This window comes from Cuculus canorus, chromosome Z, assembly GCF_017976375.1.
Source record: "Cuculus canorus isolate bCucCan1 chromosome Z, bCucCan1.pri, whole genome shotgun sequence".
NCBI classification, from domain to species: Eukaryota; Metazoa; Chordata; class Aves; order Cuculiformes; family Cuculidae; genus Cuculus; species Cuculus canorus.
In genome coordinates this window covers 54,943,705-55,087,883 of record NC_071441.1, presented here as the reverse complement: position 1 = coordinate 55,087,883, position 144,179 = coordinate 54,943,705, and the positions used below count along the sequence as shown (strand labels likewise).

Sequence of the window (144,179 nt, the reverse complement as noted above, 5' to 3'; positions counted from 1 at the left end):
CGTAGTAGAGACTGCCCACGCAAATTTCTCTGAAAATGGCAAATAAATGTCTGTACTCCGGCTGTAGTCACTTGCCACCATTTTGTTTGCAGGAGGGCACATAAATAGAAGAGCAAAATTTGCTTTTCAAACGCACAAGGCAGCTTAACTTGTGCCAGCACAGAGGACACTGAACTAGCCAGCATTCAGATTTTCTTAATCATTAGTCACACAGATCCCATGACAAATTTTCGTGAATTTAGTCCAACTTGAGGTAAACAGGAAAAATAAAAGTATGGGGAATAAAAGGTAATCTCAGTGTGATAATTTGTCTTCTGTGCTTTTAGTGTGTACAACCCCATTGCAGCTTAACATCACTCTAATGAACTGTGTTTATATAATATCCCTGTTTATAACAGTGTTAACAGAAGCTGGGCATCAGCTCCTGTTGAGAGCAAATTCAGACAAGGCTGACCAGAACGCAGTAATAATGATTTTCTTGTTATTGTCAATAGTTAGCATTTAAGTGCACACCTTTTCTTTTTTTCCTTTAGTTAGTATTTCCATAAAAATAATCTGTTCATATGTTGAAATAATATCTGGAGTGATTGGAATATTTTGATATTCAATCCAGTGAATATATGTGTGTGTGTGTGTGTATATAACCATGTCCTTCAGGGTTTATTTTATGCATATTTAATAATTAGGCAGGTGTAGAGAATGTATTGCATGAGAGGGAAGATAAATATGGTGCAGCATTGTTCTGCACAGAAAAAAAAAGGTGGGGCAGTAGATACAGCTATGATAAACATAAGGAGTTTGTGCACTACATTCCCAGTCCACCGTTAGCTTGCATAACGATTTAATGCACGATTAAATGTAAGTAACTGGAAAAAAAATGTTTAACCTCCTTGGAGTGCAACCACTGTAAATTCAGTGGAGACAAGATCCTAAAATCCTGACGTGATTGCAGCTGAGGAAAAATATCAGAATTGACTATGTGGTAAATAATCAACTAATGTTTTAAAGAGTCCTCAAAATAGTAGATACAACTTGGTCGTAACTAGTTAGTGTCCAAAACTTCTGAATTAGCTGAAGGTTTTTTCTAAATTTTGTCTGAGCTGTAATCTGTTCCATAGGTTACACAAAAAGTACTTTTATTTTTACTGCTTTGTAACTGCAAGTGCATCTTGTGATTTGTAATCCAAACACAATATTTACCATTCATGAAGAGGGTAGTACGATATCTGGGCAGAATAGTAATAATCAAAATCAATAAACATAAATCATCTTTGCAGGACCCTACAACTGCTTCCACTGAAGTCAGAGACAGAGCTCCCAGAGATGTCATGGATATGGGGTGAGTTTTCTGAAAATATTGTTGTAACTCAAATAAACAGAAATATTAATAATAAAAGGGGGGAAGAGCAAACAGTTGGAAAAACAAACTGTTCCATGCAGGTTAAATTAATGTTTTTCTGAAGTTTTCATGCAAACTTTTTGTTCTTCTTCACTGCAGTTGATAACCATCTCTGTGATGTTTCGTGCAAGAGTAATTTTATGTTAGTGTTGATGCCAGTTTTAACCTGAGAATACCTTGCCTGAAGTTGAAATCTGCAGCTGTTTTACGATATCTGTCATGTTTTAACATGTTCAGGAGCAGTGCTAATTAAGGCATGATACATAGAGGGTGTGCTAATTTTATGTTGAGCTAAAACATGTATAATGCTTAGGTTTGAAAATGAAGGTGGTAAAAACTAGATTAATGAGGCCTGGATAAATAGTTGCTAATGGATTGAATTAAAATAAATACCCAATGTGTACTTTTTTCTGAAAAAAAAAAAAAAAAATAAATTGCCTTATGTTGTCCAGCTGTTACAGAAATTCCTTAGCCTAGAAGGAACAAATGCTGAAAAAAAATTGATAACTTATAGTTATTATCTCTTCAGTTACTTTAGATTTGGGCAGCAGTTTAGTTATTGATACAGTGGCTACCAATCTTCTAGTAATGAATTGTGGGAGATTATTTAAAAGTTAACCTGTGGACAAAATCGTAAATCTTTCCTTCTTATAGCAGAACTTACAAAATGTTTTTGCTTAGTATGTATTAGGAAGTTACTTCAGTAATGCACCAAATGCCCATTTAGCATGTGGCTTGATTCATTAATATGTATAATAAGAAAACATGAATATCTGAAGTGTGGATTTAACATTTCAGTGGCTCTCTAAAGTGTGGATATAGTCATCAAATGAACTCAGTAGAAAACTGAACTCTGTATTTATATCCCCCTAGTGAAACAAGTCTAACCTACAGAGTAAAGGTCGCCAATAGTGACCACACAGTCCTATGTCTGACAGTCCTTATGTAAGTAAGCCTTTTTCCTCACTACCTTATTATTATTGCCCAGGCAGAGGCTTACTACTGTGTTCATGATGATGCATAAAACTAACGAACATCCAGTTTGTCCTGTTCTTTCTTCTTGTGCTTTATCTGCTTGCATTTCTTTTAGCTCCGCTAGTTAGCCATATTGATCTTAATTTCTGTTTGCAATAAATATAACAGAAGACAGAAGAGAGCAGGTAAATAATGGAACTATCAAGATGCAGGTCCTGTCAAGTAAGTTTTTTGACTATTTAAAACATTTCAATATCTAACATATGTAGGAAATTTTTATTCTGAATCCTGGCTAGACAACTGGTGAGTTAGGATGGCGCTTTGGGAGTGCTTGGTTCCTCTGATCTGTCATTAGGGACCAAATCTTGATCGAAGTGTCGAGAGATTTCAAAGCCTTCATGCAGCTCTGTTGCTCAGATATACAGTGTGACTGAGAACTGCCAGATTGATCTTCAGAGAGTTTCTTCCCTGCTGAAAAACAGGGTCACAGTCTACTCATAGTTGATCAGGAGAAGGAGAAAGTGTTAATTGAAGGTCTGATGTGGATGACCTCTGCAGTGACTTCAGGAGGTGCAGAATTGCTCTTTGCAGGAGAAAGGGATCAGTGTGATGGAATAGGAACAAGGGCTGTGTTGCCAAGAGCGTGGGTCTCCTGCAGTAGAACCAGCCTGTGCTCATCATCGGCAAGGTAGCATATTAGGAACTATTCTTCAGTTAAGGAGGAGTGAACGTGACTCTCCCCTAGAGCGATCTGGAAAAGGTTATGTGAGAGTAGTTCAGAATGGCTGGTTTTATATACCTGTATGTGCTAATGCAGCTCCCACAAACTTTATCTGGAGTTATAACATGCCAGGGATAAATGCCACTTGAAAAGGACTGACAATGTTTTGCCTCTACATTTTTTGAAGGAGTGTGTGCTGCTCTCAGATTGCATACTAAATGTGTCCCAAAATTAAAAGCATTTTGAATGTTGATAAGAAAGACTATATCTGTCATCCGAGAGCTGAGTTTGATAATACATAGACAGGGAGCTCAGCTAGCACGGAAATTCAGCATTAAGTTTTTGTTACGAAAATGTACCCCGAGTTTACAATGTCCACATCCTGTTACAGGAGTCCCATGAGAGCTAACCTGTTCCCCATAGATGTGCAAGCATTCACCACTGGCTGCCACCTTGCCCAACCTTAACTTTAAATTACTGTTCTGTGGTAGTAAAAAGATATATTCTGTTTGTTTTGTATACTGGTAGTTAGATGTATCAAAGATGTAAAAAAGAAATCTCTCTCCGGAGTATATTAATGCATATCAGCTCAGTTTGTATGAGCACTCGTACTGGGATTGGCTAGTGTAGTAAAGGAAAATCTTCTTATGAACAAAATTAAACTAATTGATCTGATTGGTAGTAGGAAATATGTAGACTATGTGATTATCTAGCTATTCCAGACTAGCATGCTTGTACTTATAACTATTCTGTGTTACCACTATTAATCTGATTGTACTCCTCTGTGTGTCTTTCATGTTTTCTCTTTTTGAGGGGGGGAAGTGGTTACTGTTATTGTTACACTGTTAAGTCTGTTGCTATTGTTTTTGGCTGTAACATCATGGCTGTAACATCATCAAACTTGCCTACATCTATGCAAGTATTCTAAAAATTAGTATGTTGTAAACTAAGAGGGAATAATATGAGCATGGAGGACTGTAGCCAGCATCAAAGAAGCAGATCATTCAGTTATACAGTGTAAGTTGTATTCTCTCTAAAAAAAATCGGCTGGGCAGGGTGTAATAATCACAGACTTGTTTCTGGGAATTCAGGAGGAAGCAGTGAAACCAAAGCCGAGCTAGTGCTGCTGTTTTTTAAAACTGGGTGTGTGAGGAATGTGGAGAAAGAGAATGGGCAACTTTTCTTGCCTGAAGAAAGAAAGAGGAGGAAAAAAAGAGTAAATGAGCTCCTTCAAGATTTTTTTGAAAAGGGAATCATTACAACTTTTGTTCCTTTTCCTAGAAGGAAAAGTCCCCTTGATATGTTAGGATTTTTTTTCTTGCACATCAAAGGGGACAGCAAAAAGAGAGGAATTCCCGAGGGACCTAGGATCCGTGCCTCTTTCCACTAGCCCAGTCTTTTCTCACGGGTTTGTGCAAGAGTGATGACAATACCAGAAGAGCAATTCCTGATTTTAGATCCCAGTACTGAAGTCTTTATATGTTTGTGGGTTACAGGAATCATGAGGTGATAACTGCTGAGCGATTAAGAAAGGCTGGGGATGACAGAACAGCTCCCAAAGTGACAATGGGATTGCTCCCTCCATCTCTGAGGTTCAGGCTACTGATCAGCTCAAGTCACCCCATCACCCTTCTGCTGGTCTCATCACAGAGCTCTGGTGCTTGAACTTGCAATTCAGTCACAGGATGATTTTCTCTCTTAGTTTAACCAACATCTTCGTCTTTGTTTCCATGGGGAAGGTTTCAAGCCATCCCCTTCCTGTGACTACAGAACCCCTCCTCTGTGAGACCTGCTCCTGCTCTTTGCCTCTGTGCATCTCTTTGAGCCTCTGCTCTCTCAGCTTCCTGTTCTGATGTATTCTGTCCCTTCTGTATTTCCCCTAATCCGAGCCTAATACAGTCAGTTCATGTGTTCTAGTGGTCTAGACTATGAGATCTCCTACTTTGTCTATATTTATGTTACTAGAAGATTATTCTAAGTGGTATGGATAATTTTATCCTGTGACTGAGACTTACTCTTGCTGCTGATGTGTATTCAGTGGGTAATATCTTCACCAATCTTCTGGCTCAAGTTCTCCAGGCCAGTAGTCCACATCCTGCTTAGACACATAAACATGCTTATATTTTGGAGTTAAGTGACCATGTAATGCTTCTGCGCAGGCACTTGCTCATTGTCCGTGCCCAGAGTGGACCCACCTGTAGATGAGCTGTGGCTTATGAGAAGGGATGATGTTTCCACAGTACCTCTAACTTGTTTGATCTGGAAAGTAGAAGGTGATTGGTTGGTGAGTTAGGGTACTGCTAACAGGGAAAGCATGCTTTAATGATTAAAACCATTGAATGCTACTTTGGTAAATTCCATGCCAGAACTCTGTCCCTGTCATGGGACTCATATATGACATGAAACAAGTAATTTAATTAAATTTATCACAGGTGTCCATTTTCTGTGCCCTCCTCTCTTTCCAGCTTCCTGACTGGAGACTTTGACACCTAATTTTTGGAAGTTATGAGTGCTCACAGTTGCAAAGAAAATCAGAAAGGGCTGTCTTTGGCATGTGTAAGGTCTTAAAAAAAATGAAGTCCTAAGCATACCAAATTAACAGATATCTCTGGTTTTCTTCTGTGTACCACAGTTCGCTCATATAAATCAGCATACAGTCATGAGGGGTACTGCCCCATCTCACAAAGGAACTGTGAAGATTCCTCTGATGAAGTGGAATGCTTTTTTGTAAGATGCCCAGAAAAGCAATTAATAATTCAGTCTTCCAAACAGGTTTTACATTCAGTACCATAAATAAGACCTGCAACAACATATTAGAGAATGAGGAAAAGCATAAAAAAATGTATAGCTGCTCATTAAAAACCCACAATCTATTCTGTGCCCCAAAAATGTGGGCAAGTACTATACAATTCAGTCACTAATTACTATACAGGAATGCCGCTGTCTAGGGCGGATAAATTAAAGCTTGATTCTGTATTTTGTGCTTTTTGAGTACTTGACTTTGCAAATATAATGATATCCTTTTAACATATTCTTCTGTGTACAATATATCTAAATGCTGATAGTACTGCTAATACAAATGTTGCCCTTCAGAGGGCCACTGTACTAGCCTGGGAGAGTCACTTAAAGTCCTGGATAAATCCCTATTTTATAAAACCAAAGAAATAATAAACATAAAAGTACCCAAAGAAATAACCCTGTATACATATTTTAATCCCTCAGCAGTCTTCTTAAAATATTAAAGGGCACTTCCCCTTAATGAGGCCAACACAACCAAAATTGAAGCAAAGATTCCAGGGCGAAGTTCAGCCAAATAAAACCAAAAATAATTTTCAGCTTGTTTTCAAAATGGTGTAATTCAGGATCTTATTTTATATATTTTATCAATATCTCCTTTAAAAACATATCTGGAGGTGAGAAAGGATGCAAAATTTTAGAGGGAGTTGTTTTATTGCACATAGGCTAAAAAGCACAGAGGGGAGAATATGCTTAAAAACATCTTTATATTGAAAAGCAAAGTCTTACCTTATCTGAAAAGTAACTTGCAAACTTTTAACGTAAGATCAGCACAAAGATAATGCAAAAGTTGTGAGGCTGGTTTTGCTTCATATGGCAGGTTTGGGAAAGACAGATGCAGTGATTTCATATTTGATTGAAAACTGCAGCTTTTACAATGAACTATGTTTTAATAACACAATAAACAACTGAACAGTACAACTGAGCTGATGACAGGAGTCTTAAGATGTCCAGACATACTGGTAGCTCTTCAGAGTATAATACACACCTATTGCACTGAGTGCTGACATACGTGCTGTCAACAACCATTTCAGATAACCAAAACCTCTCACAGGCCTGTCGGATAGTTCACGCTGGAAGGGACCTCAGAAAGTCTCCAGTCCTACCTTTTGCCCAAATTAGGGCGAGTTACAGAATCAGACCAGGCTACTCAGGGCTTTTCACAGCTGAGTCTTGAAAACATCAAAGGGTGGAGACTAGAGACTGGAAACCCTCTTCAGACAACCTTGACTCTCCTAATGATGCAGATTTTCTCCTGGTATCTAAGCCAGAACTTCTCTTGTTTCAGACTATGTCCACTGTATTTTTAAAAAGCATATTTTAATTGAATTGTAAATGTTATACCTGACTCCTCACTGATAACATTCTAAATAAATATATAATTTGAGCTGTACTTGAAACTGATTGATATTAAAAGTTATTTTAGTGTGTAATAACTTTGTATGGTTTATAATAATGCTGCAAATTTCAAACAAATATGTAACACTGAAATAGAAAAATGACTGGATGGTAAAAGATGTTTGTTAGCATTATAAAGATAAATGATGAACAATGCAGGTATTCCCCAATGAGAGTAAAACTCAGCAAAGTGCATCTGAATGAAAAAATAAACCAGCTCAGATTTGTACAAACTTGTCCTGCACAGACCTTCAAGAAATATTATATACTGCTGTGATCAAAAGGATTATCTGCAGTTTCCATATGATACCATCATTTTATGACTGTCATTTATTGTTATAGCTCATGGATACATACTTTGAAGAATATTAGCGATATCCCATCAAATGACCCTGTGTTTTATATTCTCTGTCTCAGCATGTCTACTTGGTGAGAGGCTTTCTTCTTTCTAACAAGCCAGTAGCATTCAAATGGTTTGTGACGATATTAATTCACAGTGACAGAAGACATAGTTGGCACTGAAGTGTTGAGGGAGTAAATAAAAAAACAGAGTACAGAATGTATAGGAAGGAGGCATTCTCTCATACTACCAGTTTGGTTCTCACCAAACTACTTATCCATCCCAGTAGGGAGCAGGTCAGGGCTAGAGTAAAGTACATGTAGGACATGAAGGACAGAAAGGAAGGACTTTTTGAAGTACATGCTTTTTCCAACATGTATTTCTCTGAATAAAACCTGTCTGAGTCAGAACATTTCAGTGTTCCAGGCTATTTCTTTATAAAGCTGCAGGGAAAATGATGTCTGAAACATGCAGTAAGATTTAGCCACCTATAACCAGCTGCTATAGGGGATATAAACTTGTCTTAAAAAGACTACATACAAATAGTCTGGCACAAGGGGATCTACATGTACAAGATGGATACACGCTTCAGAGGTAAGGTCAGGCACCAAGAGGATCATGAAGTGTATGTTAAGCATTGCACTGTAACCACATGCCCTGGAATGAATTATTGAGCTTCTTAAATGGTCATGCTAATGTTTTTACTTATGAGTTCTTACCTGTAGAGGTATGGTTTCATAATTACTGTAATTACAAGGCTTATGAGTCTCATCACTCAAATCACCTTGCTCCCTCAAGACATTCTCAAAATTGCTATCTGTCTGATTCCCACACACTGAAAAGGTAATTTTGGCGTAAAGTTTCCACACTGAAAAAACAACCCAAACAGTCAGAGGAAAGAACTATGCAGCTGCGTCATTCAACTGCATGCACGCTCACAGCTTTCCTCGCTAAGCCTGTGCCATGTTGTCCTTGCGATTGGCAGCTGACATCCTGACCTCACCTACCTTGAGCAGGCACACCACGGCGTGTACATTTCAGTTTGTATGATGAGCACAGTTAGCGTAGGTCACACACATTATACAGTGAAAGCTACTGCATGTAGTGTTCTTAACTGGTGTTTGAGTCAATGTCCAACAAAAGATGGGAATGAAGAAATATTTGTCTGTAATGTCACTCTTGATATTTCTAACAGCATCAGCTACAATGCTAAGGACTGCCCTGGCAGGTGTATTGAGGATTAAGGCAGCTGAATGTTTTTTGTTTGGCTCTTTTTTGTTGTTTGTTTGGGGTTTTGTTTTGTTTGGTTTGGGTTTTTTCTCTTCAAAATTGTAGAATCATAGAATGGCTTGGGGTGGGAGGGATCATAGAGATCCTCCAGTTCCATCCTCGCTCCTGTGGGCAGGGAAACCTCCCACTGGATCAGGTTGCTGAAATCCCTATCCAACTTGGCCTTGAACACCTCCAGGGATGGAGCAGTCACAGCTTCCCGGGGCAAACTGGGCCAGGGCCTCACTGCCCTCACTGTAAAAAATTTATTCCTTATGTCCAATCTAAACCTACCGTCTTTCAGTTAAAAGCCATTGGTCCTTGTCCTGTTGCCTCGGGCCCTAGTAAAAAGTCTGTCCTCATTTTATAAGTCCCCTTTGTATATCGAAAAGCCCCAATAAGGTCTCCCTGGAGCCTCCTCTTCTCCAGGCTGAAAAACCCCAACTCTCCCAAGCCTTTCCTCACAGGAGAAGTGTTCCAGCCCTCTGACCATTTTTGTAGCCTACTTTGGACCCACTGCAACAGGTCTATGTTTTTATTGTGCTGAAGGTTCCAGAGCTGGGTGCAGTACTGCAGGTGGGGTCTCACCAGAGCAGAGTAGAAGGGGAAAATCCCTTTCCTTGACCTGCTGGCCACACTACTTTTGATGCAGCCCAGGATACAGTTGGCCACCTGGGCTCCCTCAGCCTGCCAGGTCCCTGTGGATGGCATCCTGTCCCTCAGGCACATCAGCTGCATCACTCAGCAGCTTGGTGTTGTCTGCAAAATGGCTGAGGGCACACTCAATCCTGCTGCTGTGTCATTGATGAAGATACTGAACATTACTGGTCACAGCATGGACTGTTGGGGGACACCACTTGTTACTGGTTTCCACTTAGACGGTGAGCCATTGACTGTAACTAGCTGGATGGAGCCATCCAGCTCCTTATCCATCTACCAGTCCACTCATCAAACCCATATGTTCCCAGTTTAGTAGCAAGATCTGACTGTGGTTAAGCATCACATAGAGCTAAGTAGTTCTGCTGGCTATAATGGCAAAAATTATTTAGAATGCAAAAGAAATCTATTATCCCACAGGGAAAAGCTGTATGCTTAATTTCAAGTTTTGAATTGCCTTATGGCTAAACACACACACACGTGTGAGATCTGAATTTTGTGGAGATGGTGGCTGTTTAGCCCCAAAATGCATAAAAGAAAACCAGGAGAAAATGTAAAAGGGGAACATTTAGAAATATATCCTCTTTCATGGTTTCAAAGAATTATAAAAATGATTGTCTTTTGAAAGAATACTGGGTAAATTTTGTATCTAAATTAAATTATTAAAGATATGTTAATTCTGCTTTAAGGGCCTAATTACTGCCTCATTGAAACTAATGTGGAGGGGCATCCAGTGAGGAGAGAGTGTGCTATAAATAGAAATCCCAACTAGAGGGCTGCTACTGGAATGTCCACGATACTGTGTAATCCAAACAAGCAGATAAATTAAAGAAAGTTCAATAAATGAAATGTAGGGTAATATAACTTCCACTCTCTTAGTGTTATATCTCATTTATGCCTGGCTTTACATCATGTGCAGTACAGTTATAGTTAAATCTGATTTGTGGCAACCTGAGCTTTATAAATGTCATCCCTTTAGCCTTTTCTGGATTGAGTTGTAGATACTCTATTTCACTAAGTACTAAATGTTCTCTGAAAAAGAACATTAGTAACAGAAGTAACATCGGCTTCTTAGGAGCAGCCAGGGGACTTGAGGGCAATGTGGGTTACTTTGGACCATTCATCTCTAATAAGACCAAATATGGTAAATCTTCAAGTACTTTTTTATTACATAATTTTTTAAAAGTCTTGCAATTATAATAAACTTCTATTGTCCCCAGTAGACCTTTATCTGATAATAATAAAACAGTAGGGATCTAAATCTGAACTTACCTTGTTGATGTTGTTTCAAACAGTGAATATGGTTACAGGATTGGGCCCTTCAAAGTATTGTTTACAATTTCCTATTTCCAGTCCTGCTACAGCATCTCACATCTTGGTTCAGATACCAACATAAAAAAAATATCATGGAGGAAATGAACACTGCTTGCTAGGAAAACCCTCCTTAAGCTGAATTAAGCGTTCTGCTTTTCACTTATTTAATACCATGTCTCAAAATCCTTCAGTTCCAGTAGTCTGATTATCTCATCATCCTGCCTTCGATTCCCTTTTACTCTAAACAATAATGTACATTTTCATCATAATGATACTTTGATTTTCTATACACCCATGTTTTCACTCGAGTGTCTGAAAGGACCTTAAGTACTATTGAGTTAATCTTCAAAACACCTATTACCTTATCATCCTCATCCTCATTCTGCAGTTAGATGAAAATAACAGCAAGAAGCAAGTAACTTGCCAAAGGTAATAGAGAGAGGGAGTGCCAGAGACGGAAGCAGATGTGAGCCGAAAATAGATGGCACCACCCTCGTCACTAGCCCTCAGTAATCCTCCAGCTGATAGAACAGAGTACAGCAGCTGTTTCTCAACTTCAGGATACCTGCAGAGAGGTGTCATCTCCCAGGTGTGCTAAACGTGGCTCTTACTGCTTTCGTGTCTAAACACTTCTCCTAAAAAAGGGAAGACATTTACTAGACAGGCAACATGCATAAGTGCTATTGAAAAAATCCATGAAGATGTTTTCTTCTATAAACAAAACACATTCATCCATAAAGCTATGTTGTTTGACTGTGAACGGGTAAGGGGACAGAAAAAGTTACAGAGTGCTGGGGTAAAGGGGCTTAAACAGAAAGTGACCTGGATTTGTGTAAGCCTTCCAGACAGCACACAAAAGAAACAGGACTGGGAAAACACATACAATGTATATACATTGTACATTAGGGATCCACAACTTAAGTTTACATATTATTTTGGCTTTGCTGCTTGAATTTGGCTGTTTTCGTGAAAATTCCTATGGAAAAAAAAGGTCTGTCTCTTACAACGTGATTTAGTTTGATTCGTATCTATTTAACTCTCAATTATCTGTGGACAATAGGTGCCAGATGTGGCCCATTTTGGTACAGAGCTATATGTGAGCTAAATGCTTATGAGCTGTAATTTAGCTATAGATCAGCTAACACCACCCCCGTGCCCCAAGTCCATGTCAGCGCTGCCCAGCCACAATGTCTCGGCACTGTCCTCCAGCTACCAGAAGCACAGGGGAGCAGTTGGTTTTCTGATTCTGAGTGGACCTATCTGGGCAACACAGAGGTGGAGCTAGTAAATCTGGCCTGGAGCTGGTAAATCCGGCCAGGGGCAACCCAATTCCTGGCCTTTCCACCATGCGTCTCTGTGCTCAGGGAGGACGTGCTAGCTCTGCAGCATGTACCTGGCCCGCAGCGTTTTGGAGCACTGTACAAAGATGCCTTAAGTCCTACTGAAGTCCTCCCACCTCCACTCCTGGGCCTATGCTGGCTACACTGGGTGTCTGTTATTTCCAAGCGCAATCATGTTGATACTTTCAGCCATGTGCCACAGTACCTGAATGATCTGAGTTTTTCATTCATCAGGTGTTGCAGCCCCACTTTACTCCACATAATGGAGAGTAATTGCTGGCCTAAATCATCGTGGAACTGTAGAATCATTAAAGTTAGAAAAGACCTTGACGATCGTGCAGTCCAATTGTCAGCCCAACACTACCTTTCCTACTGAACCGTGTCCCACAGTGCCACATCTACACGTGTTTTTGAACAACTCCAGAGAAGGAAACTCCACTACTTCCCTGCGCATTCTGTTCCAGTGCTTCACCACTCTTTGGGTGAGGAATTTTTTCCTGATATCATATCTAATCCTCCACTGGCACAACCTGAGACTGTTTCCTCTCATCCTATCCCTTGCCACTTGGGAGACGAGACCAGCACCCACCAAGCTGCAACCTCCTTTCAGGTAGTTGCAGAGAGTAATATGGTCTCCCTTCAGTCTTCTCTTCTCCAGGTTAAACAATCCCAATTCCCTCAGATATAGCCCATTACCCTTGTGCTCCAGTCCATTCTCCAGCTCCATTGCTTTCCTCTGGACACGCTCCAGAAGCTCAATGTCCTTCTTGTAGTGAGAGGCCCAAAACTGAACCCAGGATTCGAAGGGCAGCCTCACCAGCATGATGTACAGGGGCACAATCTCTTCCCTGCTCCTGCTGGCCACACCATTCCCTATACAAGCCAGGATGCCGCTAACCTTCTTGGCCACCTGGGCGCACTGCTGGCTCATGTTCAGCTGCTGTTGACCAGCATCCCCAGGTCCTTTACTGCTGGGCAGCTTTCCAGCCACCCTTCCCCAAGCCTGTGGCGTTGCTTAGGGTTGTTGAGATTGAAGTGGAGCACCCAGCACTTGGCCTTGTTGAATCTCATACAACTAAACTCGGTCCATTGAATTAATTCTGACATAACTTGACCCACTTCAGCAGAATTACATCATACATGCATTTGGCTTTTAGATTTCATTGTTGTGTCCAGCAGCAGTGAGTGCCGTGTACAGATGAGGAGAGATGTCACCGGTGAGCTGGTGAAGCCAAAGTGTGCTAATTCACAGTCTCATTAAAGAAATCATTCCAATTTCAGTGACAATCTGCACTTCATCTTCTTGTCTTTTCTTCCTGACTTCCTGTACTTACTGTAGAGACTTCCTGACTCTTACTGTAATTATTTAACTTGTGAAAATGCTGTATGTGGCTAAAATATCATGGCTGAAGCTGAGGACTGGAAGTGGTTTGGATAACCTCTACAGCTTCCCTGCGTGACATATTCCAACACAGTGTAACTGTTATAAGTAAGTACAACTTCAGTGAATGAGGTAGAGTTACCTCCTCTTTATGCCAGGGTAAATTTGGCCTGTTGGTCAGTGCATCTGGGAATCAGAGACAAGAGGTAAGAAAATTACTAGGTGAGTACTAGAGGACTACCAAAGGGAGACCTTATTACTCTCTACAACTACCTGAAAGGAGGTTGTAGCGAGGTGGCTGTTGGTCTCTTCTCCCAAGTGACAGGTGATAGGACAAGAGGGAATGGCCTCGAGCTGCATCACAGGGAGTTTAGATTGGAAATGAGGAAAAACTTCTTGACAGAAAGGGTTGTCAAGTACTGGCAGAGGCTTCCCATTGAGGTGGTTGAGTCCCCATCCCTGGAGGGGTTTGAAATGTGGGAAGGTGAGGTGCTTGGGGACGTGCTTTAGTAGTAGACACATACGGTTCCAGTTGGCAAAGTCTAAGGTCTTTTCCAATCTAATGATTCTACGATTCTACCAACACTACAAGACAACTTGTTCTGAAATTCTACCGACAGCAGTTTGGAGGATTGGAACCCTACAAATCCTTTTTTTGTAGTGATTTGTTTGGCTGCAAGCTTCGGCAGTTTCAGGGTCAGGAAAGTATTCCAGCATTGTTGGAAGGATTATCTTACTGGATATACACAATGATTTTATGCAGCCATGCTGGAAGTTAAACTCTCTCTGAATAAATGTACACTTCTTCCATACAAGCTGGATTTGATAACATCTCAGTAACTTAACAGCTGGTTTGAATTTTGAAGGTTTGGTGAATTTCTGGGGTATAACAATTCAAGGGAACGAAAAAATGCCTTTGGCCTTGTCCAAATAAGGACAAATAAAAGTATGAGTGTCATATATTAACTTAATTAACAAAGAATTTTGTGAAGTCTAGTATGGTGATGATATTTCACCATGCGCTGACCTGTCCATTTTAAATGGCAGATCCTTTCTGTGGTGTGAAGAAAAGCATTTTCATTAATGGCCCACTATGAACTGAGTTGCTCACTGCTCACTTCATCATGTTATCAGGTTGGTTTCTGATTTTTTCCAACCCTGGCAGGTGAAACTTATGTATATTTTTCAAGCAGTGAGAATTTTGTAAGTCCAAACTGATGAAGAAACAAACTCGGCAGCCCGACTTCTAAACTTTCAATTAATTGATATAATTAATTGTTTTTCCACTGGGCTTCTAAAAATCTCATTTGTTGAAAACCCCATCACTGGCTGAAATCACATTTTTGTCTTGCAGTCTGAAACATTCGGTACATTTATAATTTCAGTAGCAAGTCTGGAAAACATGACTCAGGACAATAAAAGATGATGCTAGGAATCAACCTTATTCTCAATTTGTAATATGGGCTGTATGATAAAAGAAATGTAATTTTGGAAAGAATTATAATGTTCTTATCATGCTGAGGCTATTCACTTGCTGGATTTCTCACAAATGTGAGAAAGAGCAATACTAATGAATTCAAGTTAGAGGCCATGATCTTATGTTGATGAAGACCATAGCATGGAGGTTTTCTCCGGTGCTCTACAACAAACTGGATAAATACACTTTTCCATTTCTGTGATAGGGACTTCCAAAGAGGTACCTATGCCATTCTGCAAGCTAAACACATGAACAGCCCAGCTGTTCAGAAAATAAGAAGGAACGACAGGCAATGTGTTTGAGAAGCAGTACTGAGGAATACAGGAGGTGGACTTGGCAGCTGTGAAAGGGAACTGGCAACAGCAAGAGACAATCTGGTTTGTGAGACCAAGGACCCACAGAGCCGACTAACCCACCTCTGGTAGCAGCAGCAGAAGAGGTGGTTTCAGGAAAACAAGCAAGCATAGTCACATTCTTGGCAGGCACAACGGTTGTATCAGGAATGCTAGAGAGCAATGAAACATTAGGAAGGCTTAGCCTGAGGGAGGGCTGTATGGTCATTGAGTGTATCTGCAGTGGATCTCTCCAAGTACCAGATCTATGGGTGTTCAAGCAAGAGCTTTGCAAGTGCAAACCCCTCCCGTTCCTTCCTGTATGCAACTCTACAGGGTTTGGATATCCCATGAACCATCTACATTCAGTGTTGGCATGGACTAGGGACAACACACCTGACTCTCTGCTTGAACATGTGCAACACAGGTGAGATGAGGTATTGGGAAAGGTAGACAAGGGCACAGCAAACACAATCCTCTCTCACTCCGGTTTAAGTTTTATTTATTGCTTTCTCTGTTGCATAACTTCAAGTCTTATGTTTTAGGTTGCTTTGTTTCTGCACCCATTTAGCTTACATTTTAAAGAGTGTCCTTGAACTGCTAACAGCAAGATCATCACCAGGCCTTGCACCTGGACTTGCCAAATATTTCATAACTTCTTTTTTTTCTTTTTTTCACATAAACTTGCTAGTTTCATATAGTATTTCCAGACCGCATTTGGAAACTTGCACTGCTATTCAGGGGCATACTTTCTGACAGCAGAAATCAGTTTAGTTTCTGTATCACGGGTCTATGTTTGTAGCCCAAAGAATGTTTTTAAGGGCACAAAAGTCCAGAGTCATATCCAGAGCTTTTACGTAGCTTACAGCAGCAGCTTTTTTCACAGCATCAGCGAGTCCTCAGTCAGCCAAACACCCACTCCAATTCTACTGTTCCACTGCTAGGTATGAAACTGATTTTTCTCTTGGGACCCATGCAGTTAGAGAAGGATTTAATGATCTTTAATAAGAGAAATTAGTTGTTGCTAAAATATCAGGCAACAGTAATACTCCATGGGTAATGACATAATTTGGAAGGACCTCCTTTTGCCTCTGAGTTTAGGCACTAGGGTTCATTGCTTTGTTGTCACAGATCTTGCTGTATTTCCCTCATTGCTGTTTGAAACATTGCCCTTATGATCCATCAAGCCTTTTCAGAGCTACAGTGCATTGCTCTTTCGGCTGCCACAACCCTTTAAGGACAAACTGGGCACATTTGTACTCCTATAGTACCTCCTGAGCTACTTGGGACTTTGCTCAGCCACAAAAGCATTAGTGTCTGAAAGCCTCCTTTGAGACCTTTCCTCCTTTCCTCCTCTGAGACCACAAGCGAAAAACCAGGGCTTTGCAAAGCAAAACGAAAAAAAGAGACAATCTAATTCCTAGAAAGACATCTGTGATGATATCCAGAAATCCTGAAATCAAACACAAAGATTGCATATATCCCTAAAGTGTGGAATGTCGCGTGCATACAGTGCTGTGATGTGAATAACATGCGTTAAGTCAGACTTGCAGGGATACAACCAGCAATTGGACTATACACACTTTTTAATAGGCATACCTCTCGTGCTGTTGTTGGCTGTGTGTTAAACGCTCAGAGGGAGTTCTAAGGCAGCAAAAGGGTTTGGTATGGATTGGAAAATAGCCTCGAAGGCATCATTTAATCCAGTGTAAATGAGAGCAATCGTAAGGGAAAGTTTGTCTCCTAGACAGCCTGAAATGAAGAAAGGTGGCTTTGTGCCTCCTTGGCTTTCTTTCGCTTAGATGCATGATCAAATCAGGTAAGACTAATGTCCTCATTTAGTGTGCAATTTCTGTTGCAGGCTGGGTTTGGAGTGCACCTCAGCAGGACTCATTAAGAACGAAGCACAGAGTCACAGCTATAACCCTCCCTGGAAGAGGCTGCACACCTGCAGCCAGGAATTTGCTGCAACAGGCAAGATCATCTCTTGATGCCCTTTCTCACCAACAACTCTTCAACAGCTGCATTTTGGTCAGGTTGGTCAGTAAGAGGTGCCCAAACAGCATATGTTCTTAAATACAACTGCATGTTACAGCTTCTACAAGATTTCTTATAAAACAGGATTTATTTAAAGTCATAGTTTATGTACTTTGCTGGAATTTGAATTCTGGTCACTATTATTTGTTTAAAAGTATATCCCTTGTAATGATAAAAATTCATCTGCAACTTTTGACCAATGATCAGTAACATTACATGATATCTGTTACTATTTGTGTTACTTTTTGCTGGGCTTCTAAATAGACAATTTCTTCATATATTTTTCTCTGTAAAAATGACAGTAAAGGGTGCACACTTCTTTTATTTTTATTTTTTTTTTCAATTTGGATAGTCTATGTTGTTGAGTTACTTTACAAAAAATTGTACAATCGGTCATTCTTCATTCATGAAGAAATTCGCTCTCACTCTTCAATTCAGTCATTCTCCTTAAGTAAGAGAGTTCTTAACTTTTGCAGTAAACCTTCAAGTTAAGCTCTTCTATACAAGGCATATGATAACAGATGATAATTGATCTGCCCTTGCCTGTCATTTCCCATCCATCCAGCTTCCCTCTTGACCTTTCTGTCTATCATCTCAAGAAAATATTCTCAAAATACAGCTTTGTGTGTCACATTACTTCATTTTGGGTTCATAATATCAAGAATAAAATCTTGTTTTCCTAATGTCAATATCTGTCCATTTTGACGCATTTCAGTTTTAATTATGAGCAGCTAATTTTATATGATGGGTCTGCAGACCACCTATTCCTATCTTGGAATAATTTACTCCAGAGCTTAGCACTAGACATTATGTACTTTATACATGTGAAATGAAATGCAGTTCTGACCTAGCTTGCATCCTGAACAAGAATATTTCACATATTATACTTTGAACTTGTTTCAAATTTTCTGATTTTAGTGAACTGGACAGTGGTAGCATAGTTTGCTACTTTAATAAAATAATAGAGACAGATGGCAACTTGCTTATTTATTACAATTATACATATTTATTATAGGTCCTAACAGTATTCTTTTATTGTACTTTGATACCATCCTGTGTTATAACGACCTTTGCTCCACTGTTTGCAGAAATTTTAATGCTGTTTTGATCATGAACTTGTAAGCCGATTTAAAAATTTATCTTTCTGCATCAATTAGTCCTCTTCATTATTCTCAGCATCCACCAAATCCAATTTCCCTGCTTAGCCGCAACATTTTTGAGGACCTCAACTGCTGTTATCTTTTATATTAATGACATGAGTATTTCATATGTAGCCTGTCTCAAGTTGATTTCTATATGTATTGCTCTAACAGGAAAAAAAAATAAATAAACAAAAATGGAACATGAATAACAGAAAGGTAATAAAAAACAAAGGGAAAAAAATCTGAAGCCTGAACTAATTATTAAACTTTTAGATAAAATAAAATAAGTAGAAAGAAGTAGGAAAAATTGCCAAAAACTGAAGGCGGCAACAATTGCTGCATTACGCCAGTACTTTCTTCAATACTTGTTGGTAGCTGCTGGAGTAGAGTAAAAATACTGATGAAAAATCCATGCTGTTTGCACACCTCCCTGTTTGCTTCCTTTTGAACTTTCTCTCAGAACAAATCACCAGGCTCAAGAGCAAGGACGTTGGAGGCACAGACAACGTACCTGCAACATTCAGCTGCATTCGCCAGCCCAACACCGTTGCCATGGCCTTCAACAAATTACTTCAGTCCTTTTCTGATGCCAGCAAATTGAAAATAGAACTACTTGTCTACTCATAAGAGCACGGCAATATTACAGTGATTATTGGAAAATAAGGTTTGTAACTCCATTAACGATTTTGAAATAGAAACTCTCCACCAACTGAGTTCTATCAGGGGAATTTCAGCTCCTAATTCTCCTAAACAAATGAAGCAGAAGTATGCAGAACGTCTTACTTTTAATTCTTATTTATGTATTAGCAGTGCAGAATTTCCATAAGCACCATTAATTTAGTGACAGAAAATGAAGAGATTTAAAATAAGCAGTCGGCCAACGTGAATGTTTGCTAATATCAGTTTCAACTGGAATGAAGTCCAGCCTTTCATTTCTGCAGATGTTGCCTGTATGTACGATCCTTCTTCAATTGTAGACAGGGTATGTTTGCCTCTGTGACCATATTAGTACAATGAATGAAGAAACGATTTGTGATAGCACAAATGATACGTTGGGATTGAGCATACTGCCGGTAGCCTCGTGAGACATTTTCATGATCATTTTTCTTTGGCTATACTGTTAGTTCTCATTTGGCTCACCTGGTAATATTCCTTTATCATAAACTTCACAAGCTAGGTACTGCCAGGCACTGGCAATAATAGATTATTATCTCTTTTTGTTTAGCAACATTGCTCAGTATTGGAAATTAAGAGTAATAAAAACCCAAAGTGGATGAAATAGCATTAGAATTACTGTGAATTCCTCAGGATTTGAAACATACTATGGAGGATTTGTGAAACTGAGTGTACACAATGTTAATTCTATCAGTCCTAGAACTGTAATGTTATTTTATTCTTTTTGGAGAGCACAGTGTTGCCTGAACTGATCAATGGTTTTTGAATGAAGCCGTGTTTCTTGGGACCAAACAACAAGATGAAAAGAGGAAAAATTCCTTTTAGAGATCATTCAGTTAACCACTTGGATGATCAAGGATTATTCTCAACAACCTTCATTCAGTTTAGTTCTAAAAGTTCCAGACAATGAAGTTCCTACAACAACTGTATTTTACTCTAAAGAATTATCAATAAATGACAATATATTACTATATTAATATAGTAATTATTATTACTATATTATTAATTATAGTAATTATATTATTATTACTCTATTAATATAGTAATTATGTATATATGATATATTAATACATTGAGGATAAAACAAATTCTTCTGATGACCTATTATGCATTTACTTCAACTACATAAATATCTAGGTATCGAAAAAAGGAACAGGAATATCCATGTTTTTGCATGGCAGAGACAAGCTGGAAACCCTAGGCATTTATTCTGAGTAGAAGCAAGAGAAGGAAATGAGAGAAACCCCCATGCTGGGACCTCTTGTCAAGTAATTTTAAAACTACAGCAAATGCATTTCCCTTGATAAAGAGGCACTCGCTGCAACTTACTGACATGCCCTAGCAACAATACTGGAGATGACCAAGCTGATACCAGATGCTGTAAGAACGTACCTTTAGTCTGATTGACTCTGAAGGCAAACAAAAAGGAAAACAGACATAGAAAATTGAAACTATTAGCTCAATAGCAGAGCTGGGATTAGAAACCACCTCTAGTAGGTACAGTATCCTGTCTACACAGATCTGTATAGCATTTCTATTAGCAATAATGTATAGATACAAAGTTTTTCGCAGTTCAGTGTTGTAGATCTGAACTTTGCTAACAAGAAGAGTTAGGTATGCTTGTCATGAGGAAGCAAACAGCAAGAAAAGGGATATTCAGATCAACTGTTTAATATTTTTAACAATATAGAATTACTTAAGATTCTGCCTGCCCAGCTTAAGGTCCACAGATGACATTGCCTGTTTGTGATACCACAACACCATGGCTAAAGCCCATACCCTTTAAAAACGAGCACTAGTGTTTAGATTCCAGTTACTGGATGCCTGTGATTTTCACAATGGCTGTGCACCCACGATTTTAAATAAAGCAAATAAATCTGGATATTTGGAAACCATGGCTTCGTTTTCTGGGAACTGCCAGTCACAGCAACTACTTTGCTGACTTCAATGTAAAATCAAGGTCCTATCAACCACTTGAGCTGTGTCTTCAGCCCAATAATTCTTCCCTAAGAAAATCCAGAGAGGCAGTAACAAAGCTAAAATTAGAAACCCGGAGCTGTAGCTTCCAAGGCAATGCACATTATGTGACATTTTTTCAATACCACAGGCATTTTCTTTTAGCAAAAATGGCTTACAGAATATATTCCATGATGCAAAAAATCTTTCCTCAAAACTCGGGGTTAGATGACAACAGGATGTTTACTTACCAGATTTCAAACCCCCAACATTTAGAAGAAACAGCGAAGAACAATATAAATAATTAATTCTGATGATTAAATAATGACTGTAGCATCACAACTTGTGGTTATAATGGCATCACCCAAGCTACACAACTGCTTTATAAACAATATATGCAGTCAAAATAGTAATCTATGGAGGTACTGCAATCTCTTCAAAGTACATCACACAACTAATCACTCTCCAGAATGAAACAAAACTTTGCTCATATATACCTAATGTTGTAAATTATAGACTTCAATGGAACATCTCGTTCACAAAGTGCAGTGAATATCATCTTTAAATATGAATCACGGTATTTGAAGATACTTGAAGAACTCAGATAACAGCAGCTAAAATCTAGAAAATGGAATTTTAAGAACAAAGAGTAATGGTTTACCTCAGGAATAATCTAGTAAAAAGCTTTGGCCCTTGTGAGCTCTCCACAGTCAGGAATTTAGAAGAAAATAGGAGCTGGACAGTCCGCGAACATCACTTCACGAACAGATACAGCAAAGAACCATTTGCATATAGAGGCTCTCTACTGAGCAGCATGGTCTCTAAAGTGATCATACAGCTCTTGTTTAATCAATGCAACTAATAAAATTATTTGAAAGGACAGTTTACAGGTAAACATGTAAAGCCAACATGTGTTCCACTTGAGTCTATCCATAGGAAGGCTACAAAGATGATCAGAGGGCTGAAGCACCTCCCATATGAGGCCAGGCTGAGAGAGTTGGGGTTGTTCTGCCTGGAGAAGAGAAGGCTCCGAGGAGACCTTATAGTGACCTTCCAGTAACTGAAGGGGCTACAGGAAAGCTGGAGAGGGACTGTTTACAAAGGCTTGGAGTGATAGGACAAGGGAGAACAGCTGTAAACTGGTGAGGGGCAGATTTAGACTAGACATAAGGAAGAATTTCTTTATGATGAGAGTGGCGACACACTGGCACAGGTTGCCCAGGGGAGCTGTGGATGCCCCATCCCTGGAGCTGTTCAAGGCTGGGTTGGATGGGGCCTTGGGCAGCCTGATCTAGTGGGATGTTCCTGCCCATGGCAAGGGGGTTGAAACTAGATGATCTTTAAGGTCCCTTCCCACCCAAACTACTCTAAGATTCCATGCAAACATTGTGAACTTGGCCATGCCAGGTAGGCAAGACTTTGCCACTGAAAAATGTATAGTTTAAGAGACTCCAAAATTTCCAATGAGGTCTTCTAGTGTTTCTCTAGCCACAACAGCTTCTGTGCACCTACCAAATTCTCTGATCTAAAAGCGACTATTATAAAGATAACACAGACAGGTAACAAAATGAACACTGACATCCAAGGTGGGTATCTCCTGGTAATAGCTCAGGGTTACAGTTTTGGTGGCACCTCACCTTTCTTCTCATTTTCCTCCTGCCAATGTATGATCACTTTCAATTACTGCTCCACATACCCGCATGTTATGTCACAAGGCAGCGCCTTGTTGTCCTGGCCATTCACATTTCCTCCTCTTCATCTTTGTTAGGGAAAAGGAATAGAATTATATATTTATATACTAGGGAGAGAAGGGTGATTAATTGCAAAACCAATTAGAAACATGCAGCTCAAACTGGCACTGTTGAGCTTCTGAAAAGGAAGCAGAAGAAAAGACTTGCAGGTTGGAGACTAAAACTACAGTTTTAATGCAATAACAAAGAAAATAATAAAATATATAAACATACATGAAATCATGCCCCCATCTCTACCCTGTTAAAGGATTTTCACCAGACAGTGGGTAACTCTAAGCTCGCTTTATTCACAGCTCAAAGTTGCACCATCACCTCAGTGAGTGGCAAAAATCGAAGCAGAATCATCAGATATTTATATATTTTAACGTAGCATTATACAATAGGTATTTACTGTGAAAAGTTCTTGGTGTTTTTCCATCTGCTCCTAGTTCTTTATTCTTCATTAACTTGAAAGTCCACCTTGATAATTTATCTCTGCTGTCTCATTTAGGTTCTCCCTCAGAAGTGATTCTTCAACAGGTCATGTTCCTCCTCTGGTCATAAAAGTCACTTGCCTTCTTTTTTGAGACACATTTACTCACTTTAAACTTCAATGAAAAACCTCAAGCTGTTCCATTAACTTATACCTATATCTAGTCTATGGCTATCCTAAAAAATAGGTCGACCTTTTAATTGTCAGTTATCATCAAATCTAACACCTATGCTCTAAGTGTGACATTTCTTACACAATCTGTTGATTCAGCTGGACTGGGGCTGCACATGGGACAACTGAGCAGTATTCTTGTAGTTGTCGTACAGATTAATTTCCAACACCTGCTCTGATTATACTCTTAATACAATACTCTTTATCACAATCAACTATATATCCATCATGTGTTCTAATTTCCTTTAATGACTGTACATCACCACAAATGTTGTAGAGCAGGCACAGGGCAGGTGAGTGGCAAGAGGGAGCTGGGCCCAGGGACTGGACTCAGGAACACATGGATCTGGGATCGGGGCAAACAGACGAGGTCCTCACTGGATGTTGCCCTTCGAAGAAGAGTAAGGCCCCCGTGATCTTTAAGTTTTATACCAAGTATAACATGTGGGATGGAATACACTGTTGGTCAGTTTGGTGTCACATGTCCTGCCCATCTCTCCTTGTAGGTGCAACCTTTTTCCACCTCTTTGATCCAAGGCACTCCAGCAGCTCAAGAGCGGCCTTGGTTGCTACAGAAAAAGTATCTGCGATGGCCTTTCACCATAATCAATCATAGAATAGTTCGGGTTGGAAGGGACCTTAAAGATCACCTAGCTCCAACCCCCCTGACATGGGCAGGGACAAGATCAGGCTACCCAAGGTGTCCCACTAGATCAGGCTGCCCAAAGCCCCATCCAACCTGGCCTTGAGCACTTCCAAGGATGGGGCAGCCACAACTTCCCTGGGCAACCTGTGCCAGTGCCTCACCACTCTCATTGTGGAGAGTCTTCCTTATGTCTAGTCTAAATCTGCCCCTCTCCAGTTTACAGCTGTTCCCCCTAGTCCTATCACTCCAAGCCTTTGTAAACAGTTGCTCCCAGCTTTCTTGTAGCCCCTCCATGTACTGGAAGGTTGCTGTAAGCTCTCCTCAGAGCCTTCTCTTCCCCAGGCTGAACAAGGCCAACTCTCTCAGCCTGTCCTCATGTGTGTGTTGATCCAGCCTTCTGATCATCTTTATAGCCCTCCCCTGGACCTGTTCCAATGTCCCAGACTGCCCGGGGAGGTGGTTGAGTTTCCATACTATTTATTAATATTTATTATTTATTTATATTTAAATAAATATAAATATTATTTATTTATATTTATTATTTATTAATGTGGTGGACAGATGAAGAGATCAGGGATATGGTTTAGTACTAGACAGGAATGGTTGAACTTGATGATCTCAAAGGTCTTTTGGAACCAAACGATTCTATGTTACTACTTCCAGAGAGAAACCTCTTCTGAGATACACTGATAACTTTCAGAAACTGAAGTTACTCAGATGAGACTTTGCTGGAGTGAGAAAACTGATCCTGCTTTGGCTCTGAACACAACAGTGGCCCAGCCTGAAGAAAGCTTGCATGGTGTTTGGGTGGAGGAGGAGGAAGGGGAGGAAGGGGAGGAAGGGGAGGAAGGGGAGGAAGGGGAGGAAGGGGAGGAGGAGGAGGAAGAAGAGGAGGAGGAAGAAGAGGAGGAGGAAGAAGAGGAGGAGGAGGAGGGAGAAGAAGAGGGAGGGGAAGGGGGGAGAGGGAAGAGGAGAGGAGGGAGAGGGAAGGGGAGGGAGAGGGAAGGGGAAGGGAGGGGGGAGGGGGGAGAGGGAGAGGAGGGAGAGGAGGGAGAGGGAGAGGAGGGAGAGGAAGACACTCCAGCCCCAACCCCAGCGCTGCCCGGTCGCGCCTATCAGTGAACGGGGGCCGCGCGTGCGCGTGACGGGGGGAAGGGGGCGGTGCGTGCGCCTCGGAGCCGGCGGAGGAGGTGTAGGGGACGGTACGTGGAGGGCGGGGCGGCTGCGTCCGGCGCGCCCCCCCCCCTTCCTCCCCCGCCTTGGGTGTCCGGGGGCTCTCGCGGGGGAGGGAGGGGGTTCGCGGGATGGGGACACTTGGGAGGAAGAGGTTTCATCCAGAGGGACCTGGGCAGCCTGGAGAAGTGGGGCTTTGAGGTTCAACAAGGTTCAACAAGGCCAAGTACAAGGTCCTACACCTGGGTTGGGGCAAACCCCGATTTCAATACACGATGGGGGATGATGTGATTGAGAGCAGCCCTGTAGAGAAGGACTTGGGGTGCTGGTCAGTGAGCAGCTCGACGTGAGCCGGCAACGTGCGCTCGCAGCCCAGAAACCAGCTGTGTCCTGGGCTGCATCAGAAGAAGTGTGGCCAGCAGGGAGAGGGAGGGTTTTCTGCCCCTCTATTTCTCTCCTGTGAGACCTCATTGGGAGTATTGTGTCCAGTTCTGGAATCCTCAATGTAAGAAGGATATGTAGCTGTTGGAACGGGTCCAGAGGAGGGCTGCAAAGATGATCAGAGGGCTGGAGCACCCTCCCTAAGAGGACAGGCTGAGAGAGTTGGGCTTGTTCAGCCTGGGGAAGAGAGGGCTCCAAGGAGACCTTATAGTGACCTTCCACTACCTGATCGGAAAGCAAGAAAGCTGGAGAGGGACTGTTTGCAAAGGCTTATAGTGATAACGACTTGGGGTAATGGCTATAAACTGGAGAGAGCAATATTTAGACTAGCCGTAAGGAAGAATTTCTTCTTTATGAGAGTGGTGACACACTGGCACAAGGTTGCTCATGGAAGTTGTGGATGCCCCATCCCTGGAGGTGTTCAAGACCAGGTTGGATGGGGCCTTGGACAGCCTGATCTAGTGGGATGTCCCTGCCCATGTCAGGGGGGCCTGGAACTAGATGATTTTTAAGGTCCCTTCCAGCCCAAACTGTTCTGTGATGCTATGAACTCTCTGGGGACCAATGGTAGGAGGCAAGGGAATGGCAGGAAGATGTGCAGGGGAGGGTCAGGTTCGATATTAGGAAAATGTTCCTTGCTTAGAGGGTGGTGGAGCACTGGAACAGCTCCCAGGGAAGCAGTCACAGAGCCAAGCCTGACAATATTCCAGAAGCATTTGGACAGTGCCCTCAGATGCACTGTGTGAACATTGGGGTGTCCTGTGCAGGGACAGGAGTCGGACTTGGTGATCCTTGTGGGTCCCTTCCAACTTGAGTCATTCTGTAATTCTGTTACTCTTGTAGTGATACTGAAAATGCCAGCAAATAAACTCTCTAAGGCTCGTTTGGTGTTTTAGAAAGCAAACATCCTTTAATCAGGCCTGGGTAACATGAGGAAGTGATCTCCATCAATTGTGTGCAATGAGACAAGAGCTGGGTACAGAATGTATTTCCCACTTACATGTATGTGTATAAATTTTGCCAGCAATCTTATCCGTATTCTATTACTTTCCAAGGTCTAGTTGTAATGTTACTATGAAGCTTCACAACAGTCAAAACTCTTGTTAATTTGGAGCTAGCTCCAGCTCTGTGCTTGACCTTGCCTTTGAGATAAGAAGAGATTCCAAACAGAGGTGATTACAGAAGAAGAGATGTGGGTTTGGCACAGATCATACTTCACACAAGGTGTTATCATCAGAGAATGAACAGTGTCTGGGACAGAAACTGTCTAAAAAAAATCTATGCTCTCAGAGAAAGAAAACATGCTATCAAGAGAGACATTCTGTGTAACTTTCAAATAAGCTGATGGCTTAAATTAAATTTTACTATTTACCTCTTAACTATTTCTTGTATCAGGTGCCAACAGCATGGTACCTCTTTTCAGCTTTAGAAAATGTTCCTAAAGCATTTAGTTTAAATCTAAATGTTCTTTAGATATGTTCCTAAAGCACATATCTCTGTTTAAATTGTGATAACTATGCTTTCATTCCCTGCTGTACCACAGTTTCACAGTCTGTCATCTGAACTGGGAAGTTTGGGAATTGCAGAAACATTTACTTGTGTCTCTTCCGCATTTCCTCTTGATGTCCAGAAAGCACAAACGTTAAAGAGCTTGCGTTGACTGCCATTGAGAATAACACGTTTATAGATATATAAATAGCTAGATAAATAATTGATGTCATTGGGCAGAGAGTATGTGATTTAGGGCCAGATCCTGACAAATAATGGACGCTGCATGAGGTGCTGTGTACTTTGTATTTCTTGTCAAGAAAAGATGTGGTCTAGTTGTAATAGTTCCTGAAGATTTCTGTGTGGTGCTGCAGTGATGATGCCTTATGTTTATGAATACATTGAAACAGCTGTATTTATTTACTTTTTACTTCCTTCAAAAAGGATGTAAAACTGGCCAAATTGCCTGAGAAAGTGATTCTATTATGTGTAGGTCCTGGAAGAGAAGGATTTAAGGGGTGCATAAGGTGCTTGTTTGAAGCACTCTGTAACCCTCAGAAGCCACATTGTTTGGCCTTTGAGGGCTGTACTGCTGGCATGAGCAGGAACAGCTGCTTCAGAGGGACTATGATGGTGCATCCTTTAATTTCTGTCTCCACAAACGCTAGAGATATTAAGGTTTTGTTGAGCCATTCAGTTGCCCCCAAAAGGGGTGGCTCGCCCGTGGAAGTAGCCCACAAATGGATTTGGGTTTCTGGTTGCCAGTGGGACCATAACACTAAAGAAACATGTCAAAACTGCAGTGCTGTGTCCAGGTCTGGGCTCACCAGTTCAAGAAAGAACATCACCATACTGGAGCAAGTCCAGGGAGGGGCCATAAAGATGGTTGTGTCTGTTAGACAAGGTGAGGCTGAGAGAGCTGGGACTCTTCAGCCTGGAGAAATACGAGTGGGATCTTATTCCCTCCTGTCAGGTATTTATACATATTTATGAAGAAGATGGATCCAGACTTTGTTCATTGCAGGGAAGGCACAAGAGGCAATGAGCACGAGTTGACACACATTTTTTTTTGTTTAAACAGAAGAAAAATAATCTACTCCTGTGTTAACTGAACACTGGAGCAGGATCCCTAGAGAGGTTGTGGCATCCAACTTTGAAGATAATCAAAACCCAACTGGAAATGATCCTATGCAGCCTGCTCTAGCTAACCCTGCTGTGAGCAGGGGGATTGGACAGAGGTCCCTTCCAACCTCACCCATTCTGTATGTCTGTGGTTCTCTAATGTACATGAAGAAACATGTGTTTGTTTTACTTAAAGAAGCAGGTATTTTCCCAGTGCTTTGGTTTTTTAATATTCAATTGTTAAAAATTGCTGAAAGTTTTCATTGTTCATCTTGTTCATCTGTCAGTGCTAACGTTTAGTTTGCTCAGCAGGTGTCCTGTGGCATGGCAGATGCAGAGGACTTCTTTTTGGAAGAAAAAAAATTCAAGCAGTACTGTGAAGAATTTATTAAACATTCACAGGAGATAGGAGATGGCTGGGAGTGGAGAACTACCAAGGTAAAAATAATAATAGTGTTAATTTTAAGGTACTCCTGCTGACCTTTTTGAGGTGTTGACAACCACTGCGAGCTGGAACATCTTTTAAGGGGGGGTTACTTTGTGTGAAATAAATGCCATTTTATGCAGCTCGTCCAAGGATAAAATAGTGCAGAGATGGTTTACTGAGGATTTAGGCCAGTACATGTATTGAATAGGGTTCATGGATCCAGAAACAACTGCTGGGATGGTCTAGTGCAACTTGTGTAACAGAGGGGTAGGATTACCTGAGATGATTTCTGTTTTGGTCAGAAAACGTCTTTCAAGGCATTACGCACTTGTCATTTTCAGAATTCTCGATCATGGAGAAACAGTCACAGCTCTCAGCAAGCCTTTTGAATGGTTGACTATGCTTAAAATGGAATTTAAAAAAAGCTTTTACTTTTAATCTTAGCTGCCTAGCTTCATATTCCGTGGATTGGTAGCCATTGTCTGTTAAGCTGAAGATCCTTCTTTTATTGGAACTCTCTCTGTTTTGGTACTTAAGATTTGGATCAGTTCATCCCCTTAACCTTGTCAGTGTAAAAGCAAAACATGTTGAGCTCCTTGACTGTTTGAGGTGTTTTCTAATATTTTAATCATTCTTTTGGATCTACACTGGATCCTTTTCAGTATGTAAAAATCCTTTTTTTCAACAATGAGCAAAACTGGACAATGAATATTGTATCATTATGAAATTCAAACCTTCCTATTCTGGGCAAAAAGTGCCTGTGGTTATATATCCAGGGATCACTTTAACCCTTTTCGCTGAAATACCTCATAGGCTTTCTTCTAGATACATGCCTTGATATCTTAAACAAAAATATATGTTAGTTGCATACAGCAAACACAGTAATCTATAATAATGATGAGTCCTCACTATTTGCTGCTTTCCCATAACTTTCAAACCTCACCAATAATAGTTACATACTATTTCTAGATCGTTAATCAAAATTTTCAGTAGCATGGGCCCCAGACTGTAGTCTCACAGGACCATATTAGAATAACTTCTTTTATGATGGTTCCCCATTTTTAATTCACATTTTAGATCTGCTAATTAATGACTTTTTCATCCTTTTGTGCGTGTCAGATTACTGTGGGATTATTTTAATTTTTCAGTTTCCCCTTGTGGAATCAACAGCCTAAGCACATAATGTTATGACTTGCATGTTTATCAACCAAACATATCTTTTTAAATTACCCTGACAAAATCTGTTTTTCTTACAAAATAACTACATTTACTGTGTCTATTTCTTCTTTTACTGAATTCTATATGATGTCTTCCTTTGATTTTCTTGGGATAGTGTCAAGTTAATCTGTATACAGTTACACAGATCAGCCAGTATATAAAGAGATATTGATACTTGCTGGCTTTCTTCAGTGTTCCCTGAAGCTTCCACAGTGCTCAAAGACTGTAAAGAAAATCGGCAGTTGTTAGGTACTAATTTAAAAATACCTAAAGATAGCCACTTCATGCTAATGTCCTACTTAACCACCACTGCGCTAAAACCATCATGATAATTATGGCTTATGGCTACATAATTTATTGTAAGTGTTCTGTAATGACAACAGAAATATTTTGAATGCTTGCTTTTTTTTGCTTCGAATGCCTCTGTTATTTTCCTTCTAATAATAAATCCACACTGTTCTAGGATTTATTTTTGCCACCCATTTTTGGTGGGTGGCCAGTGTATGTTTTCATATGTTCTCTTGCTTCTGTTTTGAGTAATGGATGGTTTGGGATTGTCATTATTATCTGTGTATTTCTTCTTTCTGCTATAGAAAATTTACTTGTCTAAGTTTTTGTTGTTGTTTTGTTTTGGTTTGGGTTTTTTTGGTTTTTTTTTTGTGCTTTCATAGCTTCAGTGGTTGCCCATGCTTTCATGAATTTTGTGGAGAAAAATCATGCTTGTACCATTTTGAAATGCAAAAAGGTCCTATATATTCCATTGTTTCTACAGGTAATTTTATATTAGCATTTGTAACCCTTTCATCACAGATGAAACAGAATTTCAATAAGAACCAGGATCTTGGCCTTAGATGCATTCTGTTTAGAAGTTTTTAAAAGAGTGCAAATATTAGCCAAGTGTTACAATGCACCCTTTCTTACAGGCAACCATTAGAAACTCTAGATTTCAGTCCAAGGCTACCTTTGTGAGGATTTATTCAACAAAGAAAGATGCTTGGAGGCTCTGTTGGGAATTTAATACATGGATCAAAGTTTGAACTTTGTGAAATAAGAAGCTTTGCTGGAAATAGCAGAATGAGATAGATTTTTGTTCTCAAATATAAAAAAAAATCCTAGGAGTTTTTTTAATGGGCCAAGTTGGCGACTTTGTGATTTCGAGGTGTGATAAAAAACAGGCCATTGAGACCATTCATTTATAGTACGTAGTCTGGGAAGGAACCTTTTCATGAACAAGATGCCACATTGTCTTTTTTGCTTTTTTTTGACAATCTGTGTGTTGTGTGTAGTTTGGGGCACTCTTAATTTTACTAATGGAGAGTGCTTTGATCACATTCTGTATTCTATAGTCATGTAAATAGACCCATTGATAGCAATAAGACCACACAGGTAAACCAGGTCTGTAGAACTGTTCTTGTTTTCCTATATTTTCTGTAGAGATTAAATTTAGATGATGAAACACTCATTCTTTTTGTGGAGCTGGCTCTCTTGGCATCAACTCACATGGCCCAAGAAGAACCCTGGACTTACAGCTGTGAGTAAAATGTTCTAATGATGTTATTTTTATAATCCAGGGGTGTTTTTTTCCCTCAGAAGAAACCTATAAAATACAAGAGCATCTCTATTGTAGGACTTGATGGAACTGAACTTGGGTGCAGTTGTTAGGGGTGGATATTTCAATCCTAGCTGTGAAGGCTGCTGGCCATTTACATTTTGCTTTATGTTTGTTTCATATTTAGTTAGGGTAATCGAGTTAATCATATCAAAGGCTATGTATCACTTCACTTTTGTTTATGATACTCTCAAGGAGTAGAAATGGACTCTGTTTCCACATCAATGAGATCAAAGTCCTTGCTAAAGTATTGATTTTTTTATAGGGGCAGAGGTGTACAAAATATGTAACTCTACCGACAGTGCTACAGGAGAGGTGCTTCTCTTTCTTGCCACCTCTCTCCTCTAGCCTCTGACATACAGCTATCAAATACAAAGACTGCCCAGTCCATGTTTCCAGCTATCCATAGGTATTTTTACATGGCACTCAAATACTACAGAATGCAAAGGCTGTGGACCTTGGCTTCTTACTGCTGAGAGGAAGAACTGGTTCAGGGAGGTGAGCCCTGTGTCGAAGTGTTCTCTGGCAAAGCTCGTTGTGCCTTGGGGCGTTTTACCTCTGTGGGTGGCTGTAGTACATTTTTTGCTGCTCTTAGGGGGATAAATACCAATGCACGTAGCTCTGCTTCTGCTGACACTTGCACTAAGCTCTACACGGAAGGGCTTCACAGAGAATATTGAGAATGAGAGATGTGCCTTTAGTATCACAAAGTTAGACTTAATTTTTCTGTCGCTGTTGTCCTCTGCATGCTTGATTCTTCACTGCACAAGGTGCAGTTGTTTCTGCAGCTCATATGGCCAGCAAAGTTTGGTGGATTCATGCTGTTGATGAGATTTAGGGAGAAAATAAGGCATGCAGCAGGAGAAGTTATGAGCAAGCTAATTGCTTATGGTATGATTCACGCTTAAAAATTCATGGACAAAAATACATGTAGAGAACATTATAATTTTTTATCATGTGTGAAGCTTGGTAAGAACAAAGTAAACAAATATCCCATAGCTGATTTTTGAGGCACAGAGGTTCTACAATGTCCTTGAAAAGAGATAACTGGTGTGTCAGAATAAAACCTGTGTTGATTAAAGGCCAGAATACATTAAATAAACTGTGTCAGCAATGACAGATTAACCAAAAAGTTAAATTATGGTTAAATTTGCAGCCTTGTCAAGCAATTTAATGCTACCCAAATGAATTTCATAGAGAGACTGTTTTGAATGGAATCCTTTTTCATCAGATGTTGTGCATATGCTTTCTGTGTTTGTCTAGAATAAAATGTAATGAAGCAGCTAATAAACCCCCAGTTTATTTATTTCCTTTCAGAAATAAATTCTTAACATGCAGCTACTGTTCTTTTTGTTCTGCAGCCTTTTCCTGCTTTTCAGAGTGTACATTTTTCCAGTGATTTGTTATTAAACTTTTGCTCTCCTATTAATTCTAATTAAAAAAATATTTATGTATGTGTGCAGATAGTCTGGTTAGAAAGGGCGGAGAGCTCCTAAAACCTTCTCCTGCCACTCTGAAATGGCACAACGGCCTTTTACAACAGTAGACCGTGTGGCCTGAGAGGCAGAATAAAAAGGGAACAGGGAGAAGGTACAGCTTTGTCTGTTTTTTCTTACATTTGACCCTCAGAGGTGATCAGTCGAAGGGAACAAATTGTGACTCTGCACACATAGGTTCTGAAATGTTAGGTTGGTTTTTTTCAGGGCTTTAAAAATTTAGAAGGGGAACAGAGCAAAAATGAACCAATCTACTAAGAACTGGGAAGTTTATACTGGCAGAATGCATTGTTTGAAATAGATAGGTCAGAATTGTTAACAGCTGCTCATCTCTTCACGACCTCAATGCACTGTCTTTCAGTTCTTCGGCACTCATGATGTCTGGTTGTCTAATTCCATTAATACCTAGATAAAATTTTACTTTCACTGTTCAGGTCTTTGACTTAACATCAAGCACTACCTGTGAGAAGATGCTGTGAAATAGTGCAGTCATCGGTGCCTATAAAAAGTCTTGGAGCTTATGCCTAAATACCATGCTCTGTTTATTTTCTAGAACAGCGATAGGACTTAGCATATTGATTACAGAAACTTTTTTCCTTTCTTATTTTCTGAATACAGGACCTTGCTGATGGTTATCTTAGTAAAACACACTTTGAAGTAAGAAACAGAAACATCCCGCCAGATCTTGAGGAGAGAAATGATAACACTGAACAAATGTTATTTACACGTGTTGAAGTAAGTACGGATTTTAGACTTCTGTGTTTATAAGGTAAATAATGAACAGGATTTTAAAAAATACTATAATATCAAATCAATTATCTCCAGAAAGATTTTAGATCTTAACTTACCAGTGGCTTGTAATTATCCTTCCTATAGTTGTTGTCATTCAGATAAACAGCTATATTTGTGACAAAAATAGGGAGGAAATGGCAAGGCTCCAACATCTTTTATGTATGTATTTTCCTCATCGCACACTGATTCAATAACGTTAAGGAAACCTTTTTTTTGGGGGTTTTCTTTTTTATTTTGTGGAATAAAGAGGAAGCATCAAGATTTAATTATCTTAGAGGTAAAAATTAATTAAAAAAAGAAAACTGAGTTTAATACTCATTTGAAGTGATTTACTGAATGAACTTTCTTTGGATATAATTTAAAGAACTGAGCAGTTTTTTGAAAGTGGTGGTGGGAAATAAAAGAGATTGGGGGTTCTTGAAGGAGAATAAACTTCTTCTGGAGAATGAAACCCATTTATTAAACTCAGAGTGAACTGATCTGAATAATTAATTGCTTGTTTGGTTCTGTATTAGACCTCCGTATTATTGACTACTCAAGACACAAACTAGAAATTCACTCCTTTGTTGTTCTGTTACCATAAATACAGAAATCTTGGAGTATAATTGAAAACAATGTATTCTGTATGTTAAAAACTATTGAATAGGTGGACATGGTATTTTTTCCAGTACCTTTTTCTGGTACAGGGCCTGAACTGAGTACTCTCTTGGCCTAGCTTCTGAAGAAAATGGCACTTAAACCAATCATGCTGTCTGTTAGCCTGTGATGTAGTTGTTTCTACAGATTTTTGAGTTCCCTTGCAGGTTTCAGCTGTATTTTAAAGTGGCGTAGATATCAGAAAATATTTGATTCTTAAAAATTTTGTGATAGAAGGTGATTTGGTAAATGAAAGTGACTTTTACTGATGGGTAGAAGTCTGCTTGTTATGTTCTGCTTTGCTAGTCAGTGCAGGTACAGGGCTGGATGAAAGCAGCACTATGGTCCCTCTGAGTGCCATAGGGAACGTCTAGGGTCCAAATGACACAAATGTCAGCTGGAAACATGGCATGGTTCTGTAACCAATAGCACAACTCATTCAATCCACTAAAAAAGTAGTAAGATTTTACAACCCCATTGCTGATGCACCAGCTTTGATATGAACTGGAATCTGTGTATCTTACAATTGTTACCTTCATTTGTTTGATTAGTACCAGTTAGAAGCATAGTATGTACGTCGTCTCAAGGGTAGTGGAAGCATTTTCAGTTTTCCTTTAATTTAAATTCCAGTATTTCTTAAATGAAGGCTAGTATCAATGCTTCAGAGGTTGTTACTTAATTGTCATTACAGCGATGTTTATATTTCAGTTATGACATGTAAGAACACATGACATGTAAGAACACATTACTGTTTATATTCAAAATTGCTTTTTACGATTGTGACTTTCTACGGAGTTCTCCTTCTATAAAGAAGTATCAGCTGTAGAAAAGTGTTACAACACAAAAAAGGCTTCTGAGCTTGTAATATACTGAAAGAAAGAGTTTTTAATATACTGAAATATAATAATAAACAGTCTTTAATATACTGGAGTATGATTTCAGGCCAAACTCTATGGTTTATCAACATAATAATAATATTAATTTCTAATTTCTATGTTTTGAGTCACAGAAATGTCTAGGCCCTGTTTGAGAGGGAACCTTTGTTCGTGTTGCGTAGTAGCAGCAAAGCAAGAAAAAGATCTTAGAAGATTGTGTAGATTATAAGACATGAGGGTATGCTTCAGAAAAAAATGGAGTTTCCTCTCCAAAATATTCACTGCCTAATAGGGATGATGTCAAATTTATAGTCTTCATTGAACTGAAAGGTAACCAACCTGTGGACATTTTCTGATAGTTGCGTATTTCACAACTTTCAGAATTGCTGTTGTGATTTAGATTTTTCTGTGTTGCATCTCTACTATTTGTATCTTACTGAGATATATCCGTCTGTCTATAGTCTGATATTGTCTTTTAAGGTGTGGCAGCAGATACAGAACACAGTTTTCTGTAACAGAATTAACTAGGAACAGTAAGAAAGGAAAAATGAGGAAATTAAGGTCTGAGTAATCAATATCCATTGTTAGAAACAACTTGTATTGGCAAAAAGGCAAGGAAAAAAAATATCCTGTGGTAAATGACAGGGCATAAGAGGCCACAAGATTTTCCTCTCCTGTTCCGGGGAATCCACTTCAGAGATTACAAACAGGACATTAGTTTTGGCAGACAAGGTGAAAATTGAAGCTGGAGGGAAATACAGGAAAGTTATCCATAGTGAGGATGTAACTCCTATTTAAGTCATTGAACCAAAGATGCATCAGGGAAGGTACGGTGTTGAATAAATCAGCAAGTATATCTTCTTGTAGCAGAGAGTTGAATTAGGATGTTGAAACTGCAGAGAGGCAAAATTATTTCTGTTGTGTTCTTTTTTAATCTGTGAAGAGATACTGAAGCATAATAATACAGTGCAGATAATACATAGAACAGCTGAAGTAACTTAATTCAAACAGAAAATGAATTATCAGTTATCACAGTATCAAAAATCTGCTATTGTCGTGGGATCTCCAGGGAACCCAATGAAATTATTTGAAGTGTTTATTTCAGTTCATTGCTTATATGGACAGTTATCATTTCCAGCTTTCCAACTTGTTGTCTGGTATCTAAATATTTGGAGCTTTGCTGTTGAAGCAATGATGAATAAATGTGTATCGTGGTCTTTTATGCAGAACAGTGTATATTATGTACTGTGCTTGGTTCCATTTACACAAGTTATGTTTTCATCTGAAGACCAAGAATAAAATTTTGTGGGTTTCTTTATGCTTATTTTAGATATCTGCAATATAAAGCTTGTCACTTAAATCTTTGTTTCAGTCTGAGGAAGTAAAAAAGCATTTTTGGATGTATATCAGTCACCCTATTTTAGGTGTCTTTCTCTAGGGGAAGATGAGTCTAAAAGGACTATTTTCTTCACTAATGATCAAGGGAAGCTAGGCGATAAACTTGGATGTAGATGTCTGTATTTTGTGTGAATCTCATACAAGAAAATACAGATCTGAGCTCATTAAAATCAGTAGTTTTGCTAGTGACTTCACTGAGGCTGAGGTTTCAGTATGGTGGTAAGGCTCGTACTTAGTTGGGAGCTGTGTTTTTTAAAATAACTACTTAAAAAAAAAGGATTTAAAGATAAAGTGTTGGAGCAACTGACATTGGCTGAAGCCTTGATTGAAACCCTTCCATTGAGACTGGCATGCTTGTGTAGTGGGATGTTGTGGCTTTTGTGATGCTGGGATGGGAACTGGCAGTTGCAACCAGTACATGTCATAGATCTGCGTGTGCTGCTCTGCCGAAGTACCGGCCATCTTTTGTGGGAGGTGGTGGTGCAAGTTGCTGTAGTCCAGCTCTTGTTGGAACTTCTTACTTGCACAGAGGTTCCTGTTTTGCAGGAATTGCAAGAATCTAGGGATCAGCTGGTTGGCAGTAAGTTGTTGTAACACAACCACTGGCCTGTACTGCAGCAAGCTGGCATGTGATCAGGTATGAAGCAGGTTTTCCGTTTTCTGGAACTTGAATGCTTCTACCATGCACCTAATAACAGTTAATTGATGGGTTCTTCAGCTCACTGGCAAGCCTGCGGAATTCAGACTGTTTCTGTTATCCTTTTCCATGTCAGTGAACCAGTTAATATCGGCTAGATTTCAGTCACAGTCTTGCTAATTCCTGGGCTGTCCTAGGCGGGAGTGGGATTACCTTATGAGCATGTATGAGGACTGTGTAAGGTGTTGGGAGTTGTGAAAAAGCTTATGTCTTTAACTGAATACAGTGTAAGCATCATGAGTTGGATTTTACTCCTTGTGTTGGAATGAACCTTCACTCAAGGTTAAGTGGAGGTGAATGTAAAAAGGGATTTATGTCCACAAAGATGTACTGACACTGTAAAGCAAGGTACCTGGAGACAGGTATGCTTAAATGCTAATATCTACTTAAGAGCAGTTTAAGAAAGTTGCTCTCTATATACTTGGCAGCAACTGAGTTATCAAGGCATTTATCTAACTAAGTCCCTGGGAATCCTTTTTTATGCAGTCTCTTTCCATTTGCCATCGTACTAGAAAAAGATTGAGAATGTCCCTCTAAAATGCCATTCTCTGATTTCTGTAGATTTAGTTTAATCAAGATGTTTGTTTTAATGTCCAGATTGGTAAACAGAAAATATTACTGACATCATAGCTCACTGTAAACAAACTTTTGACCGAGGTTGTGGAGGACACCAGTGAGATCACATTCAGTCCCTAGGATATGAGCTGAAGAGCTCATAAAGCTTTTAGTGTATCTTATAATAGAATAAAAATAGCATGAGATGCAAACCAAGGAACTAATACAAACACACTGTTCCATTTGAAAATTTTTAAGTTGCAATTTTGTTCTTAAATTTTTATTGCATCAGTCATTGTCTTTCTGTGCTGTCCTGACTGTGTGCCAGATGAGTGTCATCTGTACTTTTCCACAAGCAGTTTAAATCTTGTGTAACTATCATACTGTGTTTTGGCTAATTCAACAACAGTCATCAGCGTATGTTCTTTCTTGATCCAAATCAAATTTGTCCTGCCAAGAGATCTGTCAGGGTCTGTATCAATGAATGTGGAATTGTGGTTTCTTTTTATTTTTTATTGTGTAACTTATTTATTATATAATAATGAACATGGAGACACATTTCAAATATTTCTATATTGACAATCTTATATTACTGAGATTTGTAAAAGAGATTCATGTATATTATTCTTCATGAGCTCTTCAATGAGACTAGATGCAATGATGACCAGCTGTAGGAGGTGGTAAGTTTGATGAACTCAATCTGGGCTTGGTTTTGAGGGATGCTGTGGCGCTGGTATCTTGTGTCAGTACCTTCTGCTTCTACTGAAACCGGAACTCTTCCATATTTGGTTTAGGTTTTTTTTTTTTTTTTTTTTTTTTGCTTTTAATCACCCTTCTTTTTTTTCCAGTATAAGTAACTCCTGGAGAACTGAATAGTTTTTCCTGCCTATGACTGAAAATATTCAAATGCTACGGAGTCATATTTAACTTATTTTATTATGAGCCCAGGTAGCCAACTGCACTGAAGTGATGCATTTCAGCCTAGACTTTAGAATTTACCACTATCCAACTCCATCTTTTGTGAAGTGCTATGTAGACGTATTTTAAGCAAGGATGGAACAATTACATATATTATTATGTGAATGGTTGATAGGGTGAAAAATACCATAGAAAATTCAAAATGACGGTAGTCCTCCTGCCTCAAAGAGCTTATATTCTGAGAGAGTAAAATAAGAAAATCTGGATTCACTTTATGCATTCTTTTTGTTTATTATTCAAATAGCTCAAGGGAAGCAATAACTTGAAGTAATAACTCTCTGTGTGGTTTGTCTCGGCTCTTCTTGGTATTGCAGAAGAAGTGAGTCAGCATGGAACCATTTCTGAAGCTACATCTGTTGCTACTTTAAGAAGGAGTGGGCAGATTGGGAATGTTGAAGGGCTGTTAATACCTGATGTTGCCTTTGAAAAATGTGCACTGAGCTTCAGAAACAGGGTGATTACTTTTACATGGACTTCACCTTTGTTGGCTTATATTTATTAGTGTTAGTGAAGATCTCCTTGATGGAAGATGTGGGAATGAGTCTCACAGCTTTCTTTAACTTGATAATGACACGTGATTTGCTGTTCAGCTGTGCTGCTCGTTTATAACAGTTAGCGAATTACAATTCTTAGTAATTATTAATCATTTTTCTTTAAACAAATCCAGTATTTTTAGAATTAAGAACAACTCCTTTTTTTTTGTACAAAAGTAAATAAGATGAACTCAATGTAAACATTTGCATAACCACAGTGTTTGTTGGATGGTTAAAACATGTGAAATGAAAACCCAGCAAACATTACTTAAGGAGAAAAATGTAAATACATTTAATGGAATCCAGCACTCACTGGAGAAATTAATGAAAGGGCCTTAGTAAAGAGGGAGAAAATAAAGTATTATATACTCACCTAAACCATCAGTTTGTAATGAATGGATCTGAGCTTAAAAGCAGTACAGTTGCTCAGAAATGGGTGAGTTAACTCCTTCTCTTTTCAGTAGTTTCCCTGTTACTCTAAGAAGGGAAGTAAATCATGCTCCATCTTTATTCAGTCCAAAGTATGTTCCCATGAAAAACTAATGTGTAAATCTTTCGCAGTTTTGGTAGCAAGGAAATATTCTAATTTCAGTATTTCTCATAGCTACTCAGGCCCTTTTCATGATGGTTCCTAGTCCAGTTCCATTAGATCTCCAGGAGTGAGCTCTTCCTTTGGTACTGCTGACCAAAATGTTGCTGATCAGCCTTAATTGGGCCACATTAGATGTTTGTGCCCCATAAGTCTGTGTTAGCCAGGCCAGTGTTTGGCCTCATCTTCCAAATTCCTTAATGCTTCATTGTCTGGCATATGTGCTATCAACCTTTTCAAATGCCAGATCACAGAAAGGGAATCCAAAATGTTGATGGAAACCTGTAAAAATAAATCAAGAAACCATTTATTCTAAGGAGATCTAAAGTGTGTTTCAAAATGCAGTGAAGGTGCTTGTAGTTTTGCTTAAAAATGTATTAATCTGGAAATAGAATTAGCCTTTATTAAACCACAAGAAAATATTCTCATTTGGATTTTATTAACCTGAAATGCATGAAAAAGCTTGGCAAAAGAATGACATTGTTTAGAAATATAAAGGCTAGTAATGTAGTACCACTGTGGCATTTCCAAAGTATTGCTGTGCTTGAGGTTAACTTGAATGAAGACTTTGAGGGAAGCATATCAGTAGTGTACAATGATTCTTTATCACATATGATCAAGTAGGTACTGAACACTTCCCCAGTTAAACATCCAAAACTAAACTATTCCGCAGTTGAAAAATGACAAGGGGCAGGCATGTGGTTAAAAGCTCACTAAAATGTATAGAAGACCCACAAGTGTTGCTCTCACAGGTTGGTTTATCTCTGAATTTGTATGGATTTTCATATAACACCACACGTTTTAGGATTTAGTAGAACATGATGTATCTTGGTAGTAGTTGTTCAGAATTGATTAATCACTGAGATATGCAGAATGTAAATGGATTATACTCCAAGCATGTACCTTGAAACTAATGGTGATCTTAAATATAATAGAAAGAAGATTAATGTTAAAATTCTTTCATTCCTCAATATAGTTCTTCATATGTTTGCAATAATCTGGCCTTAAGAAGGTAAAGGGGAGGGATTCTTGAGCAATAAAAATGCTTTTTAAATTAATTGGTACAGATTTATGTTTTGGTTTGGCCATTGTAGGGTTTGGAGATGTAAGAGAGCTGTCCAAATCGTAAGTAGCATTTTGGAAGCCTGGGATTCGAAGTGTGCTTCTGTTCTATGCCCATACCTATGTATGAAGTTAGTGATAGTGGCCGGTGGAGATGGACAGAGTGAAGAAGAATGAGGCTTGCTCTCAGCACTCTAAGGCACTGCTGCACCAGCACGCTGGGCGGTGTTTGCTGTGCCAGTTGTAGATTAGGTTTCCTCCCTCCAAGAGTGGTGAAGGAATCCTGAGGGAGATTGCAACATGTAATTGTAATTTCAGCATTTGGCTGCTCCAGGGGCAGTTTGTAGATGTGCTGCCCTGTTGCCAGACAAAGTGTTCTCTTTCTCCAGACTGTATTTTAAAAATGATTATGACACTAGCTCACAAACAAGAAACTGTAATATTTGTCAATACTGCTGTACCGCAGAGGAAACAAAGTCACAATGTAGTCAGTTGTTAGCATATTACTGTTTAGGATGAACCTCAAAGTACTTCATGTTGCCAGTCTTTCATATGTACCTTCCTTTGTTTCTTCTAAAGTAAGTTGTACTGGTACAGTATTATGCTCTAATTTTCTAGGGACAATGCTCATCTGTATTGGAGCAATACTTCTATTTTGGCCAAGTGCCTGTGTTTTGTAGCAGCATTACATGATTCATCTTTCACTGTGTTTGGATTATTTGCCTGCAGCATACACGTCATGTTGGCTTGGAGTGAATATTGCAGATTTAGATCCTTGGAGTAAGTGGCTTTCTGAGAACTAGGCAAAATGGCCAAACTTCCACATGTCTCTGCTTTGTAGAAAATCCCTTGTTACTGTTGTTTTAGCTGTAAGGTCTAACTGTGAGTTTTATTTGCTCCCCAACACCATCTCACCATCACTGTCTCTGAACTGCTCACATGGGTCACTCTCAAGCCACATGAAAAAATCCTTTTCTCCCCTTTGTTACAATAAGCAGTTATTATTTCCCAGTCTGGAAAAAAGATGCAGTGTCATACTTTTTTCTTGCAGTCTTGCTAGGCTTATTTTAATTAAAAAGCAATCACTTCTGGTTTTATGATGATATGGTAAACATAGTGAATTAGATTTCTTTTTGAGGTCAGAATGCAGTGTTCCTCCAGGACATTGTTGAGTTATACTGTGTGATTAGTGTGTGATTTTGAGGTCTAGCCCTTCCTAGATATAACTAAATAGCATTGAAGTCAATTGAAATTTAGGAACTTCTGCTGCAGAAAAATATGTTCTAGTGTTGCAAAATATTTTGTTGTCAATAATAGCAATAACTTATCTTTCCTCAAGCAGAAAAGCTGACAGTGAGGTGACACTACTTTCTTACCTTGTAGGAGCAAAGTGTTAGTGCATATCCTTGAGAACTATAGCTGTGAAAGTAAGACTTCTTTTGGTACTGGACTGATACTTAACGTGATGCTACTACAGCAGTGTGTTAAAATTTGGTACTAGTGTGATTACGAATGCCTTAATTTCAAAATTATTCTTGTTCACAGCAGAAATGAATTTAGTTCTGTGAATTTGTATGAGATACAGGTGTTTTTCTGAATAAACAAGAGAATGTATCTTTAATACATGTATCTTTGATAGATCAGATGTATTTTTTACTTGAATTCAGCTTGTTAATGTTGCGCAATCTTTCTGCTCTGGTTTGCCAGTGACTAGTTCAGACTTCGTTTAGACATGCTTATTGACATTTTAAATGAGAAACTCTCACTTTTACTGAATACAAGGTACTGAAAGCACATTCCAAGTAAAGGGAACATTGTTTAGATGTTCCTATATGTTTGGGGACAGGAAAATACACTGTTTAGCATGGATATCTGTAACAGAGTATTTTGCTCAAGGGATCGTTTTCTCATGATGATCTGAGGTAGCAGCAATAAAAATAAGTAATGTGAAATAAACATCTTTTGCCATTTTTCTCTGAGTTCTGAAGGAAGATGTAATATCGTATGATAAGATTTAAGTTTGCTCTCTGAAAAAGAAAACTATGAAGTATTAAAACTCTGTGGGACCCTGAGACAGGCATTTCTGTGGGGTAGGTGCTACAGTAAGGTGCAGAAAGGCAGATGGCTCTAGTATAGAAGAGAGATCACTGTGGCTTGTAAGAGGTGAAAGACTTGTGCTGTAAGTAAGAGGTCATACTTTATAACATAAGCTTTGTATCTATCTAGTAATTTTTGTAATATGATTATTAGTATTTATTTCCATCTACGTTTTGTATTTTTCCTTATTTGATAGCTTGCCAATAAACAGGCTGAACCTAGCTGGAAGACTGACAGGGCACAAAAAAACACCTTCAAAGGAAAGCACATTAAAAAGCTTAGAAATCACCAGAAAGCGTTAACGGCTCTGTTGGCTGTTACACAATGGGATGCAGGAATTGCAATAATGTTCTCCTTCCATCTGGTGCCTGCAAACTTAGAAGCATTCATTGCTGTAGCAAACTGTTCACTTATTCATTCATGTGTAGCTGCCCGTTATTCTTTGGAAAAGACAGGTTGAAATCGGCTCAGTTCTTTGTTACAAAAGTGCTCAGTGTCAAACATATTACAAGAAGATGTCAGTCCAAATGCAAATATCATCAAATTTCAAAGCATCTCCACATGTTGTGTATATTTGGAATGTACTGTGAAGGTGTAGTCCCAGGAGTGAGGATCTTGACTGACAATACTCAAAGGAAAATCATGCAATATTTCTGCCAAAATGTCTGTCTTAGACTGAAATTTCAATTTCTGTTTTAAATTTCCTGGCTTATGGTAGCTAACATCCCAGCCTTAAAATCCCTTCTTTTCTTAGAATCTCTGTAGTTATTTTCTTTATTACATCTGGACTGGCTAATTTTCAGAGCGGTGTGGTAGCTCCTGACTGGAGGGAAGGTGTCACTCTGAGAACAAAGAATGGGTTTATGAACTAAAGTATGGGAGAGAGCTGGGGCTGGCCCTTTTCCCTCCCAGTAGCAAAAGGAAACAACTTTATTTTGGGACATACTTCCTCATTTCTTACATTGGTTGTCAGTTTTGTCACTTTACTGCAGAATGAGGACTATCTTAGGTCCTTGCAAGGAGTCTTATTAGGAAACCTGGAGCTCAGCCTGCTGGCAGGGTTAGTATTAAGAGCTTTCATAAGAAAATCTTCAGAGTTCTGTTTAGGAGGAAAGCGAGTAAAGACAAACAAAAGACCCTTCTTGTCAAACCAGGAGATAAAGGAGTTGATACGTAATTTCTGAGCACAAGCCAGTTTCAAATGTCCGGCTGCTTGTCCTCCCTGAATGTCTGAAATAGGCATGTTCATATGGCAACGGTCTTTAGTGATATAGAAACGTCATAAAACTGTTTGGTGTGGGAGGGAATTTGTCACTGTCTGTTGTATACCTGCCTGCTGCAGTTGCAGTGGTTGGTACACTAACCACCTGTTACTGGACTGGAGAACCTGTGTGAAGAAGGAACAGTTTATAGCATCCAGAACATCACTGATGTTCATCTCTTATTGATATGTTACTTGTGGGAGGAAAATCAATATTTCATGGAAAGGAAAAGGCTCAATTAAGCAAAACCCATTTGGTCTTACAGCTAATAAGGAAGTTTGAAGGAATAAGCTGTAATTGGTAGGATAGCAGTACTGCAGAAAAGATTTGGGTAGGTATAAACAGTGCATGGATATATGGCATTGCATTCCATGTAGTAAATGTGCTTAAAGAAGTTCCTTTAAAATTGCCCTGTGTGTTCTCCCTGCATGGCTTTAAACTGTTCACATCTTGGCCACTTTTTACAATTCGTTGTTATGACAGGCTTATAACATGGATGTCTCTGTTTCGAACAATCAGCTACTGTATTACAAGTTGTCAAAAATAAATAAATGTGGAACTTTGTATATAGTGTGGTTTATGCAAAGGTCTTTTCTTATGGATGTTAGCTTCACAGTCATTCTGGATGAAAGAACAGCTCCTATAGGCATTAATGTGGGAAAGCTGGTCTTGTAAGTGACTGTTTTTTGACCGATTTTCTTTGGAAATGGTTGTAAGAGGTCATTCTTTCTGTCTGGCGCTCCACCACAATGTGCTTTTGGAGTTGTTTGCCAAGATCAGTCACATCTGGCAGAGGTTATTCATATTCTGAAGATGCTAAGTTCCTAACAAGTTTTGCAATACCAGTCAGGGAGATGAAGTAGAAGGGCACTAATAATAACTCAACTGACTGACTTCTGCCCAGGGATGAAGAAAAAGGAAGGGAGAGATGAAAGCTATAGCGAGAACCTGGTATTTATTTAGCCTATGCCTACATTAGTACTGTGGTTCAGAGCAATAGTATCATTTTGGAGCAAAGCCCCCAAATGTCCCCACTTATTATGACTTGGTTAGTTTGACGCACATGAACTAGATTAGGAGATCTCTTCTGGTACAAACTGCATGGGCATCAACTCCGAATGGAAGTTTAAGGGTCCAAAGCAATGACTGACATTTATGTACAGCTTTGAACCACATATTGTTGGTCTTTCAGTTCAGAGAATCAGACTAAGTCCAGTCTGCAGCAAAACCTTGGAGCTGCATATGCTGTTGGTTCAGACCTCGAACTATTGATGGCCTCGATCTATTCCTGTAGCAGTGTATTACTTGCTGATGCAGGCCTAGCCCTGAATTACCTTAGTGTACTAGCACTTGTGCTTACTAAAGGAGTCCTCCAAAAGTAAAGAGCTAAGTTCCTGTGTGCTTTTGAGTGTCTCTAAATAAAGATTTTGTCTACTTGAGTTAAGGCAGCAGTTATGCAGACATACTCTGCTTTTGGAGACCTTCCAAACCTGTTTTTTCTTCACCAGTTAAGTGCAAACTTAAGCTCGAATCTCAGTTAATTAATAAGAGTCAGATGTCTAGCTTAAGCAAACTGAATTCCATCTTCCAGCTTTGTTAGTTCTTTAGCTTGTGAAAATTTTTGTTTTCCCTCCTTTATGCACTGTTCAGTCAAATGGACACTTTTGGGATGTTAGCAGATGTTTTGGGATGTTAATACGGATCATGTTAGAAATGTCATGTGTCAGGAGAATTGGTTATACTTGACTACAGATAATCCCATTTTGGGCATCTGGGCCACATGATCTTCATCACTCTAGAAGCTAAGTGTGGGTTTCTGAACTGACCTGATAGGTAGCAGTGGGGAGGCGTCTGGCTATCTTCAGTGGAAGCTTCAAGTAGATGGTGCTTTGGAAAATCAGGCCACATAAGCACTTAAATAGAAAGTTGTAAATCTAAATGAAATTTTCTGATTTTGAGGGGGTGTGTCCATGATTTAGACGCTAAGGCAAAAGTGATTGTCTTGAGTACTTATGTGGGTTTGCAAGAATGAACACAAGAGCAATAAAAGTTACCTATATGAAATCCTAAATTCCAGGTAGGATGCTTGGTATACATTTAAATATCTCCTTTGTAGGGTCCTTATGCCTCAGCAGTGTCACAGCATGTGTTTTATTATATGCTTATGCTGTATGTTTAATATATGTTTAACTAGTCCAGTGATTAAGATGTAGAAATGCTATTGAAGAACAATTGAAGAAAGTGTGCAATCAAAATTTTGATCCCATTGTATAAGTTGAATTATTTAGCTTTCAAAAATAAATATTACAACTGCAGCTACTTAAGTGTAAACGGTAGAAACTTTCCTGAGTTTCTAATTTTCAAAATATTTTTATTTGCCGTCTGTTCTTAGATGCTTATTTTCACAATCTCCATTTTTTTTCCTATGATTTGAAAAGGTAGAAGAATACTTGCCGTTTAACATCAAAGAGTTTTCATGTAAACCGTAACTGCACAGATTCGAATTCTAAGAAAAAATGTTAAACATTGGAAAGATGAGGATGCAAAAGGCTTTCTATACGAAAGGTTAGCAAGGGATAATATCCTCCTTTGGATTTTATTGGAAAAAATGGTTTTGATCTGATATTATTTGGTGTTTCTGGCTCCGCCCTTGCCTCTTCTCAGAAATTCTTCCATCATTGGAGTGATGTTAACCATACTTGAGCAAGGTAGAGGTTTTTAAAGATAATTAAGCTCCTCTGAGTTTTATGTAATTAAATGGCTGAATAGAGGACAGACACCATAAAAATTCTCTGCCTGAAGGAAAACTTGAAGCATGTACTGATAACTTACTGTGTGCCAGAGAACCCACATGAAAAAGACCTTATAAATGTCCCAGCTGAAGGAAGAGCCTTGTCCTTCCGTGGATCTATAAATCAGTTGACCACAAGATACAAATCTGAAGGAAAGAAAAATCAGACAAATCAATCGGACAAAACATTTTAAAATGGTTCAAGGTAATTCAGAGTGTACAATATTTAACAAGCAACCTGATGAGCTATTTCAAAATGTTTTGTCATGTGGATTTGATGCAATACCAAAAGCCAAACATGAGTTGATTGAAGAACTATGCTTACATAAATAACAGATTGCTTTTTTGCTATTGAATGTTTTTCCCCTCTTTCCTGGAGTACCTATGGTTTGGGAAGACAGAGAGTGTGTTTAACTAACTGTGAGTAAAGTTTCATGACAGGCAGCCTCGCAGTCGTGTCAGCAAATGCTGGATATATGGATATTAAAACATCACTTGCTTTGTTGAAGCCCAGCATTCCTTTAGTTGATACATCTGGCCCTGTGAATGGAAGATTTGAATGCCTGTGGGCACTAAAACTGTGTTGAACCTTTCCAGTAGCATTTTTGATCCTGCATTGTATAGATACTCAGGACTTGCTAAGTCTGTCCTAAATTTCTGGAAGTATACTATCCTATCCAAAACTGCTGTGTGTGTCTGGTACTAAAGTAAATCTGTATAGCAAGCCCGGTAATTCCACCAAGCTTTATTACCCACTTCTTCATATACACAAAATTCTTAACACTTCCAGGGAAAACACTGGATTTACTGTGCAAGCACTGTACAATGCTAGGCATCTCTTAGAGTAGATGGCCATCTTTGAAAATGGGATGGGATGGAGTTACTGTTTTTAAATTCAGTACGAGGACTACTTCCTTCTCCCATCTTTTTGTGCATTTGAAGAATTTTTTTTGCCCGTTTACTTAGTAATTCTGTAACTATCTTATTGCGTGGACGTTTGTTGCTATAGCATATTTCAGAGCAAGTATATATTAAAATTCTACCCAGTAAGGACTTACTGTACTGTGAACTGTATCTCATTCTGCTTTACAGGTAAGAGCCTTAGTAGCCAGACATGCAAATCTTTAATGTCCAAGTTTTTGAATCAAAGTGAATCACATCTTGCTGATGAAGTAAAGGTATTTCTAAACCATGTTTTCAAACACTGGAGTTAGTCTAAACTTTTTTTTACGGAAAGCTTCTGGAACACTTGGGATGATCTGGCCATCACTAATCTGGACAAGGTATTTTTTGCCACTGCTAATCATTTGATGTATTTAAGTGTATTTATGACTCCATGTAGTTCTTAATTTTTTTTACCTCAACTACTAATGTTGCCTATTTTCATAGAATCATGGAATCATAGAATCCCAAGGTTGAAAAAGACCTGAGATCACCAGGTCCAACCATACCTGTCCACTACTAAATCATATCCCTAAGTACTTCATCTACTTGTCCTTTAAATACCACTGAGGACGGGGACTCAATCTCCTCCCTGGGCAGCCTATTCCAGTGCTTGAAAACCCATTCTGTGAAGAAGTTTTTCCTAATGTCCAATCTGAATCTCTCTCTACGCAAAAAGAGCATTCTGCTGCCACTGCAGGGTTTCATTATAGAATTTCATTTCAAACTCATCTCTCAAAATACTCCTAGAAATAGCTAGACTTTAATGTCTTTTTTTTTTTTTAAGTCTTCTTTCTCAATACTGCCCAGATACTACTGTAATATTAGCAAAAAGGAAGAAACAGAAAAACAACATGAGTGGAGTTATTATTGATGTCCTTCAGTTAATGCAGTTCATTATCTTCAGCTGAAATCCCTGTTGTCGTCGGATACGCTTATTATTCTGGAAAGTATTCCCACAATATTTTATTTAGCTGGTACTTTCAGATTTTGTCCATTGGTATTATTTTACACTGTATCTGAGGATTAACTTCTACCTGGTGTTTTTCAAAGGCAGCCCTTTGCCATAGGTCTCCTAACTATGTGTAAACATCAATTTTATAAGAGCCTACTCTACTGACAGCTGGTTGTGTTGTAGGTGTTCCAGTGAATGGTATCTCTTTTTTCAGACAGGTCTAGAAGTCTTGCTGTGATGAGTTTTTCCCTTATACATGTGAAGTCCTTCATAAAGAACAACACTCTTCAAAGTTGTAAATAATATGCAATTAAAAGGCATAATCAGTTTTCTTTAGTGACTGAACAATATTTAATAACCATATATAAGTAATATAACAAAGTGCTTAAGCAAATCAAATAAAAATCATGTACCTCGAAAATTTTTAAGTAATAATTATTGACAACTGAACACTTAACACTTTGAGCTGAACTTAGTAATAATATGTATACAGGCAAGGTGGGTGGATGAATAGATACAGATATTAGTCAGTAAGAGGGAACTAAACTGATTCAATTTGGTAAGGAAGGTGATGAGCCCATTCTAGGCAGTTAGAGATTACTATTAGAGCAGTTTCAGACTGTCAGAACTGAGATTACAAATAGCTGCATTTTCAGATTCAGGAGAGCAGAATGGTGGGTTTTCCTTCCATTGTTTTTTCTTTCCATCTCTTTGATCCGCCTCCTAAATTTCCCACTATCAGTATCAAAGAGCAGGTATTTAAAAGTACCTTATCTCTCAGTATAGAGGAAATATGGTTATATTCATCTGGTTCCGAAATAAAATGTTTATCTCTAGGTAATGATTTAGTAAAATGCTAGAAATTAAAAATTAAGTTTTATGAAATGCATTGAATTAACCAATAGCAGATGCCACGTGGAGCGGGGAGAAACCTTGCAAATGGATTTTCCCAGTACACTCACACAGTTTGCAGTTATGTATTGTATGTTGCAAATGACAGAGAGGAGATGAAAAGAGAGAACATTTTTCAGATGTTCCAAACATGGCTGTAACAAGGAAATAACTGAGATTGTGAGCTGCTTTTCAGGGACCTTCTATTTATTCTCTTTTTGAAAGAGTTATAAGTGCTTACTTCTGGAGGCAAAGTAACTGTTATTCATGCATCGCTTTGTTTGACGTAATTAACCTAGTAGAGAAGTAGGATATTATGTTAACCCAGGCAGAGTGTCATACTAGTATGGATATGTTCTTTCTGGTACCTGAGCCATCTCTCTAGGAGTTATGAACGTGCCTTTGCTGAAACAGGTGATTGATTCTGATAATGTCAGGAAACCAAGCAATATAATGAAATGATCGCATACACTGAATAGTTTCCAGCTGTCTGTACCATCTGTATTTCTATTTAGTAGTGTGCTATTCCCTGAATCTTACTGTAAAATAAACAGGAATTTTCAAACTTTCCTTTTGCTGCACTTGGTAAATGTTTTTCTTGAGTAGTTTTAGTAATGGCAGATAAATAGCAATTGTATCCACAATATTTGGAAGAATACAGAAAGCTTCCTCAACACATCTGTATAAAAATAGGTTAGGAAAAATATTTGTTATGGAATTAGAAATCAGTTCTGGAGGCTTTACAACTTTTTATGTTAAAAGAATAGTTGAAACAAGAAATTTTTCCATGTCAGTAATAGCATTTGAAGGCAAACCTGTAGAATTATTTTTGCCTACTAGACTATTGCAAGTGATTTATTGATAACTATGGCGTTATTAAATTTAATTATTATTGTGGTATTATTTCTAAAAATGATGAGTCCTCTGTTTGTAACAGCTGATGGATTTATTTTCAGCAGCTGATTTTCATAATAAGCAAAACTGGAAAGTCTTTCAGGTTTGGTTTTAACATGTAGTAAAAATTATAGACTGGCTGACCTTATAAAGGAAGCTTGAATGATTCTGTTTAAAGTAAATAGATGGACAAGTATTGAAGTTTCTTAATTTCAAAAGGACAAATTGTAATTTCTTAAAGATATTTAATGATTTTGGCTGAAGCATGCTTTGACTTCCTTTCAGCTGGAAGTGCAGAACAGACTGAAATCTAACCATTGCAGCAAGATCATCAGGAAAATAAAGCAATCTTAAGGAATGGAGCAAAGGTATACGTTAGATGTTTTAGATATAAAAAGAATTCCCCAAAATACAACCTGCATTGTATCTTGAAAATAGGTCTGAAAAGGTGCTGAGAGAAATGTCAAAAGGTTCTATAACCCTACATACAGGAAGATTAAAGGAAGAGAAGCAAGCCCAGGGCAAAGATGCCAGACAAAATTAGATTTCACTGTCTCCACCAGGTAAATGGAAATGAATTCCCATTTTCAGTAAAGACAATTCAAGAGAAGGCAGGATGGCTAATGAGAATGGGAGTGTGTATAGACAGGAATACTTCGATGAAGAGGGAAGCAAAATTTGAGAGGAAGTTTTGAAATAGAAGGCGAGAACTGCCTTAGAATCTCTGTCAGATATCTATCTGGTTGGGTGACAGTGTTGGAATGCAAAAAAAGAAATCTATTTTTCTATTTGAAAGGGCAAAAAGCTGTAGATTTATTGGCTTACTACCAGTGGAATTCAAGGTCTTTGAATATCAAATTCTTAAGGAAGAAACAAATAATGGTTGAAAATGGAATTAGGATGGAACACAAGCTGGATTTACAGAAGATAATGTATACATTGAACTATTACCTATTATTTGGGAAATAAGTGGTTTGTTGGAGAAAAAAAATTCAATGTTCCTAATCCATTTAGATATTAGCATAACTTTTTATATTAATGACACAAAGGAAAACAAAGATGAATGATAATACCACAAGAATTCATCATTGCAGAGATCTTATATTTTAACTAGTATTGTCATAAAGGAAGTAGGAGAGAGTTAATTAAATTTGCTGATGGCAAAATTTCTGGAGGCACTTTCAATACAGCAGAAAAATTCCTGCGGAGAGACCAGAGAACCTTGAGGACTGGCATAACAGAAACAGGATGAAATTTAGTGGTGCAAGCTATAAGGTCAGGTACTTGGGGAATAAGGATAAGATAATTCTGTTTCAGAAGCTTGTGGCTCATTAGGTGGAAATGGCTGAGAAGGAGAAAAAAAATGGGGTTTTTGGTTGAGCATAGGATTACTGTGAGCTGCTAACGGACATGAATGAAATAAAGACAGTTTTAGGTTCTGTCTGGGTGTTGCTTGGAGCTGAAATTGGCATTATACAACAAGGATGTTGAGCACTCATCTGTCGTGCTGTATGTTTCATTTCAGTTACTCCCACTCAAAGGAAAAAAAGAAGAAAGAGATGGGGAATTAAAAAAAATACCAGTAGGATTGTTATGGTGATTGGGAAAATTGGGCTGGTCTTATGAGCAAAGACCGGAAGAATTCATCTTGTTTAGCCTGAGAAAAAACAAAGCGCAAAAGGAAATATGATTTATCTCTGTTAATAAATCGGGGGAAAAAAGTTTGAAATGCCAGGGAATAAAAAAGCTATTTAAACTAAACTAAAATGTTGGCACTGTAATTAACACATATAAACTGAACTTGGATAAACTTGCACTAGAACCAGAGAAGTGAGATGCTGGAATAGCTTTCCAAGAGAAGCAATAGTATCCTGAAGCCAGTTACTTTTCAGAGAAAATGATATAAATTTAATAAAAGGCATGGTATGATGTTTGATAATTGTGATAATGAGATACTGAACTTAATGACCTGGAAGGTCCCTTGCTCTCCTATTTCATACATAGTTATTGTTCATTTTGTGTTATCCATGGCTGTGGTGAAAGATGAATATTTAGAGTTAATGCCTTTGTTGAGATATATGTATCTCCTCTCAGGTTTTGCAAGGCTGCTTGGAGGGTCACGAAATTAGAGCAGGAGTTGCACAAGAATGTGGATTTTACCTTATAAAAGAGGAATCTCTGTCCTTTATGTGTGAGAGAGATTTTCAGTTTTGTCCTAGGTAAGCAAAGCCAGGCATCTGATTTTGAAAAGATGCAGTCCTCAAAATCCCTTAGATTTCATCCTTTCAAAACCAGGGTCCCAAGTTCTGTTCTCATATAAAGCTTAGGAACTTCTCCTTCTTTTATGTCTTTCCCAAAACAAATCAGAGAGATGCTTCATTTTTATGACAGAGGAAACTGGAGGAAAAAAAATATAGGAAGTTTATGAAGAATTAGGGTAGCAATTCATAGTTTTGTTTTGCTTTTTCCTTTATCTTTGGAGTTCTGCTTCACCACTGGAACTGCAGTGCAGCATGGGGAATGCCTGTTTCAGGATAAGCTTTCTAAAGAAAATGAGGAAATAATTTGATTTAATTAGAGGAAGCAGACTGAGAATTTGTGGGTGAAGTTGCGTGTGCGGTCACCCTTCACATGTGTGATAAAGAGGGCAGGAATGTTTGCAACGGTTAGTTCTGAGAGGAACATGTAGAGGAAGTCTGGGATACACTGACAGTCGTGGGTACGGACTAAGACTGTTCCCTGCTAAAACTTGCATAATGATGGTTGCATTTTATTTCCCCAGAGACTGAACAGGAATGTTTGTGTTTCTGTGGTTCAGACCTGATACTGCTACTCAGAAGTATTATATTATTGTTAGCAATGCTAAGCACTGCCCGTGGGCTTCAGGTAGCTTGTGTCCACTTTGTAATGAACATTAGATGTTTAGGAATTGTCATGGGATGAGACCTACAAATGACTAAATCCCCTTTGGTTCCTCTTGGGGTTTTTTTCCCCCTAAAAAAATTGGGTGGAAAATTGGAAATGTGAGTTGTTATAGCCATTTATAGTGTATCAATCCAAAAATGATATTATAATCTGGTAAAAAGAACCAGGAAATGATTATTAAACTTTCAACAGGGGATGAGGGGTCCTATCCTGAACACAAAGCACAGAGAGAGCGCGCACTGCTATGAGCAGCCTCAGAGGATGAAAACTTGGTCCCTGCTTTTGCAGCTTGGCTTTAGAACTGGGCTGTGATTGATTAAAGAGGGAGCATGCTGCAAGGTTAGTCATTTATTTCACCTTTGTAGCTGAGCTTTGCCTTGAAGCAGAGAAACACTCTGGTGGTTAGAAATGCTATTTTTAATGAAACACAATTGTAGATTATCCAGAGCTTTAGATTTTTAACTTTTTCTTAGTAATCTTGTTTCCAAGATTCCAATTTTTGTTACCAAGAACATAATCTTTTGCTTTCCTAGGTGAAATTTGTTTTCATTTATAGGTCTTCTGGTGTTATAAATGAACAGAACTGACAAGAAGGGATTCTCCAGAGAAGATATATCCTAGGAAAGCAGTAAATAAAGCTGCCAGGCAGCAGGGATCCACAGCCTGAGAGAGGAATGGGATGCTCTGGAGTTGTGCATGAGTACTGCCAACTGAGGGGTTTCATGTGCACCTGGTATCGGCTGTGGACTGGTGGGAAAATGTTCTGGCAGGCAAGGTACAGGTGGAGTAAAGCAGACCTCTGGGCAGTCCCACAGATCATTACACACTTCTGCACACTTCCAACTTCAGAAAAGGACTTCTTCCCCAGCCTTTAACAATTACTGGTATTTGGGAACCACGCTACCTGTTGAATTGTATGTGCTATTAAACCGTCCATATTGCTTCCCTTCTGGTGGCTGAAAGTGTGGGTTTTTTTGAAAAAGAATGAACGATTTTGAAAGTTACCACTTCCCTGGGCAGCCTGGTGCAGTGCTTCACCACTTTTTTGTTACAGAATTTTTCCTAATGCCCAATCTAAACGTCCCTGGCACAAACTGAGGCCATTTCCTCTTTTCTCTCATTCTATCACTTGTTACTTGGGAGGAAAGACCGGCATCCACCATGGATAGACCGTCTGTATAGTCAATGTTTTAGGACAGGTTTGTACTGCAAATTTAGGACAGGTTTGTACTGCAAAAAATCTCTCTAACCTTGATTATAGAATTATGGTTTTATATGAGAATATCTAATATTTATGTGCTCTTGTTAGGTTGATTTTGTCTGACTGACTCAGACAGTTCCCAATTGTGATTGGCAATCAGTAGCAATGATATGAGCACCACGTCATGTTTCTTCATTGAAATTACGAGCCTTGGAGAAGACAGTATAATTGTTCGCTTTTTTGCACAGATAGAGACATGACTGCACTGTTTTTTTTGTAAAGAATGAGTTCATGAGGACTGAAGAAACTAAGGTGTAAAGCACCAGAGATGGAGACATAGGTAAGCATAGAGAAGTGTAAATGCAAAAGAGAGTGGACATTTAGAAAGTCATGCTAAACATTTGCGTTAGTTCATGACACATGTTGTATTTATAAATACCCCTTAGATACTTGAAAAAGAGTGATTGCTACGTGGTGACTCACAGACGCTTGTGAATGTGAAAGTAGAACAACGTTAGGTACATACGTATGCAATCTTTTTGGAAGAGACACAGATTTTAGTGTTTATGCAAGTAATATAACTTATGCAACTGCTATTTCTCAACAGTGTCTAACCTTAAACCTTAAAACCCAAATAAAATCTCTAATAACTTCGTAACCTTCCCAACATGGCATATGATTTTTCCTCTTTTCTTGAGCCTTATCTCATTAGCAGACAATTAAATATCACTATTTGCTTTCTATTTTTAGTCAGCAAAGTTATATATTTTTATGTAGCATCTGATTTCGGTCTTTTTTTGTTGTTTGAAATAGCATGTATTTTTGGCTCAGTTACATGCATATTACTTAATATCTGCAATAGCAACAGTTCCTTCAGTACCACTGCGATTAAGAGATATGCCAGAAGAGGTTAGTTATTTTGAGATCACCTGATATCAAAGGCATGAAAGCTACAGAAATCCTGTTGAAAATTAGATTGTTTCTCACTATGAAGTTTCAAGACTGTCAGGAGGAGGAGTGGGGCAAAGGAGAGTTAATGGTTTCAAAATAGAGCTAGCATCTCCAAGAAAATATGTGACGTATGGTTGCTGTGTGAGACCAGTACTAGGATTGATACCACATCCTGTCCCTGCTTCATGATCATTTAGTTCACATTTCAGGTATTTCAGTTAATGTGGGGGCAGGAGTTCTATCTAACATTCATGCATTTTAGAAAACCTGAACCTTAGTAAGTCCCAACATGCAACCTGCCAGGCTAACATGATTCAGATAGTCTGCATTTACGTTTTGTCCTTTTTATTCCTAAACACATGGAACTGTATAAAACTCAAGCAGGTTGCTCTGGTCCGAACACTATGAAGCATGCTAAAATGAAACAAGGCAAATACACTGTAACTGGCCAGTCAGTTTTGGAAATCTCATCCCAGCCCTATTTTACACAGAATTAATCTTTCTTAATTTTAAGAGATTGTATGTATGTTTAGTTGTTGTTATAAAATTCATGCCTCTTTTTTTTGTTCCCCATTTTAATCTTTCATCCAAAGATTATGTTAAGAATGAAGATTTTTACATTAAAAACTTAAGATTCTTTACTGTGAGGAAAAATTGTGCAATTGAAGAGCTAACAGAAGAATATGTGGGGAGAGAATTGTTGATCAGAGTACGTAAATCTTTGTTTTAGGTATGCTTTCAGCACCTGCTTGTGCGATTAATTTAAGTTATTTGATAGATTTAAGATATTTAAGATATATTGATATTTAAGATATTTGATAGATTTTTTCAAAGCACAGTTTTGACAGTGACTAAAGCTGTGAAGGTCCCAGGATGTATTACAAGGTTTTCTGAGATGTGGTTATGTTAGTGTTGTCCTGTGACTAAAGGACCTTTGATAAACCATATTTTGCACTGATTTCAATATTAAAATTAAACAGTTACAAAAAGGACTTTCTAAACATGTTGATGGTTTACCACTGAATGATTACAGGTTGATAATATTTGATCTTCATTTTGGAATATTTGCTTTTGAAAGCAAAAAAGTCTTCAATATGTTTTGTGTCTTTTACTGTCATTCCTGGTTTTGAAGGTTGCTAATGTTCACAAACGGTTTGCCTGCAAGGCCTTCAGAACTGATTTTGAAGTAATTCTGCTGGAATACTGAGTTGTAAGGTAGCTAATTATTGTTTTGGTTGTTTGGAAATACACAGCATTTTGGCACTAGGAATCAGAATAATTAAACTGTGCTCTCAATTCTGTTGTGAATTTACCGTATAAGGTTGATCAAAGCACTTCACCTTTCTGTCTTAGTTTTCACAGAGCAGCTTGTGTTTGTAGGGGGTAGAAGTTAACAAAATCAAATAACTTTATAAAAGAATAACCTTGATACAGAATATGCAGTGAACTTTGTAGTGCCTCTCGGCATCTGGAAAAACCCCTTATAATATCCGATAAAACTACTAAAGCAAGACCTTTATGTTCAGTTAATCCCTGATTGTATTGTAATGTTTACTTTCATTTAACTATTCCAATCTTAAACAAGAAATAGATATATTTAGTACCTTGCCTGTCCCTGTTTTATCTTGGTTCTAACTGGGCTTATTACTGAATATTTTGCCTATTTTTTTTCAAGCTGGAACTGTAGAATAAGGAAACATAATGCAACTAGAAAAATAAATAAACCATATGAGTAAAGACTGTGAAAATGAAAATCTCAGAACTAAGTTGTTTGGTATTTATGTTAACAGATGATCAACCTGTACATTAAAGATAGAACAAACTGTATTTCACAATAGAACTGCATAAAACCAGTGTTAGCACAAGAGTCTATACTCTTCTTCTGTGTGACACATTAAAACACATAGAGTTAAAGGGTGAATTTGACCCCGTTTTTCATGTTTTTATTATTGTAATCCAATTTTAATTTTACAGTTTTCTGTGAGCAGAGGAAAGGGGGGAACATTACATTGCCCAGATGGAACACAGTATATGATGTGAGGAGTTCCTACTGCATGTTCTATAGTAACGAGGACATGTATATCATTATGGATTCCCCTGCTGCAGGTTGTTTATTCAGCCTGAATAGCAACCATGTTTTCTATTTGACTGCTAACATACTGTATTGTAAGTAGTTACGCATTTCTCTGGTGACCCATATCTCTGAGAGACTGGAGGACAATTCAAAATGAAGGAAAAGAAATAGCAATAAAGGAGGAATAGAGGACTAGTGTAACCCCCTCTGCCCTTAAATTTAGTTTGAAATACAGCTTCCTGTTGGTGGTCTGTGTCTGTGGCGGGAGTGGGAGAAAAGTACAATTTTGTTTGTACTGGATGTGCTCTAATTGGTGGGAAGGGGGAATGGGTTAGTGTGAATGTTTATACTCAGGGGAAGAACAGGAACGTTGTTTCTTATTCAATTGAAATAGAGACATTTTAAAGAGCTCTTGTATAAAAATGTGAGAAACTGTTTGGAAGCATCTCAGGAACATGACAAGGCCACGCTGGGCATGCTCTACCGTCTGGCCACACTGGCGAAGTGCTTCTGGTGTGGGCTTGCGACAAGAGCCTCCGTTAGCCATTTCAGGTAGGATCATCCCTGGCCCCAAATGAGACAGTCTTGGTTGATAAAACTACATTTTAATCTGTATGACTGAACCTCCTGCACCATGTTAGAGGCTGCTGCTCTCTTACTTCTTCATTGTTTTGTGCAACTTAGATGTTTTAGATGACATATGAGACAGATCTGTAGAGGTGATAGAAGCTTTAACTGTAGACATTGGGGACTGGCTGTTTTGAGGTGAGTCCCTTGATTTTATTTTGATTCAGATTTGTGTATTGACAGTTGTTTTCAAAGGCAAGGAACAAAACTGATGTAACTGTAGCCTTCTGCATGGTGAGCTGCAATAAATTGATTTTGGTTTCACATTCTGTCGTGTAAATGCATACTTTGGCTCTTGGAGTACTTTTTTCAGTATGCTCAGTATGTCTCTGTAGTAAAAGCCTTGTAAAAGGATTTGAAATGTCCCTGATATCGATATGAAGTAAGTGAATTTTCTCTCACTAGTAAGTGCCTTTATTTTTCTTTTTTTGAGTTATAATTGTAGTCAGGTTTATAAATCTGCAGTTCTCGTTTTCTTATTGCTGTATGGATACTGTGGCACTGGTGAAGGTCTCAGTGGGTATTTTAGTAAAAAAATTAATTTTCACAAACTCAAATTTTCTTCAGCAATTAATTTTTCTAATTAGACAAGTGAAAACTAAGTAGTTTACCTAACATCAGTTTAATCCTACTGAAAGTGTGACTACGTATTAAAATTTTTGGCATTTTTTTTAGCAACAGCTTAACACTGTGCCACATTTCTGAGCAGAGGTGTAATTTTTAGATCTTTCCTCACTAATGCTCTGTTGGGGAAAATGGCATTACACTTTCGGTGCTATAGTATTTCCTTTGTCCATATGGCTGAGTAGTGAAATGCATTTGAATACCTCAAGGTAGAGATAGGCTGGTTAGAAACCCTGTTTTATGGGTCAGAATCAGATGTGTATTAGTTTATGCACACTAGTAGGATTATCAAGCCAAATGTCTAGCTGATTCTAAGTCAACAAGTTCAGCAGATTTATGTGGCATGTTTTAAATTGGAAATACTGACATTTCCTTTTTTTATATTTACCATCTCTAACCAGAAATCTTTTGTTGTGAAAAATGTTCATATTTAACATTTATGTTGATTAAAGAGAAAGACATGTTAAAATACTGGAATCTCTTGTGTAATGGAAATTGCAGTCTTTGGTCAGAGCTCAGCATTTCAAGTTGTCTTTTCTTTGTGTAAGACAGGGTTGAGAAAATGAGATCTGTGAAGTGCGAGAGGGGAATCCCTAGTTGCAATAGAAGAATGAGGGGCATTTGTCTTTTGATTTGTTGATACTGTCAATACTTTTGTGACAAAGAGGGAGTGTAGAGCTGAGATCAGGGTAATCTCCGTGTGGCAACACTTGTGTTATGAAGTCTATTTCCTGTAACAGTTTTTATCTCATGCTCTATTGACCGTGCTTCCCAGCTTTGTATCATCAGCAAAATTTGTCAAGAATCTCTTGCTTTTGTGCTCAGGTTATTGAGAAATATTTTAGCTAAGATTAGTTTTAGAGGTTCTTAGTTAGTCGTCTGTCTCCTAATAATTCTCCTTCTAGCATATCCCATTATTATCTCCCCTTTTTCCAGTTTTGTATGCATTACACTTTTAACATAATCCCCATCTTCTCTGGTTTGAATAATTATTTCCCATTTGGCATAATATCACAGATTGAATCTTCTGCATTTCCTTATCCATTAATTTATATAGTTATCTTATCAGAGGAAGATACCAGGTTAGTTTGGCATGCTCTTTCTTTGGTAAAAAAATGTTATATTTTATCCCAGTTTTCATATAGGTCTGTATGTTTAATTATTCTTTCCTTCAAAAATGATTCTAACACCTGTATACAATGAGGCATGACAGTGGTTACCTAAGTAGCTTTTCCCCCCTTTCTTAAGTGCATGTACTTAATTTGTTATTTTATATTCAGGTTTTACCAGTCCAGCATGATTCAGTTATAAATAAACATCCTGCTGAAATCTTTACCTTCCTGTATCCATTCTTCTAGGCTTTTTAGACTGGAGCTTGTTCTGATCCGCCTCCTTGGCTCTCCCAGCACTGACCAAAATACGTTTTGCCCCTCTAGCTTGGGATGAATGTCACCTCACCCTCATCAACCGTTACTTCGTACTCCCATCTTATACCTTAGTGCTCTGAATTGGCATACTGTGCACTGAGACAAAATCTGAAATTAGACTTGGAGCTGTTTCTCTGTTATTTTTAATTGGAATCTCAGTCTTACTGCATTTTTGCGCCACTTTTTTACCTTGTTTTTCTCCTGCTCATGTCTGGTGAACCTTTTGCTGTTTTTAAGTCTAAATTGAACTTGAATTTTGGCAATTTTCACTTTCTGCTTCTAACTGATGATGTAGCTTTTTTGGCTTGCCATTTCTCTTTTGTATTCTCTGCAGATTTTTTTTTTGCATACTCTTGGTATCCTTTCTGAGGTGATTATTCACTCAGTTAAACATGCAGCTTTCTGCTGCAGTGAGGTTTTTTTCAGTGATCAGGGTGTACATTTTAGGCAGGTTTTGTATCTCCAATTTAAATAAATTTAAGCCTTTTCCAAATTTCAGTCCTTCACCTTTTTAATTTGGCTGCTTTAAGTCATTATCTCCCTTAATTTCTCAAATATTTTTTTTAAATCTTAGCATAGATGTAGAAAGACTTGTCATGGACAGTTCATCTCAACAGATACTCAGTACAGCAGGACTCATAAAATACCTGTTTGCACATTGCACATTTGCACATTGCAGGCCAAAACTCATTTCTCAGTTCATCATAGAATGTGCAGATTGTTTTTAAAATACTAACAGCCACTTCTTTGATTTGTAAAATTCTTAGATGATCCTAGAAAGCAGAGTTCACTCTGATCTTCTATCCGAGGCATTAAAATTTCAGTGATCTCTGCCAGTCTGACAGTGGGAGATTCCCATGTGATTTGCAGTCATACAATTGGTTGGGTTTGAGTTTCATGAAGACACAGCAGTCAAATAAGCTTAATATCATTTATGCTTCTATATTTCTGTATTCATTTGTACTCATATGGAATTGCAATCTTTAAGTTACTTGTATTACATAAGCATTTACCCCATAGTCATCTTGAAACTTTGTTAATCCACATAAAATTTTTTTTTAAATTATTGCAGTGACATTTTAGTGCAGAAATAATTCAAGTAGCTCATCTAAGAAAAACTGGGACTTGGCTATATTAGAAACATTATTTCTTTCAGGTCCTGGCAGTCCTAATCTCTGTTAACAGTATTTGAGAGACTGCTATCCAAATAAAATCCCATCAGTCCTATTTGTACTCTTGTAGTCTCTTCTTTTTTTCACAATTCTTCATTAGAGCTGAGTATCTTCATCTGCATTACTTCCATTTCTCTGTAGCATTCACAGCGGGAATATAGGCTATGGGAGCACTCTGTCTCAAAGGCAGAACCCAGTGTAATATCTTCTTCCGAGTCTTGCACTAAGTGTCCACCAGAAGTCTTCAGTTCTTCCTGTGTTGCCAGAGTTCTTGAAAGAGTATGCTGACACTGTGAGTGCTTCCCTCTGAACTCTCTGCGTCTCCTGTATCACTCTACCATAGACCTTTCACTAAATGACAAAATGAGAGCACTAGCTAATGATGCTTACAGCACTTTTCCTTTTTTTTTTTCATTTGTATTTCTGTTTTATATTTCATAGAATCATTGAATCATAAAATGGTTTGGGTAGGAAGGGACCTTAAAGATCATCCAGTTCCAACCCTCCCTGCCATTACCCTCTGCTATAAAAAGGGAATCTGTTTATCTACACCTATGCTGTGCATAGGTCTATTGACGTGAAAACATATGTGTTGATATAAAATGCCAACATTAGCCTTTTTTCTATAACTGTAGCCAGTTGTGTGAAATTTGATATATGAAAGATCCTGGTACTAAGGAACTCATTCCTACACCTTCCACCGGATCAGGTGTCTCAGAGCCTCATCCAGCCTGGCCTTGAACACCTCCAGGGATGGGGAATCCATGACTTCTCTGTGTAACCTGTCCCAGTGTCTCACCACCCTCGCAGTAGCAAATTTCTTCCTAATATCTAATCTGTATCTCCCCTCTTTCAGCTTAAAAACATTGGCCCTTGTCTTATCCCCGCATTCCCTGTTAAAGAGTCCCTCTCAACTTTCTTGCAGACCTCCTTTAAGTTCTGGAAGTCTGCTACAAGGCTTCCCCAGAGCCTTCTTTTTCTTCTCTAGGCTGAAACCCAACTCTCTCAGCCTGTCCTCATACGGGAGGTGCTCCAGCCCTCTGATTATCTCTGTGGTCTCCTCTGGACTTGCTCTAACGCATCCGTGTCCTTCTTGTGCTGAGGACTCCAGAACCAAACACAGAACTTCAGGTGAATTCTTATGAGAGGGGAGTAGACGGTCAGAATCCCCTCCCTCCACCTGTTGCTCACACTTCTTTGGATGCAGCCCAGGATACAGTTGGCTTTCTGGGCTGCAAGCACACATTGCTACCTCATGTTGAGCTTCTCATCCCCCAGGACCTCCAAGTCCTTCTCTTTAGGGCTACTCTCAATCCATTCTATTTTACTCTCTCTATCCATTCTATTTCTTCCATTATGTTTTTTCTTTCTGTTTGGATGACACAACACTTTCACAACACTTTTCTCCCAATTTCCTGTTTTAAAACACTTACTGACCATACTAAATGTGATTCTAAACATCAGTGACCTGTGCTCAAATGGTATCTTTTTGTTGACGAAAGTCAGTTTTGTATGAATCCCTACCAAGGATGAAACATTCCCAAACCTTCCAAAGTTAATTGGAAATTTGTCTGCTAATCTGTGATGTTATGCATCCTCATTCCTTCCCTTGTAAAGGCAAATCTCAAGAGACCACAAAATTTTCACCTCGAGTTCCATCGAACCTTTGTTTGTTTGAACACTTTCCTCTGCCTAATAGGACTGTCTGTGAGTCATTTCTATAGAAATGCAGACACACAATGGTGTTTCCCATACTTCTGTCTCCATCTGGGGCTTGGATGTCGCTTATTGAGTGACAAGAATAATAAGTACAGTACTGCTGCTGAGTCCCTGTCCTGTGTGCTGGATGAAGTGAAGAGTCCTTTGGGAAAAAAATCACTAAATTGTTATATATATAAAAAAATCTATCTACACTTACGCTGTGTGTAGGTATGTAAGTGTTCGTAAAAACTTAGGTGTTGATTTAAAAAGCCAACATTTGCCTTTTTTCTAGAAACTGTATAAAGTTCCATGGAATTTGACATATGAAAGGTCCTGGTACTTGGGAACTGATTGCTACAGACATAAATTCTTGATCTGCTCAAATATGCGTTCCAGAATCAGCACAGTTGGAAATGCAGAGGTCCTCCATTACCTAGGACATTATGGAATAGAGACCTCAGCGGTGCTGTTTGAAATATATGGACACCAGGTCTTTATTGTGAAATTATTCTTTCAGGGATTGAAGGTGAGTCGCAGAAACCTATGGACTGAAGTTAAGAAATAAAATCAATTAAAGTGTGTCATTAAGCTTGGTGTAGCAATACTATTTGTATCCTCTGCCTCATGAATAAAGTTTATTGTAAAGGATGTTAAAAATATATTTAATGTATTTTTAGTTGCATTTTCTTCCCCTGCATCTTTTGTTTTGGGTATGACTGAACTTTAATATTTAGGAAAGCAGACTCATAGTTCATTCTAGAGTGATTCCTTTATGTAACCAGAAATAATTTAAGTAGTAGGGACCCTGTTTGAGGTACACGCAGCAGCATGCAGTACGGTAAAAGGTTCTTTCAGCAAATGCTTAGGAAAATACTTTCCGTGAGATCTGCACATGATTAGAATTACTAAGTCCTCTCCTCTTCTGCTTCCTGTTTTGGAATTAAATGCCTTCGGGATACTTGGAATAACTCAGTTTTGAAATGCAAAAGAAATTTAACCAATTAAATACGTCTTCATCTTAGCTATGATTTCAGTTAGTTGTAAAAACGGACGAAGATATGAAATAATCCCTGAGATAACTTAATGGAATTGAAGGAATAAATTAACTCCAGTAGCTTTTGAGAGAAGTGAGAGAAGATAAAGTGTAGCAACAGTCAAAGTGATATTCTGGCCCCTTCTCTGCATGTGTGTACAATTACTATCTCTTTCCTTGCTTATATCCTGTGTTTCTGATCTTGTGGGGTGCTTAGTGCGTTATTTTCTGATACTTTCAAGGAAGTTGGGGCTGTAGAGCCTCTAACGCTTTGTGCCCTCCAAACACAAACATCACCTGCAGAGGCTGGTATGGCATGGTGTTGCTCACTGGGGCCCTGTTTCATGCTCCAGTGAACATTTGGTGACTCATACAAAGTGGAGCAGGAGAGGCATCGCCTCAAGTGCTTTGAGGCTGGGTGTCTTAGTGCTTTTCTGAGGGAGGAGAAATGTGCCTTGGAGTTTCCCCGCGCAGGAGGAGGAATTTTGCGAAACGGTTGAATGTAGCATTGAGGCGGGTTGGAACTAGGTGGTGGGTGTTGGAACTAGATGATCTTTAATGTCCCTTCCAACCCAAACTACTCTAGGATTCTATAATTGAGAGGGAGGAGGCAAAACCACCAGCTCTCCTTTTCCTTCTCAAGTTTTCTGCTGCTCCTTCTTCTCTCCCTCCTCCCCCCCCAAAGCTGAACATTTTTGGGGAACAACAGTCTCTTCAGGTCCCGTATTAAGTACTGAGTGTTCAACTACAAGAAGAATTCCCTGAAATGAGATAAATTAATGTATTTAACAGCTTGCCTATTATGTGGATATTGCATCTGTGTAATATTTCTATGGTAACACTATATGTGAGTTCGGCCAAGTGTAGCTCTGTATGGTGTGTACTATTTCTTGATTTGTGTAAATTTTCTGATACAGTGGCGGTGTCTGGTCATTTTATCTTTGTAGTATTGTTGACCATTACAGGTGTTTTCCACCACACACTGCTGTTGAGGTGTTCAGTATTCCTAACCCTGTACTAGGCTTTCTTGTGAATAAAACAGAGTTTGGATGAAGATGGAGACTGTTAGAAGATTTATTTCAGACAGAAACATTGTAAACAATTCATACAGATTTTTCTGCTTAGCTTTTAAGAATTGTAAAGCATATCCTTAGTTTTGGAGCATAGCCACCTTCAAGGTGCAGTTGTATTGAGTTGTATAAAACCCTTAGTGGTGTAATACTATGGCTGAGATCCTTTTCTACTTATGTATTTTCTTTATTTGCCCATAGAAGTCTCCTGTTATTTAACCACAGGAATATAGTATAACTATCTTTACTGTTAGGTAATGCTTTAACAGGCACGTTCTAATTGCAAGAATGTGTTGCATTGTGCCTTCTCATTTTGCATTTTGTCAAACTAAAATTACCTCTTTGTAAAGCTTGCTACCAGTTAAATTTGCGTTGAGATCTATTATGTACTGCATTCCTGGATATTAATAGTATCATGTAATACAGCATGGCAATTTTCATTTGAAATCACATTAATAAAAGAAGTAATTCAGTACTTTCTTTGCAACCCGTATGAATGTCTCCGGTATACATTTGGTCTGATTGCGATCAATGACATTCGATAACATTATATCTATTAATACTCAGAATATACAGAATATTTTCTTTGAAAATGAACTGAAGGGCTTTTGACATACCCAAATCCAAATTCAGAGCTTTGCATTTCCTATGTAACAGTGACTGGAGAGTAGAAAGTACATCTGTATTATATCAAATATAGATAAAATAAAGAGTTTTTCAGAGCAAGCAAAAGCTGAACTCTTTTGACCTAGTAGGGCCTGGCCCTTTTCAATTTAAAAATATATTTATTGTATTTAGGCATTTACAAAAAGAAAAGATCACTGGATCCTAATATGCTACTAGCTTTTATTTAAGTGTAGGAATAAATTAAGATTTTTTTGGATACTTTGGATGTGAATTCATAATTATTTGAATGATAGTTAAAATTTTTTAAATAAGGCTATTTGAGTTTGAAATAGATAATTATATTTTAATTTTCTATTCCTTCTACCTTAATAAGAGAATAAGACATGTACTTTAGGCTTTACTTATGGTTAATTTAATTGGATCTCTCGTACTCAAATAAACTAGTTGTAATTGAGCTATATTGTTTATCATTATTGTTTCTAATTGTTGGGCTTACATAATGCAGGCTATGGACAAACTTAGATTAGCAACTCGGGTAACCTTTAAGTTGCACCATTTTGACAAATATTGACTATTCTCTTTTTCAAGTAGACAACATGCAGGTATTAACACCTAGGGCAGTAAGAGACACTGGCTGTCTCTGATGCTGTGGTGGGAGAGCAGCAGTGCGGACAAGCCTCCCTGAACCACTTGCCTGGCCCCACCGTGGCAGCAAATGGCTCCAGAACTGCACCATCCCTGCATCCGTCTTAGCCACTTCTAATTGTAACCTTTAGCTTCATATTTCTTTTTCTTGTAATGCCAGATTTTGTGACAATTTGAGTATTTCTGCCTGTTACTTTTCTACTTGAATTACTGCTTGACACTGTCTGTTATCTTGGCACCATTTTCATACAGTTTCCTGTCTGAGAAATTAATGAGGAATTTAGTTTGCCTTCTATAAAGTAAAGGTTTGTAGGCATTTGCTGTCAGTCTCCGCATTGAATTAAGCATGGCCAAAACTGGGTTGCTGCTGAGATTCTCGAAGCAGAAATAATAATCCATGCTCTAAAAAATAAAACTGACCTAAAATACAGCGAATTGATACTGTTGTTTTCTAGTGCAGCAATTTTTTTTTTCTTTTTGCCTGTTGTAAAGCATAGAGCCCAATCCTGGAAGCCCTGCAGTTCAAAAAAGCAATAATCTTGGGAAATATTACTTAATCGCAAAGTAGTAACTAATTCCTATTTGTACAAATGCAAGATAATGGCAAAAATAATGGGCAAATGCTGCAATTTAGTTTGTGTGTGGATGGAATTCAGTGATATAAAACTTAGCTTGTATATGTTTAGAGTAGACAAAAGGTAGAATTTCTTCACGATGAGAGTGGTGAGACACTGGAACAGGTTGCCAGGGGAAGCTGTAGATGCCCCATCCGTGGAGGTGATCAAGGCCAGGTTGGATGGGGCCTTGGGCAGCTTGGTCTATTGAGACGTGTCCCTGCTCATGATGGGGGGGTTGGAACTAGATGATCTTTAATGTCCCTTCCAACCCTAACTATTCTATGATTCTATGAATTTTAATTGTTTTACTCTAACAATTACTACAAACTAACTACAGCAATGTGTAGTTATGGCTACTTGATCTGGTTTTCATGAGCCTTGAAAACTCTATGCACTCCTATATATATGTGTAGTTTGTTCTCTTCACTGTGGAAGACTGGCATGTTTTGCTAGTATTTTTTGTGAAAGTTTGTGAATAAAATTAAAAAAAAATTTATTAAACATTACATTTTTGTTGTAATCCTAGTGTAGGAAAATTCACAGATCTAAGTCACTGGAGTTTATATCCACCGAAGGACATCTATGCACTTGGCAGCTGTGTCCAAAATTTGGTCTGACAGAATCCCTTCTCACCTGCCGCTTACCTGGGATGTGCTTGGGGGCCCAGGGAGTCCGATACCAGGTTGGTCATGTCGTGAACTTTCATAGCACATTTCATCCTCAGGACCGGATCTAGCAAGGCTTCTGAGAATATGAGTGCCAAAATGTGCCCTACAAAATGTATTGGAGGAGAAGCTGATTGACCTGTATTTTCTCGTAATACAAGCAAAGTTATGGGCAATCCCAATTTCGGTTCTCTCCTTTGGCAGAGAAGCTGGAAGCTGCTTTGAAAGCACTGGACTCGTTATGTGTTAAGATTGTGGAAGCTGTTCTGTTTCATCTGGAATAATTAAGTCTGTAGTGGATGAGAAAGAAGAGGCTTTGGGTTGATATTTACAGTACCCAGAAAAAGAGGCTGGAGTTTCTGTCCCTACAGAGGGACATATGCAGGTTGTCTCCATACCTTATCTGTCCTGCATGACTTTTCTTATAGAAACGCTACTGGCAAAAAAAGGAGGTACAAGCACCACCATCTCCAGTTGCATCTTATCTCACTTTACTTCCTCAGAAAGGAGGAACTGCCTAATTCCAAAGAAATTCCTAATTCCAAGGTAAATGCCTAATTCCAAGGAATAACATTGACAAAGAATATTGGTTGGAGTTAGTGGAAATAAATTAATCCCTACTACTTACAAACGAGGTTGCTCTGTTCTTTTGTCAGATGTGTGTCCGTAGTTTCGGGTGGACCCTTCTTCTGAGAATTTCCAATAGTCCTGGTTAGTCCATTATCCCTCAGCACGTGGACCCTGTCCCTCCCACTCCTTTGACTACCTTGCCTCGTTTCCAGGCTTCGCTGGGTGTTAACTGTAGTTTCCATCAGTTTCCTGGTGGAAATACTGTAGACATTTCCTGGTGGACATATTGTGTCTCAGTGCTTCAGCCCTGTTTAGAATATGTTGTTCTACTTCCTACTTAAAAAAGTGACAAAATGTTGGGGAATAGAGAAGCCACCAAATTCTGTATTTTATATATGGCAACTCGGGGAGTATGAAGAATGATTTTGAAAGAATTCCCCACCTTTACTTGAAGGAGAAATTCACAACTGTTCTGTTTCCATGGTCCACTGCTTCTTTTGCCCGAATAGATTTTGTTTCACTTCTGATAGTGGTTTTAAAGTAATCAAAAGACAAATCTAATGTCCAGCTATCAGAGATGAATGTTAATGCATGAAGAACTATTCCATTTTTATGTGCTGTTTCTTTTTGGTGTGGAATTCTTGGGTTTGATATTTTGGTGTGCCTTGAATGGCAAAAGACTGTGGTTTTGTGTTAGTAACTTCTAATTGTTGTGGGAAAATAGCCATTCTAATAATGATGGGGTGCTTTAACAGTGATGGTCAGGGTGCTTATTTGCAATCTTCAGATTTTCCTTCAGGAAATGGAAGCATTTCAGTGATACGTTGCCTGTATACCTTACCTCACCCCTCGGTTTTCCCATTGGTGGCATAGTGACTTTTCAGGGTAGCCGTATCTTCCAAAAGAAGTCTCACTGGATAATGTGTTTAGTAACGTCTCTGACTGATTGATAGAACACTTTTTATCTCTGTTATTGAGGAGCAGTGTTTAACCAAGTTTTTCACTTGGCCAGCTGATTTTGCAGAAATCCAAGATAGTAGGAAGTATTTCGTAGCTGCATACAGAAAATAAATCCATAAAAAACCACCGTTATTCTACAGACGTCTTCTGTCATCCTCATGTTCCCTCATCTGTCACTAATGATGGCAGCACCAGGAAACACATGGAGGTTGTTGGATTCCCTGTACATACTTCACTTAAAAGAGCAATTTATTAATGCATATAAAGATGCTGCGACTGGTGGCAGAGACATTTATACACCATTTAACTTACACTTAAATTATTCAGGAAAATGTCCACATTTTTATGCATTTTTACAGGCCATGATACTGTGGGGTAAATTTGATTACAGGCTATAAATTTTAGCACAGTATGAATATATAGTAGTGAATGGAAAGTACTGGCAAACACTGAATACAAACTGAAATTCTCCTACCATTTTAAAGTAAAAACCCATATGTGCTAGGGTGGTTTTGAGGTTCTTGCAAGTCTGTTTGTTGGTTTTTTTTCCCCAGCATGTTTAGTTTTGCAAGGAGATTTTTTTCATTTCCTAGGCCTACTTGCAATTTTCAAGTAATATTTCATTTTGAGATTTGAGTCTAGGCACTAGGTATACTGTCAGGTCAGCCTTCACTCAATCAGTCAAGGTCCCATCCTCCAGCTTACCCGGATGATGCGAGCTGTGCATGAGGTGGGCTGCTGCCCAGAGGTCCGACTTTTCTCCTCTGTGACCAGGGTTACCTCACTGTCTACTGCAACTCCACACTGTGTTTTCAGCATTGCAGAGAAAGGGAGGATCAGATCTGGAGGTTCAAGGTCTGTGTAAGGGTGGGGGGATGACTGCAAACTTCGCACAGGAGGGACAAAAAACAGCAGCAGAATGAGCTGCAGAGACTAGACATGTGGGGGCTGCAGGCGAAAAAGTGAGAAACGGTCCAAATAAATGTGGAGAACACCCAGGAGGAAGAATAAAGAGCACAGATACAATCTCAGCACCCTGCCGCACCCTCCCCATTAAGCTCTGGTTTAATTCCATCTGATGAACACTGTCCTGCCATTCAGTTTTCATCTTCAGATCTCCCTGTTTGCCAAAGGGAAAGTGTTGAACGGGGAGGGGAGCTGGTCCTTGAAAACTCTTGTGTTTCACACGGTAGCTCAAAGTCATGTGTGACTAAAGAGAAATGTTGCGCTGGAGAAACAGTGATGCATTTGTTTTCAACTTTAGAAGCTTAAATGAAATTAAGAGTAAATGTATTCCAAACAATGAAATCAGATTTGCTTACTATCTGGATTGCATCTCCTTTTTTTGCCCCCCCTCACGAAGAAACTGGCAGTACCAGTAACTGTGCCTGCGTCACCTCTTCCTCCCTTTCCTGCCTGCAGCCCAACCCTGCCATGCTCTTGCAGGAGAATTTCCCAGGAGGCTGGCCTGCGGTAGGAGGAAATAGAGGTCCAGACAGTAAGAGAGGGGTAACATGGGAATTTGGAGAAAGGCAACAGTGAATTGAGATCCAGGAGAAATGTGCCTGCTGTACTTTAAACCACTTCTCTTAGCTTTTCCCCAAAAAAGGGCATTAGAGCCTGCTTTTGCATTTCGTAGGGATTTTGGGGCTAAGCGAGGAACGCTGGCTCACGGCTGAGCCTCTGCGGCTGGGGTGAGATAGGGAAATATTTGGTGTCAGCAGAGAAAAATCCCAGTTTGATCAGGTTAATGTGTCACCTTCCCAGTTTACCCTGTCTGTCACTTCCCTGGCCCTTCTCTTTCCTTTGCAGCCCCTCCCAAAGGTGACCTGCCTTCAGCCATACCTTTCTGCTGCTCTTCAGTCTGTGGGGCACAGCAACCACTGAAGAGAATCAAAACACTCTATTAAATTTCTCGGGCTGTCAACTTAACTTACCAGGGTTTTAAACTTGCCTTCGTAATCAGGAGGAATAAAACCAGTACAAATACGTTATTTTGCCTTCAGAATGACATGTGGCATAATTTCTTATCTGTTGATTTAAATAATTCAGCATTTTAAAAGAAACAAATCTTCTTAATTTGTTTAGGGATACTAAGAGGTTGAGAACAATTTTATATCAATTCAAATTTGTGATAGTTTATTTCTGATGGAACTAATATAATTAATTAAGTAGTTGCTGCTTATCTTTTTTCTAAGACGTACACTGCTTTTGAACATCTGTTTGATAGTCCATTATGATAGTACGAGAATGATTTTACACGAGAGCAGTAGAGGAGCAGATGCTACTGATGACAGCTTCCCTATTTGTTTAGGAAACAATCAGTGAGTCCTGAATTCACAGTTTTAACTTGAAGCACAGCAACCATGCAAGTGAATTTGCAAAACAGAAACAAAAAATTGATAAATTGCTTCATAGCATTTTTAATTATTGCAATTTTGTCAACGCACCTTTTTTGTTAATCTCTTAAGTTTTAATAAACACAGGTTTTTTTGTCTTTACAAATAAAATTATGAATTTGTTTTATTGTGTATGTGCATGTGTGAATGTTTTACAGCAGTTATGAAATCTTGCAAAGTTAGAATTTATTTTGATGTTATCTATTACAGTAACTAAAAGTCAGCATTAACTCAAGAAGAGATGGAACAAGGGTATACATAAAAAAGGAAAATAGAACAATTACTTTAAGAAAAATATTAAAATAGGCCATCATACAACATACATAAAAATAAAATTCTGTGGGGTTTTTTTGTATGAGTTACGTCTGCATTTTATATCTAAGTTTCTATCAGTAGTTGGTTAAAGAGTGAAAAATAACTCTCTTTGTTTGGGCTACTACAAAGTTCTCTGAGGCTCCATGGCTTTATTCAGCCATGCATAAACTTCTAGATGTTCCAAAGATCGCCTAAAATGACTGCACTCATTTTGTTAATCTCATCAACAAAGTTCATCTCATCAGCTAGGGAGATATCATCAAAACTTCTAAATGTGCTTTCCGAGCGTAAATACTGTGCATCGTATTTACAGGTACTGTAAAGTATAGGTTTAAAAATGGATGCTGTATCTTTTCATATGAGAAATCTTGAAACTGCTGTTTACTGAAAAAAGGGGGATTAGAGGTAGCCCTATGGATTCAGACGTAGTATGCAGATGACAAATACAGTGCACCTACCCCTATGAGTATCAGAAACTTTGAGTAAGAATAGAAACTTCCTAGCAGACAGAAGTCTGTTACAGAGCAGAAGACTGTCAGTTTCAAAGTTTTTTTGAGCTTTGCCTTCAGCTGAATGCTTGGTTTTGGATACTGCCTAAACTACCCGTCAAAAAAATCCAGGATAAAGCAAAATACACGTGTGCAAAAATATTCTGCTGTCCAGAAGAGCAAAGCATTAAAACTGCCATCTTTCCTTCTCTGCTGCCTCTCCTACCATCTAACTACATACATTTTGTGGGGAGGCCACTTCTGGGTAAAATTACCTTTTTATGGAAGCCGTAGGATGTTTTGGAAAGTACCTCACTGTCTGATGTCTGTCTAGTTATGGCAGAAATTCTTAAGATTTCTCAGTGGCTGCCTCAAGGAACAATGAAATTAGAAAGTCTCTCCTTTCCTTTTCCTAACATAGAAAATGTAGACAGTAGTTCTCACCAGCTGAAGTCCATGCTAACCCAGGAAGTTGAATTCTTAATGATGAAATTGTTTCTGGCTTAATGTATTATTTTATGACATAGTGAGTAGGGGTTTAAAAACCGTGTTTTCCCTAATGGTATGCAGGTTTGAGTATTTAATTTTTAAGTGAGTATTAGCTTACCGAAGTATTAGCTTATTAGCTTTCCTAAGTATTTGAAGGTAATAAAGAATGTGGCTTCTCTATAATTCAGTCTAAAATCATCACAAATTAGATAGCAATATTTATGTGAGGTTATACAGCCATTTTCCCCTTGTATTCCGAAAGTAGGGGACAGAAGTCTGCGCATACATACATTTCTATTTTTCTAGAACAGTAGTATTTAATACATGAACAGTCTTGTAATACATGGTAGTCTTGTAATTTCATGGAATCATAGAATCAAAGAATGGTTTGGGTTGGAAGGGACCTTAAAGATCATCTAGTTCCAGTCCCCCTGCCATGGGCAGGGACACCTCCCACAAGATCAGGCTGCCCAAGGCCCCATCCAACCTGGCCTTGAACACCTCCAGGGATGGGGCAACCACAGCTTCCCTGGGCAACTTGTTCCAGTGCCTCACCACTCTCGTCATGAAGAAGTTCTTCCTTATGTCTAGTCTATATATGCCCCTCTCCAGTTTATACGCATTGCCTCTCATCCTATCACTACAAGCCTTTGTGAAGAGTCCCTCTCCAGGTTTCTTGTAGCCCCTTCAGGTACTGAAAGGTCACTATAAGATCTCCTTGGAACCTTCTCTTCCCCAGGCTGAACCACCCCAACTCTCTCAGCCTGTCCTCGTAGGGAAGGTGCTCCAGCCCTCTGATCAGCTTAGTAGCCCTCCTCTGGACTGGTTCCAAGAGCTCCATCTCCTTCTTATGTTCAGGATTACCAGAACTGGACACAGTAGTCCAGATGAGGCCTCACAAGAGAGGAAGAGAGGGGCAGAATCCCCTCCCTCGCCCTGCTGGACACACTTCTTTTGATGCAGCCCAGGACACGGTTGGCCCTCTAAACTGTGAGTGCACATTGCTGGCTCATGTTGAGCTTCTCACTGACCAGCACCTCCAAGTCCTTCTCTACAGGGCAGCTCTTACTCACATCATCCCCTATCCTGTATCGAAACTGGGGATTGCCCCAACCCAGGTGTAGGACCTTGCACTTGGCCTTGTTGAACCTCATGAGGTTCTCGCAGTCCCACTTCTCCAGGCTGCCCAGGTTTGTCTGGATGACATCCTGTCCTTCTGGTATGGCACCTGCACCACTCAGCTTGGTGTCATCTGCAGACTTCCTGAGGGTGCACTCCATCTCACTGTCAATAGCATTGATGGGGACATTAAACAGCACCGGTCCCAGTACCACCCACCACCCCAGAGCTGAGGTGACCTTATGCAAGGCCACATCTCAAGCTGGTGGGGTGGAATGGACTGGTGGGGTGGAATGGGCTGCCAGGGTGTGAGGATGGGCGTGGGGGCAATGAAACCGAGGGAACGGCTGTGATTGGCTGAGTGGGACCCGCCTGTGGTGGGGGGGAGGGCCTGAGAGCCATTGGCAGGTGACAGGGGAAGTGACCAGAGGGCGGAACCCGGTGAGAGATGGAGCTGTCAAGGAGGGAGGAGATGGAAGTGGAGGTGATGGAGGAGATGGAGATGATGGAGGTGGAGATGGAGGAGATGGAGCTGTCGAGGCTAGGAGAGATGGAGGTGGAGGTGGAGGAGATGGAGGAGATGCAGGCAGAGACAAAGAAGATAGAAGAGATGAAGATGTAGAAGATAGAAGAGATGGAGCTGAAGGAAATAGAGATGGAGTGGGAGGAGATGGAGATGGAGGAGATGGAAGAGATGCAGTTGGAGGAGATCGAGATAGAGGAGATGGAGATGAAGGTGGAGGAGATGGAGATGGATCTGGCAAGGCCAGAGGAGCTGTGGCGGAAGGAGATGGAGGAATCAGGGCCAAAGGAGGCATGGCTGGATGATGTAGAGGCATCAAGGGTGCAGGAGATGGAGCTGATGGTGCCAGAGGAGATGGAGCTGTTGTAGCCAGAAGAGGTGGAGCTGTCAAATTTAGAGAAGCCCCAGCAAGAGGAGATGGACAAGCTGGGTCCAGAGCAGCCAGGGCTGGAGGAGCCATCAGAGCTGGAGATTGCAGCAGAACCACCGGAACTGGGGCATTCTCACCCACCACACCTGGGCCCTCGGCGGCAGATGGTAGTGCCGGGGCAGAGGGGCAGCTGAGGCGCCCAGAGAGCAGAGCGAGCGGCAGCTTTGATGGACTTGGAGCCCATGGGAGAAAAGAACAAGAAATGCAGCAAAAAGATTGACAGTGATAGTGGTGAAATCCCAAAGATCAAAAAGAAGGTGTCAAGCACATGCATCAATTTTGTCATTTGACAACAACCACGCCTGTCTACCAGGCACGTTGTGCCGGGCAATGTTCTTGGATGTGCCTGGCAACTGGAGAGCAGCTTCTTGTCAGCACCTGACAGAACATGCACACAACCAATGCCTCAGAGAAGCTCTGCAACTTTCACCCATTCTGTAAATAGACTTGGCTGCCACATCTGCTTTGGTGGTGCCCAAGAAGAAAGGTTGATTACTTTGAGAATTATTTTCAGAGTATAAATATAGTTGCTAATTTATCGCTCCAAAGTAGCGTTCTGAATTTGTTTGTCTTTCAGCTTTTACAGTTTTAGAGGGCTCTTAGCCTCATCCTCCTTAGTTGCAGCCACTGAAGATGTAGAGGGCAGTGTTAGCCCCTCACTCTTTCAGTGCCCTCTGCCCTGCTCAGCTACAGTGTAGAAAAAATGGCTCTCTGCTCAGCTAGAAAAAATGGTTGGAGAAAAAGAGGAGGGAGCAACAAATATTTATGGCTGTATTCCTCACACAGCTCTAGTGACAGGAAGCCGGTTCCTCTTTCAGAACCATGTGTTCTTAAAACTCTGATTCCCTCCCGTAAGCAGGGACTGTGACACAGATCCACATCCCAAAGCTCCTGCTGCTGTTGTAGCATTAGTTTTCGTTTAAGGCAAGGGATGAATGTTAGGAATATAGAAACATTTTAGTCCAGTAAAACATTGGGAGCTCTCCACGTCCTATGCTCTCATTATTGAAAGAATTGCAGCCTTCGTAGGCTCCGTACAGGCCATCACAAGCTGATGTGCCCAAGTCTGCAATCAGTCCTACCTCATTAATTGTCATTTTCTAAGTGTGATGTCACTACTTTGCTTACATAGACCAGCAACCTTCAGTCCTGTCTTTAGCAGTCAGAGGTGGGTGTTAAAGGCCTAGGTTGAAGTGTTCCACAGATGTGAATTTTGCAGGAAAGAAGCCCATCCCAGTTGTAAAGAGTAGGAATTGAGGCTGTTGGGTTTCCACCATAGGCTGGAATTCCATCCTATGGGACCGGTATTGCTGAGCAGTATCTGAACTGCAGGTTCAAGTTCCAAAATTAGTATAATTGATTGTGTAATTTTCAATTTATACCAAGTCACTGAATAGGTGGGCCTGTGGTAACCTCTTCAGGTTCAACAAGGCCAACTGCAAAGACCTGCTACCTGAGTCTGGACAACGCCCAGCACAATTACAGGTTGGGCAGAGTATGGTTTGAGAATAGCCCTGGAGAGAAGGACCTGGGAGTGCTGGTGGATAAGAAGCTCAACATGAGGTGGCAATGTGTGCTTGCAGCCCAGAAAGCCAACTGTAGCCTGGACTGCCTCAAAAGAAGCATGGCCAGCAAGGTGAGGGTGGCGACTCTTCCCCTGTGCTCTACTCTCCCAAGACCTCACATGGTGTGCTGCATTCAGTTCTGGAGTCCTCAGCAAAGGAAAGACACACCTCCTTTGGAAGCGACTCTTGTTGGTTTCTCTTTCAAGCTCTTCTGTTGAAAAATCTTATAAAGATGAAAAAGAAAAAGGCCCTTTTCTCATGCCCGTTTCTCAGGACAGCCTTGGAGTGCTGGGAGCTCAGCTCAAGGGTGCCAGCGGGATGCTGGAGGGAACCACAACTGCCCATGGTGGGCCCATGGGCAAGGACCAGCCCTGAGCATAGGGCAAGCATGGGGGATGCCTGAGCACCAACCATTCAACCTCGCTCTTCTAACACTTCCCACTCCAGGCTGAGAGGATATGCCCCTATCACCTTTGTAATCTCTCCAGTTTATACCCATTGCCCCTACTCCTGTAACTGCAAGCCTTTGTAAAAAATTTCCCAGATAAGTATTTTTTTAAAGCAAGGTAAGCCAGTGACTAAGCAATAGGCAAGGCCATAATATCTGATGAAACATTAATGTCTGTAAAGTAATATGATTTTGGTTCCGGGAGATTGATCCAAGAGGCTTTTGTATATTTTAAGGTAGGCTTAGTTCTGAGTATGGACTCTTTTTCCTTCCCACCCCTGCAAACTTGAAGCCAGCCTAGCTGTTTTTTGTTTTCTTTTACCACACGCTACTGCTATTTTTTTCTTTCACAGTTATCACTTGAAGGACCGATACTGGATCAATTTTAAAGAAACTTTAGCTTACAGTAGAGATAAATTTATATTTTCCTCAAGATAGTTTTTTAACCTGTATTTCACATCTGATCAGAGGGTATGACGTGTGAAGAGGAAAAGAACTTGCCTTTTTACTCTGTTATACATTTATATGGGAACTGGGCATAGCAAACCTAACTTTACCTGGCCTCTGAAGTCAGATACAGTAATCATCATTGTCCCTTTTGACATGTTGTCTGGAGTATCCCTTCATATACAGTTTTTAAAACTAGGTTAATGTAGAGAACACTTTCTTTAATGTTCCCTTTCAGTGCTTTAGATATCTATGTCGTGATAAGCTAAAATCAACTATTTCTGCAACTACCCAGAATTTCCCAGAAATCTTCTGTTTTGTGAGCATCTATGATTTTCTCATTTAATGTCCGAAAATGTAGAGCACTTGTAGCGTAGCTTTCACTTGGAGTGTAGCTTTTAAGTCTGGGCTATCCAGTAGTGATCTTCTGTCTATGTGCCTAAACAGTATGGTTGTCTAATACGCTAGATTTGGGGGAAATCACTTTTATGTGGGCTATCAAAAAATATTTCGTGTCATTACTGTTATACTTTATGAATTCTTACATCTCTTCACAGGTCGATTCATGGGTGAGTTGAGTTAAGGATATGAGATAGAAATGCAAAATAGCTTTAAATTTCTTGTGTGTTAAACAAGGATGATGTTCAAAGGATGCTGGTTCTTTTCGGTTTAGTCCTTTTTATTGTGCTTGGACAGAGACAGTAAGCTGGTATTCACAGTTGCTTGGCAATAGTCAAGTTGTAAAATGCACATCCAATCCCTGGGCATTATGGTTGCTTAGTTTGTGTGTATAAATTTAGGGGATTGAAAACTGAACCAGGCCACACCCACAGTGTCTTCTTGGAGAATTTGTTCTAGCCCTTAATCTTAATGGATTAGTAATTTAATGGTTCTATTTTCAGAGATGTTGAGTATCGACAGTTTTTTAAAAAGTCAAAACAAGTGGGTGCTTAGCACTTTCTGAGTATTAATTTGAAATGTTAGGAGATTTATGCTGCAGCTGTGATATATCGCAGTGCAGTAAGTTACATCTCTTCTGCTTTATTTTGCATCTACAATAAGCTTTACCTATTTTACACCTGAAATATACATTAACAGAGAAAAAATGCCTCAGTATTAGAAGTATTATTAGCAAAAACAACTTCTGGCAAAAAGCCTTCAAAGAAAGTAGAAACCCCAATTTTTTTATGAATACTTTTGATTTTGTCTTTAGGCAAGCAAAACCAGATTATATATAGATACAGTTTAAAAATGGTCTGTACTAAAGGTAATGATGAGATATGCAGCTGTAGTCACCTTATAGTACCAGTTACTGTGCCGTAAAGGTTTGAGAGTGCTTTTATCTTTTGCTTACAAAAGCAGCCTGCACTTAGAAAGACCTCAATTCTGCAAATGCTTATGCATAGTTCACAGTTTGTTGAAGAAAGTCTGCAAGATGTCTTTGTAGGTTTTGGACTTCTGTGATTTTCTTGCTATTATTGAAAAATTCCTTTTAGGAATTCAAATGTGTAGTACCATGAAAAGGGTGATTGACATTGTTTCTCTTCTATATATTTATTGAATTTATTACAATAGCAGTAATTACATTTCTCTTGATACAAATACAAAGGTTGGTGTACTACTGTGTTCATGTTTATTTTTCTAGGAGTCTTTGGATGATTCTGAAGTAGCTGGAATTTGTGCAACAAAGGAAGTGATTCGCTATGAATACCATGTCTTGTACTCCAGCAGCTACCAAGTACCTGTGCTTTATTTTAGGGCGTGCTTTTTAGGTAAGACAAACCTTCTACTAAAAAAAATGGAGAATGAAAAAATGTTGGATGCAATAAATGATAAAAACGCAGATCTTGCATTGAATTGAGGAGCAGAGTAAGGAACAGAGTAATGATCATATGTAATCATAGATTAAGAGATGAGGCTGTTCACCAGTAAATTTTTTAATACTCCCAACACAGAGCTTCGGGACCTTGAAGTAGATGATATCATCTCAGCCTGAAGGAGGCTGATCTTTGGCTCCTGGCATCTTGCCTGTGGCTGAGTAAAACTGCTGGTCATTTTTCTTGATCTTTTCATTAAATGAATACCAAAACTTAAAGCTGCATGTTTGAATTTGGCTACAAAATAAGTGGACATAATCACAGTGCTCAAACAGAACTTTGTTTCCTTGGAGTCTGAATTTGAGCCACAAGGCCAAGGTTTAGATGGACCTTTAAAAGCGTATGCTGTTCTATATTTAAATTTGCTGCCTAAAAAAAAATTAAACCAATAAAGTATTGCCTGTTTCCATCTATTGAAACTGGCTCTCGAAACACTAACTAATATTCTTTCCTCCCTGATATGTACATCATGTTACCCATTACTCAATTGCTATAGCCACTGCAATTTCACTCACCATCCTGTCAGGAAGGAAGGAGGAACGCACAGCCTCCCTCCAAGGCCGCTATTAGTGTCACTTATTTAATCAGCAAACACAGAGTGATCACACTGCAGCACTGGCTGTGCTCTGTTCCTTTCTACCCGAAGACTGTGTTCCTAGGGTGCAGGGATTGAGATCTTCAAGTCATTTCATTCAGTCTCCTGCATGGTAGCATCAGCATCTTTTGTGTTTTGAATAATCTTCTAACTTTATCTAGATAAAGATGTCTGAATGTTGCCAGTGATATCTTTTCCTTTTTAATTAAAAACTAGCTTAAGCTGCTTTGAATATGTTTGGTAGATTTAATCACTCTCTGCCTTATATTGTTTAATGGTTTCTAATTTTGCAGTGTTAGCATTTTAAAAGGCACTTTAGATTTAAAATTGAAGAACAAATTCTCATAGACTCCCGGGTGGAAAGATTTTAGTCTGAGGTGCAGTTTCAGCAATAGATAATTTGGGGTAAATTTTCAGACTGGGATGTGGGGAATTGGGCACATTGTTCTGCCTTTACCACCAGCAGAACTCATTTGCACGCATCCTGCTGTAAATTTATTTCTGGAATTATTACAGGTGTTTACAAATGTGCAGTGTTTTGCCTTTAAACTAGTTGTGGAGACAGTAAGATAAAGAAAGTTTTGCTGTAAGAGACAGATTAACCTATTTGTGGTCCTGAAAAATGTCATCTTCTTGTTTTAGCTGAATTAATAGTGAACTGTCTCTACAGAAAAGGATGGAGATGCTGCAGGTAGAGGAAATAGGACACTATTTCTACTGTTCTGTACTTTCATATAATTAGTATTCACCATAAGCAGTTAATCACCAGAGAAGAGCTCCCAGAGACAAAACAAGTTGTTTAGCTTGTCAGCATCAGGGAATCGGAGGTGTTGAAACATGACTCCTTATAGCTGGAAGTAGATATTACAGAAGCTAGTGGATGAGCTAATGCACAGTTGTAGTATTATGTGCCAACAGCTCCCCTTGCAGTACAGAATTGTAATTGTTCCTACAAGTACAATTATGTCTTAAAACACTTCTTGGGATCCTTTAACAATGGAAAAAAAGGACTGATTTTTACATATTTACTAAAGTCACCTGGGTTGTCTTCAGCATTTAACATAGTTTTTTAACATTTAACATTCTTTGACTCTTTGAAGAGAGAAAGATACAAAATGCTGGCAATAAGATTTTTCCTATAATGTTTTCAACTAGCATTCTCTGATTTTAATTATGGATAGCTAACTTTTAAAACCAAAAAATTCTGTCATCCCTGCAAGTTATTTGCCTGTCTGTGCCTCACTGTCTGAAGGGCCCAACATGGGGTTTTCAGGAATGTGCAAGTGACAGTCACTCAAAGTTGCTTGATTTATCTAGGCAAAGTATCTTTTGTTTTGCCCTGAACCTGGTATGAGGAACACTTTGGATAATGCTTAGAGATTTTTTTCCGTTGAGGTAATGGTCTTCATGAAATAGGCCCCTCACCTTGTTTTTCAGACAACTAGTAATATTCCTTGTCTGAAATAATCAGAAAAGAATCTCCTGAGACCTACCTACATCAACTTCACAGTCTGAATTCCTACCATTATTTGTAGATTAAGGAACAGAATCGGTTTCTCACAAGTCTCTTGTGAGCTGTTCATGGTTTCCTTTCAGTCTTGTTCATACTAATCCCCATGTTAATTAGAGCTTGTTGCAGGAGAGGAAGATGAGTTATAATCCTTCCAGTGTTTCCACAGCCCTGTTCCATCTTGCCTTCCCCAGCAGCAGGGCAGAGAATTCAAAATTCTGCTTCCTCTCTGGCAGTCTTTTAAGTGGCCATTGCACCTCGGGGCCTACCTAGGAAGTAATTATTCTTCTGTTTGACCTGACTAAGTAGTTTTGCTTGTTTTGCAGTACTCATTTCCGCACTTTGTGTATTTTAATAGCAACTGACGCCAGCCTATCCAAATCTGCGCTCTTCCAAATAGATTCTTTAAAAACTTTTCTACTATGATTAAACCCTCCTTTTCTCCCATCGTATGTGAGCCCATTTTTCATTGACTTGATCTTCCGCAGGAAAAAAAAGATTCTGATAGAGTTGCTGGGGAGTTTTTCCTGTCATCTTCAGTATGGCCGGCATCTTCAGTAGCTTATGTCAGTGAGGACATCCAGTTTTCACTGCTCTCTGCTAGCAATCATGGTGAAACATTATAGATCAGTACTGCCTACAGAAGTTGGATTGTATCCTTATACTTGCTGCTGTCTAAATTGGATGAAATAACCTCTTTTTTTTTTTTTTTTTATGGGACAAAGTTTGATATGTAAGGTAGTGCAAGATAAAGGTCTGAGGTTTTAATTGCAACAGAACTAAAACATTTTGAGAGACATCTAAACTTTTTGGTAGTCTCTGGGGATAGAAATACAGAGAAGATATTCTGTGCAAGGACAAATACTTCAGCTTAAAATCATGATTAAGTGTGATGACTCTGTCTGGAAAGGTGTTTGGGAACATTATCAGATACAAGAAGATAGTTTCAGGCTACGTGTATCTGCTTAAGAAACATTTTTCACTACCTCCTGATACTTTCCACGTGGCATATGTTCCTAAATTCAGACCTACTGCAATCCCGGTCTGTCAGGAGCTCAAAGGAGTGGTCCTTGGTACCTCAAAGTCTCAGAGGACAAGGTGTTGTTTCTCTAAAATGAGTCTCATGCCTGACATACCTTTCAGAAATGGGAGCCCTTCTTTCTTCCTCTGACTTCTTGAGATTACCAAGTAGGTAGTTGAAGAAATGCATGAACCCCTGCGGATACCTGATGTCAGCAATTAGCCCTCTTAGAGACAGATGGTATAGGCAATTAGCCTTCCCCTTCAATGCTGACATCAGCCAGATGGGCTGGGCTAGGTCCAGTAAGCTTTCTTTAATCAGCAGAGTATTTCCCCATTTTCTTAAGTTTTTAAGATGTCAAGGAACTGTCATCTTTTCCTGAACTGTCATCATCTGAAGCTGTACATTCAAAACCCACTTGCACCAATGGTGAGACAGCAGCAACACCATCACAGGTAGACACGGGCATCATTCAGGAATCATCCTATATATCAAGAAAATAATGGATTATCTCACACTTCTCTTCATATTTTTCCCACAAAGGTAGATGAAGAACTGTGAATGCTGGCTAAACACTGAAAAGATGGAGCAGAACTAGTGGCAGTCAGCAACTGCTCTAGAAAAGAGAGAAGGAATGGGGTTTTCAAGCTAACCTGCTCTAAGTATGTCTAACTCTGTGACATATCAATAGATGCCTGCCAATAAAAAAACATGTTAATCAGTGGTTAGAGATAGGGAGCTTGTAAGATAATGTAACTTCCTCCAGCCCTGAAGGCATGATTTTCTATATTCATAACTGTACTGGGCCTGACTGATGCACTTCCCAGAATAAAGACTTACTCCTTGAACTCAAAAGCATGTAACTGCTATGTCCTTTCTCCTAAAAATAGCTTCTCTTAAGACCATATCCCATATGAACTAGTTTTATCATTACTTTGGGCATAAATAAAATTGAATATTTTGCATAATCAGATATCCTCCTAAGCTGTAAGGATGTTTTTTTCTTATGTGGCAATGGTTTCTTAAGACTACAAGAATGTAGTATTTCTTCAGAAAGTATGCCAGAATGAAACCTCAAAGCAAGTTCTGCACTATTTCATCAAAAATGTCAAATAATCTTTAATTTGAAATCTAAGAAACTATTAAAAGCCCTCAATAAGCATAAAGAAAAAAGAATACAGCAACTTGGGATGTATGAAATTTTCCTCTGAAAGGGAATGTGAAATTAGTGTGTCTGAAGAATTTCTGCTCATTGCAGAGATGAAGGTGCCAACTCAGCTAGGAGCTGCAACTCATGTGTTGCCTTAATGCCATGCCTTGCTGCTGTGAGGGGGCACTCAGCCATCTGCGTTTTAACTGTTTCTTATTTGTGATTACTTAAACAAGTTAACCCCAAGTGGGCCATCAAGAAGTGATTCTCAGAGAAGTTCGCTGTGTGGACAGTTTAAATAACAAAAATCTGCATTTGTGATAGGAAGGCGGTAGTTGTTCTTGCCTGACTATTAAGAAAGACAGATAAAGTTGATTCAAGCCCATAGTTAAGGCAGAGAGAGAACCTGTACTTAGGAGTTCTTAAGTCCCATCCTTCAACTCCTTTCTTTCAACAAAAATCATGGTTACTCCCTAGGCTCTTTTGGCCTTTCTTGCTGGGTAGATGTCAGGTTTATTGTATCAGTCTCCATTTGAGAGCCCGGATTGGTACCTATGAGCTGATAATGTGGCTTTACAGATGTGGAGCTTCAGACAAAGGTACAGTAAATCTGCCATGACCTACAAGCAGTTATTTCCTTACACTGTCTGTAATTATTTAATGAGTTGAAATGTAGGAGACTATAACTAAACACCTCAGCTGCTGTGCTATCGTGATGATAGGTGGATGTTCTGCTGGGTGAATCTGAGACCTCTGCCTTCCTCTTCTGTCAGCTCTCTTGGCTTGATGATGCAGTTCCCTTCTTTTTTCTGGCTGAACTTTTGAGTTCAGCTCCATCGCAGGAAAGAATCAAACAAGAAACAGAGAGGCTGCTTGGCTCAGCAGGTGCCACAGTGGCTCCTTGTTGCTAGCAGCAACAATTACAGACTGCTCTGTCAGCCCAGCTGGATGTTTGAGGTCTCAGTGGGTTGCAAGAATGTGTAACAGTGCTGCTAAACATGTGAATGCTGGCAGTCCTGGAAAAAGGGGTCTAAAGGTGCCTGAAGAATACAGATGCGAGTTTTGTGCAAATCTGGGAGCTTGTGAATAAAATGGATTTAATTACATCATCTTAAGTGAGGTATAAAACATACCTCCAGCCAGATTAACTACAATGAGTGCTACTGTCACTCACTTTAAGACCTTAGTATAGTTATTTTATTTTATTTTATTTTGAAAGAAAACTCAATATACTTTCAGGTCTTCATCCCACAAAAATGGATGGGGAACTGCCTATCTGCTCCCTCTCCTTTTGTAGGCGTCTTTCATTTCCCAGCCAAATAGCTAAACCTCATATCCATTTTAAGTATTAGTTACAAATTAGTTACTTATTCTTTGGTGATGCATTTGGCCTTCCATCTACTAGAAAACTGAGCTAGTTAGCTAAATAAGAATTTACAGCAACGCAATATGTGGGAGCGTGTATGAAAGCTCACTCAAGTTTAAAAACCATACTTAATTCAAACTCATTTAAAGCTTATTGAAATACATTAAAATAGTGCAGGAAATTCAAAATGTAAGAATATTTAAATCCAAGCATATTTCAATATATAATTGCATAATCAGAATACCCAGATCAAATTTTTGTTCCTGTGTGAAACATTGCACTTACTCTGTATTAACTACTGAAGTATGTTACTGTCTGTGATCTCCCTCCAATGTGAAATGAAACTGTCAGTTTGGATGTATTTGTATTTTTCTCTGAAATGAAAGTAAATCTATACTGAAATATGATGGACTATATACTTATTCTCATATACAAAGTAAAAAAATCCATAAAGTAAAGAAAAAAACTCAGCTTTAACTATAGCATGATTAATGTTTCAATAATATTTGATTGTTTCTGTAAGTGATATTGATGGTTAGAGTCAGAGTAAGCTGTTCCATGTGTATGATCTGAATTTACTCAAGTTTTAGAGTAAAAATTCACAAAGGAAGTTAGTTGTACAGAGCAAAATCAAGACTGGTAAATCAGATTTTGTGTTACAATGGGTGTTGTTTTAGATTTTACATTTGGACTTTGAATTGTCTCTGCAGGTTGAATAGAAAACAGAAAACTACAAGTATGCATGGCATCGACTATTTTCTGCACGCAGATGATCTGAGCATAAATACATCCTTCTAAAGTTAACTCAAACTCTTGTAGCAAATTAATTAGTAAAAGTTAGACCATTTCCAGCACAACCCTGGTGTCTGCCATCATAAGCCAGAGGGCACAACTGTCTAACAAGTCTCATGTTCATGAAGAGGGTGTAGTATAGCTAGTTAATATGCCGTTACCCTCTCAGATACTTTGTTTGCCACATTCTTCTGCTTTATGGTGCTTGTATAAGTTCAGAATTGGTGCTTTTTTATGACTATGTACATAAAATAAGATAAAACAGAGGCCATAGACAGCTGTTTTTAACTTATATGTAAACACGGCATTCAAATGTTAATTGGGTGAATAAATCTTGTTCACTTTAAAGACATGAAAATGGCAGTAGAATAAAACAGGAAGATGGTTTCTGACACCTAATAAATGCCAAGATGAAGTTTCTTATTGAAAGGATATAAAAGTATTCTGTTACTATTTGTCAAAAACAAATATTCAGGAAAAAACTGACATGCTTATTTTCTAAGTGATTGACACTAATATCTTGGCATAATTCTAATATGGCAACTAAAACTCTGATGCAACAATGCTGTATAAATGCAGCTTAAGAAAAAATTATGGGCATATGAGTTACCAAAATGCAGCAAACTTTTGTCTGCAGAATTTTGTTCCTTAGATTTTTTCCCCTATTTCACTATGAATTACATGTATTTACATGACATAAGTGTTCATGGTATTATTTTGTGATTTTAAATCTGTCTTATCTAAGAATTGTTTTACAAAACCAGTTAAACTTCACGCCTTACAACAAAGGCACTAAGTGGTAACTCTCAGATGACAGAAAAGGAACTTAGATAAGTTGTTACTCTCAGAGAACAGGGAATTTAGGGTAGTTTTATATACAACTTCAGTCAGGATTTGAGCAATGCTATTTTGGAGTTATCGGGCCAACAGTTGCTCAGTCACATTTTGCTGTTATTTTTTCCATCTGCTTCCAGATAAATCAATATTTTCAGATTTACTTTTGCTATTCTGTATTAAATGCTTAAGAGCATACTTAAGAGCTTTGACTGTGGGTGGTTGTTCTCTTTCCCTCACAGATGGAAGACCTTTAACTCTGGATGAAATATGGAAAAGTGTTCATGCATGCTACCAAGCTCATCTGCTGGAGGGGCCCTGGGACACTATTACACAGCAGGTGAGAAACCATTGGTCTTTTACAAAATTGATGAATGCTATATATGCGTGAATCCTCAATGGCCTTATTTCCCTCCTGGATACAAGTGAAATAATATAAAAGTCTAACTGAGGTTGCACTGAGCCAGTTACCAAGAGTAGTTTTAGTTCTGGACTTTGAAGGATACATATAAGCATTTACCACATGACACTTAATATGACAGTACCTCTCATTTAAAATACTTTTCTAAAGATAATCATGAAAACTTCAGGCAATTTCTGAAAAATCATGGATTTAGGTAGAAGTAGATTTACTTATGTAAGTAAAATATCTTAGCATAACATTTCACAGATTGTCTCTTAATCAAATAACCAAAAAGATTGTGTAATTTTCAATTTTAAATAGGCTTGCAATACTTAGGACTGAAGGAGAGAAAATTGGTCTCAGTCAAATAATAAGTTATTCCAGACTAATGTGCTTAAGAATCAATAGTTAATGAATGCTGTGTTTTACAAGAGGAAGCAGATTAGTAAACTGTGATATCACTGCCTTCTTTTAGAGCTATTCAAATCGCTTTTATGTAAAATGGTTTTAAAGTCACCAGATCATTTCAGCAACCATTCCCAGACTAGTGATGATGGCTTTCTTGAAAACAGCCATACTTGTTCAAGGAAGAAGGAGATATGGTTCAGAGCTGAGTTGGTTGCTCTGGTTTCTTACCTCGACTCCATGCCTGCAATACAAGTTTGAACAAAGAATGGAGACTCTCCAGGCATGAGTTTTTTTATCATCACACAAAGACACCAATGTATCCTTTCTTCCCTCCCTTTCCTTCTCTGACTTTTTGATTTTAGCTGTTTATGGGTACACAGGACTGTTGCCACAGCAGCTGGCACAACACAGATATAACCTCAACTCATTTCTACAGGTGTTTCCTTAGTCCAGATAAAACAATTTAATTCCAGATGCTTATTTGTAGATGGTCCTCAACCATGGGAACACAGGCAGCATCCATGTTTTTGCAGCCACAGACTATTATTTATGTTATAATAGCTCACTGAGAATGCAACAAGCATTGGTTTTCTGATGTTTGCTGTGTATGTCTGAATTCCAGTTGTGAATCTGCAGATTCCCGTAATACATGCTTTTAAAGAAAGTATTAATTACCTGACTTGTCTACTGTGGAATGAAGATGAAAAAATTAGGTTTTAATAAAATGATCTAATGTGGTAGCAGATAGCCAATCTTCCACACAAAAAGTATTGCAGTTCAGATTTTTCAGTGAAGTTTTATGATTTATATCTAAAATTTAAGATTTGTAGCTAAATCATGACTGCTTCTGCACAGAGAGGCAGAGGATTCAATTAACTTTGCCTTCACTGCATCCACACTCTTGCATTCCTAATAGACAGAGACCAGTGAGACGATAGGCATCCTTTGGAGCTGACATCTCTGGTATTTCCCATCTGAACTGTTCTGACTTGTGGATAGTTTATACTCACATCTGCAAAAAATATACAGGGAAATCTGCTGTGTACACTCCAGAGGTGGTGTGTCTCTTCTACACTCAAATTCTGCTGTGGGCAGAAGCCACATTCAGGCTTCTCTTTAGAAAGCACAGTCTCTTTCTGTTCATCTGCAAAGCACGGCAGACCCTACAGCTCAGTATAGGTAATACACCATAAAGCAACTTTACTGAGAATAAAGCATAAACAATATGTCTTGAATGTATAAAATCAGAGTTGTGCAAGCCAAAAGGATAACTAGGTCACTCCCACCCAGGGATTATTTTTGCCTCTTAAGGAACAATAAAGTAAAACTGTCCTTTATCTAATAACTAGAGATATATACACTCAAGGGCTTGCAGAGACAGGTTTTATGGGAGGTAAATGTGGTGAGTGCTAAACCTGTTGTCTCTGTGATGCTCCTCCAGAGGCAGTTCAGCCAATGTGAGTCTAATGACAAACACAAACTAACATGTTTGAGAGATTAGCGAAGTCATAGCAGCAAAATACTATTGAACCTAACATCAAGGTGACTTTCCGTAACATAAGATTACAAAGTAGTACTATTTATCCTAGAATAATATAGACTATACCTCAGGCTGGAACTGCTGGCAAGTAGCAGAAGCCAGAGCAGTCAAGATCCTCCAGCAATCGATAATTTGGAATATTCTCCTTCTTTACTACGCTATTTATATGTACATGTCCTCCCTGAAGACCATGTACCTGTGGCTCAAGGGCATCGAATTCCACTGACTTCAGTGAGGCTAGCCTGCCTTACATCAGTATTGAACTCAGTCCAACGGCTCCAGCTGTGTTCTTGGGTTGGAAATGTAGTTTCCCACATGGCTGCAAGAGAGCCTCCGGGAATGCAGCTTTAAGAGGTCTACGGTTTTAATTTTAGATGAAAGCAGAAAGGCACCAGATACTGAGGATGCATTTGCTTATGGTCATGCAGTAAGTGATAAGAATACAGAGGAATGCATGTTTTGTTTAAGTGTACATGTCTGAAGATGAATCAGAGGAGAGTAGAGCACCAGTACAATGAGCAGTGTGAACACCATTGTATTTTCAGTGCCAACAACCACTGGTGCCACAGACACTTCTTGTAGACAGAGAGATGCATATGCCAGTAAAATATCAAACAGCAGTAAATACCAGAGCATTCTCAAAGGAATTATTAAAGTTAATAAAACTGGGAGTGCTAGCCTGCAAGGTCCAGTTTAAAACAAGATCTAGGTCTTCAAGAAAAAGAGTATTTTTCCTCCTCAAATGAATCAAGGTTCTGAATTGAAATACAGAGTTTTCTCCTCCCTTTCTGCTGACCCATTTTGTTATGTGGGTTAGGCTTTGCCTGCAGGGACAGAGATCATGTAATGCAAATGACTGGGCAAACTTGCCAAATCAGGCTTGAACTCTCAGTACACATGAACAGCAGAGAGAAAAGATCTAGGATTTTGCTTCTAAACAGGTACAAATTTTAAATCCTACAAGAAATCCATCACTGGAAAGAAAAATTGAGCTTGCCACTGACCCTGCATGATATTACTTGACTTATAACTCGAGATGATTTAGCACTTTGATTCAATAGTTGGCAGTTTAGGAAGTGTCACACTGCCTTTTTTTCTCCCAGAACCAGGATCTTACACTAATCATTTGGGATTCCATGTATTTTTATGACATGGTGGTGCGACGCCCATGCACATTTTTGATACAGTTGTATTTTGGCTTATACTGTCTGTGGTAAAATGTATCTGAAAATAGGAACTGAGACATTGCCTGAGCTCAAAAGAATTTAGCTGTTTGGCAACTACAAACCAAATTTTAGGTAAAAATTTGAACTTTTTAAATTGTTTTTGTTTATTGTGGAAAGCTGTGCTTATTTTCAGAAAAAGTACGTTCAAATATTTTTAGTGACTAGATTATTTTTATTGCAAAAAGCAGAAGTCAACTAGTTACCTTCTCATAAATAAATTAGTATGAGAAGGTTGCGTAGTATTTTATAATGATAATTGATAAATGGTGATGATTTAATTGCACTTCCTCTAGTAATAATTTTCAAATGCTCAAATGAAGTTCCTGTGATTGGCTTTCTTCTGAGTTAAATCTCCCTGGAGTCTTCAGTCATCCCTTTCCTACATCCGGCGATAACTTGCTTTAGCTGTTTTATATAATACAAATCAATTATAACACACAGCTGTTTAACAAAACTTCTAAATGTTACTACAGGTCTCTGTGGGTATTTCCTGATGGCTTATAATGACATCAATTTAGCACACCTGTTAATATCTGTGTTAGCTGGAAGTAGCTAATTCTGCAATGACAGGAAAATTAAGGAGTATTTATGGATTACTGTTCCATATCAGAACTGGTGCCAACTGTGATTTTAGTTTCTTTTTACAAAGAGTTAGAAATGAAATTGCAGACATTGCATGCCTGTCTCCTGAATAGTTTACTTGTAACTTAGTGAGTCCTTTTGGATATCCTGGGTTAGTTATTTCTCTCTACACATTCTACACAAAAGAATGTCTCTTCACCTTTTGAATTAATGGATGCTAGAAATGTACTTCTTACAAGAAACTGCCTTCCACGTCGTTGTAGCCTTTCCTGAACTGCAGACAAACAGCTTTTCCTCAGTTGTCCCTCAGCTGGATTTTCCTGTTCAGCTTGTGCTGGCATAAAATCCCAGCCTGCATCCACCACACCACCATGCTGGGTAACCTTCTGGGCTCCTCCAGCTGCCAGCCCTGGTGTATTTCCTGACTGCATTACTTTTTAAAAGTGCTTGTTAAGCCAGTTGTCTATCGGCCATTAGAGCAAATAAGAGATCTAGATGTTTGGAAGAGGGCAAGGAGAGAAAAATAGATATGTCATACTGAGAGAAGTAGCAAGTAAAAATAACACAGAGTCCTGGAGAGATTTTAATAAGTAGTGGGAAACAAAAACCCGGGTCAATGTATCCACCTAAAAGAAAGCTACAGTATGTGCAAAGAAAATTCTAGACTAAAGAAGGATGAAGTGAGTCATCATGGTAATGGATGGCAGCAAGAGAGACACGTGTTTCTCTCACATGTACTCTGATATTCAGCAGAGTAGTCCAGTACAGTTTTAGGTAAATATATAGTGGCATTGTGTAAAACAGCTCAAACATAATGGTCCTTCTTTATGTAATCCAAGACCAGGCCTACTGCATGAAAATCCAAGTATGATATACCAGAGACGTAGTTAAGTTGGCAGCAGTCTAAAAGTGCCATAGTCAAATGCTAAATAATGAGGCAAGAAAAAGGTTCAAAACCCGAAAAACAGAGAGTAGAAAATAGGAGTGAAACAAAGGGAGAGAAATCTTCCTGATTATAGAAGTGAACATACTTTACTACTTGGTAATGCATGATTTAACAACCAGGAATTTAAAAAAGAAGAAACGTTTAGTTAATCTGTAAAGGTTGTATTTTACCTTTTATAATTTTGGAAGTCTCTCCCAGCTTGAATGCGAGATGTGAAGCAGCAGAAGCTAATTATATGGTTATAGGCAGAACTTCTGTCTTCAGACTATGTAGCATTAGGTCCTTTCCTGTAGAAGCTGGAACTTTAGAGGCCATAAATACCTGAGAATATCAGATTCCATCCTCTGATTTTTAGAAACCTGCTTTTTGAAATTATGGCCTCATATTCATGAACATTTAAGAGCATAATAATTTCACCAGATACTAAACATGCACTTCCATGTAAGCTATGTCATTATGGCATAGAGCAATAAATCTCCTTTGAAAGTTCTTGTATATGTCTAGTGGCCAGAATTTCAGATAATAATTGAACTATTGTTGTGGTTTAACCTCAGCCAGCAATTAAGCACCACACAGCTGCTTGCTGACCCTGTGTCCCCCTGGAGCGTTGGAGGAGAGAAATGGAAGGGTAAAAGTGAGAAGACTTGTGGGTTGAAATAAGAACAGTTTGAAAAAACAGTCAAAATAAAATATAATAATAATAAATAACAAAAGAGAGAGAAATAAAACCTGAGAAAAACAATGATGCAAATGAAAAACAATTGCTCACCACCTGCTGACTGATTCCCAGCCTGTCCCTGAGCAGCAGTGGCTGCCATCGGACCAACTCCCCCTGTTTTATATACTGAGCATGCCACCCTATGGTATGGAATATCCGTATGGCCAGTTTGTATCAGTTGTCCCGGCTGTGTCCTCTCCCCTCTTAGTGTGCATTTCTTTTCTTGCTGGCAGGGCATGAGAAGCTGAAAAGTTCTTGATTTAATCTAAGTACTACTTAGCAACAACTAAAATATCAGTAAGTTATCAACATTATTCCTATTCAGATCCAAAACACAGTAGCATAACAGCTACTAAGAAGAAAATTAATTCTATCTCAGCCAAAACCAGAACATCTGTTTATATATATATATACACACACATACATAAAAACAGACTAAAGGTGCTTAGCAGTCTTGTGATCCATTACATTTCTTCTAGCTATAAGATAACTGACTTTTTATGAAAAGCTGCCGTATGACGATCTACAAGACCGAAGCCCTTTTTTGTGACGATGAGTATAGGATAGGCATAGACATTGCAAGAATTTTGATCCTTCTGTGGCTAGGTGCTCCAAACCTATTTTGAAGTGCCTGCATCAAGGACCAAGACAACATCCAGTTGAGTCATTGGTTTCTCCAGATGGTGTGAACTGGGACTGGATTGGAGATGTATACAATCATGTATTAGAAGGTGAATGGAGACCCATTTATTTCCCAGGCACCTTCTGGAAGCTGTTTAAAAATAGTGAAGTGGAAAATGGATGAAAGCACTAATTATTTTTAATTCTTTCTTTGCCTTGGTGCAGTTTCTTTGCCTTGTTGATATTTATAAAAATGTATGCAAAGTAGAACCACTTCAACAAAGGAAAGAGAAGCATTTCCACCTCAGAATAACTTGACGGTTAATGGTGAACTGCTGTTCTAGGAAGTAAAGAGATTTAATATAAATCAAGTGGAAAATAAATTTGAATCTAGGTCTTTTGTGTCTCAGGTGAGTTCTCTACTTGCTTGTAGAGTAAAAGGGAGGTATAACTGCCTTCTTGTCTTTCTTTTTGATATGTTTGTGCAAGGCCTGCTTTGGTAGGGATGCTGGGTGAATGCTTAGGATCTACCTGCATTGCTGTCACAGATGTATGCTCGAAGTCATATCAGGACATAAGCCATAAACTGATCAACTTTTCAATATGTGGTTGTTTATGCACATGCCCAATGACAGAAATGTGGAATTCTTTCCTGTGGGGAGAGGCAACACTCTGAGAAACATGCATTTCTATGGCTATGATGAAGCAGAGTAATAATTTTATTAATTTTAGGTACAATCTCTTGATCATACATGCCTAAGTCCATTTTTGATCCTTGTCACTTGTGCAAGTCCATGTCTTTGTCATTTTTTTCCTGTGTGGAAGCAAACTAGCAAGAGATTTTTAAAAGCTGCCGAATGAATCTGATCACGGCCACTATGAATATCACTAAAAATGGGAAAACAAAATTATAAACACAGTCAGGTATATGTGCCAAGGCTTAATGCTTAGTGACATTGGAATGTAAAATCGACATCCATGGATAGAAATCAATTTGCATTATTGATTGCAGGAAGCTCAACAGTTGAAAAACTGCCTAATAAAACAAGAATGAAAGCTTGGTGATTTGAAAGTCCTGCAGAAGTAGTCTGACAAACCAGTCAGTGAGTCAGTACTCTGAAGGATCATGGAAATTACAGAACAAGTGTGTCCGTACATGTGTGTGTGTGTGTCCTGCACTTTTTAAGTGAAACTGTTCAGACGCAGTTACTTCTATTACCAAATTGTGACTTATAGGTGTGTGTGCAGGGCACTTCCCAGCCATGAGAGTGGACGTGTTTCATGTCTGATACCTCGGTTCTGGACTTGCCAATAATAAGTCAGCATTTTCCTTGTTTAACGCTTTGCTGTCACTCTGGAAAAAGACATTCAGAATGTTGTGGAACTGACTGTAAATGCATCGGTTTGTGAGGACAGTGTGAATTTAAGCCTCAGGATTATATTGAGGGTAGGGAGGCTCTGCAAAGGGATCCAAACAGGCTGGACCGCTGGGCTGAGACCAATGGCATGAGGTTTAACAAGGCCAAATGCCGGGTCCTGCACTTGGGGCACAACAACCCTATGCAGTGCTACAGACTAGGAGAAGTCTGGCTAGAAAGCTGCCTGGAGGAGAAGGACCTAGGGGTGGTGGTTGACAGCTGACTGGACATGAGTCAGCAGTGTGCCCAGGTGGCCAAGAAGGCCAACGGCATCTTGGCTTGTGTCAGAAACGGTGTGACCAGCAGGTCCAGGGAGGTTATTCTCCCTCTGTACTCGGCACTGGTGAGACCGCACCTCGCGTACTGTGTTCAGTTCTGGGCCCCTCATCACAAGAAAGATGTTGAGGCTCTGGAGTGTGTCCAGAGAAGAGCAACAAAGCTGGTGAGGCGTCTAGAGAACAAGTCTTATGAGGAGTGGCTGAGAGAGCTGGGGTTGTTTAGCCTGGAGAAGAGGAGGCTGAGGGGAGACCTTATTGCTCTCTTCAACTACCTGAAAGGAGGTTGTGGAGAGGAGGGAGCTGGCCTCTTCTCCCAAGTGACAGGGGACAGGACAAGGGGGAATGGCCTCAAGCTCCGCCAGGGGAGGTTCAGGCTGGACATCAGGAAAAATTTTTTCATGGAAAGGGTTATTGGGCACTGGAACAGGCTGCCCAGGGAGGTGGTCGAGTCACCTTCCCTGGAGGTGTTTAAAGGACGGGTGGATGAGGTGCTGAGGGGCATGGTTTAGGGATTGTTAGGAATGGTTGAACTCGATGATCCAGTAGGTCCTTTCCAACCTTGTCATTCTATGATCGTTGTCTGTGTGGTGGTCTGTTAAGAGATACTCCATGGTGCTTGAAGTCTTAGCTTAAAGACTCATGTTAAAATAAAAAGGTGTGGACTTTGATACCAATTCCAGTCAGGTGAGGACTGAAGGTGATTTTGCTGGTGTCCTTCTGCATTGTTCATGCATTTTCAAGTGCAGACTGTTCAACCCTATCAAGAGTCCTCATCTGCCATGAATAAAGCTGTTTCCATTTACTAATAGCACTTTTACTACAGAAATGGATGAGTTAGCAACTCAGTCCCAGAAGTATTCTGTATTACTAGTCTGTAGTCAGTATTCTGTTCGGTATTACTATTCTGATTTTAAGGTTCAGAATAATAAGTAATAAGGAATTCTCCTGTGTCTGTTTTTTTCCTCAATATTTATTTCTCAATTTCATTGGAATGAGGTGTTTTTCTTCTGCATTTATTACTTAGCAGGTAGTTATAATATCATCTCTGTTATGTGTCCATTCTGTCACATAAAAAGTAGTCAACCAAACCTAAACTACCCAAATAACAGCACAGAACTGCACTATTTCTACATTAATCCAGAGTCTGCTCTTTTTCAATATGTAGTTAAGAATCTGGAAGACATATTCTTTATAGTACCTCAATAATCCTGCCCATTACATCACTTAATTTATAGCAGTGTTAAGAGAAAAATCAATAAACATTATTTTGAAAATGTCAGGGATGTTAATAGTGTGATTTAAAAAAGAAGAAAGATTCAGAACTCTGAACAGAACACACTAATACAGTGTTGTAGAAGCACATCTTGCTGAAGCTGTGCTAGGGAGGATTTAAATCATTATGGCACAGTCTTGAAAAATCTGTGTAGGTAGCTATTCTTAGACATTCAAATCTTTCTTGCCATATTGTGGGATTTTGCTAAGTGGAGGAGGCTGTATACAGTATATCTTAACAGAAGGTTGCTAAGATCACTCTTAAATCATTTTGAGTCATATCAACAGTTGCTATGGATTCCCTGCTAATATTTTTTGAAAATTATTAGCACAGCTGCCTGAGGAAAGGGAGTTTTACCAGGATAGACTGGAAATCTGCTTCACAGGGAAAAATCTAAGCATGGGAAAGCTGGGTGGGTATTTGTTTCTAAGTAAAATTTTCTGTGATGTATTGAACTTCTGTTGTTTAACCCAAGCAGTAGTATTGTACAAGCTAGCAAGTAGGTTTTATTTTAAAAGTAAGCATTAATTAGAAATGTATAGATGCCGTATGATTTAATCATGTTTTTCCCAGTGAGTCTTTATGCACATAAACTTAGTCTGACTAATTTCATAGGACGAAAAGACCAAACAGTGGACTAATACTAAATGATGTAGAATAAATACAGAGGCTTAATGGTTAATTTACATATAAAGATAAAAAGCAGTAGGAAGATCCTTGCCAGTTTCTGGGGTGCAATTCAGAGCAGACCTTAAAGTCCTAGTACTGTTTTTACTTGAATTTCAGTTATTCTGAAATGAAGATTCAGTAATATTTTCCACACAGATATGTAATTAATTGAATTAATTACTGTGTAATAGTATTGATTCTGTTGATTTTTTTCTACTTCCGTGGAAAAACTGTTTCAGCACTACACACTGCATTTACAGGTAATTGATCTAGCAGTGGCTTTGCTTCTGCAGAGTTTCCCAAGCAGAGATTTTGTGGAAGAGGTTTTAATAGCAGGTTCCTTCCCTGGTGTGGCATTTGTCCTTGTAGGCTGAGGTGGGTTGTTCTTTCTTCCCGCTGCCATGATGTCTAACAATTCACTACTAGAATGAAGCTGGTTAGTGAACATTCCTCCTTATTTAATGATGTTGTGAAAAAACCTAAAATACACAACAACATTGATTGCACAATAATAAAGAAGAGCATATCATGTGACACATTCAGCTCTATTTGAGGACAACTGGTATGGTCACAAGGTGTTGACGACTTTATAACACTTCCTCTTGGTTATTGTAGCAAGGGCTTTTGGTCAAATACTTTGGCAGATTTCTTCTTTTTTTTTTTTTTTTTTAATTAAAAAAGCATTCAAGGTGCCATTTAAATGGATGTTAGGTATCCAGGTTAGCAGAAAATGATTTATGCCCGAGCACCTGTGCTCTCAAGTTGTAGAAGCAGACGGTATCAGCAGTTCAAAAGCATTTAGTCAAATTCATGTGGCCACTTGTCCGTAAGTGGAAGCAAAATTACCAGGCAGGAACATGTCCTGCATTATCCATAATATGGCAAAAGCACTGGGGCAGTAGAATGGGATTGAACTGCAGAAGGAGGCCAGACTCGTGTTCTCCCAAAATAGCCGTTCCAGCTGCTGCTTTTGGAGACTGGGTGCATTTCTAAATACATTGTTGGTCCAGTCCAGTCAGGCACTTCTCACATTTTTAAGGCAGCTTGAGGTTCAAAAAAGAAAGTGAACTCAAGGAGATTAATTCAGTCCATATAGTCAGAATTGTACATGAAGCTATATACAATCTCCAGGACTCACAAATCCAGCTGAGAGTGAAAGTCAATGGAAGTCCTTTTTTGGCTTCTCTTTTTCTATATTGTATTTCTGACTGCATAGCAGCCTGATTGAAGAACACCGATAGAGACCACTCAAAATCTCTCTGCAGATTGGGCACTATGTCTTCTATAGAAACAGTGGGTTCAAGCTTCCAGAAACTAGCTCTTCTGCACTCTCAGAAGAGAGCTTGGTGTTTAGTAGTGTGTTCACCGAGGGACTGATATGATCATAATCTCTTCTAAACTGTGAATTCCAGTTTCATCAAAGCATTTAGCTACAGTCCTGAGACGGACACTTTCGTGTTGCAGGAGGCAGTTTCAGTATCCTTTTGCCATTGTCTGTTGCCTACCTTTGTCGTGCCAGAATTCAGTGTTCTTGTGATTACTAATCCCTGCTCAAACCTCTGACTCCATCATGCTGTGCACAGAGATCCACAAGTACCTCAGGCAAACTTGTGACAGAGCTGGCTTTAGGCAGTATGAAGTTTGTAGCATTATATTGAGCCTATCATTAGGAGAATTACCATAAATATTGACAGTCCTGCTGTGTCTGTGCAAGAACATTGGATATTCACATTCAATGGTGAATCAGAGTCCAGCAACTGTTATTTCAAATGATAGGTAATATAAGATACTTTGACTGGAGGAGGGGAAGACAGACATCTGACGCTATAGAGAAAGAAGAGAACCAAAGGAAGTCTTCCCTTGGCCTGAGCTCAAAATGAGGGTTGAGTCACACATCTATGAGCACGTCATTCCCTCTTTATACTTGATATAGTTAAATTAGTGTTCTGCTGCTCTGCTGCAGTAGAAATTTGCTTTCCATTCATTGCCTTATGGTAATTGTCTATCTTCTGAATGTTGTAGCAATCAATCATACTACCTTCTCGATAAACTGTAAAGAGGAGGTAGGAATATATGCCATCCCATTTGCTGATGACAGTAGTTAAAACTCAAAAGTATTATGAAATCTCTCTTCCCTATATCTCTTTGTCCAGGAATTCCTGGAACTATAAAACAAACCCATTCGGGGCACATTTGTCAAATGCCAGTATGGATGTCTTTTCTTATCTTACCATTTTTTTAATCAGCGTAGGAAATCTGTCTCCAGTATCTTTTCCATATTTCCACAGCTTGTTGTATCTTTCAGTTTTGCTCTCGAGATGAATCTCTTTACTTAAGAACAGATTTTAAATAGTAATTAATTAAGACTATACGCTACATAACGAAAATGGTGACAACTGAATTAGTCTTATTTTGGCAAGCATGGAAGAGGAATCATCTGTTTATTTTCTTAGGAAAATGGCTGAGATGCCGTTTCTTGACAATGTAACTATGGTCCTGCCAATTTTAACTATAAAGTTTTCTTAAAGAATCCTAAATGCAAGTTATGTGCCTGTGAGAAGTGTAAGCTTTAAAAACATAGTTTTGTCTGAGTGTCACCTAGTGCTTTGATTCCCCTTGTTCTTAAAATTAATAATTCAAACGTTATTCTTTATATAAATATAAAAATAAATTTACATAAATATAAATATATATATATATATAAATATTTATACACATATATAGGTAGAAGCAGTGTTGTCTGTTCTTGAGAGATGTTGTGTGCCTGTCCTGCATTACCTCTTAGTCATGCCTTTCAAGGATATTGCATTAGCTATTCAATAAGTTTTCAACAGATAATAAAATTATACATTGTAAAAAAGGAACACCACCCCCTCAAAGCTGCAACTATTCTAGAATCAGGCAGATAAACTGATTTGGGGATGAAACATGAAATAGGTCTTGGTCATCTAGTTATTATATTTTGTGGTCTGTAGTATCAAGTACTGCAATATTACGTTAGCTCTGCACAAAAAGCACATATGCACATATGATTTTCTGGCAGTCTTCTGTGTTGTTATCATTATCCTAGTTATAGAAGTGATTTTAAGGAGAATATCTTTTGAATGCACCTGAACTAGGAAGGGCCTGAAGATGTAAACTAAAGTAAAACTTCAGATTCAAACCCATCTCCATCTGCCACCTTCGAAAACACTTTACTTCTTGCAAACCAGTTTTGTTTGTGATTTTGTGACTTGCACTGTGCATTGTACAAAAGAAGTAAAGCTGTCTTCAAAGATCGTGGATAGAGGCGTTGCTCCTGTTTTGGATCCACCCTAACAGTTCTGATAGCTTTAAAAATGGAAAAGCAAGACTGATATTTTTGTGGCATCAAATCATAAACATATTCAGCTGTCACATCCAGGAGAAGCTGCAGCTGTCAACAAAAGTAGCAAGTTGTGCGTGGTGTATGTGTGGAGCATAGTGGTCACAGCTCTGTCCGAAGGAAAAGGCAGTTTTATTGCAAGCTGTAATCAAGAGGTGGCACTCAGGATGTGATCAGCCAGGCTTAATGACAGTAGAAGGGGTTTAAGACATCCTTTATGAAAAGAACAGTTTGTGTCAGGAAGTGTTTGTTTCTTGAGAACGTGCATTTCTACCTTCATGGCCATGGTGGATTTGAAACAGCAACTACAAAGTGGTAGGTGTGGTTCTTCTTACAGAAATTCTGGCTGTGTTGTGTCCTCGTGTTTGTGTTGTAGGATCTGCCAAAGCAACTCCATTCTCTTCACAAAAACTTAGCCGTTTGATTAATTGCCTCTTCAGCTTGGACTTCAATGAAAGAAGAACAAGATTCAGCTTAGTTTTCCTTGTGGGGGTAGTAGTAGTAAAAGTATTAATAAAAACTTATCACTAAAGTTAGTTGGTAGGTCTTTCAAAATACAGAGAGAGCAGATACGGTAATTCATAAGGACAATTGCAACTGCTCGTCAGCGAAGAACTTGAGCATAAATCCAAATCTTTCTGGAGCCTTCTCCTTCAAAAAAAGGTTAAGTAATAACAAAAAAAAATGCTTTTTTCTTTCATTTCTTTGTCTCATCAGGATCCCTACAAGTTTTCCCTTGCTCAGTATCATTGCAGATTTATTTTGTTTGCCTAGGAAAATGCAGGAGAACAGTGGTAGTTGCATTTTCATAGTCATTGTTCAGTATTTGTTACAGAAGTATTTGTTACTGAAGTAGGTTGTTTGATATTCAATGATTTTAGCAGTAGAAGTGCTTCTTTGGGTTTTACAGCAAAGTTATAGAAACTTTCCTGAGTTATATCAATAGGATAACTTGGTTTCTGCTTGTATTGAAAACAAGGTAACTATAAATATGTCACTCGTCCCAGGTAATAGAGTGTACACCGTGCCCACTAGAATAAATGGCTGTTGTGGAGTTGTTGACTTTTTTAAATTCCCTTTTGGAGGTGATGGCTATTACAGGAAGCGTGTAAAAGCGTTCCTTTACCATCCATTTTGCCCTCTCTGATCTTTTCTCAGTTGTGATTTGTCTGTAACCAATATCAATCCTATTATTAAAACACTATTTTTGTGAAGTGGCTGCATTAATAGAAAAGTTGCGACCTATCTCAGTAGGATGGGGAAGCGTTATACAATTAGTATCCTAACAACATCATTATTACAATGATCTATGCCTTCCATCAGGATGATAGAAGTTCCCTGTGTAATTACAATTACTTGGTGTTGTATTTGCAACATAGTGATTCCATAGTAATCGAGTTTCTCTTGTAGTAATTCCATTATTAGAGGAGAGTCTTCTGTGAGGAGAATGGGAGAAAGAGAAGGTTGGAACATTTTTCTTGTGACAGCTTTTGTTGTCTTCTTGCCTTTGCAAGCACTGTTACTGGTCCTTGTAAGTGTAATGTGCACCTGGCTTCAGTGCTCAGGCTTGAAGCCTCCCCACCCCTCATTCATCAAATGCTACTCACTTTTTACACCCAGACCTGAGCACAGCTGTTATGTAAGCATAAAGTGATCCCTTTTACCTCAAGTTCAACACAGTTTAAGTTCCACGTGTTCACTGTTACTTTCTTGGTTGTGGGGGACACAGTCAATCTGAAGAGTAAAATTTTATTACTTTCTTTATGAATGAGTACAGTTAGATTTTTATTGAGTCTTATTGATGCATATAAAAATCAGGAATGAACATTAAAGAACATAAAATGCTTACAGTATCACAATCCCGTGTGAAGAATTTTACTTTAAAGCAGGTATTTGTTTCACTACATGTGGTGAAAAATTGGTGAAAAGGGAAGAGCGTGCAAGTTCTTTACACATTGCATCACTATTTCCATTTCATAAAATGGAAGAGATTATGGGCAACATGTTTTATTAATCCTGCCTTCTTTTTCTGAGCTGATGACTGGGATTGTGAATGCTGCTGGGAAAATGACTGAAAAGAATTTTTCCTGGCGGTGGTGTTTGATGGTAGTATCCTGCATGGAAGTTAAGACACCTAATGGACACCTAATCCACCTCCATGGATTTATTTTTGTAAAGCAACATCATGCAAAACTGGATTGGAAAAGAGGCATTTCGGGCACAAATACTTTGTGCTGTCATAAATGGAGAGACTGTAAATGTTATGATGTATGCTCAAAGGCAGTTTAGTCATCGCATCATAGAATTGTTTGGGTTGGAAGGGACCGTAAACATAAACAGTTCCACCCCCCCTGCCACGGACAGGGACATCTTACACTGGATCAGGTTGCTCAAAACCTCATCCAACCTGGTCTTGAACACCTCTAGGCATGGGGCAGCCATGACTTCTCTGGGCAGCCTGTTCCAGTGTCTCACCACCCTCACAGTAAAAAAATTCTTCCTAATATCTGATCTAAATCTCCCACCTTTCAGCTTAAAACTGTTGCCCCTTGTCCTGTCCCCGCGCTCCTTCATAAAGAGCCCCTCCCCAGCTTTCTTGTAGGCCTCCTTTAAGTACTAGAAGGCTGCTGTAAGGTTGTCCCAGAACCTCCTCTTTCATATTTAGGCTGAACAAACCCAACTCGCTCAGCCTGTCCTCACAGGGCAGGTACTACAGCCCTCTGACAATCTCCGTGATCTCCTCTTGACTTGTTCTAATAGGTCCATGTCTTTCCTGTGCTGAGGGCTCCAGAGCTGGACACAATACTCCAGGTGTCATGAGAGCAGAGTAGAGTAGCAGAATTCTTAACCTTCTGCTTACAATTCTTTGGATGCAGCCCATAATTCTGTTGGCTTTCTGGGCTGCAAGTGCACGTTGCCAGTTCATGTTGAGTTTCTTATGCACCAGGACCCCCGAGTCCTTTTCTTCAGGGCCACTCCTAACCCATTCTCTGCCCAGCCTGTAATTCTGTTTGGGATTGCCCCATCCCATTCTCTGCCCAGCCTGTAATTCTGTTTGGGATTGCCCCATCCCAGGTGCAGGACCTTGCACTTGGTCATGAGGTTTGCACAGGCCCACCTCTCAAGCCTGTCCAAGTCCCTCTGGATGGCATCGCCTCCCTCCAGTGTGTGGACCATGCCACACAGCTTGGTGTTGTCACCAGACTTGCTGAGGGTGCGCTCAATCCCACGGTGCACATCTATGACAAAGTTAAACCAGTCCCAATACCGACCTCTGCAGAATGTCGCTCATCACTGGTCTCCACTTGAACCTTGAGCCATTGACCACAACTCTTGGAGTGTGACCATCCAGCTAATTTCTTATCCACTGAGTGGTGCATCTGCCATATGCCTATCTTTCCAATTTATTGACCAGAATATTGTGCAGGACAGTGGGAAGTGCTTTGCACAAGCTAGATGATGTCAGTTACTCTTCTCTGTCCACCAATGCTGTAGCCCCATTGTAGAAGACCACGATGTTTGTCAGGCATGATTTGCGCTTAGTGAAGCTGTGTTGATTGTCACCAATCACCTTCTTATTTTCCACGTGCCTCAGCAGAGTTTCCAGGAGGGTCTGTTCCATGATCTTGCCAGGCACAGAGGTGAGACTGACTGGCCTGTAGTTCTCTTTTCTCCTTTTGTGAAAATGGGATTTATATTCCCCCCTTTCCAGTCAGTGGGAACTTCACTGAAATGCCATAACTTCTCAAATATAATGGATAGTGGCTTAGCAACTTTGTCCAGGAGTTCCCAGAGGACCTGCAGATGCATCTTGTCAGTTCCCATGCACTTGTGCACCTTCAGGTTCCTTAGATGATCTCAGACCTGATCCTTTTGTACAGTTCTCCTAGTCTCCCATTCTCCCAGTTCTTGCCTTTGCCTTCTGCAGGTTGGGGTATGTGGCTCAAGCCCTTGCCGGTGAAGACCAAGGCAAAAAAGTGGTTGAGCACATCAGCCTTCTCAATAGCCTGGGCAACCAGGTCTCCCATTTCCTTCCGGAGGGGGCCTATATTCTCCCTAATCTTCCATTTATCAATGACATAGCTATAGAAGCTTTTCTTTTTTCCTTGATGCCCTTGGCCTTTTTGCACCAAATAGAAAAAGCTTCTGCTCAACTGAAATGTTTTTCAGTCCTCTAGGAGCTTGTGGCATTATTTTTTTGTTCTTGATGCTGAGGGCTCACGCATGCTAAATAACATAAACCTCACTGAAAGAGGTTTGAGCTCACCTGTTTCACCTTACAGTCAAGGCAGCTCAGCACCGTGGATGGTTAATAATAGTGCAGCTAATGTATAGTAAGCCGTTGTGCTTCCCATGCTCAGTCACACTCAATCTTCTGTAGCACTCCTAAGCAAAACTACATTCATTTTCAAACTCTCTGATGAAGGATTACACGTCTTTCATCCATCTGTCTCTTCCATGGTTTTGTATGGGAGGAGCTGAGGTAACAGCTACAAAAATGGGTACCGAACACGTTTACAAATCTTTCTAGAAGTCACCTAGTAAAGGGTTCTTTCTGCAGAATTAAATGAAGCAAGATTTGGAGCTTTCAAATGCAATGGAGCTAGTTGCTGCGTGTAAAAAATTTATTTCTTGTGAAAGCTGGGTAAGACTCAGAGGCATATGCAGATGTCTCGTGGCCTCAGTGTGTAGTGCTGAACAGAAAGATCAGCCTCAGAGACAGGCAGATGCAAGATCATAGAGAAATACAAGAAAATAATGCTGTTGATTTAAAATAAACTGTGTGTCAGTGCATTACAGTCCAGAAGAGTTGTGGAAAACCTGCAGATGAGTTCTTGCTGTACAATGTCAGCGAGTAATTGTGAGAATTTGTGTGAAACTCTGAAGCACTTTCTAAAATGCATTGCATGTGACTGATGGGAAAAAGATGAATTGTAAACTAAAAGTGGGAAGACTCTGTTATACTATTTAAAGTGGGTTTTTTTTGCATGAAGTCCCAGTAGCACTTTCTATTTTTCATGTAACTGATTCATGGATCAGGCTGACTGAAAGCTAGTATTGCTGTCCTAATATTTTGCTCAGGATACATTTCACTCCATGTGAATGATTATCATTCCACTACATGACTGTAGCAGGTAGTAAATAGGCTCATGAAGCTGATGCAGCACAAATTTTCATTCACTCTCACACTCCTGACGGTGTTTAAGAAGGACTGCAGTATGATTTATCATACTGCAGATGCACGGCTGTCTCTCAGAGCATGCCATGATCATCCAACATGCAGATTTCCTACTTTTCCTGACTTCAAAGCTGACCTGCAGGGACTGCTCCCTATGGTGACCAGAGAAGCCACCTTCCTCAGTTCTGGACTCATCTGCGGTGACTACCAGCAAGGGCACTAATTAATGGTGCTTTGACTGTGCGAAACCTGACAATTCCATACACTGCTGTTGCACAGTAATGAGTTCTACCAACTGCCAGACCAGGCCAAATCTGACTGGTGACCTGGCAATGAAAAGGCTCTGTAGCCCATTACTAATTCTGAAATTTTTCAGGGCATTGATAACTCTTGCATTTTTATTGGCAGCTGTCTGGTATTTCCTCCTCAGAGCTGCTGTGTCAGTGATTTAACCTTGAGTGTACATTAAAGCTTTGTGGGGATGCCATTATGTACAGGATTTGGAATTTAGGATTTGACTGAATCAGATTTGATGCTCTCAAGAGTGTTTTCCCTGATGTTCAACAGCTCTTCTTCCCTGCCTCAGCCATTTCCGTTTTTAGAGGCTCCTGCTTAATGGGTCTTGGCTCAGGATTCCTTGTGCTTTGTGTTTTTTCCCGTCAGTGTGTGAAATATTTCTGTCTTTCAGGTTTTGAATAAACAGTATGTCATTCTTGCAGTTTCATCCCTTTTGTCTGGGTTAAGAAAGATACATGCAGCAAGTTTATTGAAAACATCCCGCTTTGAGTATGGCTATTTTGCATGTCATCGTGTCTGTGGACTTTCAGTGCTGAAGGATCTATGTAAGAATGAACTTCAGCCTCCTGGATTAGAAGTAAATAAATAAGCGACAGTGCTCAGCTTTAAAAATAGCCTGCTAAGGGGAAACCAAAGCAACTCTCCCTGAGTGTGTAGACATACAGCTTCACTGCGCATGCTGTTTGCAGAGCCCAGCCAAGGAGCAGCGGGAGTTTAACTAAAGCTCTGGGTCATTTCATTGTTGCCAGTCGAAATTCTGTGGATTAGAGTGAGATTTACACTACCCTGGCACAGCTGTTACTTCAGGATGTGTGTGAAGCAATCCTTGGTAATTAAAGAACAAGGAGACAAGTGAAGAAAAGGGTCTGACTAACCAAGTGTCCTCAGAACCTTCGTATCAACCTAGAAGTTTATGGCTGAGTACTGTAGCAAAAACCTCTCCCTTTGCATCTACTGGATCTAAAGGTGAAGAAGAAGCCTTTCCACCCATTCAAGAAGAAAGGAGGAGAGATGGCAGAGAATTCACAGCGTGAATATTTTTCACCTTTATCACACACTCCTGCGTCACAGATCAATGCCTGAAGAGGGTGGGACCAAGGATGTTGCCCTTTTGAAAAAACGAGTAGCAATGCACTCTGCGTTTTCATATGGACATCTGATTGCTAGAGTTTAGGAGTTTTTTCAGTGTCTTTCTTTCACATTGTAAGAAGAGGAAAGACTAAAAGAAGAAAGATGTGGATTGTAAAGTTACTAAGCTATTTTAAAAAATAAATTCTGACTCCCATTTTTCACTCACTGGCGGTTTGCTGAAGTAAGAAATGCTGGACAGAATCAAACAACAGGAGGGTTCTGAATGACTTCAGGCTGAATATTCAGCTTTGAGAATTATCTTTACGCCTTGTTCAGAGTGCTAAGTCATTTAAAGCCCAGATTATCTTCTAGTGTTCTTTTTGAGAGTGTGTGCTACCTCTTCATGCTCTTTCTTTGTGTAAGGGAGTTTTTTTCATTGCTTAATAATTTTGTAAATATTGTTAACTATCTTTTTTTTTCCCCCTATCTTTGAGGAATAGCATTGGCACAATCTATGTATTTTCCAGAATTATTTGGAGACCTAACACTTTTTCTCAATGGAAAATGGCATAAGTTCACTTTTACCAATAGCAGATGGTAGCGTTCTTGTGCAAGTTATCTGTTTGGACTGCAATGTAAAACAATGCTTTCTGAACATTATTTTTTGTGTGTTCTGAAGCTCCTGAAAGTTTTGTGAAGTTCTCTTAGATACTAAATGATTGGTCCTCATGAGTACATTTTCAGCATAAAAGCCAAGTGTCCTTCGGCTATCAGAGAGCCTCATTAATATTTAATATAATAGCTCATGTCCTGTTTGCTGAACATGGCAGGCTAGGATTTGTTTTCTGTTTCTAGGCAAGGGGAGGAGTTTTTCCTGTGTATCAGGAAGACTTTTTGATCATCTTTAGTGCAGGCAGTTTACTACACACTGAGATAAAATGCCATCACAGAACTGGGGGAGTCTGGCTACGACTGTATCGATTTGGACAAGGGAAAGTTATATCACAGCATAAATTTAGTATTTCTTCTTCTTTGCCATTGAGAAACACAACAACCACAGGAAGCACACCTAAGGAAAAGGATCTTTACTCAGGGTAAAACACCCACCATGTTAATTCTTGTAGTCAGTTTCTAGTGTGGCTCTGGTGAGAAGCATAGTGAACAAGGCTTACATTGCTGAATGGGGAAAACTGGTGTTCAGGGGTGGTGTTCCTGCTGTTTTCTCCATCATGGTCCATGCCTTCTGTTCTGTGCTTCTCGGCTCCAGCAGAGTCCTGGGCTTAGCAACATCTAAGCACAGTCTGTGCTCAGCTTTAAACAGGCATTTCATATTTGACATCTTTCTTGTCTGGAATGCCTTTCTAGCCATTCCCTGCTGTGCTGTTATGCCCCTTATTGCACCTGGGGATGAGGTAGGATTTGTTTGTTTTGGTGGAGATTTAGTAGCAGTGACCTCAACAGCATTAAAGGAAAATAATTTCCCTGGGGCATGGTGCATGAGACAGTTAGATATACTGATCTTGTGGTATCACCCACGTAAAAGCTGATGAGATCACTGTTATGGCTTTGCATTGAGTGCAACCTTGATTAAGTCAGAACACGTATTCTGTTTGAGTGCTAGCTAGAGATGAAAATGAAAGCTTTATGGAGCATTGGATTTTTTCGGCAGCGCCATGTGTAGTGCGATGGTGTAGAGGCACAGACAGCCTTATCATGTTGTAGGCAGCGTGTCTGAATGCAAACTTAACTGTCACTAAATTATTTTCTTTTTTCCATCAGGACAGCTTTGACTGGGCTTCCTGAAGAAGAACCATTTAAGGACATTTTTGTGTAGAATAGCCTGAAATGACGATATGCCACCTAGTGGAAGTTAAAGCCACCTTAAGGGCTCTTCCTTCCATCTTGCTCAGAGGCTCCAAATTAAACTGTGTTTACTTGCTAGCACCACTTTGAGAAGACACAAGGATAGCAAGTCAAGGTTCTTAAAAGAGCTTTTCCATGGAGCAGATTTGTTTTATGTATGACATTTGGCTGGATAGTTGCTTACAGAGTAGCTTTGCCAATTTGCATGCAGGTAATGCTGATGCTGGAACTTGAGTTATTTTTGAAAACCATTATAGTTAACTGCAGTGGTAGCATTGCCTGGTTGGTGATCTTCTTCCCTTTATAATATAGGAGAATATGGTCTCAGATATTAATTAGTCAATGACTATCAGAAGAAGAACAGTGTGGGCTAGATTCTGAAATGAGAGAAGTTGCATCACTGATTAATTGGCCCCTGCTTTGTCTTTTCCAAATGAAAAGAAAAATGTTTTCTTCTTGCATAATAAAGCAACTTCTATTCCCTTTTAGGAGCACCCCTTACTTGGGCAACCATTTTTTGTTCTGCATCCCTGCCGGACTAATGAATTCATGTCTTCTATACTGACTGAGTCACAGAAACAGAACAGGTGAGAAACAGTACTGTGCCTTGCAAGGCTGTATGCAATTCTGATAAAGTATATCAGCTGGGAAGTGAAACTGGTCAAAACAACTTCCTTGGTCCAAATAGAATAAGATTCTAGATTGTCACCTAAGGGCTTAAAGTTAAAGCACATTTGATGTAGATAAAGGGAAAGAATCACCCCATCTGAAGTTATTTTATGACTGTATAGTGTGTCTGCAATGCAGAAAAGGTTGGGATAATATCCTTATGATGCTTTTTTGTTGGTTTTTCCCCCTAGACACACAAATTACATTATATTATGGCTCAGTACTGTAGGCCCAGTTGTGGGTCTAAATCTGCCCCTGAGTTATGCAAAACTAGCACCTGAGCAGAATACAAATCCTGATTCAGTTGAAAGGTAAGAAGAAATGAAATTACCTCTTTTCTCTCCCATTCTTCTATGGTATTAAAAAGATTGTGTAGATAGCCTGTTAAAAAAAAACATTATCTCCTCCTTTGGAGCTCTTGGTTCAGTTTGTTTAGCACTCACCTTTCGATACTTTGCTTATATAGTTCTCATTGCTTTATTTACTTTGCAATGAAAATGTATGCTGAGAGAGATGTGCTTGACTGTTGGAAGATCTCTGCTGTCTTGGAGTCTTTCTCAAGTGTGTAAAAGCATTTTATGGTGGGCCATCCACCATGTGGTTATGATCTGGCATAACTCTGCTACAATTATTTAACTTTAATCTCTTTATTCTGTTTGATGTCTCCAGACCTCTGAGATGAACGACAAATCACAGCTGTAGTAAAGCTACTGCAGACTTACCTAGTGATGAAATCAAACGAAGGAATGTAGAAAGGTTCATGACACTTTCTTTGGCAAGAACTTGTGGTTGCAGCAGAAGACCTAAGAGTTGGCTGCGGTTGTGACAACAACTCTCAAGCATTGCCAAGAGATGAACTCTTATTTCGATTACACTGACTGTTTGAAGTCACTCACTTCCTACCTCTCTTTCACTGAGGTTGTGGCCTTGGTAATGCTGCACCCAGATGCAGAAGCCTGTGGTTCCTTGATACAGAGATGCTGGGTGTGGACCTATTAAACTTCTCTACTAAAAATCATGTCTTTAGAAAATCAGCACCATCTATGAGGATATGTACAGCAAAATGTTTGTAGGATATGGTTTAAGTTTGTGGTAATCAGAGTGTGGGCTGAGACTACTTCACCTAGGGACCACCATGTGACCACCTTCTCTCTCCACCACAGACCCATGCATGAACCATCCTTGTGTTCCATACCACACACAGAATATCTAAGCCAAAGACTGATTAATACTTTGCTGAGAACATTTTGTGTACGTCATGCTTTGGCAACAGACAGAATCAGGACTGTAGACAAACAGAATACTTAGAGTCTACATTTGACTGAGCATGTAGAGTTCTAGAGTTTTTGAGGTGTCTCATGCTATCATATGAGAACATCTGGCTTTTCTGTGCCTCACTGCCTCCAAGGGAAGCTTTGCCATAGTCTGTGGCAGTTACTGTTGTAGTCAATTAGTATTTTTCATTGTACTGGTAGTTGTTCATAGGCTTGGTCCTTATCGTGCAGTCTTTATGCATGCCTACCCTGACAGCTGTTGAATATTGGGCAAGTAGAAATTACATAGTAGTGCAATCAATGAAAAACAGGTTAGAATTAACTTCTATACATGTCAGCTTGGATTCCTTCCCAATCACATTCTATTTACAGTATAAACCAAACTACAAGTCCTGAGCAGTTGAGATGGAATTACAAATTGTACTTCGTATGTTCAGCAATATGTCACTTGAATCCACGGTCCAACGTATGCCACAAAAAAGTTGGAAATGTGAAATGCATCAGGTTTCAGATTCTGGGTTTTCAGATATTTTAATTGGTTGCATACTTTTAATTTGCATCATATGTTATTGGTGGATTAAGACAGTGCAGTCTTTAAAATTCCATTGGTGCAGAATTGTTTTGCCAGCCATCTGGAATTAATAGTGAAAGTACATAATTTATCCTGTTCTGGATCATGACAACATGCAAAGCCATTTTTCCATGTAAGATCTATGAAATAAGGCTTTCCCTTCATTTACTATGACAATAGCTACATTGTCTTTTTTAACACTTTTAGTAGTATATGCTTGATAATTGTATCCGAAGCCCATTTTCAAGTTTAAGAGAATGTTAACACAGGAGAGAAAAAAGCCAAAACAGATAGCGGGAGTTTTAAGAGCTGTTCATTCCTGCTCCATAATCTTCATCTTTGACACACTGGGATGGAAGGGTAAAAGCACTCAGCCCTCCTCAGCTGCTCTGGATTGCTAAGCAGCTCTCTGTCAGCTTCTCCTGCTTCTCTCTGTCATGTCGACACACTCACACTGTGCTGGCCAGCCCTTGGGACCTTTAATCCCGGTATAACTTAGTACTGGCCTCACGTATCATTGTTTAAACAAAGGTCTGAATTAGCTCCTGGTGACCTTAGGATCAGGGAAGTGGAAAGGATTGATGGAATTGTTCCCTATAAACCGTTAGCTCTGAATGCTGCATCAGCGTATCTGAGGATCCGTTATGCTTGTTTTCCCAAAGCAGCACAGATGTTACCTGGTACTGCACTGAGGGCTGAATATACAGAAGAAATTCCACATTTAAACAATAAAAATAATAAAATGCCATATTGAATAAAGAGTGGTTTTAGAATAATTTAGAGCTGAAATGCTGGTTTTAGCATTCTCATATACTGGACAAGAGCTGTTCCTTGGTAAAGGAGAAAAGTCTGGAACAACTTTAAGTCTTATTTTCAGTAGTCGTTGTTAGACCTTAAGACGATTCAGCTGCTGAGATGCTGCTGTGCAGAATTTGTAAGTACAGTTTCATAGGCATTTCTTGGAGACCAGCTCTTCTTGTTTATGTCTTGGAAGCAGAAACTCCAATAGGAGTTTTATTCATAATAGGATTTGGCCAGTTGGGTTTCTTCACTGTAGGCAAAACTTCTTATTGGAAGTCTGTGAAGTATCACTGCACCACTCAGAAAGTCAACATCTCCTCCATGTGACACTGTACATCAGACAGTGTAACTTACAGATTGTAGCTATAGTTGGAAGAAAACAAATGTGAAATAAGTCTGGGAGAACATACTCCAGTCACTATCTCCACTCCATCAGCCTTCCATTGCACCTTCATCTTCTCTTCTTTTTTTTTTTTCAAGAATTACAAGAAAAGTGGAATTTATTTGTAAATAAAAATTAAACATTTTTCTTTTACATAGAGGAATTCTCAATGTCCATTACTGTCTACATTAATTTATCATTTGTAAACTAACAGCGTTTTTTGGACAGGGCATTGCACATTGTACTAGACTTAAGATTTCCTCTGTCAGAGACAACCCTCGGCACTTATCTAGTGGATGGCTGCAGAGAGCAGGATATTGCTTTGTTATTATCCTGACAGGCACGCTCTGATTCCTATATGTCCTCTCTCAAGCAATCACTCTACCTCCTAGATATCTTACAGCCATATGTTCAGTTGGATGAACACTCATGTTGTTCCCAGTTTCTGAAGCTGTCTCTGTCTTGCTTCCTTTCTGCTGCTGCTGCCCCTACAAATTCCTCTGCAGTGCTTTGACCCTGTTCCCACAGTTACCGAGGCACAATGATAATAACGGGGAGCATGAAACGGATGAGCAAAATGACAGTTCCCCTGCCCTACTACAGTGCACAACAGTTTAGCACCATAAAGAGTAAAGGAACAAGAGCAGAGTCATCATCATTGGTGTCAATGTTTCCCTGAAATTTGTCCAGAATACCACACGACAAAAATGAAGCTCAGTTAATACAAATACACTAGGCTTAGATTGAGAAACAAATGTGGGATTACATAAATATTTTGGATCAAGGAGAGATATAATCCTGTTTAGATATCTACTTTCTAGTGGCTTAAGTGGGAGGCAGTCATCTAATTTCCTGTTTACATCTGTGCCTTTAATGACTTATAGGATATTTTATACAGAATGTTTTGTACAAAAATCCTATTTTATTTCACAATCAAGTTACTTGCCGCGCTATTTTCTGGTTTTATTGAAGTGAATCTATTGAAGACTCTTAGATCTGAACTTGTGTTTTGGCTGCAGAGTTTGGCTGCATGTGTTCTGCAGCCTACCGAAAAAGAAAATTTCCAGTTCCAACAGTTTTGTAAATTTGCTCAGTCATTCATCCTTGCTAATCTGGGAAGACATATTGAGGACCATTGCTTCTGGGGACTTCTTTTTCAGAGAACTGACTCATTCCTGCCCTTGGTGACAAGAATCAGCAAGAAGAACAAATTTTATATGTTCAACTGAGCCAAAAACATGCTTTTCTTTGGAATGTAATTGCTACCTACATAATCCCTCATTTGTGTCAGCACGATCAGGTTAGAGTTTAACCCCCATCTGGTCTGCCAGAAGGTTTGTAGTTGGTTGGTTTTGGTTACTGAGAGAAACATTCCTTCTTTCAAGTTGCATGCTTGTTATCACAACTGTAAATGTTGAGCTAGTTAATTAAACCTGAATATAGTGAAGTAATCAAAATCCGTTCTTGTTGCAACTCCATTAATTCCAGCAAAACTTTTTCAGTAACTCTTTTTTTCCCATTTGCTATGACTATAATTTAATGAGCTTGTTTGGACAACTATATTTGTGTGGCACAGCATTTCAGTTCCAGCACAAAGGAAAGTAATCGCTCTTTCTAGGAATGGTGAAGTTACAACTGTTTCCTCCAAAACGCTTTATTCTACAGAACAGTGTATGGAAGAATATCTGTGCATTTTTAGTAACATGCAGGCTTTTAAAAGTGTTTCAGAGAGTTTAGAACATTTGTTAGCCACATGTTTTTACTGTCTAGAATTAAAAAAAAAAAAAAAAAAGTGTATCTGATGTTCATAGCTGCAAAACTGCCCTGTAAGGTCACTGCAGCTTTAATTCCAACATTATAAAGCCAGGCTGATATAGTCATTCCAGGAGAGTAGTCCTGAAGAGAGTAACCGTGTATTGAGTGCTTGGGAAGAATTCAGAAGGTGTCACTCCAGTTATCTTTATGTCTTGGATTTCATTATATTCTCAAAAATTGTTGCACCACAAGGAAGCTTTCACTTCACCCCTACAGAGCTTGTTGCGATGGTCACCTACTGAAGACAAGTTTCATCTTAAGGAGAGAGAGTCATTTACTGCTATATTTGAAAAGGAATGGTTTTACACAACCTTGCCTTGAATGTCTTTTTCCTCAAGCCTGCTAGAAAAGAAGGTGTTTTCCTGTAGTAGTATTTTTCAGTAATGTTCTCAGTACAGCACACTGAAAGACAGAGCGTTGTCTGAAGAAATTAGGCTGTGTGCTTTGTGCACTGCTGGGTTCAGCAGCCGTGCTCTATTTGCCTCAGCAGCAGAGGCCAGATGGAGTAAAGATACTCTTCAGGTGCTTCCTTTCCCCACCTTTGTTTCTGCCCAGGATTAGGTTATAAAGAAGAATCCCATTAGGGGGTTTTTAACCAGCACTCATCTACATCACCAGGAACAATCCTCCATGTCTCTTTTCAAATACAACACCTTAAAATGCAGCAACCAGTCTTAATGATTTTTGTTTCTGCAGAGCAAGCATCGAAGTTGATGCCACCCTCCTTCCAGGGGCAGGCAGAGCCCACAGCAGGGAAGAACATGGGCTGAGACTATGTGGAAAAAGATTTGGCAAGCTGCAGCAATTAAATAGTTCTTTCCTTTGCACCCGATGCAAATAAAATTCCTGAACTGAATTTTCATGGATTCAAGCCAGGCCTCACTCCACCAAGCTTTGATTGCTTCTTCAGGGTTCATTCTCCTGCATCCAGGAATCAGGTATTGTTAGCTTCTTATCATCAGCCAAGCTTTTTAATATTTACACATGCTTTGCTTAATGAATTAGAGACGTGGACTGCTGTATTGCACAGGTCACTTCTCTTGATTTCTGTGAATACCCCTCTGTTACAGAGGATTTGGTCTGTGAAACACATAGTTCAGTGCTTCTTCATTAGGCTTAAAGCCCTTCTAACAGTGACTTGGTGGTGAAGTTTGGCTTGTGTCATTTTCCTTTGACTTCTTTCTACAGTACAAAGATCTCACAGGTTATTCCTGGGCACTGGTAGAATCCACAGCCATACTTTTAGAAGAATCCTGCTGCCCAAACGTTGACTAGTTATGTGCTAAACTTGCTTGTAAAACAAATCATGAAATGCAACTCAAATTGCACAACTAGCCATAATAACATAGTGCTTTACCTGTCCTGCTTCCAGTTCTGTGTGTTCTCCTACCCCTGGTAATTCTTATTATCCCCTCGCCTTAATAGCAGTCTCACCTCTGCTACACTAAAAGATGTTTAAAAACCAAAGCAAAACAAGCCCAAATTCAACCAAACCTGTAAAATACACACATGTGTGATGAAGTGATAAGCACCTGTGTTATTCTCTTCCATGTTTTTGATCTAACAAGATTTCAGGTAAATTTACTCCATAAGCTTTTGTGCTTTTATGCAGCTTTTAGCCACCGTTTAGATACACAGAGGCAACACGGCAGAAAGTATTCAGTTTTCCTAATAGGAATTCACTGAATCAGGTAAAAGCTAAATTACCCATTTTCAAGATTTCCTCTGTTGAAGTCCACGTAAACAACGGTTTGGTTTACACCTTTTACGCTTGAGCTTTTCCCCTCATTGTACTGATAGCAACATCTAGTGGCAAGATTGCCTCATGACAACGCCCTACTTTTGGAAACTGGTCTACCTCCACTTCCCTCCGGGTAAATCTTCGTCTCCTCTACCGCCAGACTTTTAACATTTGAAAAGAATTTGAACTCCGAGGACTTCAGCCGTTCAAAGGAGCACCACTGCCAGCCCTACTCCTAATTTTTGCTACACAAGAAAAACAAAGCAGAGATAACAAAACCAGATAGACTCAGTTTGCAGTAAATACAAAACCAAAGCTGCTGATTTTCTTAGTTGAAGTAATGTATCTCCTGTAGAAATTGAGCTAGAATCCTAACACTAGCAGTTGTGTAGGATAACATTTGGATATATAAACCCATGATTTCTAGATTAAACAAGCTGGCCGGGATTTGTCTTTCCCACCAGGGACTGCTGTCACAGGTGCAAGCAGTGAGTCGCAGTTCAGCGTTCAGGTTCACTCATCCAGTAGCTTCTGGTCCTTGTAATCAAGGACCACCTGAAAAAAATTAATAACTTTCTAGCAGTTTTGCATGTATTTGTGTACCTGATTTCTCTCACATGTGTTCCTGCAGTTGGATCGATACATATTTTTGGTAAATATAAATGTACTGATGGCAGCCAATGCTTTCAAACTTGGCAGTCAACTTGCATCATTCTGATCCTAGATGAAAACTGGATTTCTGACACTTTGTAGGAGAATATGTATGTTTCTCTACTATGTGCTACCTCTGATTACTGCATATCTATTCCAAGTTTCAGAGAAGCATGAGGCACAGCCAGAGCAGAGTGGTAAGGACATATCTGGGATTTCTGGTTATACAATAGGATGTTTGAAGATACCATGCATGAACGTAGCTTTGATTTGGTGAATCTGTAAAAAACACTGGGCAGATGTTAAAGATCCTCAAAATTCATCTGCAGAACATTTTTTGGTGAAAAGAGAACACATCCAGAACATGCATATGATTTCATGAAAGAAAAAAAAATTGCCAGCAGCTAACCCTGCACTATCTGAGGAAGCAGAAGGGATAAGAAACCAGAAATCACAGTAAAAAAAAAAAAAAAGCAGTAAAGGTGTTCCCAGGGGGCCGTAGGGACACCTGATGGCATGGCTGACCCAGCCTCTTCACATATACTCCGACGTGCTTTTTGACTGCAGTGCGCTATAGGTACTGTGAATTTACGCTGTGTCTGAGATCAATAACGGAGTTAAGGTCTTGCTCTGAAAATATTAAAAGGGAATTTAAGTCCAGTTCCAACAGAGGGAATCTTAATTGTGGAATCAGAGAGAGCAGCTTTTCCATAGTTACCCCATAACGCTGAAATGCACCTGCAGCAAAAAACATTTTCACTTTGACAGGGGTTCACAAGGGTGAGGGAAACCCTGGTTCAGTGCTGCATCATTGCCTGAACAAGGATTTGAATCCAAATCTCACAAATGCCCAGATGACTAAGCCGCAAGATACTCAGTTGTAGAAAATCTTAATGTGTTCTTAAATTTTACATAATTTTCATATAAATTAATGAATAATATTTGAATCAGAGTATTTTGGATGAAAACACATATGAATTGTGATTATCATATGGGAATTGTTTACACTATAACTTCAGCCAAATAAATATTAAGAGGTTTCACTGTATAAATTGGCTCTAACATGAGACAACCTAGTGCTCCACTACGAGCTTTGTGCAAAATGTACTTTTAAGGGTCCAAATTCAAGGTAAAATATATGAGTGTAAATACCGTCAGAATAGAAAATTTGGCAATGATTTAAAGGCTGATTAAGAAGGACATGTTGGATTCTTTGCTGATGTTCTATTCTACAACTTGGTATTAGTTCAGGCACCCGTATTTTTAAGTGAATTTGAAGAACTGGACAATCTAGAGAGAAAAATTATTGAAGATATGAACTGATTAATACTTCAGTTTTTCAAATAGTCTGAGTACAGTGCAGATACATTTGAAAAGTTAAAAAAAAATGCAACTAATTTAGAAGTTGTTTTTATCTGGCAAAGACAGACAAAAAGCCATACACAGATACACTCAAGTCAGTAACACAGCCATTAAATGAAAATAGCTGGAATACACTTGAAGGAAACAGTTGTCCTAAAACCAAGCAGACTTGCTGAAGTCCAACTTGTTATGACTTACTTTTCACTTAAGCAAAATGAAAGCAACTCGTGAAATTCTATGGACTGAGCAGGACAGAGATGAGATTAGATAAATTTTTTAATAATCCTTTCAGAACCTAAACCTGAATTCTGTGTTAGGTCCCATTGCCTGTCTTCACACTAGAAACTAGAATGGCTGTCATCATTTGAAGACCATGAATAAATATCATTTGCAACATTTACAGTGACCATTTTTGATTGGCAAAAGGCTGTTTTCCAAAGTAAGCACTAAAATTGATGCAGTTTCTCCTCCCAACTTACTCAAGGGGATGTTTTGATTCCTGATGAATTTAATAATCCTAGAGAAATATTAGGGGGTTTTATGGCCAAATCTAGCAGTAGGAAATTTCATTTCAGTTTCTGTGAGAAGAGTTTTATGGCAGACACAATGACTGAAAACTCCAGTTACACTGGACAGCACTCATCTGTTTCTGTAAAAGGATTGAGTCTGTAATTAAGTTCTGAATGGTGTATTACAGTTAATAGAAGCATCTTTCAAACAGTATGTACGCTCAGCCACTAAACAGAATGGAAAAAAACCAAGGGGATAACTACCTCAGGCTTTGGGAGAGAAAAATCCCAACAAACCAACAGCCTTTATATAGTTCTGCAATAGTGGAACTGTTTATTGCGCAAAGTAGTTATCCTGTGCTCTTTTCATCATAAGACTCATTTTAACTGCAAATGCTGTGCTAACATCCACAAACTAGTCCAAACCTTTACTGACAGAGAAAAGCAAGGAAACACTAACTTTCCTGCAACATCTGCCAGCAAACTTTTTATTCCAACCGCTTCCACTGCAGAAGCCATCCCCTATGATACGCTGGTTTGTGATGATGCAGCCCTATGACAACAGTGCCACCAAAGCCATCATTAGACCATTTTCACTTGTGTCCAGAATGCGTCAGCTACACCAGACCACATGTGCCTCTGTCAGGGTGACACAGTACTCTCCCTCTCCATGCCCTTACAGCATCCCAGCCCTTGTAAGCTCCTTAAGAAACAGAGCAAACACTGGAGACCTTTCCCTCTCCTACAGTACAGCCTACCTCCTTAGGTCAGAGCCCCAGGCAGCTCAGTGTTAAGTGTCATGCTTGGACCCAAGCTTTGTAATCTTCATGGTTCTGCACAACAGGCAGTGTAAGATTAGAAACTGTTTCACAGGCCCCTTTCGGTGACAGCTTTCAGAAAGCAGTTTATGACGGCACAGAGGCCTCACAGAGATCTACCACTATGCCCTGACAGCCAGGCAGTCACCACTCTAGTTATTAACTGAAGAACCCTTCCTGAAGGCACTGGCTCTCAAGAGTGGTCCACAAAGCACTAAACCACCTTTTTGTCCTATGAAGTAAACGTCAGGTGCTGCCTGCAGACAGCTGTGTTGCTTCATAAAACACAAAGGTCAATTTGGAAATGCTGTGCTGCTGTTATAAAGATTCTCTGGCTCTCTTTTGTCATTCAACAACAAAGCATCTCTTACAGAAGGAAAGCCAACAGCTGCCAAGAATGCCCTAGCATCTGAGGGATGTCACTTGAAGATACATATGAAATAAGCCTTAAGTAACAACACAGAAGCTTTTCCAGACAAAAAATTTATTGACTTTTTTGGCAAACTGATCTAAATTTATGATCTTGGTCTCTCTTTCTTGCCCTTGTACAAAGCCAACAGAGAAACATTGGCTACTTTGACAACCTTGAAGCGAACTCCAGGAATGTCACCAACAGCATGACCCTTCCGACCAAAACCAGCGACCAGAACTTCATCGTTCTCCTGCAATGAAAGATCATGTAGTTACCAAGCTATAAACATCAAGCCCATACATAGTACCGACTTGAGCAGCACTAGAATGTTTAGAGTGTAGCTTATATTTAAAAGGTAGAAATACTGAAGGCTACAAGCAAATACATGTTAACAAAGGACTGTTATCCCCTTCAGGGTTTTGAAGAAGGGACACATGAGCAGGAGACGTCATCTGGCTTGCAGCAGCACAGCTTTGGTAAGGGATGGCATAGGACAAAAACGGTTTTTATCTGCCACTACAGCTTTAAGACACATGTGGTGCAGAATGCCACCAATCCTTGTCTGACCATCCCCCCCATCTGTCAATTATGTGTTTCTTTGATATACAGCATTTTATAGATCACTTAATGAACATAAATTACCTCAATGAAGTTTAGGCACCCATCGTTGGGAACAAAAGCTGTTATTTTTTTACCATTCTTGATCAGCTGGACTCGAACACATTTTCTGATGGCAGAGTTGGGCTGTTTAGCTTCTACTCCACTAAAATGGAAACACATGAAAATGAATTAGTGGAACTGTTTAATTAACTAGTGGATATTCATTGAACCACTGCAAGTTACTGTATTATGCTATATGAAGCGCAAGTTGCACTGTATTTCAAAACCAAAAGCCATCACTGATTTAGAGCTAGCCTCCACACACCATCTCAGTTCCTAAACTGAATAAAAATTGAAAATTAATCACCTTAATCCACATACAAGTTCCATAAATAAAAATCTGGAGGAAGGGGTGTAAAAACTAAAAAAAAGATAAAACACCCTGGAGCCCTGGCAGTGTGCCAATGAAAACTCAAATTACAAAAAAAGCCCAAACCCAAGCAACTGGGATCTCTAACACAAGGCACACAGATGAAATTCACCAAATCCTAAGCTGCATTAAGCGATGTTTTTGTCCTTATTCTAAGAATTAACTGGTAAGTTTTGCTGCAGCTCGTTTGTATGTTTAATTATCTTGTAATATAAATCTGTCTTGTATCAAGAGATAATATGCAATCTATCTCCAGACACTGATGAATAACCTGAAAGAATAAACACTTTCTTACAGTTGCAAGAATTTATTAGTATGCTTAATTGTCTTGTAAGATGTAGGTGTCTTAGGTCAAGAAACACCCTGAAGCAAGTCTCCAGACATGACTGGATAACCTAAAAAAAAATACACATTCTTTGAGGACTTACACATTTCTTTGTCTAAAACTAGTCTATATACCCACTACTTTTCTAAGACGGAACATCTTATTTAGACAAGCATCCGATTTGGTGGCAGATAGGAATGGTTGGACTCGATCTAAGAGGTCTTTTCCAACCCAATGATTCTATGATTCAGTGCTCGATTGTAAAACGGAAATATTATTGCCTTTGCTTCGAAGACTTTGTCGTCTTCAATATTTTTCTAGTCAACACGTATTTTTCACACTTTGCTTCTCAAAACGCAGAATTTTTAAAATAACACACGTTTGAGAAAAAAATATCTTTCAGCAGCACCGCCATGTGGAAAACTAATCCGTTTTTCACCGAGCACATGCGAACTACCAGATTTGCCAGCAAAACCTCTCCAGATTTCAAAAACCGAGCCACTGAGCACCGCTGTGAGGCCATCCCTGGCGGCGTTTCCTAGGCAAATTCCGATTTACTAGGGAATCCCTGGGCAGCCCCACGCCGACCGCCGCAATGGGCGAATCAGGCCCGCCTAGGTACCCACACTTTCTCCAGGACGATGCCCTTGGCGTGCGAGGCGCCGCCGAAGGGATTGGCCTTCAGGGCCGTGCCCAGGTGAGCCTTCTTGTATTGCTTGTCGTGCCACTTCTGGTCGCGGCGGTGGCTGCGGAGCTTTCTGGCGGTGCGGAGCCCTCGGCACTTCCCTAGGGAGAGAACGGAGAGGAGTGAGGGGGGCGGGCAGCCCGGCAAGGCCGCAAGGCCTCGGCTGCGGCACCGCGAGGCCGCGGAAACACCGGGGTGGGGAGGGAGGACACGTTGCGGCCTCCCTGCCCTCCCCGTTCGCTGTCCCTGTCCCTCTCCCCGCCTCAGCAGTCGCCCGGGCCGTCATCTTGGCCTCCCCTGTCCCCCGTTCCTTGCTCCCAGCCCAGGTGCTGCCCCGCCGCGCTCACCCATCTTTCCTCCTCAGCTGCCGGGCGCGAAAGAGCGCACCCCGCCCCGCGTGCGCCGCCTGGACCCGCCCACGAGGACCCCCCGGGGCTGCCCACGCCGCGCCTGAATGAAACTGCCCGGCGTGGGGAGAGGGAGCGAGAGCTGATATCTCTACGAGGCCGAGAGGAAACCCCCCCCCCCCACCCCCACCCCCCCCCCACCCCCCCCCCACCCCCCCCCCCCCCCCCCCCCACCCCCCCCCCCCCACCCCCCCCCCCCCCCACCCCCCACCCCCCCCCCCCCCCCACCCCCCCCCCCCCACCCCCCCCCACCCCCCCCCCCCCCCCCACCCCCCCACCCCCCCCCCACCCCCCCCCCCCCACCCCCCCCCCCCACCCCCCCCCCCCACCCCCCCCCCCACCCCCCCCCCCCACCCCCCACCCCCCCCCCCCACCCCCCCCATCGCCGGGCTGCCCGCGCCGCGCCTGAATGGAACTCCCGTCGCGAGGTGGGGCGGGAGCCGATCATAGAATCGTAGAAAGGTTTCGGTTGGAAGGGACTGTAAATATCATCCAGTTCCAGCCCCCCCCGCCCCTGCCACGGGCAGGGATATCCCACTGGAACAGGCTGCTCAGAGCCTCATCCAGCCTGGCCTTGAACACCTCCAAGCATGGGGCACCCACAGCTTCCCTAGGCAACCTGTGCCAGTGCCTCACCGCTCTCATAGTGAAGAAATTCTTCCTTATGTCTAGTCTAGGTCTGCCCTTCTCCAGTTTATACCCGTTGTACCTAGTCCTATCACTACAGGCCTTTGTGAACAGTCCCTCTCCAGCTTTCTTGTAGCCCCTTCAGGCACTGGAAGGGTCGCTACCGGGTCTCCTCTGAGTCTTCTCTTCCCCAGGCTGAACAACCCCAACTTTCTCAGCCTGTCCTCCTAGGGAAGGTGCTCCAGTCCCCTGATCATCTTTGTAGCCCTCCTCTGGACCTTTTCCAACAGATCCACATTCTTCTTACATTGAGGATTCCAGAGCTGGACACAATACTCCAGGTGAGGTCCCACAAGAGAGGAGTAGAGGGGCAGAATCCCCTCCCTCTCCCTTCTGGCCACGCTTCTTTTGATGCAGCTCAGGACATGGTTGGCCTTCTGGCCTGCAAGTGCACATTGCCAGCTCTTGTCGAGCTTCTCATCAACCAGCACCCCAAGTCCTTCTCTGCAGGGCTGCTCTCAATGACACCATCCCCTATCCTGTATTGAAACTGCAGACCACCCTGAGCCAGGTGTAGGACCTTGCACTTGGCCTTGTTGAACCTCATGAGGTTCTCACAGTCCCACTTCTCCAGCCTGTCCAGGTTCGTCTGGATGACATCCCATCCTTCTGGTGTGGCACCTGCACCACTCAGCTTGGTGTCATCTGCAAACTTGCTTAAGGTGCACTCAAACTCACTGTCACTATCATTGATGCTGGTCCCAGTACAGACCCTTGAGAGACACCACTTGTCACTTATCTCCGTCTGGACATGAAGCCGTTGACCACTACTCTCTGAATAAAACCATGCAACGAGCTTCTTATCCCCCGAACAGTCCACCCATCAAATCCGTATCTCTCCAATTTAGAGAGAAGAATGTTGTGGGGGACTGTGTCGAAGGCTTTACAGAAGTCTAGATAGATGGACTTGGGGATGATGATTGATGAGAAGCTCGACATAAGCTGGCAATGTGCATTCGCAGCCTAGAAGGCCAACTGTGTCCTGGGCTGCATCAAAAGAAGCGTGGTCAGCAGGGAGAGGGAGGGGATTTTATGCCTCTATTTCTTTCTTGTGAGACCTCAGTTGGGGTATTATGTCCAGTTCTGGAATCCTCAGTGTAAGAAGCATATGGAGCTGTTGGAACGGGTCCAGAGAAGGGCTACAAGGATGATCGGAGGTCTGGAGCACCTCTCAGATGAGGACAGGCTGGGAGAGTTAGGCTTGTTCAGGCTGGAGAGGAGAAGGCTCCGAGCAGAACTTATAGCGACCTTCCAGTACATGGAGGGCTACAAGACAGCTGAGGAGGGATTGTTTACAAAGGCTTATACTGATAGGATGAGTGGCAATGGGTATAAACTGGAGAGAGGCAGATTTAGACTGGATGTAAGGAAGAATTTCTTCACTGTGAGAGTGGTGAGGCACTGGCATAGGTTGCCCAGGGAAGTTGTGGCTTCCCCATCCCTGGAGGTGTCCAAGGCCAGTTTGGATGGGGCCTTGGGCAACCTGATCCAGTGGGACATGTCCTTGCCTGTAACAGGGGGGTTGGAACTAGATGATCTTTAATGTCCGTTCCAACCCAAACTATTCTGTGATTCTGTTCTATGTTTCTATGATGCTACTGTAAGTTTCACTGTTTCCTTATAAAATTTAGTAGTACTTTGGGACAATTCTGTTCCCACAGTTTTTCTTCATTTCACTATGTTCTTCAAAATCAGTATCGTTTGATCCAAAACCGTAGAGAAGTGCTCAGGTTTAGTTAATGTCATTCATTGTAGAAATGTTCACTCAGACAGTTCCCCCAGTGTTTAATAACAAGCTGAGGATGTATTTGTTTATACAAACCATTCATTATCACACAGAAAGGCATACAAATGTTACTAGATTAAAATGTTTATTAGTACTCTAGCTTGCACAACAGGAACTTAGGATCTCAGTCTCCCCTTCTTGCCCTCCTTGAAGCCCAACAGAGAAACACTGGATAGTTTGGTGACCTGGAACTCCATGAATGTTGCCAGCAGTGTGACTCTTCGAACCAAAACCAGCAACCAGAACTTTGTCAATTTCCTAGGATTTAGCAGTAGCCAAATTGCTAAAAACAACTGTAGGATTTAATTGAAATAGCAAATAAGAATAAAGCCAAATAAGGCTAACAACAAAAAGTTGTTTTGATAAATTTACATGCATTTGTATGATGGAGGAGCTGCAACCCACGTCTGTTGAAACATCCCCAAGTTGGAAAATTCAAGCTCGGATTCCACGGTCTGTGTTTACTGATGAGTGGAACACAGGAGTTCTGCACTCCCCAAAGCATGGGGTGAGTGACAGTACTATTTCTGAGCGGCTGCCCTGGGACAATTAACTTTATTGGTTTCAAGTGCAGGTTATTGACCTCTCATGAGGTTCAGGCCACCACCGTTGGGAACAAGGGCCATTATCTTCCTTTATCAGCTGGACACCAACATATTGATGGATGGCAGAGTTAGGCTGCCTTGCTTCCTTGAGCCCATCTGACATTGGCACAAACAGGACACCCAGAAGCAGTTTCTTTGCATGGGTCAGCCCCATGGCCAGTCCCTGCCAGCACCCCTGCACTCCATGTTCCCAGCAGGGATGCAGCCCTGTCCCTGATGCTTCTCTGGGCTATGAGTACCCTCCCGGCTCTGCAGAAGCTGCTTGCAGAGGTGGCCGCCAGGTGCTGCTCTCGTGGGGTCCTTCCTCTCCCTGGCTAGGTGTTTTTGCAGTGAAATATCCCAAATTAGTAACTCTGCTGGAAATAGCCTCCTGGAAGTGCTTTTGCCAGCTGGGTGGAAGTGGGTTTTATTCTTTGGAGAATGTTAGCACCACTACATAAGCACTTCTAAAACTAAATGTATCAGTTGGCTGAGCAGGTAAATCCACCCCAAACCCCACAATTTATCTTAAAACTCCTGGTATAATCTGATCTCTAGCGTTCACTGGGAAGTCTCATTCCTGATGTCCTGCAGAGCTGTAAAATGAGTGCATCCTGGACAGTCCCATTGCAGCAGGTCTCTTGCTCCCTGCTGTCGATGCCCAGTGTCCCCACTGCCTACACAACCACCAGCTCAAATCCCCATCCCAGCAGCAACTCCCGTTCCCCATCCTGGCACCAGCCTGGCTGCACGGGTTGGTCTGGCCAGGAACTACATCTTCCATTGCACCACCGCCACCTCCCATTCCCTTAGCGCTGTCTTGTCTGCATGAAATGCATTCAGTATTTCCTTCTCCATCTCTTCCTGCAGGGAGAACAAGGAGAAAGGAGTTTAAGGAAAAGCAGAGGGGAGTTAGGGCTGTGACCACCTCGAAGCCTGTGGCATGCCCTCTCTTCAACAGCAAGTGCTTTATAAAACCCTGATGTGTGTAAAACAAACCTGACTCCCTGGCTGGCACAGTTTCCTTCTCTAGGGTGGTAGAGGTACGTAAGCGTGGGAACCCCCTTCCATGGTGGGAAATCTACCTTGTAATGCAGAGTGAGCCTAAGTGTGTGTGGGGTTGTGTGTGGGGTTGTTTTTCCCCTTCCCTGAAGGCAGTCCAAGAACTAGCAGCTTTATCCTTGATTCTGTTTCCACCCAGTGCCACTGTGGTGCGGCTGTGTGGAGTCTGTGTGGAGATCTGTCAGGATAGGATGACACCCTCTGGGATTGTGGGGAAGAGTGCAAGGAGCAGAGGGGAAGCAGAAAAGGGTCAGACTTGTAACAGGATTAATTCTTGCATCATCCCAGCCTGTGTGGTAGAGATAAAGGCTGAAGGGCCTGCAGAAAATGATGATTTTTTTTGGATCTCAGTCAAGCCTTGTCTATATATTAAGGGCAGTTTTCTGCCTATGCTTTTGTTGCACTGTCTGTGTGTAGTAAATGTATCTGAATCAGAGCAACAATGCCTGTGTCAAAGTAAAAAAGTGCTAATACCTTGTACAGTGGCTGAAACCTTAGACTGGGCTTGAAACACGTTATTTTAGAAAGTGGCTCAGTTTGTGGTGACCTAATAGGTCATCCGAAGGTGACTAGAAACTATGTTGAAAATAAATTGTGCCAATGTATGCCTGAGGAGATGCAACCAAAGAGATAAATTATCCATGTTTAAAATTACGTCTGTGGTCTCATTCATTGCATGCAAACCCAGTATGTGTGTAATTATTGCAGTATCAGGCAGAACAGCTGTCATCTCAGGGTCTCCATCAGTGTTCATGTCATCATCCTGTTTGACAGGGGGCTGTGGTGACGTAGTCACGGATGTGTGAAATGCCAGCAGTACTGATGCGCGAACCTATCAGTCTGTGTTTTTTTGCTTCACAAAACTGTGAACCCTTACACTGATTATAATTGTCAGCTGATTCATTAACTACCTTTTCTGCAAAGTAGATCCAAAAAAAGAGCATTGTTCAAAGTACAGTAAGATCTCCTGCTCTGCCTCCTCCCTGATGGTAGAAATGTCTGAAATGCAGTGATACCAAGTAAAAAACAACTACATGGTATCTGCTTTATCATCAAAGATGAATTTTCCATGAAGAGTAATCATGAAGAAAAGCTTACTGCCAGACTTCCCATTGACTTTGTCTTGCAGGAGGTTCATCGCATGCCTTTGTGGAGTTGAACATGATTTCATGTGTTCAGTAGAACAGTGTGTGGGCTTTGCCCATGATCTTCTCTTCAACCTTTGTCCACTGCCTGTGCACACAATTGAAGCATGTTTCTTCTTCATGCTCTTTGCTTCTGCTATTATTTCAGATGATGATCGCTGATTAGTAAATTGCTAGCAGCACCCAGAGAATTAATGTATAGTGAGGAAGGTAGTATAATTTCAGTCATTTTTATGTGTTTAACCTATGTTAGCAGTTCTGTGTTACCTGTTCTCTTGGTTGCCTGCAAATACTCCCTTGATTCTGAGCAAATTAACATGTATTTGACTATGTAAAACGGTGGTCTGAGAAGGCGGGTTCCATGTAGGAACTGATAGCTCTGTGGAAACAAACAGGCTAGGAGTACAACTAAAGATACATTCTATTGTTGTTGTCACGGAACGGTCTAGAGGACGTTATCTTCGATCCAGCCTGTACTGACTTTAGGTGTAGCGTTCCATGTGTTATTTTTACAACTTTTTCTGACTTTCTGTGCCCTCAACGGACACATTATTTGTTCATCGGTGCCATGCTGGTTTGTGTGTCAGCATTTTTGTTCTCAGCTTTTGCTCCAGTGCTTATGATGAACACTCAGAAAGCAGCAGCACCTGAATGAAATCTCTAGGTGCTATCAGAAAGCCTGTCTGTGCTTTCCCCCCTCCCCCCGCAAGCTGTTTAGGAGGGACTATGGGTCAGGTGTAGTGAAATGTTTAGCAGGTCAGTGATGTTAGTGGATTCACAGTTTTTAGAAGGGTGTATGACACGTCTGCCTCTTCCCAGCATTGCTTGAGATTTTCAGCTGAGCCATGTCTCTCTACTGATGTAATTACTCTAAGTTTAGCATCATACATTCCTGGTGCTTCATAGAAAATTTAGTGATTATTTTCAGCTGGTACTTGCTTATCACTATGGTCCCTCATCTCATTTTCCAAGCTGGGATTCTCACATAAGTATCTGGATTTCTCCTTAAATTGGATAGAAGCAGTACTAGTAAGGATAAGCTACTGAGAGTTTTTTTTTAAGATTAGCAAATACTCTCTGTATCACTGAAGGAGAAATGAATCAAGATGGTAAATCCTTTTTAATAGTTACGATGATAAAGCCCCTATCTTTATCTTATATTTGGAATTTAACAGACAGGAGCTCTAAATCAGTGGAGTAGGGCTTACTGTGTGATCACATCAGCAGGTAGCTGACGTTAGTTGCCAAGCAAGAAAGCAGTAGGTGTTTGTGGGGAATGTGTGTACATGGATTGGTGCATAGAAGCAGGCTGTGACTATGTCCCATCTGATACGTGAGTGGCAAAGCGTGCAGTGTGAGGAAATGTCAATCAAGCCCTGGTCCAAACTTCCTTTTGAGAGTGAGCTGCCTATGCTGAAGGTGAGTACTAAAAAACCATTTCTGCTTGGGCCCCAGAGTTCCCTCCAGACGCAGGTCTGGAGGCTGTGTTCATGAAGGTGGCCGTACTGCACACTAGCATGCTGCAGAGCACTGTTGTTGTCCCTGTACCACCAGTAAGTATCCTGATTTCAGCTTTCAGCTTCTGTGTAGATGCTTGGAATGCAAGCTGCAGTTAGGGAGCACTCTGTGGTGACCGCATGTGGGTTGTAGGGTTTGAGGAGATGGCTTGTGTACCTTGCCCTCTCCTTTGCCATCATGAGCACAGCTGATGTATATTTTGAGAAGGCTGACGAGAGCAGAGGATCTGGACAAGAGGTACTGGTGCCTGAAACCCATATATTGTTTCAGAATGACCTGTCCCAGAACCAACCTGCTGTATTCACAGCAGTGTGTGTGCATCTTAGTGTCTCAGTCTGATTGCCCAGAAACAGAGGCATTGTAATTGTATAAGCATTTAGCAGCTGTGGTCTGCTCAGACATATCTCTAAGTATAAAAATGGTTGAGCCAGAAGGCTGAGCACACACAAACTGAATTAGTGCTGAAGAATCAAAACCGATTCCAAATAGTTGACTTCTGAGCTTGCTATGTCTGCTTTCGTGTCTGTAGAATGAGGATAATACTATTACTCTGAAGGTATTATAAGACTTCAAAATACACATAATTCTTTCTCTTGTTATCATATAGAAGAAGAAATTTCGGAGCTGTCTGGAAACAGCACCTTCACCTTTCTTCAAGGTTAAGGTTGAGTACAGATAAGAAATGCTCTTTGGAGTAATATTAGAGCCTGGAGAGACCATCTGGGTTTATTTTTTCTTTTCTTAGCAATCAGCTCACATTCTTGTGCAATTTAATTTCCCTAGAATGTGTAATCTTTAATTCACAAGGAAGCTGGAACGTGCCAGCAGTAGGTGTCAGCTGTCAGAATAAATCTGCGTGCAGGATGAATTTCTCCCGTGGGTACCGGTGATGGCGTGGTGAATCCTGCCTGCAATTGGCTGGATGTGCTGGTCGTCACGCTGCCAGGCAGAGCGCGGGCGCTCGGCTGCCTGCTGGACCAGAGAAGCAGGTGTGCTGGGTGTGGAGGGACTGGATCTCTTCTCAATGGAAGGAAATGCTGCTGTTAGCTTCCTACTGCTTTTTTTGTACGTGGAGTTCGCAGGGTCTGTAGAGCAAATGATTACAGCAGTGGATGGCAGGTCAGTAACTGAATGTGCATCAACAAACTGTTGGTGGAGTTGACTGCATGTTTTAAATGCTGTAATTTTGTCATCTGTGCTCTGTGGATGTGGATTCAATCGCAGTTTAGAATGTCAGGACATTGTTTTAATTTTCTCTTTGGATTTGAAAGCATCTAATTAGCAAATACTCTCTGTGTCACTGAAATTAATCACTGCTGATACAGAAATAAATTATTTTCATACGGTGAATTAAAAAATGTAACTTTAAAACAATTTTATAAACAATACTAGAAATGGTTTTAAACTTTGTGTTTTCTGGGCATCTGTCTTAAATTTCATTGCATTTTAATGACTCTTACACTGACTCCCTGGTCATGTGTAAAAGTGAAGTTATAAATAGAACAGCAGCAAGAGTGTGAGAACTACTCAAAGAAACTTAGGTGCTAAAATACTCTACTTGTGTAGAATGAATATTCATGGAATTAATCCAATATTGCAAAGAGGTATTAAACTTATGGAATTAGTACAAATTTGATTTATCATTGCTTATAGTGCTGTTTCATTCTCTAATGAAATATAAATAGGAAGCACAAATCATAGCAGGAAAAAGAGTGGACTTTCTAGAGCCAAGCATTGCAAAAGTAAAACAGCCTAAAATGTATGTATTGAATCATACCCCAAAGTCACTAATAACACACAGATGAAATATGCTGATGAAGATGACAGCTGGCAGTAAAATATGTGCATTTAAGGCAACAAGGACATGTGGTGATTTGCTTAAGTTTGTATTAAGAGATCTGGTAGTCAGTTACCGACAAATACTATAATATGTTTTCACTTAAATAGCTTACTTGCTGTTCTCCTCTGCCAGTTTTCAGATGTTAATGTCTTCTTAGTACAGTTGCACTTTTCTGCAATCAGATCAAAATTTATTCCCATAAATATTGAGAAATTGCCGCCTTGATGACAGTAAATTGGGTGGGAATTTTGCCTTTGCACTTAGTGGAGGTGGGATCACGCCTGCACAGTGTTGATCTGCTGGAAGTTCTATGAGTTCAATTTCTTTTTTTATATTAAAAATGAAAGCCTGAGTATCTTGTCATTCTGATCTGTTAAAGTATACATCAAACCCCAGTACTGAGTACGTTGTAAAATAATTATGTGAATTTGGCCCCCTGTGTCAAATCACACATAAGGCTGTGAAAATATGACACAGAATACTCAAAATTTAAAAACGATAAGAATCATGTAGTTTGTAGGTATTTCTTAATGACAGAACTTAAGTGGATAGATTTAAAATTTAATAGCCTTTGCCCTAAGTCTGGGCTCCCAGGCTTACACATTTATAATCTTAATAACTTCATTGACATTACTAATAACCAGTGTCCCTAGGACTACAACCATCTCATTGCTACCAGGCACTCGGCAAGCTTTCATCATCTTTCATTGTAACTTTGTTTTTACTGTGTTTGAAGGTTCACATGTTATTTTTCAAATAAATGCTTCATAAGTTAATTGAACCTAGTTCGGCATCCAGTGAGGTAGTCTGCAGCTGGGCAATATTAGTATTATAATGATAATTCTGAAGTAATCAAAATACTGCAGTAGAGTACATTTTGGCATTCAATGGAGTTTGTCAGAGCAGCAATATGAAGAGTAAAAAACACTGTATGAATTCTTTTAACCTGGTGGTCTGAAAACTGTCTGTGGTCTGTACAATCCCTCAGTGCTGGGTGCCAAACTTATATACGCAGGTTGTTTGAGTGGACAAAATACTCAAGTGAAAGTCTCCGAGGGCTGGAGTCTATATGAACTTTTTCAGACAAACAAGCCAGACTTCGTTGCCTTATGGAGATGGATCATGTCATCTGATAAGAGGGAATTTACACTTCTTTATACTTATAATCTTATTTAATTGGGTTTTGCATAGTGATTAGTCATCCCAGGGCTTTGTATTAGGGCTAATCCAATTTCATGTGGGTTCTCGACATACTTGGTGTGATAAATTCAACATATAACATGCATGTCTGTGTATCTGGGCTAACTATTTACTAATTGGTAAGGAAAAATGTTAGTCCTCAAAACATATACTATGTGTACAACTGAATTTGAAGTCTCTTGGGGTAGAGTGGCTGAAAAAAATGGCTAATTTAAAAATCTAGGCTCTAAATTTTAGAGTGCTAAAAATTATTTCCTGTCAGTGGTTTGCAGTCCTAGCTGTGGTTTCCTGATAGTTTTGCAGGCAATGGAGAAAAATGCTCTAGTGCTAGGTACTTTCTTGTCTCTTATACTTGTAATTAACATTTTTTATATACAAGAGGGAATACATATTTTAAAATAATTGTTATTTTCCATTTTTTCTTTCATATAACAATGTTTTTGTTCTATGAAACATGCTTCAGCTGAGGACAAAAGGGCTTGGCTGCCAGAGATTGCCTGTAGATTCTCCAGCTTGCCTTTTGCTTGGAAAGGCTGCTGATTTGACAGCGGGATGGCTACTGAAGGCCACCGGTTCCTGTCAGAGATCATACAATTCTGTGACACCTCAGCGTTATGAATGAGGCAGGACTGATAACATCAGCATCAGCTTGTGCTTGCTCAGAAGCCGGGAGGCAGTCCTTTCCGTGTGCCACAGATACACTGTGCCCTATTGATCTTGCTATAGTAAGACAGAACAATGATTTCAAACCTTGCCATGATGACTTTCCCTCTTCTTTCTCTGTTGGGGCTGAATGTGTTGTGTGGGAGGCAAGGAGTTAGCTGGTATTGCTAATAAACAGAATAACAAACAGGATTATCAAGGAGGGGTTAGTTCTTTTGCGTGCTCCGAAGTGTGCTCTGGCTCCCAAGTGTGCTTGCTGTGTGGCTGATCCTGTTTGTCTTATTGTGGTACTTAGCAGTGGTTCCCAGGTCATTCTCTTGATTGCATTCCCCATGAAAGCATGAATGTTTAATTAGCTGTGCACATTCATCTGTGCTTGAGCATCTTCATGCTGAGAGCAGAAACCTGGCATTTCTTCCGTAGCAGTGTCACTGGGCACTGCTGTGGTTTTACATGTGATGTCAAGGAGTCGAAGTGCATCGTCGTGAGCTCCCAACCTGCACCTGAGAGCTGTGTGGAGGCTGGTCATAACTGTTCAGCTCAGGATGTAATCCCACAGGGATGTTTGCAATGAGTATGGCTCATATATTAGTTGTAAGCCCTTGATAGGCTTGATGTTGCCTATCAATTAGCATTCCTGAAGGTTATTTCATTGGCATGACCAAGGTATTATCCTTATCCCAGATGGGAAGCCAAATAATGATTTGTTGTTTTTAATTGAAGCATTTTTATTTTTTTAAATGAAAACACAACTAACCCTTCCTCTTCCTAGAGCATCATAATGACCTTTCAAGTCAAGTGAGGGAATAAAGTGAATGATGCAATTTTACACTAGTTTCCTCTCATCTCAATGTTTTAGTCTGCATTCTACAGCATAGTGATTTCCAGACTGGAATAATGGGCTGTGAGCTTTTAACTATGTATCTAGGGAGAAGCTAGAAGTACAGCTAAGCATAACTAAATATATATAAGAACAACTAAATGTTTAAAGTTATTATAAATAATTTACATTAGTTACTTTTGGTGTGCCTCAGCTTTGTAGGTATTATCATGAAAAAAATGCCCCAAATTTTGCCTTTTCCAGCCTGAAGACACAATCAGTCATGAAGGAAGACTAGAAAAGAAAATAAACTGCATCAAATCACAAACCCCGTGTTCCAAATCATTAAACAGCCTAAGAGAGAGTTTTGTCTGAGAAAGAGAATAAGATCTGGTCCATTCTAGCCATGTCTTTTGTTACCTATTCGTTAAAATGAGGATTATTTGTACCAGTCTCTGAAGGCTGCTCATTGTTGACAGCTTGGACACCTCAGCCTAGGACTAACCCTGGCACCCAAAGTGCAGTAGACGAAAGCTGGACCTAGTCTGAAAGTGCACATTCTCCTTGAAGTCACTGGGATTTAACAGGTATGACTTGAGGAGAAAGTTTGACTTGAGGAGGAAGTTGGTCTCACTGTATTTAATATAAACTGCCAGATTGATTTTAAACAGTGTTCTTGACATGGAACTTTTTTCCAAAAGATTTTTTTTTAGGTTCTTTCAGCTCAGATGCCAGTCATTCCTGTGGTGCTGCAGAGCCTGGTGCTCTTTTTGTGCTATGTGATGTTTTCTCTGGAGACCATCTTATGCTTTGTTGACGTTGTTGATGAAGGGACTGGGCAGCCTGCTGATGAGCAAAGCTGCTCATCAGACCTGGTGATTGGCAGCAAAGTGAGAAGCTGGAATACAGACTTTGCTTCAATTTTGCCTGTTTTGCTGCCTGGGTCTGAGGAGTTTGTGAGAGGACGCAACTAATCTTTTTGTAGCAGCAAAGAGTACACCTGCAAAAGGATGTTTTTGCTGGAGAGATGCTAATCAGAAGAAAGAGCCCGCTGATCTCTTTTGAGTGTAAGCAAGATATTGCATGTGAGATCTGGACTTTGTAGAAGCTGGTAACATTGCTGAGGGTTTCAGGCAAGCCAGATTCAGTGTGATCAAGCTCCCTGACTGTTAGGCAGCAAGGAGGGCATGCTCTAAGCCATCTCACGTTTCTCCATTGGTGGTGTTCATGTTGTTCAGGCTCATACTTATCTGCCATTAAGGACGCCACAGTGGAAATTAGTTTGGAATCAGTCCTGCAGCACATGCTGGTAGGTAACATGGATTTCCATAGTCAGAGTATCCATCAGGAAGTGGGTTCACCCAGCTGTTCAGGACCTCCCCAGAGAGGCCAAGACTTGACTCTGCAATTCAAATACCTCATGGTATAATTTACACATTAATACTGAAAACTGTTTTTATTCCTAGTCCTTAAATGCTGGTCTTAGTGTATATCTTTTCAAGTATTTTGTTTTTATGGTGAACTGGAAGGCGGTAAGAAACGAGTCAAGAAAAGAAATTGTAAGTGCATTGCCATGTGAAGTGACTGTGAGGCCTGTCTGTTCTGACCATCACGTGTGGCTGGGAAAGCACTGCGCAGGCAGAAGTAGGGCAGGGTACAGAGTCCCTGTGGGATGATACTCAGCTGTGAGGGTCAGTGTGTTCATCGGCTGGGGAATGCTAGCACGCTTGAGAAGCTGACATGTGTCATCAGGATCAAGCCACTGCAAGGCACTTAAGGTACCAAGGAAGCTGCTGTGGTGTGAAGGGGACAGGAAAATGCTCCTGTGACTCAAGGAATGGAGTGTCTTCCTAGCGGAGAGCTGATTCTTGGGCTTTGCTTGATCTTATAGGTCTTCTGGTGATGTATATGGATCTACTGGCTTTTATTTTTTGGTTCAGGAATGCAGATCATACTTAGTCAGCTGAAGACTGAAATTATAAAAAAGAAAAAAGTCAAAGGCTGAAAACTTTGCAGGGCTGGTAGTTGTCGTTTGAGATGTGCTTTACTTGCTTCCTACTTTGCAGCTGACTTTCACGGGATTTGGGATTGCTTGGAACCATTCAGGATGTCTTTATATGACTGCACAGCTGGGCTTAAAGCATAGTAGCTCAGTGCATTTGCTCTGTCCTGGAGGAATTCAGCATGTTGCTTCTGATCCTCACTGGGGCTGAGGATGGTGCAGCGCTGTCCTTGTGTTCCCGTGCTTGTGCACTGAAACTGGTTCAGTCTCTACCCTGAACTGATATCCCATGGAAAGCGACAAGAGCGGTAATGAAGCTTTTAGTTGATGTGATAAGGACAGGAGAATGCCTGGTGGGGCTGATCCATCTGAGGGACATCTGAAAGTGAGGCATTTTTAGCCTAGGTACACTGGCATTGTTCTTAATTTCACCTCTTTCTGCAATATTAACCAGCCAAGGATCTGAGTTTGTTTTGAATGTTTTATTAAATGAAGCAGGACCACAAGCTGTCCCCAGTAAACTTGATTGAGACTTTAAATCCAGATATTGTACAGTAAATATTTTTCTCCTCTTTTCTAGTTCACCTGTCTTTTCAGATCAAGATTCTCTGCAAAGAAATGGTAAGGCTGAGTGGGCTGAGTGCCTGGATACTGGTTCTCTTAGTGTGGCTATGAAAGATCTTCATTAGCAGCTGCTGCTTCTATTGGCATTAGTGACTCTTCTGTCATGTTTTGTTAAAGCATATCCCTTCTTAAAAAATACCCTTTGAAGGATTTGCCTGGTTAAAATAATGATTTACTGACTGACTGTGAGCTTGTGAAGACAATGAGCTTGTGGAAGAAAGAAGTATTCACTTTTTTTTTTAAAAAAAAACCAAATTAAAAGAGAATGAAATGTTTGAAGATGGAGCTGTGAGAGGGTCCATGAAATGATCTATCATCTGTGAAACTTACTCTCCTGGCAAGCAGTCGAGCCATCAGGTTATTTGTCAGAGCTTCCTGTCTCTGGCCAGTGCAGGGAAAGAAATTCTCATCCATAGTTATGCTCTTTTGCCATGCAATTCAACATGCACCCTTTGACAATAGAGTTTGCTGTATGAAGAAAGAAGAAGCTTTTGCTAAGTATGTTTGAGATGAATAAATAGATGTACAGGCTGAATCCTGTCATTTTTGGGCTCTCGAGTTCTTCCCGGTAGAGGTGACAAGAAGTTCAAAGAGGAACCTTGTTGTATGAGTAAGGTAAAGAAAACTAGAAGATGTATGCATCGAAGGCGATATTTGCACCAAGCCAAATATTTTTTGAAACAAAATCAGGTATTCTGAAATGCACGTTTAGTGCAGAGGTGATTATTGTTTACATAACGATGTGTGAGATTATGCTTTTATAAATGATTGGATGTTTTCTTTGTAGGCTTATAACGCACTTTCTTCTGCAGGTCGACGTTTTGATGGTGGTGTGAAGCCCAAATTTATTGTAAATCAAGCAGCCATTACACAGGTAATGTTTGAAGGACTGTATCTGTAAAATTTTTTATAGCATGTTTATACCTTTTTATTTGGATTATTGAATTGAGTAATACGTTGCTTATACGAAAGAGCCAACAAAACCATCTCAATCATTGTGATGTGGTACTGATTAACTGCCTGCTGTACAAGATACTTTCTGCTTTTCTGAGAAGTGAGGTCAGACTTCAGTTGCTGTTGCTGGTGCTGACTGGCAGTGGGTTTGGGCACGGGGTCTTATTGAAAGAACCAAATTCTATCATCCATATTCTGTACAATGCCATTTGATTGCCTCAGGCAGTACTTTGCTTATATAGCTTGGTACTAAAAAAGGCTTCTTTACAAAAAAAACTGCAAGTAATGCAGTCTAATATAAACTGTTGATTAAGTCTCTGTCACCTGCACATCTGAGGAGGCAGACTTATCATTTACACAAATGAGTGTCATAGTCAATGTTTCTTGCTGGCTGTTGAATCACGTTTTATGGTGATCTTGCTTTCAGCTTGTCACTGAGAGTACTTACTAATTTTAATTCTAAAAGCAGTCTTGTGCCATATGTAAAGTCAAGTATCAAAAGGGGTCTTTCAGGGTCCGAGCTGGGAGACATGATTCACTAATCTGAACAGCAGGAAAAGAGAAAAAAAAAATCTCTCTTTAAGCTGAGACAAAGCTTTGGGGCTTAACTCTTCTGGAGCCTGGTAAGATGCAAATTATGACTGGGACTCAGAATACTTCTTTTGTTTGTACATGGTTTGAACTTTCTTGATCATATGATATGCAAAACTGCCATGCATTTTTTATATATGTTATCGTATTCAGATAGGATATATGTGTAGATGGTAAAGAGCTGGTATCTGGAAATTTTAGTTTGAAATATGGCAATGACAACTCAATTTTTAAGTCCTTTCTGAGCCCTAACTCACTGTCTCAAGTTATTGCCTGACAGCCAAATTGTCCTCCTTTTGCTATGAAATTTGGCTTAGAAGGGGTAGCATTTTTCTCATGTTTACAAGTGACATAGAAGCTGCAGTCTGCAGGTTTTAATCTTGTGGATAACTGATTTTTGTAATGACAGGGACCTGTACTTGCGCCATCTTGTTCTGCAGCAGGCATTTTCCCATTTTTAGAGCAATTGGGCACCAACCTGTCCATGGATAGATGTAGACTTGGATGTTTCTTTCACCTGCCTAGTGTGCTTTCAGCATAGTAGGCTGTGTCCTTAGCCCAAGCCGAGTCCTCTTCAGTATATCGTAGTAATTCTTACAGGTGTCCTAGAAAGTTTTCTGCTGGGGTGATTACCACGTGATTCTAGGTTTGTTTCAACTTTTTATGTTGGGCAGCTCTACAGTGTGCTGGGGTGAGATGGCAGCATGCTAAGAATGTGATTCTACCTAGTAGAATAAATACAAATTAAACTGTCTCTCTGGCCAGTTGTGCTGGAGCTAGAGGTCTGTATGGACCCATTCTCCTGGTGGGAAGGCGTTAGCAAGAGATTTCTCTGCTTCCTCAGTTCAGTACTGCTGCAGCTGAGAACTGGCTCCACAGATGCTGTCCAAGTGCTGGCCTGATTTATTCTGGTAGCATGGAAAGTGACTCCTAAAATACACATCTTCTGTCACTGACCTTTTATGTTGGCAATCAGGTTGTCAACTACAACTTGAGCAGGAAAGCACCGTGGGAAAGAACATCCTGGAGACCGTTCACCTACAGCCACTACAGCCCTCTCAACGTTACAGTTAATGGCATCCCCTGCATTCTCTTCTGGGCCAAGAGGATCATGATTAAGTTTGAAAATCACATGCAGCTGGATTTAACGGAGAAAACATTCGGTGTCCATGCAACAGTGGATGTTGGAGATTCAAATTGCAGTGAAGACAATGCAATGTAAGGTGGCATTCTACTCTGCCAATAGAACTATTACTAGATAACGTGTCTAGTAAATAGATGTTGAAGAAAAATAGTGGTGTAGAGCCCCAGGACCAGGTGCCTTCCTATCATGTCTGGACATTGGAGGCAGCACAGCAGCATGCGATACATACTTTCAGACCAGGCTTTCATGGTGTGCATAGATGTACGTTGTTTTGCAGAGCTGTAGTCAATCCTTTTGTCCAGCCAGTTTTGCTCTTACTGCCTATGAAGCTGAAGCTGTTGATCTCTTTAGACTTCAGCTGTTTTACATAGCTGCTTGGGAAAGTGAATAGCGGATCCTGTGATGAATGTAGGGGCTTACGGGTTGGCTGTGCATGACTGCTTATCCCTTCACAGGATGGGTACTGATGATAATGTAAGCCATTGGTACAAGATGCAGATGTGTGTTTAGGAGCAGAATTAGTTAGCCCCAGGTCCCAGCATTTTGTATGTGAATTGCCGATGCCAAAGAGTAAATTCATTACAGAATTGCATGTGACCTTGAAGATCCTCTGAAAACCCAGACTCTGTATCCCAGTCTGTCATTTCTTTCAGCATGAACAGTGTTTAGCAACTTTGCTTCTGCTAAACCCAGGTGAGAGCTATGTGTTAACATAATTGAAACAAAAATCCTCTAGTCTTGTGGCTATTCTAGAAAGGCAAGTAGGTTTTTTTTTTTTTCCTTTATCACATGCCTGACCACTTCTTTCCCTCCATGTTGTATGCTGGCTGGCTTCATATCTAATACTACAACATTCATTCTGCTCTGGTAGGCAAGACTCTAAAAATTAGGAGATGGATGCCTGACTGGGCATGCACTGAACAAGAACATTGAGTCTACCCCATAAATTGTGTTTAAATCTGTAATGACACACAATAATAAAAATAACATGTCTGAAAACAGCAGTTTCATTTAGCCTCTATACAGCATTTCACCTGTATGTCTAAAGAGATTTCCACAGAAAGTAGGTGTTACATCTTTCTCTTTATACATCTGGGAAAGGTAATGCAAGATGCACAGAAATTTTAGTGAACTTACAAGAAATCTGAAAGCGTAGTTGAAAAAGAAATTGATTTTTCTGTCTGTGATATTGTATTTAACAAGGGAGTCTGAATTTTACATCATCAGTGTCTCAACTAATACAGCACCATGTTTAGAGAGGCAGAGGTAGAGAGTGGAGTAGTATTGTAAAAAAAAAAATAGCAAACATTCATTTTTCTCCTCTGTCCTGCAATTCAGAAATAGCCTTATTAGTGATGATTATAACCTTTGGCTCTACAGAGGGATCTAAACAGGCTGGATCAATGGGCTGATGCCAATGGGCAGAGGTTTAACAAGGTCAAGTGCAAAGTCCTGCACTTGGGGCACAACAACCATGTGCAGCTACAGACTAGGGGAAGAGTGGCTGAAAAGCTGCCTGGAGGAAAAGGACCTGGGGGTGTTGGTTGACAGACAACTGAACATGAGCCAGCAGTGGCCCAGGTAGCCAAGAATGCCGATAGCATCTTGACCTGTATCAGAAACAGTGTGGCCAGCAGGGCCGGGAAAGGGATTGTGCCCCTGGACTCGGCACTAGTGAGACTGCATCTCGAATCCTGTGTTCAGGACCATTCCCTACAAGAAAGACATTGAGGTCCTGGAGCATGTCAAGAGAAGAGCAGTGAAGCTGGTGAAAGGAGATGGAGAACAAGTCTTACAAGGAGCAGTTGAGGGAACTGGGGTTGTTCAGCCTGGAGAAAAGGAGGCTGAAGGGAGACCTTATTGGTTTTTACAACTACCTGAGAGGAGATTGTAGAGAGGTGGGTGTTGGTCTCTTCTCCCAAGTGATAGGTGATAGGACAAGAGGGAATGGCCTTAAGCTGCGTCAGGGGTAGTTTAGTTTGGACATTAGGAAAAATTTCTTCACAGAAAGGGTTATCAAGCACTGACAGAGGCTGCCCAGGGAGGTGGTTGAGTCACCATCCCTGGAGGTATTTAAAGGGTTGGTAGATGAAGTGCTCAGGAATATGATTTAGTAGTGGACAGGTACAGGTGGAGTTGATGATCTCAAAGGTCTTTTCCAACCTAATAATTCTAGTAGAAAATACACTTGCATGAAAGTAAGGATTTCAAAACATAAAGCATATTTTTATAGTTGTTCACAAGGCTTGAAAAATCAGAAAAGCAGTACGGTGGTGGACTGCAAACTCCTACTGGAGCTGCTGTTTGGAAGCTGTTAGGTTTGAGCAGGCTACTCTGTCTGCCTGTCTGTCACAGGTACCTCTGTCTGTTACAGTAGCCATGATTCATTCTGTAAATACTGAATTCCAAGAAATTAGGACTTGTCCTGTCTCTGGCTGGGAGGGAGCCAGTTCTCTTATGTCTTGGATTTGTAGCTAAAAGAGTGTTGGTAACACACCATTGTCTTGTCTGTTAATGAGCAGTACTTGCACAGCATCCAGGCTTTCATTGTCATACTGCCCCCACAGTGAGTAACTTGAGGTTAGCAAGGGGCTGGTGGGGGACAGTGTCTGCACAGCTGACCTGAGCTGGCCTAAGTTATATTCTCTGTCATATAACATCAAGCTCAGCAATAAAAACTGGGTTTGAAGAAGAGGAAGTGGGTAGGGGTTGTATATTCCAGGATGGCCATTGGTCAGAGGTTTGCTGAGCATTGTTCTGCTTGTGGGAAATAGTGAGTGCCCTTGCAAGACCTCAGCTTTTTTTTTCCCACCTCTTTCCTTTGTTTATTAAATGCTATCTTGACCCATGAGTTCTCTCTCTTTTGCTCTTCCTACCCTCTCCCCTACCCTGCTGTGGAGTGGGATGGGCAGAATAAGTGAGTGGCTGCATGGGTCTGCTGGCTGAGATCAGCCCACCATAGGGCTGAATAATTGGCTTGATGCATTGTGTTGGAAGATACCTGAGAATTTGTAGAACACATTATTAAGAAAGCTGCAGGAAGAGTCAGGAAGCAGAACTACTCCACAGCATATCCTTGACATGCCTTTTTATTAGTGTTTCACTGTGCCTGAAGTTTGACCTCAAAGTCTGTGGGTCCAATGCGGTCTTATCTGCCATGTCTTCTGACCTTTGTGTTTCTTCCCTCACTTTCTGTGACTAGCTTCAAACTAGACACACAGCTGCTAAAGGCAGGCAGGACCTTGATGCTTAGTTTGAAGCTGAGACTGGCATTTTTTGCTGATGTCAAGAGATGTACTGTGACTACTATGCCTTTTTTTTCTCTGTTCTGTGGAGAGAGAGAATGGGGAAAATGCTACTGCTTCCCAGTAATTATGTTTTCTTGAACATTCTGTGCTTTGCTTATTTGGAATGCATTGAGAAATACTAGTCCTACTGATTCCTGCATTTTGAATGGCCTGGCCTATTCTGAGCTCTTGCTAGGAGGGATTTGTCAGGACATTTGGCAGATTGCATGAACAGATCTGTTGCATCCCTGATAGGTTCAGCTGTCAAGTCATCAGAATCTATATGTTTCAAGTATCTGTTCATTCATAGCCACTGATAGCATCTAAGTACTGATTGAGGTCCTTCAATGAAGAAGTCATGCTCTATGCATAGAAAAATGGATAATCTGGGCTCATGAGTCAGGATTAGACTGTATGTAATTGCTAAATACAACTCTTGGGTTAGATATTCCCTCAACCTGTGTTTGACTGCAACAGAGAAGAAAGGGAAAAACTGCCTTGAATACTGCACTGTAATCTCAGGCTTAAGGACTGCCTTAAATTATGCCATTTGGTGGCTGAGTGCTCAACAATGCATTGGCCAGTTTTTGTCACCCCAGAAAAGTCCCTTAAACTTCCTTTCCCCACCCTTCTTTGTTAAGACAATATTCTGTTGTGGCTTTGAGACAGCTTTCAAGCTAGTTATACTGCCTAATCAATGCAAAGTAGCTGGAGCCATGAAAAAAAATATGGCACTAAACATGTCTGTTTTCTAGATGAATGTAATAATCCAGCCTTCAGGGTTTTCTTATGCATCAACTTCTAGATTGGGCCACTGAGTTGAATGCTGTGTTTGCCTGTGTCTAATCCTCCACTGTCTATGATTTCCCTTTTTAATAAAGCAAGGGGTAGCCTAGGTTCAGTGTCCTAGCTTATTGGACCAGTGTTAGTCAAGGCACAAGAAATTGTCTAGATCTTGTATGAAGTCCTAGAGTTAGCTGGTTTTTTTTAAATTTGTTTTATACAGCTTTAGGTCTGGAAGTCTTTCAGATGCTGCATGGTTTCGCCATGTATTATCTCTAACTTAGTCTGAAAATGTTATGTCAACGCTGGGATCTATTATGCAAGTTTTAGGAGGCAAAATATCATTGTTAAGCCAAAAAAATGCATGCTACTCAATCATGCAGTGCTACAATGCATTAATTCCGGAGGTGGTAGAAGGATGGTAGAGTATATATGGGTTTACACTTTAACTGGCTAGGGCCTTTCACTTTAGTAAACTTCAGGTGTCTGTGCTCAAAGCTCAGATAAGCTTTGTAGAGCTGCCTCACAGCTGGAATATATATATTGCTCTAAAGATGCACATGTGGAATTTGAACTCACATGTCATCTGTATTTGTTATGCTTTAATATCTAAAAAGATGAAACTATTGTGGCTGTTTACACTTTCTAATGACATACAGAAGTGATAAGGGGTAAGATATTACAGCTTCAGAACCAGAACACAGAACAAATTAACATAATTGTGAATTTATGTTTGAAGAAGTGGGATTGAAGT

General features: G+C 39.9%; 3 protein-coding genes across 7 annotated transcripts in view; 2 read left to right on the top strand and 1 right to left on the bottom strand.

The window, feature by feature from the left end:
• The first annotated feature begins 25,322 nt into the window (after window positions 1-25,322).
• ATG10 (autophagy related 10) lies at window positions 25,323-120,198 on the top strand. Of its 3 annotated transcripts, none has more exons than XM_054053439.1 (10): window positions 25,323-25,451; window positions 28,786-28,911; window positions 33,842-33,958; window positions 64,165-64,398; window positions 68,391-68,546; window positions 79,928-80,054; window positions 87,670-87,767; window positions 109,773-109,870; window positions 110,144-110,263; window positions 110,622-120,198. In XM_054053439.1, exons 2-10 carry the CDS (start codon window positions 28,798-28,800, stop codon window positions 110,632-110,634), a joined length of 1,077 nt encoding a protein of 358 aa, XP_053909414.1. In that variant the 5' UTR covers window positions 25,323-25,451; window positions 28,786-28,797; the 3' UTR covers window positions 110,635-120,198. The 3 variants fall into 3 exon arrangements, with proteins under 3 accessions (XP_053909414.1, XP_053909413.1, XP_053909415.1); XM_054053438.1 differs by lacking the exon at window positions 25,323-25,451 and adding an exon at window positions 26,318-28,675; XM_054053440.1 differs by lacking the exon at window positions 25,323-25,451 and adding an exon at window positions 31,553-31,649.
• A 140-nt stretch (window positions 120,199-120,338) lies between these two features.
• Window positions 120,339-122,815, bottom strand: RPS23 (ribosomal protein S23). The gene is made up of 4 exons (XM_054053444.1): window positions 122,676-122,815; window positions 122,270-122,429; window positions 120,931-121,051; window positions 120,339-120,538 (listed from the first exon to the last, which is right to left on the bottom strand). The coding sequence occupies exons 1-4, from the start codon at window positions 122,677-122,679 to the stop codon at window positions 120,392-120,394; spliced, it is 432 nt and encodes a 143-aa protein (XP_053909419.1). The 5' UTR covers window positions 122,680-122,815; the 3' UTR covers window positions 120,339-120,391.
• A 7,645-nt stretch (window positions 122,816-130,460) lies between these two features.
• LOC104057987 (V-type proton ATPase subunit S1-like protein) overlaps window positions 130,461-144,179 on the top strand; it is a 22,421-nt gene continuing 8,702 nt past the window's right edge. The window contains exons 1-4 of one of the 3 annotated variants that reach the window (XM_054055266.1): window positions 130,461-130,636; window positions 136,623-136,663; window positions 137,479-137,540; window positions 139,188-139,429. In XM_054055266.1, coding sequence (XP_053911241.1) covers window positions 130,542-130,636; window positions 136,623-136,663; window positions 137,479-137,540; window positions 139,188-139,429 — 440 coding nt within the window. In that variant the 5' untranslated portion in view covers window positions 130,461-130,541. Of the gene's footprint in view, window positions 130,637-134,655; window positions 135,819-136,622; window positions 136,664-137,478; window positions 137,541-139,187; window positions 139,430-144,179 lie in introns of those variants that run through there. The other 2 variants (XM_054055267.1, XM_054055268.1) reach the window with 2 other exon arrangements.

What these genes read in the sequence shown, in the direction of transcription:
- ATG10 (XM_054053438.1), top strand. Translation starts at nt 28,649, where the DNA reads ATGTGTTTGTTTTACTTAAAGAAGCAG. An exon ending in TGTTATTTACACGTGTTGAA is followed by an intron (nt 33,959 to 64,164) that starts GTAAGTACGGAT and finishes CCTTTTTTCTAG; the next exon opens with AAACTGTATAAAGTTCCATG. An exon ending in TATTCTTTCAGGGATTGAAG is followed by an intron (nt 64,399 to 68,390) that starts GTGAGTCGCAGA and finishes TTGTAATCCTAG; the next exon opens with TGTAGGAAAATTCACAGATC.
- RPS23 (XM_054053444.1), bottom strand. An exon ending in GGCATCGTCCTGGAGAAAGT is followed by an intron (nt 121,052 to 122,269) that starts GTGGGTACCTAG and finishes TTTCCATTTTAG; the next exon opens with TGGAGTAGAAGCTAAACAGC. An exon ending in GGTGCCTAAACTTCATTGAG is followed by an intron (nt 120,539 to 120,930) that starts GTAATTTATGTT and finishes CTTTCATTGCAG; the next exon opens with GAGAACGATGAAGTTCTGGT.